This window comes from Hemiscyllium ocellatum, chromosome 28 (assembly GCF_020745735.1).
Source record: "Hemiscyllium ocellatum isolate sHemOce1 chromosome 28, sHemOce1.pat.X.cur, whole genome shotgun sequence".
NCBI classification, from domain to species: domain Eukaryota; kingdom Metazoa; phylum Chordata; class Chondrichthyes; order Orectolobiformes; family Hemiscylliidae; genus Hemiscyllium; species Hemiscyllium ocellatum.
The window spans coordinates 8021111-8165289 of NC_083428.1; the positions used below are offsets into that span (position 1 = coordinate 8021111).

At 42.0% G+C, this 144179-nt stretch overlaps 1 protein-coding gene across 1 annotated transcript; it reads right to left on the reverse strand.

Annotated features, from left to right (window-relative positions):
• Positions 1-10130: 10130 nt before the first annotated feature.
• Positions 10131-88365, reverse strand: LOC132829204 (semaphorin-4E-like). The gene is made up of 14 exons (XM_060846573.1): positions 88257-88365; positions 86823-86968; positions 57722-57784; positions 51754-51852; positions 50211-50310; positions 47634-47744; positions 36641-36789; positions 34774-34949; positions 28386-28542; positions 27000-27222; positions 22590-22705; positions 22337-22503; positions 22112-22164; positions 10131-10924 (listed from the first exon to the last, which is right to left on the reverse strand). Exons 1-14 carry the CDS (start codon positions 88363-88365, stop codon positions 10131-10133), a joined length of 2463 nt encoding a protein of 820 aa, XP_060702556.1.
• Between the last annotated feature and the right edge of the window lie 55814 nt (positions 88366-144179).

The window sequence follows — 144179 nt, forward strand, 5'->3', positions numbered from 1 at the left end:
GAACTGGTCCTCCTGGGAGCAGATGCGGCGGAGACGAAGGAATTGGGAATATGGGATGGAGTTTTTGCAGGGGGCAGGGTGGGAGGAGGTGTAGTCCAGGTAGCTGTGGGAGTCAGTTGATTTGTAGTAGATGTCTGTGTTGAGTCGGGTGCCCGAGATAGAGATGGAAAGGTCTAGGAAGGGGAGGGAGGAGTCTGAGACAGTCCAGGTGAATTTCAGGTCGGGATGGAAGGTGTTAGTAAAGTTGATGAACTGTTCAACCTCCTCGTGGGAGCACGAGGCAGCGCCGATACAGTCATCGATGTAGCAGAGAAAAAGGTGGGGGGTGGTGCCAGTGTAGTTGCGGAAGATGGACTGTTCCACATATCCTACGAAGAGGCAGGCATAGCTGGGGCCCATGCGGGTGCCCATGGCAACTCCTTTAGTTTGGAGGAAGTGGGAGGATTGAAAAGAGAAGTTATTCAGGGTGAGGACCAGTTCAGTCAGTCGAAGGAGGGTGTCAGTGGAAGGGTACTGGTTGGTGCGGCGGGAAAGGAAGAAGCGGAGGGCTTTGAGTCCTTCGTGATGGGGGATGGAGGTGTACAGGGACTGGATGTCCATAGTGAAAATAAGGCGTTGGGGACCGGGGAAGCGAAAATCCTGGAGGAGGTGGAGGGCGTGGGTGGTGTCCCGAACGTAGGTGGGGAGTTCTTGGACTAAAGGGGACAGGACTTACTGATAAACTATTGTGCCCATACTGCTGTGCAAAGCATAGACTGAAAACCATGGACCTCAATATCACATCTACAAGTGGCTTTAGGAAAAACCTCATCTTGGGAGTACTTGTTACAACTATTGTCGCAGATCTGTGAAATAAATAAAATTTGCTGTCTTAACAAAGTCATAGAGTCATAGAGATGTACAGCATGGAAACAGACCGTTCGGTCCAACCTGTCCATGCCAACCAGATAACCTAACCCAATCTAGTCCCACCTGCCAGCCCCCGGCGCATATTCCTCCAAACCCCTCCTATTCATATACCCATCCAAATGCCTCTTAAATGTTGCAATTGTACCAGCCTCCACCACTTCCTCTGGCAGCTTATTCCATACACGTACCACCCTCTGTGTGAAAAGGTTGCCCCTTAGGTCTCTTTTATATCTTTCCCCTCTCACCCTAAACCTATGCCCTTTAGTTCTGGACTCCCCGATACCAGGGAAAAGACTTTCTCTATTTATCCTATCCATGCCTCTCATCATTTTGTAAACCACTATAAGGTCACCCCTCAGCCTCCGACGCTACAGGGAAAACAGCCCCAGCCTGTTCAGCCTCTCCCTATAGCTCAAATCCTCCAATCCTGGCAACATCCTTGTAAATATTTTCTGAACCCTTTCAAGTTTCACAACATCTTTCTGATATGAAGGAGACCAAAATTGCACACAATATTCCAACAGTGGCCTAACAAATGTCCTGTACCGCTGCAACATGATCTCCCAATTCCTGTACTCAATGCTCTGACCAATAAAGGAAAGCATACCAAACACCTTCTTCACTATCCTATCTACCTGCGACTCCACTTTCAAAGGAGCTGTGAACCTGCACTCCAAGGTGAATTTGTTCAGAAACACTTCTTAGGACCTTACCATTAAGTGTATAAGTCCTGCTGAGATTTGCTTTCCCAAAATGTAGCACCTTGTATTGAACTGAATTAAACTCCATTTACCACTTCTCAGCCTATTGGCCCATCTGGTCAAGATCCTGTTGTAATCTGAGGTAACCCTCTTCGCCAACTACTACAACTCCAATTTTGGTATCATCTGCAAACTTACTAACTGTCCCTCTTATGCTCCCATCCAAATCATTTAAAGTAGAGGACCCAGCACTGATCCTTGTGGTACTCCACTGGTCACAAGCCTCCAGTCTGAAAAATTACCATTCACCACCATCCTCTATCTTCTACCTTTGAGCCAATTCTGTACCAAAAATGGCTAGTTCTCCCTATATTCTGTGAGATCTAACCTTGCTAATCAATCTCCCATGGGGAACCTTGTCGAACGCCTTACTGAAATCCATATAGATCACATTACCGCTCTGCCCTCATCAATCCTCTTTGTTACTTCCTCAAAAAACTCAATCTTAAGTTTAGATTAGATTCCCTACAGTGTGAAAACAGGCCCTTCAGCCCAACCAGTCCACACCGACCCTCCGAAGAGTAACCCACCTAGCCCCATTCCCCTCTGACTAATTGACCTATGGGGCAATTTAGCGTGGCCAATTCACCTGACCTGCACATCTTTGGACTGTGGGAGGAAACCGGAGCGTTTGTGAGACATGATTTCCTACACACAAAGCCATCTTGACTATCCCTAATCAGTACCTTGCCTTTCCAAATACTTGTACATCCTGTTCCTCAGGATTCCCTCCAACAACCTGCCCACCACCAATGCCAGGCTCACTGGTCTATAGTTCCCTGGCTTGTCCTTATTACCCATCTTAAACAGTGGCCAACCTCCAGTCTTCTGGCATCTCAGCTGTGACTATCGATGATACAAATATCTCAGCAAGAGGCCCAGCAATCACTTGTCTAACTTCCCATAGAGTTCTACGGTACACCTGGTCAGGTCCTGGGATTTATCCACTTTTATGTGTTTCAAGACACCCAGCACTTCCTCCTCTGTAATGTGGACATTTTTCAATGTGTCACCATCTATTTCCTGACAGTCTATATCTTCCAAATCCTTTTCCACAGTAAATACCGATACAAAATACTCGTTTAGTATCTCCCCCCCTTTTCTGTGGCTCCACACAAAGGCCGCCTTGCTGACCTTTGAGGTGCCCTATTCTCTCCCTAGTTACTCTTTTGTCCTTAACGTATTGGTAAAATCCCTTTGGATTCTCCTTAACTGTATTTGCCAAAGCTATCTCATGTCTCCTTTTTGCCCTGCTGATGTCCCTCTTAAGTATATTCCTACTGCCTTTAAACTCTTCTAAGGATTCACTCGATCTATGCTGTCTATACCTTACATATGCTTCCTTCTTTTTCTGACCAAACCCTCAATTTCTTTAGTCATCCAGCATTCCACATACCTACCAGCCTTTACTTTCACCCTAACAGGAATATACTTTCTCTGGATTCTCGTTATCTCATTTCTGAAGGCTTCCCATTTCCCAGCTGTACCTTTACCTGCGAACATCTGCCCCAATTAGCTTTCGAAAGTTCTTACCTAATACCATATTTAGAACTTCAACTTTTAGAACTGGTCTTTTTCCATCACTATTTTAAATCTAATAGAATTACGGTCGCTGGCCCCAAAGTGCTCCTCCACTGACAACTCAGTCACCTGCCCTGCCTTACTTCCCAAGAGTCGGTCAAGTTTTGCACCTTCTCTAGTAGGTACATCCACGTACTGAGTCAGAAAATTTTCTTGTACACACTTAAATTCCTCTCCATCTAAACCCTTAACACTATGACAGTCCCAGTCAATGTTTGGGAAGTTAAAATCCCCTACCATAATCACCCTATTATTCTTACAGATAGCTGAGATCTCCTTACAAATTTGCTCTCAATTTCCCTCTGACTATTAGGAGATCTATAATACAATCCCAATAAGGTGATCATCCCTTTCTTATTTCTCAGTTGCACCCAAATAACTTCCCTCAGCACAGCTGTAATGCTATCCCTTATTAAAAACGCCACTCCCCCTCCTCTCTTGCCTCCTTTTCTATCCTTCTTGTTGCATTTGTATCCTGAAACATTAAGCTGCCAGTCCTGTCCATCCCTGAGCCACGTTTCTGTAATTGCTATGATATCCCAGTCCCATGTTCCTAACCATGTCCTGAGTTCATCTGCCTTCCCTGTTAGGCCCCTTGCATTGAAATAAATTTATTAGTCCTACCTTGTCTCTGTCTGCCCTGACTGTTCGACTCGCTTCTGGTTTCAACTGTATCAGTCCCAGATTGACCTCTTTCCTCACTATTTCCCTGGGTCCCACACCCCCACCTTACTAGTTTAAATCCTCCTGAGCCGCTCCAGCAAATTTCCCTGCCAGTGTCTTAGTCCCTTTTCAATTTAGGTGCAATCCGTCCTTCTTGTATAGATCATTTCTACCCTGAAAGAGATTCCAATCATCCAAAAATATGAACCCTTCTTCTATACACCAGCTCCTCAGCCATGCATTCATCTGCTGTATCCTCATATTCCTGCCCTCACTAGCTCATAGCACTGGGAGTAATCCAGATATTACTATTCTTGAGGACCTCCTTTTTAAATTCCTGCCTAACTCTCTGTAATCTCCCTTCAAAATCTCAACATTTTTTCCTTCCTATCTCATTGGTTCCAATGTGGACAATTACCTCTTGCTGGTCCCTCTCCCCGTGAGAACATTCTGCACCCTCTGAGACATCCTTGATCCTGGCACCAGGGAGGCAACACACCATTCTGATTTTTCGTGGCTGGCCACAGAAATGTCTGTCTATACCTTGGACTAGAGAATCCCCTAAAACAATTGATCTCTTGGAACCTGATGTACCCTTGTTGCATTAAAGCCAGTCTTAATACCAGAAACTTGGCTGTTCGTGCTACGTTTCCCTGAGAATCCATACCCTTTTACATTTTCCAAAACAGCATACTTGCTTGAAATGGGTATAGTCACAAAAGACTAGCTGCCTACCTCTCTTACCTTTCCTGGAGTTAACCCATCTATGTGACTGTAAAGTGATAACCATAGATAGATAAGTCTGCCTAGGTAGAAAACAACTGAGTGGATAGGGTCATTTATGTAGTTCCCATTCAGTTACTGAAAAAGCGACACAAAAAAAAAGCAACACCTGGAGAAGCTTTAAAATCCCATTTAATCACAATTTCTATACAAGAATGTTCCAAGAGTTTGGTAACATCTAAAAGAAAAATACGCTGTTTTTAAATCAATACTAGATTAGTAAATTGCATTTGATAGTATTTGATGGAAGAAACATATGCTGTTTAATAATCAAGGGCCACAGCTTATCTCCAGCAACATTACATGTAAATTATCAAAATTAATGCAGAGTCTCCACTATCTCCGCACATACCTACAATTCCACTTTAACTTTGTTTGGCATTAGGTTGTTACTATACTTTTAAAAAGGCAGCCACCTCTTTGCTGATTTTAACAAAAAAAATCATTTAAAACAAAATATTTGCTGGTTGCACATTGAAAACACACTTACCTGACACAATCACTAAGATTTTGACAGCTTTTACAAAACAGAATGAACAACCTTTCAGAGATGTCAATGCAGAAAGGGTCCGTGTCGTAAGTCAGAGTTGAACAGAGTCAATAAAATGCAACAAGAATCACAAAGCTGATACTCCAAATGTGACTACTTCTTGGTAGCTTGTGCCTAAAATCAAATCCTTTTTTGATACCAGTTTCATTTTTGGTATTACATTAAAGCTGACTTACCCTCTTCCCACCTAGATTCCCCTTCTGCTATTCTGAACAAAATAACTCAATACTGGGATACAGTTCCACAAGCATCAGTCCATTTCGGCACTTCAAAGTAGTTATTTCTCTGATGGGAATTTTCAATGTTTTGGCTTTTTGATTGTTGAGGCCATCACAGCAAACCTGAACCTCAATCTTGTCCATCACCCACTGCCAGAAAATCAAAAATCAAGGATAATGAACAGGACCACCATCTCATTTTTTCCCCTCACCCTTGAGATTTCCCTGACCATGTGATAGAGAGATCAATTACAGGTCTGGTTGTGACCAGCTCATTCAAGGTACATGGGAAACTTGATGGATCTTCTGGTCTCATCCATTTCTAGCCAAAAGAAAACTTTCCTCAAATAAATAATGGTGTGGATAAGTGATCCCATTGATGTCTATTAGTATTGTTGATCGCTGCAGTAATCTGATGAAAAATTATCACTTAACACAATCCAGTCCAACAAGATGCATTTGAAATGCCTCCTTTAATGTTTCTAAAGCAAGGTATTTCTGAAGGGGTAATTTTTTATTGGCTTGAAAACAGAGAGAAATTTAGTTTTTTTTTAAATTTCTAAGTGTTAGGATTATAGTCATGGCAAAAAAGTGAGATTTTACATTTTGCATTGCAAAGCCCGTTCTAAAATAAGATACACCTTCTGATTTAACTAGTATATTGTAATAATTCTTTTTCTCATTCTCCCAGCTTTTTGGCAGACTATACCTCCTGATTCCTGCTTGCAGCACAAACTCCTTCAGCCTGGTCTGTGCAGTATTTGCTACAAAATACCATCCACTTATAATATTCTGAACTATTAAGATAGTGCATTATGCCCCACAGTAGATCAGCATTCTACATTTTCCCTCTCCAGTCCAGAAAGGAAGGAAACAGTAAGCAAAGGGAAACATTCACACAAGATGTTTGTTGAGGGCCAAATTATCACTCTTATAAGCCATTCACGATGATACCTCAGCATGGCTCTGAGAATGCTGATCAGTGGGTCACGCTAATAATATTAATGCAAAGTTCCTGAATTCAACTCTGCCACTGTAGCCAGTAAGTGAGTACATGTAGAGAAGGGCAAATATCCCATCGGATCAGAAAGCTCGATTTAGGTAATTCCTTTCTGAAGACATCAAGAATGCTGATGATGCTATGATTTTTCTCTTATTGTAGAGCAAATAAATTTCTTAAAAATGAAATGAACCTCAGTTCTATCAGCATCCTGTGACCCAGAGAACCATAAAGAGGAAGCCATAAAGTTAGAAATATGGAGCAAAAAACTTAGAGTAACAGTAGGGATGGTGGAGGGGTGTGGTAATGAGGTAACTAGCAGTTCCCCAGGTGTATTAATACGATCAAAAAACATACAGGTCAGGTTGTAGAATTATCCAAGTCAACAATAGCGTTTCAGAGATCTCTTGGGTCATAACTTTTCAATGGGAGATACAATTTTCGCCCTTTTAAAAACAATCTAAGAGGAGTAAATACCAAGCATTGTGCTGTCGTGGTTTTATATGAAACAGGGATGAATATGTGCTGAAAAAGTGATCACTTACAAAAATGTATGTATAACACACAAGCAAATAAAGCAGCCAGAAAACAAAAATAATCAAGTACAAAAATATAAATTTGCCTGTACAATAAAGAATTTGAGTAGTCAGGTGCAAGTTCACTATAAAGAGTGCTACAAACATCAGCTAAAGTATGCATAAAAAATACAGATTTAGTGACACAAACCAGTTTTCCTTCACTAGAAATAAAAGTGAAGGAAATCTGCATTTAAAAAATACTTCAGTATACTGTCAAAACAGTACTGTAGATCATGTAACAACAACTACTTGAGTTTACATGAAGCCTTTTACATTGTAAATTAGGTACTTAACAAGTGTTATTACCAAAAAAAATTCGTTACTAAGCCATACAAGCTATAAAGAGGTGATCCATAAAAAGCTTAGACAAGAGATAGGTTTCATGGAATTTGGCTCTTTAAGGAGAGGGCATGTTCAAAGAGATTTAGGGAGGAAATTTCTGAGCTCAGGGCTTTGGCAACAGAAGGCATGGTCACCAATGATGTAATAATTAAAATCAGAAAGCATGAGATTTGGAAGATTGCGGATATATTGGAGTTTTGTAAGATGAAGTTACAGAGTTGGACGGGTGAGTCAATAATGGGATTAAAAACAAAGATAAGAATTTAAAAATGAAGGATAGGGAGCCATGTTGGTCACTGCGCCTAGGGATGATATGTGAATGGGCCATGTGATTTAGGATGTAGGTAGCACTAAATGATCTGCCTAGGAAGATGTTTAAGATTTTGGATTGATGGACAATTTTTAAAAGTCTGATGTTTACTAAAATTAAGAAAGCTGCTCAGTTCAGGGACAAGGCTTTGTTCTATATTCAATCAGCCATGAATCTTTTAAATCACACTGCCAACATTTTCTTGTTCTCCAATTCCTATCCTCCAACTCTTAATCTTGAAAATCAACTCCCCCCTTTTGAAGTAACGATTTATGTTGTACTTCCACAATACTTTTCTCGTACCTCAACGGCATTCCCATTCATCCTGTTTCAGCTGAGGCAGCAGAATCCAATGGGTTGTGTTAGGATATCACTTCCCAGCACACAACAATTACATGACAGGTCAGGCAAGGAAACTCTAGCTGTTTTTATCATTTCTACAAGTCTCAAAGATAACCTCAGTGCTCAACACATTGAATGCTGAGTATGACTGTGGCTATCTCCAACTGAGATGGCGAAATTATAGATTTGTCTTCAGCCGTTAAAAAAGAACGAGTGTCAGACAGGGTCAATGGACAATCTACCAGATTGAATCAACAAGCTACTCAATCAAGATTCTTGGGCATTTTGTTTCTCTTTTTCGAACAAAAACAAAGGGAAACTTTTAAAACCAAATATTATTATTCCTGGTTTTACTAAAAACATTAGGCTTATTAGTTCATGCGGCGAAAGATTTAAAATTGCTCTAAATATTTGACACCTTTGAACTTTTCACAAAACAAAATTATTAATTTTGCAGACTGACCCCTGCAGTTTAGGCCACCACTGTTCAAATCATGCCAATGTTATTGCTGTGTAAATAAAGTGATTTGCAAGGTGACTTTACAAATATGATACACTTGTGGTTATTCTGGATATGGTTTATCTGTAATTTCAGTAATGCCAAAGCCTATCCTGATAAGTGCGAAAATAGCTGATCAGTAAGGTCAGAGTTAAAGGAGGTCATTGGATACTATTTAATCTCTTCACTATGCTTTCATAGTTTGTGTTAAATTGAGTGGTGTGTTCAAATATATGGTGTTCAAAGTTAAAAATCACACAACACCAGGTTATAGTGCAACAGGTTTATTTGAAAGCTAGTGCTTTCAAGTAAGCCTGTTGGACTATAACCTGGTGTTGTGTGATTTTTAACTTTGTCCACCCAAGTCCAAAACCAGCTCCTCCACATCAAATGTATGGTGTTTTCTTTGGTTGCTTTTATTTTCTGAACACTTTGGGGGTAACGTTCCAATCTCTCATCTGTATCCTTGTCAAGCTGTATTATGTGCATGAGCATAATTTCATTACTTACCACATGAAATCCCAATCAGCCTGATACTGGACTTACTTAATAACCATGTGTGTTCATTCTACCCTGTACAACTCAGCTAAATGCTGACTAACTAAGCTATTGTGATTGCTCAAGAGTATTTTGGGGTTACTCTGGGACCCATAAAGATCCTTTCTTGGTTTTAGACTGCAGGGCCACAGTGACTGTTTAGCTTCAGAGGGTATCAAAAAATACAGAAATTAGGAAAATAATTTAAACTAAAATGTAACAATTTTAAAACAGGATAACAAGAAAGATTTTGACGTAAATAATATAAATATGTTCAAGAAAAAATTAGATGTTAGAAAGGTTTGAGGAATGCAATGATAAAGCTGGAATATATAGAGGCTTACTGGACTTGAGAATTATAGTACTAGGAACGGGGGCGGGGGGGAATAAAAATCATTATGTTTTACATTACAATGGTTTTCACCAAAGCCATTCACAACAGTATAAAGCTCAACAAATGTGTGGTCACTGTGGATTTGATAATATGACTGTTAATATCAGTAATACAAGTATGCCATAACAATAGGGGAGAAAACAAATTAAACAAAAACAGAGTAAGACTGAATCACAGCAGCATAGGTATCATGTGATCCTTTTAGAACAGTGATGGGAAAATTCAGCGAATCCATGCTCCCAGAGGATAGCTACACAGAATGTGAGTCAGAGAGTTGGAAATTGTATTCTTATTACCAATCCATAGTGCATTTAATTATGGTTTCCTTGCTGGGAGTGCTGGACCACTGAGTTAACCTTATAGTACCTTTTCAATATAATGTTTTAGTATTTGAAAATTGTAGATTTTTAAGAGTAAAATGATGTAAAGTAGAATTCCATATCTTTTGTAAGATCTCTAAGTCTATGATCTGTTGTTGAACGTATTTTCTTTTCTCACATTAACACTAGTCCAGATAAAGTTGCTCCTTTCAAAAGGATGTGCATAGGTTGCCAAAGGCGATGTAAAGGATAGGAGAGTTAAAAATGATCCGACAGCATTGCCTGGTACTTCTCACACAGCAATTCACACCTTGAGATTTCTTGAACCATTAATATCCTTGCCTTATGCTTTTGATTCAGTGTGATCCGCATCAATATATTCTAACTCATCAAGGACATACAGTGGCCTTGCAGAGCTGGAGTTAGCATTTTCTAGTGGTATGGAGTTATTATTGCTGTTCTTCTCAACTGTACCTTCACTCACAACAGCAGTAAGTGGGAGGTCAACATTGCTGACTGCAGCTTCTAATTGAGGGGGCTTAGGTGATGGTGGTTTCTCTTCTAATTGTTGCACTGAGTTGTTAGGAAGGGCTGTTGGCATTCTTCTTGTATTTCCATTCCTTGATGGACGGAAAGGCAAGGGCATATGACCTTTATAAAGATTCCATGCTAGGAGAAGTATGAACATCATGACAAAAAGTACCAGGAAACCCTTTAATGTAAATTCAGTCTGAAGGTAACTCCGTGTCATAGATAAGTTACCCACGCGAACAGTATTGCCTGCAGAGATTGGCACAATGGAAATTGCAGGTTTCTCATCAGTAAGTGCTTCAGTTGGAATTGGTTGTTGACCCATGTGAGATCTGTGCACAGAATGGAGGAGGTATCTTGCTGTGACTTGCCCAAATGATTTCCCAGCCATTGTCTCAACAGATCTGCAATCATATTGTCCTTCATCTGCTGCAGAAACATTAAATATTAATAGCCCACCAGTGAAGTAGAGATATTTTGTATTTGTTGCTGGAATCACACTAGCATTTCGTAACCATTGAATGTGAGCCAAGTTAGATGTCGACCAGCAATCCAGCACCAGATTGTTTCCAGGAATAATGTTTCGGATTTCTGTTTTCAATTCTTCTGAACAAATAAAAGCAGTACGTGTTAACAATAAAAATAATATCACTGTTGAAATGCTTAGATTTTTAAAAATATTGAAGACTACTGTACATTTTAACAGGCATTTGCCAAATCTCTTTTTCAACTGGTGAGCGTTATAAGGCCATTGGACCACTGCATGCAGCATAGATATTCTTCCCAGTGAAGGGCCGCTAATTGACAATCTGCAGGAGGACACACGTCCAATTCTCTTTTCCTAGTCCAATGGTTGTGAAGCTATTCATACAATTTCAACTTTATATTAGGCTTAAGAAGTTGGCAATTCAGTTTCTACAGCTTTGTTCAATTTGGGATTGTTTCAAATGCACTATGTAGTGCTGGAAAAACACAGCAGGCCAGGCAGCATCCGAGGAGTAGGAGAATCGATGTTTCGGGCATAAGCCCTTCTTCAGGAATCCAAAACATTGATTCTCCTGCTCCTCCAATGCTGCCTGGCATGCTGTGTTTTTCCAGCATCACATTTTTCAACTCTGGTACTCCAGCATCTGCAGTCCTCACTTTCTCCAAATTGAATAATCCCAAGAAGCAATAAAATAATTAGAAATATATCTAAGTCAGTCAGAAAAACAGCTTAAAAAGTTGTACAGCTAAATGATACTGTTCATTCTGCAAATAATTCATTTATTCACTCACATGTCTGACAACTGCTTGCAGACTTACTGATGAATTTATTTCCAGTTAGTGGTGAAATTGTACAATATATTTAATCTCATTCACATACTGCCTTACTCTTATTAGCACAGGAATAGATAATTCAGCTTCTTAAGACTGCCCCAACAATCTATAACATCATGCCTGACCTGCTCCAAGCCTCAACTCCTCTTTCTTACCAGTTCATCATAGCCCTCAGCTCCCCGATATTTCAAAAATCTATCCACCTCCGCTTTAAACTACTTTCAGTGGTCCAGCTACAACTCTCTGGGGGTTCAGAATTCTAGATATTCATTACTCAGAAAAGAAATTCCTTTGTCTTTGGTTTTAAAACAAGTGTCCCTTATTCAGTAACTATGTCCTCTACTTCAAGAGTCCCCCATTAGTGGAAAATCTTTTCAACATTTCCTTTGTCAAGTCCCCTCAGGATCTTCTATGTTTCAAAAAGACTTGGCATAACCCGTTTCATCATTCTTGATAACCCCTTCATCAATAGAAACAGTCCAATAACCTGCTTGGTCAGTGGAAACAATTAATTTGGTTGGTGGCAGGGAGCAGTAGAAGGGAGGGGGAGGGGCTGGGGAGGGAGGTTATTTGAAATTGGAGAGCTCAATGTTGAGTCCTCCAGGCTGTAGGCTGCCCAGGTGGAAGATGAGGTGTTGTTCCTCCAATTTGCACTGTGGTTCATTTTGGCAATGGAGGAGGCCAAGGATGGCCATGTCGGAAAGGGAGTGGTTGGAGGAATTGAAATGGGCAGTTCAGATGAGACAGGTAGACCTGCCTTTCTTCCAACCTCGTTCACTGCATCAGGTGCTCCTGGTGTGGTCTTCTCTACATCGGGGAGACTGAATGTAAACTCATGAAACAGTTCACTGAGCACCACAGCTGGGCCAGCAAGGGCTGACCAGACCTTTTAATTCCATTTTAATTCCTCTTCTCACTCTCTTTCCGACATGACCATCCTTGGCATCCTCCATTGCCACAACGAACCACTGCACAAATTGGAGGAACAACACCTCATCTTCTGCCTGGGAGCCTATAGCCCAAAGGACTCAACATAGAGTTGTCCAATTTCAAATAACCTCTCTTCTCATCCCCTGACTCCCTTACAGTCCCTCCCCCTCTCTTCCACCACTCCCTGCCACCAACTGGATTCATTTTTCCAACTGACCAACCATAACTTTCCCTCTACCGTCTTCACCTATCCCCACTTCACCACCCTACCCCCGCCGGTCCCTTTAACTGTAGCTCCCCCCAAGCTCACCCCCAGTCCTGAAGTTACACTCAAAACGCCGACTTCTCCACCTCCTGATGCTGCCTGGCCTGCTGTGTTCTTCCAGCCTCCTGCCTGTCTATTTGGATTCCAGCATCTGCAATCTTTTTGCCTCTAACCAGTGTTTAAAGACCAGCATTTATTAAACTCAAAGTAGCATCATTATCACAACCTTGACAAATGCCATACTGCACAGAATAAGTTATGATGACATAGATAATCAGCATACAAAATGCCCAGATTTAAACTCAGCCACAGATTAAACATATGCTGTAGGTTTGTTGACTTAAAAAGAAGTCCCAAATTTCAGCAATGCAGTCACAGCAAGCCATATAACTGGCAGAAGTAAAGATCCTATCTTTCACCTCCTCTCATCCAAAGCCATCCCCAACGCTGAGGGATGCTTTCATTTGCCTTGACCCACACTCCAGAACTAACCTTTTTAAATACTGCCTCTCAAACTCTATTCCACTTTCATGGTTCTTGGTAAAACCTTTTTGTTAAACATTTGATCACTCTCCTTCATATCTCTTTGACTGGCCTTGTATCTTTTCTTAATTACAGCATGCAAAATATTTTGAGACATTTATCAATATTAGATTAAATTCCTATCAGTATGGAAAGAGGCCCTTCAGCCCAACTAGTCCACATCAACCCTCCGAAGACTAACCCACCTTAGACCCATTCCCCTATTCTATTTTTATTCCTGACAAAATCATCCAACACAATGGGCAATTGAGCATGGCCAATTCACCTGAGCTGCACACCTTTGGATTTGCACTTGTTTTATGTGCACTACTTTATCATAAATTGTTGTAGGCACTTCTGATTTAGTGCAATGTCTCCACTATCCAGCAGAGGGGACAAATGTGTAGTTTAAGGTTAATTCTCCAGGCATCGATTCTCCTGTCAAAGATCAGCTTCCGATTTTGCAATGGTCTATTGGTTAAGGAACTACATTAGGAATTTTGACTGCTACTGACAAGAGCGCACTACTCTCTAGATTTAGAGAGAAGATCTAATTGAGATTTATAAGGTGCAAAAGGGGATTGACAAACTATTAGTAGTCAGGATGTTTCCTCTTGTGGGGCAATCTAAAATGAAAGATCATAGTTCTAAGATAAGGGTAGCAGATTTAAAGCCAATGAGGGGAAATTAATTCCTTCAAAGGTTGTAAATGAGGAGCAACTTTTTCCACAAGAGGATGGTTCTTATGTAGAATGAACAGCCAGGCGAAGTGGTAGATGCAAGTACAGATATAACATTTAAAAGACATTTTAGTTAGATACACAAATCAAAAAGGTTCAGAGGGGTATTGGTCAAATGCAGGCAAGTTGGACTAGTTCAGGTTGGGAAATGTGGTCGGTATGGATGAACTGGACTGAAGGGTTTGTTTTGTGCTTTATGACTCTATGACTGATCCTTGTGGCATTCCACTTGTTACATCTTTCTAGTGTTAGAGTGAGATCCTTTCTTTTTAAAAGAAGCCATTCAGTCCACTGAGTCTACATCAAACTCCTGAAGTGCATCCAACTTTGATCCTGTCCCACTACCCAAACTCTAATCCCACATCATCATGGCTAATTCACCTAACCTCATATCCCTGGACACTATGTGGCCATTTAACACGGTCAATCGACCTGACCTGCACATCTTTGAACTGTGGGGGGAAACCAAAGGACCCGGAGGAAACCCACACTGACATGGGGAGAATTTGCAAACCCTACACCGTCACCCAAGGCTGGAATTAAACCCTGGGTCCTTGGTGCTGTGAGGCAGCAGTGTTAACCACTAAGCCACCATACCATCTATTTTGTAACAACTTTTCATATGACACCTTATTGAATGCCTTCTGAGAATCCAAATACACATCTACCGATGCTCTTTTATCAAATCTCTTCTTTGGGGGGATCCAAGATGGCGGCGACCCAGCAAGTCTGAATCTACAGTGCTCCTCCCAAGACTTGGGCAAAGTGGGTCACCCACCCCCACCACACTCACTAAATCATCTAAAATAGCTTTTATTTAATGTAATTAGTTGTTTAGTATTAAATTTAAATAATCTAATCTTTAGGAAAAATGACTAAAGGGAAGAAAGCCCACAGCTCTCAGCAAGCAGGAACCCCTCCCCCATCCTCTCCAGCTGCAGCTGAGGCGTCCACAGCCGCCCTGGGGGACTTACCTACACTAACAAGCCTTGTAGAAACGATCTCCAAACTGGATGAGAAGATCGACGCTTTTATCGAAGAATCGCGAAATCGATGGGACTCTCGGCCGCGCTGCAGAAGCACGACCAAGACATCCAGGAAATCGAGCGCCGAGTCGGAGGGGCGGAGTTAAAGGCCACGACCTCCGAAACTACCGCGCAATCAGCCGTGGATCGGGTCCGGACTCTCGAACAGCAAGTCCGGACCTTAGAGAATTATATCGACGACCTTGATAATTGAGGTCGCCGAAAAAATATTCGTTTGCTGGGCCTTCCCGAGCGGGAAGAGGAAGGCCAGCTTGCAGCATTCCTCGAACAGTGGCTGCCACAACCTTTGAAGCTGGAGGCTGGATCAGGCCAGGTACGGGTGGAATGGGCCTAACGGGTCGCAATACGTGGGCCCGGCTCAAAAACCAGCGCCCACGCCCGGTCCTGTTCTGGCTGCAGAGTTATAAAGAGAGGCAAATACTCCTAGAAGCTTCTAGAAATCTTGGAAAAGACCCCCAAGCTATGATCTATAAAGGATCCAAGATCATGCTATTCCAGGACAGTTCCCCAGTTCTAGTCCGAAAGAGGAAGGCATTCGACGAGGCGAAGAAGCGTTTAAGGGACTTAAATATTCAGTACTCCTTACGCTACCCAGCGATGCTACACTTTAACCATGAAGGATCCGTGTATAACTTCGGATCACCAGAAAAGGCTAAGGAATTCTTGGACTCTCTTAGATAAACTGTAAGAGATAATGGATGTTGGTTTGCCTTTCCCCCTGCTTTGGTTTATACCCCCCCTTTTTTTTTCATTTTTCTTACCTTACTGTTTAATATTATCATGGGGGGTGGGGAGAGGGATTTGATTTTCTTCCCCCCCGCTTGGGGTTGTTTTCTTTTATTGTTTTATGTATAGGTGTGGGTATGTATGTATATGTGTGTATGTATGTATGTATGTATATATTTTATATATATATATAAGCCGGGGGGTTTGGTTAATGTTAGTGGGGGGAGGTGGTTATCTTATTCTATTTTACCTCTGTCTTTAGGAGTGAGGTTGTTTCTCCCTGGTTATTTTGTATTATTATATTTAATTATTATTTGTTGAGGTTGTAATTTTATAGTTATATGTTTATATATGGTATTAACATTACCAAATATATCCAGGTGTTGGTGTGGGTGGGGATAGGGTGCTCACTGTTAACTCTAGCTTTGTATTATATTTGAATTCTCCTCATTTTATTGAGAGTGCCTGGGTCAAGGGTGGGACATTGGTTGGGAGAGGATATGATGGACTTTTGGAAAGGAAGTGACACCCCCTGGGAACAAGGGGGAAATTCTCCACTTAAAAACTTTTTTTTTTATTATTTAGAAATAGTTTTTTTATTATACTGTTGTGAGTGTATTAGAGAGCCTTTATTTTTGTAAATTTTATATGCTCTATGCTTGGGATGTTCTGGATAGGGTTTCCCCTCCCGAGGGGTCTCGGATTTGCCCGGATGATTACGGTTGACCAGTCGGTTAAGTGGTGCACCTGGAATGTCAAGGGGAGTAATTCGCCAATCAAAAGGAAGAAAATATTATCAAATCTTAAGAAGGAGAGAGTTGATATAGCTCTCCTACAGGAGACACACCTGCTGGATAAAGAACACTTGAAATTACGACAGGGTGGATTTGATCAGGCCTTTTTTTCTTCTTTTAGCTCAAAAAGCAGGGGAGTTGTTATTCTTGTTCGGAAGAATTTCCCTTTCAAAATCCTAGATCAGATAAAAGACGAATCTGGACGATATATTTTGATTAAAGCCCTTATAAATGGAGAGGAATATGGGATTTTAAATTTGTACTGCCCCCGGCACACCCTTTTAAATTTATAACGGAAGCCTTTTCAAAATTGATGGCTTTTGGTGCCCGTCATATAATTATAGGGGGAGACTTTAATTGTATTATGGATCCGGAAATAGATAGGATTCCCAAGAGTGCTGCAGGAGTATCCCCCAGATCTAGACAATTGGTGGATCTGAACAAAGCATTAGGATTGGTAGATGTATGGAGATGTCTTCATCCACAGGGCAGAGGTTTTTCTTTCTACTCTAATCCACATAAATGTCATACCAGAATTGATATGTTTTTTGCCCCCTCGATTTTTTAAAATTCCATATCATCCTGTAAAATAGGTAGTATAGCAATTTCCAACCACGCTGCTGTATATATGGAAACTAAGGCGAGGAACAATGGGACATCCCCTCGGCATTGGCATATGGACCCCTTCCTAATGAAAGATAGTAAATTTGTAAAGTACTTCTCTCAAGAATTTAAAGCTTTTTTAGAAATTAATTCAGGTACGGCTAGCAACCCATCAATGATGTGGGAGACCGTCAAAGCTTACACGTGAGGTTTGATCATCTCCTACTCAGCGACCCAGAAAAAATTGAGGGGAGAACAACAGCGTCTGCTTGAAGCTCGGTTAAAAGCAGCTGAAACAGCACACACTGATAGACCTTCTATTATTAAATTGCAAAGGATTACGGCTCTTAGGACAGCTCTAAACACTACGCTTACTCAAATGGCTAAGAGGGAAATATTATTTGCAAAACAAAGATTATACGAATATGGTGACAAACCGGGTAGATACTTAGCATTTCTTGCAAAGAAAAAAAAAGGCCCCTCAGACTATTACGTTTATCAAGGAAAGTACGGGTATTTTGACTCATGATCATAAAAAGATTAATGCGATCTTTAGAGAATTTTATTCTGACTTATATAAATTGCAGGATTATAAAGATAGGACTAGGAGGATGCAGTCATTTTTTAAAAAAATTGACCTTTCCGGGACTAACTCCGGAACAGGTATTGTCCTAAATGCTCCTCTAACAGTCCAAGAAATACTTGATGCAATTAGGCAACTTCAGAGTGGTAAAGCACCGGGTCCAGATGGTTTTCAAGCTGAATTCTATAAAGAATTTAACAGAAATATTGGCTGGTCCACTTATGGACATGTATAACTATGCTGATGAAGGGCTCATGCTCGAAACGTCGAATTCTCTATTCCTGAGATGCTGCCTGGCCTGCTGTGCTTTGACCAGCAACACATTTGCAGCATGTATAACTATGCATATAGTCAGGGCTGTCTCCCGCCTTTGCTGAAAGAGGCAAATATCTCTCTTATCCTTAAAAAAGGAAAGGATCCAGAAGATTGTACGTCATACAGACCAATATCCTTGCCAAATGTAGATTTTAAAATCCTTTCTAAAACGTTAGCATTGAGGCTAGAAAGGGTACTGCCCTATATTTTAAAGGAGTTTATTAAGGGCCATAGATCATCCAATAATATTAGAAGGGTCTTGACTATGATTCAAGCCTGTCATCAGTGAAAGATACCAGGAGTAGTAGTTTCATTAGATGCGGAAAAGGCATTTGTCAGGGTTGAATGGTCATATTTGTTTTACACATTGGAAAGGTTTGGTGTTGGACAGGTGTTTACCAAATGGGTCTCAACATTGTATAGTGATCCCAAAGCAGCTGTGGTTACCAATGGATTAGGTTCGGATAGCTTCAGTGTGGGTAGGGGCTGCCGTCAGGGATGTCCTCTCTCGCCATTGTTATTTACGCTAATAATTGAACCACTAGCAGAAGCTATAAGAGCTGATCCTAATATAACGGCCCCGAGGATTGGTACAGGTAAGCATAAAATTACCCTTTATGCAGATGATGTTCTTCTATTCCTCAGTAATCCTTTGATGTCCATACCTCGCCTACTCCAAGTTATTAATACATTTAGTGCATTCTCAGGCTATAAAATTAATTTTTCAAAATTGGAGGCTATGCCAATGGGTGGCCTTGCTATGATACCCCACTTAGTGGACGGATCCCTTTTTCCCTTTTGTTGGTCCCTGGAGGGCTTTTTATATTTAGGCATTTTTATTACCCCAGTATTTGGTCAGTTGTATAAGGCTAATTTTGTGCATTTACTGGAAAGGATCAGGCAGGACCTCCAGCAATGGGGAGACCTTCCAATTTCCTGGCTGGGTAGAATAGCACTAATTAAAATGAATGTCCTGCCCCGTCTCCTATATCCTATGAGAATGCTTCCGGTGATGCTGCCGAGGGTGGCTCTACGTAAATTATATGGCTGGCTGGGTTCCTTTATCTGGAATCATAGACTGCCCCTTATTAAGCTGAAGAAGCTACAGCTTCCACAGGCAAGGGGAGGATTGGACTTCCCAGACTTCAGGAAATATCAATTAAGTTCCCTACTAAGTTACATAGCTGATTGGGTCTTGTCTGATCCACAATCAATCTGGTTGGATATCGAGGCCTCTCAAGTAAAATACCCACTTATTAACCTTTTATTTTCAGACAAGAGGAAAATCATTACAGATCACTGTAAAAACCCTATAATACTAAACACAATTAAGGCTTGGAATATAATGCGGCAAATTGAGGGTAATTCACCTAAAACATTCCCCTATGCACCGATAGTGGGAGCATGGGGATTCCAACTGGGGTTTACAGATGCCACTTTTAAACTCTGGAGATCCAGGGGTATCTCATGTCTAGGGGACCTATTTAAAGATGGGGTCCTGATGTCTTTTGAACAGCTGCATCAGAAATTCGGATTACCTAATGGAGACCTCTTTCGATACTTCCAAATTCGGGACTATATACAAAAGAAGACTACATTATTAGATCGTTTTTATAAATCAGATAGAGAATGTCGTGTCCTACGACCAGTGGGGGTATCTTCCGTCAGTACTATTTATCATTTACTACATGATGAAGTATCGGGAGATATGGATAATCTGCTTAAAACATGGGATCAGGATTTAGGACAAGAAATCTCTATAGAAACATGGAATGATATTTGGGAAAACGCTAGAAGAATTACTATCTGTAACAGAACCCAGGCTATCCAGCTGAAGATACTTCATAGGGCCCATATAGCACCGGTTTGATTGGCAAAATTTAAGACAGGAGTGTCTCCATTGTGTCTCAAATGTAAAATAAAGGTGGGCACTCTTGTACATTGCCTATGGACCTGTCATAAGATCCATAGATATTGGATTAAAGTAGCAAGTACCCTGACAGAAATTTTAGGAACGGAAATTAAAGTGGACCCTGTATCTCTCCTTTTGGGCTTTTCGAACTTTCCCTCCCTGGACATGTACGGGAAGAGACTGTTTTCTATTCTCTCTTTCTGTGCAAGGAAAAATATTTTGGTGAACTGGGTGGCTGAGGGCCCCCCTGGACTTTCAAATTGGCACAGATTAATTATGGAATGTATTCCCCTTGACTTCCTTACAAATATGGTGCACCGAAAGTCTGAATTATTTTATAAAATATGGCAGCCCTTCTTGAATTACATAAATACTGATATTTCGGCTATCCTAACAAGGGCCTTTATTTAATTGAGATGACAGACCTGGCTGGTCTGGGGCCCCTTAGGAGAGGAATCCCGCATGAATACGGGTTTTATTATAGTTGATGTTAACACATTCCGAGCATGTCAGAGACTTAAATATACACTCTGGTTAGTTGTAATCTTTCTTGTTTTTTTTTGTTAAATTTTGGCTATTGTATATTTGATTTAATTGTATATTAATGTTTGTATTTGAGAGTTTTGTTTATTTTTGTAAACTTGTAAAAATGTTAAATTTCTAATAAAAATATCAATGAAAAAAAGGATGAGAGTTGAGTTAGGACCTCAGAAAGAGACAGTAACAAAGAAAAGAGCATTGAATGAATGCAGAAATTTGCTGAAAAATAAAACCTTTAGTCATCTGAACGAGCAGCTTTAAAGTGGAGACGGGATCATCCTTCATTGAGGTGAAAAAGGGACAATGTCTTTTCTTCCTCAGGTGGCTTAGGAAATTCAGCATGTCCATAAGGACCCTCACCACCTAATTCTACAGATGCACTGTAGAAAGCATACTATCCAGGTGCATAGTGGCATTGTACGGTAACTGCTCTGCTTAGGATCACCATACAGAAGATTGTGTGCATAACCCAGAACATCACGGAAACCAACCTCCCATCCATTGACTCCATTTACACTTCTCATTGTCGTAGAAAGGCTGTGAACATCATCAAAGACCCCTTCCAACCTGGTAATGCTCTCCTACAACCTTTTCCATCAGGCAAAAGATACAGAAGTTTGAATTTAAGCACCAATAGGTTCAGGAACAGCTTCTTCTCTGCTGTTTATTAGACTACAGAACAAACTCTTTAACTTGAAATAATGTTGATCTTTCTTTGTGCACCTCCTGTACAGTGTAACTCTGTATGCCTCACTCTGTCTAAGCGCCCTTGATTGCTATGTCCTTGCTTGCTGTGATCTGCCTGTACTGCTTGCAAAACAAAGCTTTTCACTGTACCTAGCCCCGTGTGACTACAATAAATCAAAACAAATCAAATTTTAAAAAATCTCTTCTTTGTATCCTCAAAGAACTCTAGCAAATTTTATCAAATGTGATTTCGCCTTACACAAAAGCATGTGCTCTCTGTTTGTGTTTACCCTTTCTAAACATCCTACTATTCCTTAATAATGAAGTGGCATTTCTCATTTTACACTTTAGGCAAACTGGCCTACAGTTTCTTGCTGTCTCCCTCTCAACTTGAACAGGGCATCACATTAGTTTTCCAATCTGTTAAAATCCTTCAGGAATCCAGTGAGTCTGGAATATTTCAACTAATGTCTTCACTATATCTCCAGTCACTTCCTTTAAACTCTTGGATACAAGTCATTAAGCCTTAGTGACTTGTCTGCCTTCAGTCCCATTATTTTGTCGAATACACACAGTGTACAGACAGTTACAGGACCTTTTCTCCCATTAGCACCTCGCTCATCTGATGTCTTTGGATGATTAGAAATCTATGGAATTCAATTACCATCTGTTATTCTGTATACAGGAATTTATGATCACCAAAGGCACAGCATTATGAAATAAGCAGCACAATATATCAAAACATTACATTTTTGAAGGAAACGAGAAGATCACAACCCATTACTGAAACTGTAAATAAGGAAATCATACCATGGGTGGAACATTCTGAAGGATCTCCGTTCTCTATATTTTGAATTAAGTTCCTAAGGAATGTAAACGTAAACATTAAAATGGACCATAGACTATTATTTGTTGGTGCAAATATATCTTAGGTAAATGAATCAAAATTGTGCAGCAAACTGTCCTGGCCAAATTAGCATGATACATTTAAACTTTAGCCTTATAGATACTCATATTATTGCATAGTTTACTTACAGAACACCAGTTTTTTTCTTTGAAATGTCAATACAATGCCTTGTATTTTTGTCCCATGCACAGTAAGGGTCTCTTGCCAGCACACAGTCCCAACAATTAACATACTGTGTGCAAACTGCCACAGGCACTTGTACAACTTGTGATGGAGATCCAATGTATAACTGACCCTATCAGAGAAAAAATATAATTACAAAATTGATGAAATATATAAAAGAAATGCATGTTAAAAGTGAAAAAAAATCACTTGTTTTACCCTTTGCGAAGAAAGCTGTAGGTTTTCAACTGGTTCTGCAGAAATAAACAGCTGCACCTGCTCAATAATAAATGTTTCTGTCTTCAAACTGAGTGTCTTATGCAGGTATCCACTGTCTGAAAAAGAGTATATTAACTTTTTGATCAACAGTTTTATGAAAATCAAAACAACAATATTGTGCAAGATATACAATTATGAATTCTCACGTATTTTTTCCAGAAACCAATTAATTCACCCTACTGATACAAATATGGAAATTGTTTAAAACTACAACGAGGAGGAATTAGAATGTAATGCATTAGGAAGCCACTGTCTAGTCTTGGGTTTGGTCCATTTCATGGGGTGAAACTTTCTTCTTTCTTCTTGTTATAAAGGATCTACATGAAATGATGCTGAGTATTAACCCCAATTCCTTTTTGGTTGGTGATATGATTTGAAAGCTCACTAAACTTGTGGTGATCAATTCACCATTTCACCATTTTTAACAAAACATGTACAATGTTAATAAAACAAATGTTGCACCTTTTGAAACTAGTGTAAAAATATGTCTCAAACCTATCAGCAACCTACCAGAGCCAGGTGAAAAGTTTCAAAAGAACTTTGCAATCAAAATGTTAGAAAATGCAAATCTGCTGTGTATACTGTCAATGTTAAATGAAAACGTTCTTTTTCTGTTACTGTGGACCCATTTATTAAGAACAAACTAATTTTTTCGACTTTATCAAAATTAGAAGACTAGAAGAGAGAAAAGAATTGACAAATCTCTATGAATTGGCTTCTGTGCAGTGTTACGACATGTGGTAAACACTCCTGCTTAATTAAAAACAGCAATGCAGAAAAGATTTATCCTGTGCAGTAATGTGTGAAAATTTGAGAGGCTAAGCACTATTTAAAGTAAAAATTAACAACTTCATTTCTTGAAGTATAACAGAGCATAATTAATTAACAACTATTTACAAGTCCGCCCTCTAACCTATCTTTTACCTTACCATTCTACAATACTAGTCTGATAAAACCCCTGATTAAGATTTACAAAATGTCTTATTTCAAAACTAGGCAGCTTTTGGTTTTCTATGTATTCATGTCTTCTTCTTCTTCTTCGGGATTCTGCTTCACAGGTTACTGATCGATAAAGGTACCTTTAAGAAAGCTATTTTTCAGACAGTCTTTACATGCTGCTAGCTTGGCAGTTCTCCTCTCAACGGTTCAATTTCCCCAGTCTTATACTGCCCAAAGTTTTGGATTATGTCATTGGCTTCTAAGATCGTCAATATACTGGATCCAAACTGGATTGGAGTTTGGCATATGTTTTGGGGTATATTTAGACTGATTGGCCCAATTCAAATCTGTCTCCAGGCAACTAACTACCCAAGTAGCTGGACCACATGTTTACTTTACATCTTATTGAGAACACTTGGTGCTGTCTCTATCTTTTTACTCTCTTAAAGGTACAGCACACCTACATTGTCATAACAGCAGTGACTCTTGCCTCGCTCATGCCATTCCCTTTGCAGTTTCCAGACAGATTAAATGAACATTTCACATCTTTAACTTATAGAGTTATACAGCATGGAAACGGACCCTTTGGTCCAATTCATCCATGTAAATTGACATCCCAATCTGACCTAGTCCTATTTGTCAGCTTTTGGCCCATTTCCCTCTAAACCCTTCCTAGTCATATACCCTTTTAAATGTCATAATTTTACCAGCCTCCACCACTTCCTCTGGCAACCTGTTCCAAACAGGCACCACAATACAGCCCCCATACATTCAATTGCTCATTTCAAATGGATCTATTAAGATGAAAGCTGAACACATTTGGAAGTTGCTGTACGCTCAATGCATCTGAAATTGCAATTTCAGCCCTCTTTGATAGCCATGCACACCTCAATTGTTTTGTGAAAAATGCCAATTATCAGCTAAACAAAATCAAGTTCTTCAGTGAGCATGCTCATCATTACCAGATTTCCACAGAAAACTTTGAAAGAAAATGACCACTGTTATTCCAATCCCAGTATTGCACATGTAAAATCATTGAGATGTACCAGAATAAACTGAAACAGAAGTAATAACAAATGGCAGGTGATTGTTCTTGTATCATTGAACAAATGACCCCTCAGCTTCAGGTCACAAGAATCCTGACACTAAACTATATCCAGAGGATGAGAATAGAAGTACATTTATCACTTTGAAAAGTGTTTGGAGGAAGCCAAAGAAGTTGCCAGGAATGAAAGTAAGTTGTGGGTTAGGCTGGCCTTGTGTTTTGGCTTTTGTGAAAATAAAAACAAAATAAAACAAAAAAAAAACTCCTTCAGCCTTTGTCCCTTGTGTATTGATATATTCCAGAGGCCCCATCTATTGGACTCTTCTTCACTTCATGCTCTCAAAGGCTCCTAATATCCTTCATACCAACCAATGTCCCATACCTAACAACTTTTGTCTTTTCACCTTCCAAAGCAATTTAACCACTATCTACTATGGCTTTAAGATCCAAACTGGAGATCAAATAAAAGTCTTAAATATATATGAGTGAACTATTTTTTTAAAAAGCCTTAATAATCCATTCACTGCATTTAACTTCCTTTAATTCCATATTAAAAACAAGTTTTGTATTCATGGACACACTTCAAAGACTTTACAAGCACATAGAGCTTGATTACCTCAGAAGAAGCAAATCCACCTTGAAGCCATGTCCCACCAAAAAGCACATCTAATTGGAGTACAGAGATACTAAACAACTACTTCATATTTACCCAAAATATGAAATAGCACTTCATGCTACAAATGAAAATTCACAATATTTAAAGGAGGCATTTTCAAATTCAAGGAAGATTAAATGTTTCCATTCACAATTAAGACAAACTTGAGAGACATGGACAAAACAGCTGAACTCAGGAGGGGAGGCAACAGTAACTGCCCTTGTTATCCAGGCAGCATTTGACTGAGTATGGCATTCAGGAGACTTGGAAAATTTGAAGTCCACTGGATTTTAGTTAAGACTCTCCATTGGTTGGAGTCATACCCAGCACAAAGGAATATGGCTGTGTTTGGAGGTGATTAATCATCTCATCTCTTGGAAATTGCTGCAAGAGTTGCTGAGGGCAGATATTTCTGAATCAACTATCGATATATTATGAACTTCTACTGCACCACAAGGTCCTCCAAAGTTCTTCAGGGTAGTATCCTAGGCCCAAGCATTTTCAGCTATTTCATCAATTCCCTCCCTCCATCATGAGGTTACAGATGGGTTGCTAAGAAATACACAATGTCTCATACCATTCTCAACTCCTCAGATACTGAAGCAGTCTATGCCACTATGCCGGAAGACCTGGAAAAATCCAGGCTTGGGAGGAAAGTGACAAGTAATATTTATGTCAAACAGATGCCAGGCCATTTCCAATATAAATCCAAACACCTCCCCTTGATATTCAATGGCATGATTATTGCTTAAATGTCCCACTATTCAAACCTATGAGTTATAACTGACCAGAGACTAAACTGAACCAGCCTTAGTAATACTGCAGCTACACAGCAGGACAGCTAGGAACTAACAAAGTTAACTCAGCTCTTGACTCTCCAAACCTTGTCTACCAGCCACAAGTAAGGAGTTTAATGGAATTTTGTTTCCTGCCTGGATAAGTAGTGACAACAACCCACAAGAAATTGAACTCTGTTATGGACAGAGCAGCCTGCAAGGTGGAAGTGGATATGGAAGATGCTGGAGATTAGAATCAAGATTAGAATGGTGCTGGAAAAGCACAACAGGTCAGGCAGCATCCGAGGAGTAGGAAAATTAACGTTTTGGGCAAAAGCCATTCGTCAGGAAGCCTGCATGGTGTATCCTATCCACTGATGACATGGAAATAAACTGGTTTCATTGAGACTTGAAGAAAGGGTACACCAATTGGACAATGCAAAGTGAGTTTTAATCTATATCTTAGTCATTCTATGCTTGTCTTAGGCATGCTTAATGCTTAAAATAGAATTTTAAGAATGCAAAAATATTTAATTCTTTAGCATTTATGTCTCGTATCTTAATGGATGCAAGCACAGCCAGCTGGGAGACGAGTTACTTCCTTAATGTTACTTTATCTTCAAGATATTCAATCTCCCCAAATACCACAGCTTGACTTACTCACATAAATCACTCCCCTGCAGTTCAATGTTAGCTAACTATTGTCATAGGTTGTATGTCAGATATAATGCAATGTTTCTCTAGTTATTCTGCACATTTTCTTTATGATTTAGTTTCTGATCGATTAAGCCTCACTTTCTCAAGAGCCAATTGGTCCATGTCTAATGGCCCTATTCTCTTAGTCCTGTCAAAGAACAGTAAAAATGTAATGCAAATATAACATTGTATGAAACAGAGGTTCTCAACAGTGTAGTATGTGCATAAAAATATTTTACCCGTTCCCAGAAAAATTACATCATATTCTTTTTGATTGGCAGCAACAACTCTATCCACAACAATTTGGGTGTACTTTGTTGCCTCTTTAATTAACTTTGGTTGATTGTTGATCGGGGTTACGACATCATCCATCAAAGGATGTTCCCTTACAAACTGGAGTGTTGTGTCTGGCAGATCTAGAGAACTCTTGAATCCATTTGAGCGAATATTATTGTTGATGCACTTTGAGAAAAGAAAACTGTATTAGCTGGGCATTCAAATTTAATTCATACTGAACTTCTGGAGATAACATGTATGAATTTAATTCATTAAACAAAGAAAAATCCACTATTGTCAGATATATTTCTTTTTGTCAATATAAAATTTTCTCGCTTCCTCTCCCAAACGTTAGTATGCAAGCCAGAGGTTAGTTTCACAGGTGTCAACAGATTCCACTACAGAAGCCAAGGTGGTGACATTTGGCTGGCTGTTTGGCTGTGAAACCAACATAACTGTGCACAAATCTTGATCTCACCAGTCACATATTTCAGCTATACATGAGGAGTTACTGGCCAGTATTCAGGAGGAGTTATCATGATGGCCGCTATCCATATAGAACAGCTCTTTGCTCATTTCATGACCAGACCTGCAACTTTCATGGTTTGTAGAATTTTTTTTTGGGGGGGGGGAGGGAAGCTCTGCTAAAATTATTAAAATGCTTTCATGAAATTATTAATTGTTTTGAGCCTAGCCAAGTTGCATAAACCACAAAGTTCAAATCACTCAACTGGAAAATCACTGAGGTACACTTTATTGAAACCGGATGTGATGAGTATGAGAATCAAAAGGTGCCTTTATTAATAGGATATCCTAAAAGACTCCTGATTGTCAAATTTTTTTTAAAACTTCCCTGACCTGATCTATACATGAGTAGCTGATTTCAGCTGAATGAATGGCTGGGGAAATAAAAATAAGCTACTACACATAGAGCGGAATAAAAACCATCATAATTGCAGTTCCTGATATCTATTTAGTGACTCTAAACAAAATCCTCCTAACAGTATGTGCCAGAATTTGGATTTATCTTCATAGAATAATACCTACTTAGGACTTGCAGTTATCAAAGTTTATGGTGGGGCTGGGGGCAGTTCCATGACTAATGAAACTATAGATCCAGCATGAATCAGTACCTTTTAGAGAAGAAGAAAAGAAACAGGGAAAGAAACGACATGTCATGATGATTCAAAGCCAGAGTCAATGTTATCATCTGAATAGCCTTGTACTGAAATGAAACTATTACTGACAGAATTTTTTGAAAAGCTGCATGGAAAGTATAGAGATGTACTGCAGTTCTAGGTTACTTTGAAAATTTGCTGGCTTTTAAAAACAAAAGATTTAATACTTACAGCTCCAGGACGAGGACTGGGGACTGTTCCTCTGTACATCACCCATTTGATTTCAGACTGTTCTACCATTATATGTGATTTGTATTTCCCTTCATTGAACACTTCCTGAATTTTTTCCATACTGAAGGCACAAATTGCAGAAATGTCCTGTTTTCCCCTGTGTAAATAAGAATTTTGAATTATTGCTTTTTTAATAGGACAAAATTAACAAAGGTTGATAGGGACATATATATATATTCCCCTGGATTATGCACATTTCCTTTTCTCCTGTTGTGGCCAAACAAGTGGCTGCCAGTTTTGTGGACATCCTTGCATATCCAGCATCGTGCTCATTGTTTTCTGTGGGTCGTCTCGTGACCAATGGTATCACAGTTTGGATACACAAAAAACAAAAGTCACAGTTACTGATAGACTGTTTTCAATTATTAAATCAAACTTATTTTCTTCTATAAATTCTTCTCAGTAACTCGGTGTGGGCATTATCTGCTTCCGTGCTGTATGACTATGACTCTAAATAGAACCATTGAATCCCTAGTGTGGAAACAGGCCATTTGGCCCAACAAGTCTACCAACTCTCCAAAGAGCATCCCACCCAGACCTATTTCCTTACCCTATTATTCGACATTTCCCCTAACTAATGCACATAACCTAAACATCCCTGAAAACTACGGGCAATTTAGCAAGGCCAACCCACCTAACCTGCACATCTTTGGATTCTCAGTTCTTCGAGTCTGCTTGGCCAATCAATAGGATCACGGCTGACCCTCTAGCTCAATGACATAATCTTGCTTTCTCTCCTTACCCCAAAACATTTCTTTCTTGAATATATTCAGTGACTAGCTCTCCTCAGCCATTTGTGGTAGAGAATCGCATTGGTTCATTTGAGATGAAGAAACGTGTCCTCATCTCAGTCCTAAATGATCTAACAACGCGAGATGTGTCCCATGGTTCTGGGCTCTCTATCCAGGGGAAACATCGTCCCTAAATCTACTCTGACCTGCTATGTTAGAATTTTAAACATTTCAATCAGATCCCCTTTCATCCTTCTAAGTTCTCGTGAATACAAGGCCAGTCGAACCAACCTCTCCTCAAAGCTCATCCTGAAAATGTGTTGCTGGTTAAAGCACAGCAGGTTAGGCAGCATTTCAGGAATAGGGAATTCGACGTTTCGAGCATAAGCCCTTCATCAGGAATGAGAAAGAATAGCCAAGCAGGCTGCTTGGCTACTCTCTCTCATTCCTGATGAAGGGCTTATGCTCGAAACGTCGAATTCCCTATTCCTGAGATGCTGCCTAACCTGCTGTGCTTTAACCAGCAACACATTTTCAGCTGTGATCTCCAGTATCTGCAGACCTCATTTTTTACTCAAAGCTCATCCTGCCATCCCTCTATCAGCCTAGTGAACCTCCACTACACTGCCTCTTATAAGAAATATATCAACACTTAGGTTGGGAGACCACAGCTGCACTCAATACTCGAGGAGTGGTATCATCAAGGCCTGCATAACTACAGTGAGATATCTGAACTCAAATTCTTTTACAATGAAGCCCAACACAACACTTGCCTCCCTAACTGCTCCCTGTACCTGCCTGTCCGCTTTAACTGACTGGTGTACAAGGATCCCTTTGTACCTCCATACTTATTAATATATCACCATTTAAATAATGCTCTGCCTTTCAGTTTTTCACACCAAAGTGTATAACTTTGCATTTAGCCATGTTGTACTGCATCTGCATTGAGTTTGCCCACTCACTCATCTTATCTAACCACCTTAAAGCCTCTTCCCTTCTCACAATCCTATCCATTTTTTGTCAAATCAGCAAAATTAGAAATTTTGAATTTGGTTCTCTCCTGCAGGTCATTTACATATTGTAAATAGCTGGGGTCTGTGCACTGATCATTCCCGTAACCCACTAGTCACTGCCACTTCAAGTAAGACCCATTTATAAGACGTTTATATACACTGTATACAAGATCTTAGTTGGGCCACACTTGGAGTACTGTATGCAGTCCTGGTCACTATTCTACAGGAAGGATGTGGAGGCCCTGAAGAGGTTGCAAAAGAGGTCTAGCAGGATATTACCCTGATTAGAGTGTATTGGCTATAAGGAAAGGTTGGATAAACATGGATTGTTTTCACTGGAGCATCAAAGGCTGAGGGGTGACCTGAAAGAAATATATAAAATCATGAGTAGCATGGATAGGGTGGATAGTCAGAGTCTTTATCCCAGGTTGGAAATGTCAAATACTAGAGGGTGTATGTTTCAAGGTGAGAGGGGACAAGTTTGAGGGAGGAGTTTTTTTTCCCCCACAGAGAGTGGTAGGTGCCTGGAACCTGCTGCCAGGCGAGGTGGTAGAAGTAGAAACATTAGCAAAGTTTAAGAGGCATTTAGACAGACACACGCACAGACAGGGAATAGAGGGATATGAAGTGTAGGCAGATGGGACTACTTTAGAATGGCATCATGGCTGGCCCAGATATGGTGAGCTGAGGGATCTGTTCCTGTACTGTGCTGTTCTATATTTCCTTCTCTCTGTCCTGTCTATCAACCAATTCTTGAGTACAGGAACAGATCCCTCAGCTCACCATGTCTGTGCCAGCCATGATGCCATTTTAAACTAGTCCATTAGCCTACCATTGGGAATCTTATCAAACGCCTTACTAAAATCCATGTATATGACATCAACAGCCCTTCCTTCATCTTCATCAACTTGGTCACTTCCTCGAAGAACTCTATTAAGTTGGTAAGGCATGATCTCTCCCGCACAAAACCATGTTTCCTATCACTGATAAGCCCATTCTTTTCTAAATATAAATAGATCCTATCCCTCAGTACCTTCTCCAGCAACTTTCCCACCACTGATGTCAGGCTCACTGGTCTGTAATTACCTGGAAAATCCCTACTACCCTTCTTGTACAGGGGGACAACATGAGCAAACCTCCTGTCCTTCGACATCTCACCTGTACTTAAGGATGCCACAAAGATATCTGTCAGGGCCCCAGATATTTCCTCTCTTGCCTCCCTCAGCAACCTGGGATAGATCCCATCCGATCCAAGGGATTTGTCCACCTTAACAACCACTAGCCTACCCAACACATCTTCCCTACTTATGTCAATATGATCCAGACTAATCAAACTTCTATCTCTAATCTCAACATTCATCGTGTTCCTCTCCTCAATGAACACTAATGCAAAGTAATCATTCAGAATCTCACCCATTCGCTCAGATTCAACACACAACCTTCTTTCATTATCCTTTAGTGGATGAGTCCTTTCTCTAGTTACCTTCTTGCTTCTTATATAAGAATAAAAAGCTTTGGGATTCTCCTTAATTCTGCTCACTAAAGCTATTTAATTACCCCTTTTCACCGCTTGATTCCTCGTTTAAGAGGAATATTCAGCTTCCTATTAGCCAGATATTGAGAATTCGGCATGGAAGTCAGAGCAGATATCCTGTCACTTGCTCAAAAGGACCTCACCTGTAGGATACCAGGCACCAACATCTCAGGCAAGCTGCATGGTAATGGCCACATGCACCTTACATCCACACATATTTGCATCCAACATGTGCCAGCCGCTAAGAACCCTCATGACACATCTCAGATTCACTTACAGAATATTTCTGCACTTCATTGCTGTAATTCAGGTCACATGAGCAACGCTCATGCTGCAAAGTAACCCTGTGCTCAGGGATATGCACCCAACTCATGGGCTGGACCAGGCTGTATCTCCAGTCTATTCACTAATTATTTCCTCTCCCACATGGTCAACAATGCCCTCTAGCACATCTCCTCCACTTCCCACACTTCCACTCTTGAACTCCACCCCTAAAACACAACAAGGATAGAACCCCCCCAGTCCTCACCTTCCACCTCACCAACCTTCAGATACAATACTTCATCCCCACCCATTTCCACCACCAACAGTCAGACCCCAACACCAGAGATATATTTCCCTCTTCACCCCTATGAGTATTCCGCAAAGACCATTCCCTCCCTGACTCCCTCGTTAGGTCCACGTCCCACACCAACCCATCCTCTACTCCTGGCGCAGCAATCTAAGAAAAACAATAGTTTCATGTTGCCACCACAAAAGGTCTAAAACCTACGTCCACAACTCCCCCCTCACCTCCATCCAAGGCCCTAAAGGATCCTTCCATATCCGACAGCGATTTTCCAACCACCTCATCTAATGTATCTGTTGCTCTCTATGTGGTCTCTATATTGGGGAGACAGGACGACAACTCACGGAATGTTTCAGAGAACATCTCTGGGACACATGCACCAAATAATCCCACCACCCTGTGGTCAACCACTTCAGCTCCCCCTCCCACTCTGCCAAGGACATGCAAGTCCTGAGCCTCCTCCACCACCAAATCCCAACCACCTGACTCCTGAAGAAAGAATGCCTCATCTTTCACCTTGGGACCCTCCAACCACGCAGCATCAATGTTGATTTCATCAGTTTCCTTTCACCCCCCTCCTCCCCATCTCAACCCTCCAACTTGGCACCACCCTCTTGAACTTTCCCACCTGTCCATCTTCCTTCTCACGTATCTGCTCCATCCTCCACTCAGACCTATAATCACCCCTCCCCACCTGCACCTACTAATCGCCTTGCTAGCTACCTTCCACCTTCTATTTATCTCTCAGCTCCCCCACACATTCCTGACAAAGGGCTTATGACCAAAACATCAACTCTCCTGCTCTGCGGTTGCTGACTGACCTGCTGTGCTTTTCCAGCAGCACACTTTTTGACACTTATCTCGTGTACCTGCAGTCCTCACTTTCTCCTTTCACACAATGTTCAATTAATCTCAATGTTCACAGCAACCCTGTCTTGCAGTGCATTGTCTTTGTACACTGTGCCCCCTTAGCCAGAGATACCAGGCTCACAGTACTGATGCATTGTCTTGCCATTTTAGCACAGACACAAAGCCAGGAAGGTTTTCATAGTTGACAGCCATCTTCAGCCAAGTCAAAGGAAATAGTCTTTGCTCTGGAGGTCCCTACACAGTAAATCAAGGGCAGCTCCTGTCTAGTGGCTTGCACACAATCAGCCAGCCACTTGGGGTGGTCACAGTAAGGTTTCTCTACATAGAGTTGAGGAGCCAAATGTTGGGCTACCCATCATTTGTCTAGACTCTTTCTACTGTGGGCTCTTTTCTGCCTGAACTACAGACAGGCAGATATAACGAGAGAAGAAATTAGGTGGCACAGTTGTTAGGCTCATTGCAGGTGGTTTGTTGTCCTGCGCTAGTGATTAGGGAGTGCAGAAAATATACAAGGTTAGTTGTGTCAGGAGTTGAGCTGATGAGAGTGAGCGAGTGCAGGCAACAATAAGGATGGTAGAGTGTAAGCCTTGATAAGAGGTAGCTACAGAAGCTTACACAGAATGAATGTGAGATATCAGAGAGAAGATAATGGCACTCACACTGGTGGAATGGAGAAGATTATTGACTTTCTTCTCACATTTCTATGCAATCCTCCAGACAGCTGAGACTGCACTGATCCAGAGGACATCTTGGACCAGGCTGGCATGATCTAGTGTCATGGACTCTTCTACTTATTGTGAGGGAAGAGGGCGTCTCACCTGTGCACCACCCTGTCCTGTAGGTCCCCAAGTTCCCTTGTCTGCCAATTCTAGGGCAAATGCCAGGAATCATACAGGCAACTCTGGATTAAATTCTTGTCCAAGTGGACACTGCCTTTTAAAGATGGTATCACTGCCAGGTGATGCCAGTCAATTTTCCAATATCCTCAGGTATAGCAAGCAATAAGACATGGTGGAAACTGGACAAAAGGGACATCATGCTGGTGGATAATTAGTTAATGAGGTGAGGTTGATAAGACACAGCGATAGCACTGGCTAGACCTCATGCTAAAAAGTCATCCAAAAAATATTCAACTCCACTGGCACTTCACCAAAAATACTTAAGGTTCAGCTCTGAATATTTTATTATATAAATGCAACACAATAATCATTTGGGCAAGTTACCAGCAAATAGCTGGGTCCCCACAGATATTACCTCAGTAGAACTGAGGCTTTGTTTGGATAGCAGGAGTAAATAAAGAGGATTTTTTAAAAAAATTGAATAAATGGTCTAAGGTAAAAACAATCAAGCATTTCCTGTACAGCTAAACTTTTTTGATTCAATTTTGAAATATTAAAAAAAAAGCCCATTCAACATCTTCATTAGCATCATGTCCACTGAATGCCACTGATGAGTCCATCAAACACAAGTTAAAATGACAAAAACAGCTGTTGAGGAAATACAACCACTGAGGACACTGATGTATTTAAACTTTCGTGACAAACTAGCATTACACAATCTTGGGCGACATCATTCCTCTGGATTGTAAGTACGTAATTTTGTTTAGTCCTACCACTGAGAAATAAAAACTGCATAGAAAATATTGTTCCTCCAGTTTGATGTCTTCAGCATGAAAACATCTTGAATGATGTTAAATGGACATTTCAAGTCTGGGGAAGAGCACAGTAGGCTGGCTTTCAAGAAGGTTGTCCATTTCCTCTGGAGAATTCGCTGACCACCACGATCACCCTGAAATGATAAACAATAAGCAAACATCAGCAGAAGCTCATTGTATAACTGACAAGTAGATAACATATCCAAATGTCCAATCTTGGCCCAGGGTAATGCTTAGCATGCTTGGTGGAGCGATTCACATTTAAGAGTGCTGGGGTGGAGAAACGGTCCAGCAAATGGGAAGAAAAGATCAGTGATATTAACTTCCATAAAGTCTCTTCCACTTGTCTTAAGAATGGGGTGAATAGAATGTCCATTGTGATTTAGAAAAAAATATTAATCAAGAGTCCCATTTGGTTCAGTGGGTACTAAACATTGTGGCAGTTAGTGATGAGGAGACCATCTCTGATGAAATGTGTCAGCTCATTGTTAACAATTGGTAAATTTTCAGTTGCTAACTGGCCTACTCTGTGCTTTCAGCACTTTGTTTTGAAAAACGTCTACTTGGTCACGGATTTACAATCTAGTTGAATAGAACAAAGAAATTAACTTCAAAACAATTTATTGACCTTCTGCACATATTTAGCACATTCTTGTTTGGATTAAAATAAATTCAGTCACACATTTATAATTTAGTTTAATGTAATTAAGCAGTTATTCTGAAAACAGCTGTAGTGACCGGTTGTATCTACTGGGAGGAACAATTCATTTTTTTGGAATGTATACAATCACTTCAGTCCCTTTTGGTTGGGTGGGTATACTTGAATTCAACTTTTTGTATTACTTAATCACTAGCAACAGAAGATATACTTCTCAAGAGTCAAGATCACCCATATATTCACCATTTTCTTCCTCATAGTGAGCCTGTTATAAGATCACTTATACTGTTAGTAAATGTAATAAGAGCAATGTGTGCATTCAGTGCAACTCTGAAGTTTAAATTACTCCACCAGTCAGTCACAAACAACTACAGGATGCTTTACGGCTTTTTCTTAAAAAGGGATCTTGTTTAATTATCGGAGGGATATTTGCTGTTGTTGGTTTGCCTTCTTAATTGAAGTTTGTTATTTCTTATATGCAAACAATCATCTGTTGTGCATTCTAACAATTGTTGTGAAGCCTGAGTGATAAATCAAAACTGTACACTTTTGCACAATGGATGAGTTGTCTGATTTTGTTGGACTGCCCTGTATTTCTAGCTTGCCTTATGTTGATAGCTGCTTATATTCTTCGAAAGGAGGGATATCAATGCTGGGAAATTGAGCATTCAGCAACTCACGGGTGTTATACAGCAAGATTAGATGCAGAATAAAGTTTTATTTACTCAAACACAAAAACCTGTCTCAATTCTAAGTGAGCTCTCCCCTTGCCCTACATTCTGGGATTAGTGGCAATGATATAAAAAAGAACTCAACAAACACAGAAACTACTAGAGAAACTTAGCAGGTCTGGCAACATTTGGGAAGAAAAAAAAGAGTTAACATTGAGTTTGATTTGGTTTGGTTTAGTAGCCATGATGTTCAATTAGGGACAAGCATGAATGCTGTGCATTCATACTGAATTGAAACTGAGCTGTAAATATTCAACTTAACTTATTTAGTGGACTGAGGTCAGTTCTGTCCCATCAGTCGGGGCTTGATTTACACAAGTGTCCAGGTGTTCAATGCAGCGCAAGGCAATACAATCATATTGCTGAGCATATTAAATCATAACAATTAAATTCTGCCACTGTAGAATTTTATAGACTACTTTATGTCAGCACCTACCTTACATACTCGAGCAATTCTTGAAACCACAAGTTTATTGTAAAATTCAAACTCAACAGCAGTTTCACTGAAGAAAAGGTAGATTTTATCATCATCTCCATCAGCACTTTCACTCTCTTGCACCACATCCAAGTGAATAAAATTAGGATCTGTGTTTTTTAAAAAAATACATTAATCCAACAATCCAGCGATCAATTTATCAAAGAAAAATGATCAGCTCCACAAAGGGAAATTTAGAGTTTAGAAGAGGGCATTTTGGACTTAAAACATTAATGTTTTCCACACATGCTGCCAGATCTGAGTTTTTTCAATACTTGGTGCTTAGGAAATCTGCAAACTGCATAACAAGTTGATGATCTTGTGTAGACAACAAGAAAGTGTGTTCTGAAACATAACACTTCAAAAGATGCAAATGTGGCAGTAATGTTATAGTGTTAGCAAATATAAACCCAGTTCTATATTTGATAAATTTTTTTTACAAAGTATAGTATCTGGTTCAATCCAAAATAAGTACTTAATTCGTAAAATTCATGTAATTTGTTGCTACAAATATAATTTACGGTCTTAGACATGAGTTCCCCAAGTTGAACAAATTAGACAGTGTAAAATGTAGATTTGATCTCCCCAGTCTGCCCAGTTTCCAATCTCAGTGCATTACCAGAGGTGATTAAATAGAAACCAGGCACCTACACACAAGAAATGCAAATAAAGGTTCAGGAGAACCATCATTGAGTCACTCATGTACTAGCTAGTGAATAAATTTGAATATCTGGGAGACTACCAGTTGGTTATTTGATCAACTTAGCATGTACTCTCGAGCAATTATTTAAACTGTTAACAATTGAAACTCAAGTAATCAAGCAGTAAGACACTTAGTTCAAATCTTGCTTGGATTGATCCATTGTGCCTTTTAACGTCAATCGTCCGGGAGGTACTTTATTGGGGAGGGATTTAGTCATGCTCTTGGGACTGGAAATTGGAGTATGGGACTAGAGATTAGTGACACAAATGGCCAACCTGACCGAGGAAGAGGAGAGAGAAATAGAACCCATGGTATGGGCTCAGGAAGGGAATCGCGGAGGATTACAAATACCTCCTTTGGAGATCAGTTTAAAGAGAAAGGGAGACGTAGTATGCGAAAGTCAGTATCCAATTTCAACAGAGGGATGCAGGGGATTGCAGCTGGTAATTGAGGGGTAGATATAGGATGGATTATTGGAGCCCTGCATGTCCCCTTACAATACCCCTATTCTTCCAGTAAAGAAATCGGACGGCATTTACCGTCTGGTACAAGACGTGAGGGCGTTGAACCAAATAGGACAAATCCGCCACCCTATTTCCCTAACCCCCACACACTATTGAGTAAGATTCCCCATGACCATAAATGGTTCAGTTTAATGGATCTAAAAGATGCCTTCTGGGCATGTCTACTGGCGGAAGGAAGTAGGAATATGTTTGCCTTTGAGTGGGAGGATCCAAAGACAGGACGAAAACAACAGTACAGATGGACAGTACTCCCACATAGATTCACTGAATCCCCGAATCTCTTTGGTCAGGTGTTGGAACAAATCTTGGAGGAATTCAGTAGTTCCGAAGGGACTACTCTGTTACAATATGTGGATGATCTTCTGGTAACAGGCAAGAGGAGAGACAAAGCAATAAAGGCCACAAACAAATTACTAAACTTTCTGGGACATCAAGGATTGAGGGTCTCCAAGAAGAAATTACAGTATGTAGAAAAGGAAGTTCAGCATTTGGGACATCTAATCAGTAAAGGAAAATGAAAAATAATCCCAGAAAGAATAAAGGGAATTGTGGAAATGCCACTGCCCAAAACCAAAAGGGAGTTGCGGAAATTCTTGGGGTTAACAGGGTACTGTAGATTATGGATAGACTCATAAGCACAGAAAACAAAGAAATTATATCTGAAACTATTGAAGGAAGTACCTGAATTATTGAATTGGACAGATGAAGAGAGGAAATTGATCGAAGAACTAAAGAAGAGCCTAATCTATGCCCCTGTCCTTACATTATCCTCCCTAGACAAGCCCTTCCACTTGTTTGCCACAATGGGTAGGAGAGTGGCTCTAGGGGTCCTAACCCAGTGGTGGGGGGGAATGAAACAACCTGTTGCCTACTTGTCTAAATTACTAGATCCAGTCTCAAGGGGTGGCCAGAGTGTGTGCAGGCAGTGGCAGCAACAGCCTTATTTGTAGAAGAAAGTCAGAAACTTACCTTTGGAGGAGCCCTAATAGTCAGCACTCCACACCAGGTACGGACCATATCAAATCAGAAAGCAGGACGATGGCTCACAGACTTTAGGATCTTGAAATATGAGGCAATCTTAATTGAGCAGAATGACCTCGTGTTAGTCACAGATAGTTGCTTAAATCCGGCCACATTCCTGTGGTGGGGAGAGGGGGAGGCCCCTGGTAATCCAGCACACGACTGCCTTGATATTATTGAATATCAGACGAAAGCGTGGATGGAGTTAAGGGACATCCCACTGCATGCGGAAGCTTGGTTGTTTATCGATGGGTCCTCCTGGACGATTGAGGGTAAAAGGCATAATGGATATGCCGTAGTAGACTGGATAGAAGGAAGCGTTATCGAGGCCAGGAGACAGCCCAAACTTGTGAACTCTATGCCTTAGCAAGAACTCTCAGAGCCTTACAAGACAAGGAAGGAACAGTGTATACAGACTCCAAATATGCATTTGAAGTGGTGCACACCTTCGGAAAAATTTGGCAAGAAAGAGGACTAATAAATAGTCGAGGAAAAGAACTACCACATGAGGAATTGATAGAACGAGTACAAGAATCCCTGTTACTCCCAAGGGAAATGGCAATAGTTCATATAAATGGACATCAAAAGGGGAATGATCCGGAAGTAAGAGAAAATATACTGTCCGATGAGGTAGCTAAAGAAGCGGCCCTGAATCCACAAGGAGTAGCGATATACTCCCTAATACCTGTAATTCCGGATCCTCAGGGTACACCGTTGTTTACTGCAAAGGAGGAGGAGGAGCTAAAAGACTTAGGGGCCACAAAGACAGTGGTTGGACGCTGGATGTTACCTGATGGGAGGGAGATGTTGAATAAAATGATGATGCAAGAGATTATGGCTGTCCTACATCAGGGGAGTCACTGGGGAGTGTAAGCAATGTGTGATTTAGTTTTAAGGAAATATGGATGCATAGGGATATATAAGATAGCCAAACAGATATATGAGGGATGTATAACATGCAGGAAGGTAAACAAGAAGATGCTAAGGAAACAAGTCCCAGGAGGGAGAGAACCTGGGCTATGACCATTCCAGAGCATCCAGGTAGATTATACCAAATTACCCAGAGTGGGAAGACTGAGATACATGTTGGTAATCATTGATCATTTATCTGGATGGGTGTAGGCGTATCCTCTGGCCACTGCCACTGCAAGTTGGGTGTCCAAGATAATACTTGAACACATAGTTCCCAGATACGGGATAGCGGAGTTTATAGATTCGTACCTTTACTTCCAAGGTACTCTAAGGAACAATGAAGGGGTTAGGAATCGCCTGAGAGTTCCACACCCCTTGGCACCCACCCACATCAGGAAAGGTTGAGAGAATGAATCAGACACTCAAGAGGCAGTTATCTAAATTAATAATAGAAACCAGACTCCCTTGGACTGAGTGTTTACCTATAACCCTCTTGCAAGTACAGACGGCCCCAAGGAAAGATTTGGGGCTGTCCTCTTATGAGATATTGTTTGGCCTGCCCTACCTGGGAACAAAAGGGGAAGTGCCAATCGCAGAAACTAGAGATTTGTTCTTAAAGAAGTATATACTGGGCTTGTCCTCCTCTTTGCCTTTCCTCAGGAAACAGGGTTTCTATTATTAATTTAGATAACTGCCTCTTGAGTGTCTGGTTCATTCTCTCAACCTTTCCTGATGAGAGTGGGTGCCAAGGGGTGTGGAACTCCCAGGAGATTCCTAACTCCTTCATCGTTCCCTGGGGTACCTTGGAAGTAAAGTGAGTTCGCTGATCCGAATCTATACACTCCACTATCCTGTATCTGGGAACAATGAATTCACCATTCATCCCATCCAGCTGGGAGATTGGATCCTAATTAAGTCATAGACAGAAACTAAATTGCAACCGGATTGGGAGGACTGTACCAGGTTCTTTTGACTACCGAAATGGTGATAAGAACGGCAGAGAAAGGCTGGACTCATTACATTAAGGGACCAGTGGAATCCCCGGTTGAGAAAGAAGTCTGGACAGCCAAATCAATGCAAGAACCACTGAAACTCAGGCTAAAAAGACTTTAAGTGACTGATTATACCATGGCGACGCGAGCGCTGGATTTTTTTTATAGATTGCATGTAAAGTTTCTCGGTACTTCAATACTATTGTAGAATGCTGGGGATGCTTAGGGTTATGAGATTAGCTCTCCTAGTATTGGGATTTTGTCAAACATAGTCTTCATACTTGTTATTAACGTCCCTGAGTCTGACATTCTGCAAGTAATAGATGGCGATGCATGCAGCTTAGTAAATTGTGGGGATGTAGATAATCAGAGACAGTACAGCAGCTCAGAGATACATCTTAAATCCTTGGGGATGGTACTTGGTATACTGGTCTTGTCACAGTCCACCAGCTCCGACCAGCTCTCGATTGTCCTGATAAAAAGTGTAACCCAATATACTTAACGATAAAGAAAACCACATGGCACGAAGTGATTCTGGGGGGGGGGGGCACCTGTCAGGCACAATTAAATGAAACATTTGGGATAGAAATGAAAACAAACGGGAAGGATTTCTCGGGCTGTTGTTTCCAAATTAGCGTAGGAAAGGGGAAATGGGCAGAACAACTAGAAAATAAAATACAAGATTTCACCCCTCCCGAAGACCCTAAGGTGGTAATGCCTGGTTTGAATAGGTAAAGTATACTGTAAAAAGTCTGAATAAGAGCAACTGCTATGCATGTGCCTCTGGTAGACCAGTGGCCCAGGTCGTCCCCTTTTCCGCTTGAGTGGAAGCAAGACAGGAAGGGCATGAAATGTATGATGGCCCTGTATCAGGATAAGACTGCATAGAATGATAGGAATTTTACTTCCCTATCTTTAATGTTCCCTCCCTTGGAGAAGAAAGACTTAAAAGCTCCCCTACGTTTTCAGCCGCAGTCAGAAATCACACGTATGAGGTGAGGGAAGCCATTAGCGTCCCTGCTGAGTACACTTGCAAGAAGTGCACCCATCTCCAGCTCCTCCAAACCCGTGTTAGGGAACTGGAGCTGGAGTTGGATGAACTGCGGATCATTCGGGAGGCAGAGGAGGTCATAGATCGGAGCTATAGGCAAGTAGTTACTCCGAAAGTTCAAGATAGATGGGTGACAGTGAGGGGGAGTGGGAGGAGGAAGACAGTGCAGGGACCCCCTGCGGTCATTCCCCTCAAGAACAAGTATACCGTTTTGGATACTTGTGGGGGGATGACTTACCAGGGGTAAGCAACGAGGTTCAGGCCTCTGGCACGGAGCCTGGCCCCGTTGCTCAGAAGGGTAGGGTGGAGAAAGGTAGAGCAATTGTTCTTGGGGACTCGATAGTGAGGGGTACAGACAGACGGTTTTGTGGGGGCGACAGGGACTCACGTTTGGTATGTTGCCTCCCAGGTGCAAGGGTACGTGATGTCGCTGATCGTGTTTTCCGGGTCCTTAAGGGGGAGGGGGAGCAGCCCCAGATCGTGGTCCACGTTGGCACCAACGATATAGGTAGGAAGAAGGGTGAGGATGTAAGGCAGGCTTTCAGGGAGCTAGGTTGGAAGCTCAGAGTTAGAACAAACAGAGTTGTAGTCTCTGGTTTGTTACCCGTGCCACGTGATAGAGAGTCGAGGAACAGGGAGAGAGAGCAGTTAAATGCGTGGCTACAGGGATGGTGCAGGAGGGAGGGATTCCGGTTTCTGGATAACTGGGGTCCTTTCTGGGGAAGGTGGGACCTCTATAAAAAGGATGGTCTACACTTGAACCTGAGGGGCACCAGTATCCTTGGGGGGAGGTTTGCTAGTGCTCTTTGGGAGGGTTTAAACTAACTCGCGGGGGCATGGGAACCAGGACTGTAGCTTTAGGGTACAGGACCTTGAGTGTAGGGAGGTTAGGAATAATGCAGCGATCTCTAAGGAGGGTGCCTGTAACCAGAAAGGTGGATTGAAGTGTGTATACTTCAATGCCAGAAGTATAAGGAATAAGGTAGGTGAACTTGCAGCGTGGGTTGGTACCTGGGACTTCGATGTTGTGGCCATTACAGAGACGTGGGTAGAACAGGGACAAGAATGGCTGTTGCACGTTCCAGGGTTCAAATGTTTTAGTAGGATCAGACATGGGGGTAAAAAAGGGGGTGGCGTGGCATTACTTGTCAAAGACAGTATCACAGCAGTGGAATGGACGATGGAAGAGGACTTGCCATCTGAGGTAGTTTGGGCTGAGGTTAGAAATAGGAAAGGTGAGGTCACCCTGTTAGGTGTTTTCTACAGGCCTCCTAATAGTCCTAGAGAAGTAGAGGATAATATTGCGAGGATGATTCAGGAAAAGAGTGAAGGTAGCAGGGTGGTTGTTATGGGGGACTTTAACTTCCCAGATATTGACTGGGAGAGCTATAGCTCGAGTTCATTAGATGGGTCGGTGTTTGTCCAATGTGTGCAGGAGGGTTTCCTGACACAATATGTCGACAGGCCAACAAGAGGGGAGGCTATATTGGATTTGGTTCTAGGTAATGAACCAGGCCAGGTGTTAGACTTGGAGGTAGGTGAGCACTTCGGGGACAGTGACCACAACTCGGTGACTTTTACTTTAGTGATGGAGAGGGATAATCGTGTGCCGCAGGGCAAGAGCTATAGCTGGGGGCAGGGAAATTATGATGCAGTGAGGCATGACTTAGGATGTGTGGATTGGAAAAACAGGCTTCAAGGGAAGAACACTAATGAGATGTGGGGAGTGTTCAAGGAGCAGCTACTGCGTGTCCTCAATAGGTATGTACCAGTCAGGCATGGTGTAAAGGGCCTTGTGAGGCAGCCGTGGTTTAGTAAGGAATTGGAGTCCCTTGTGAAAGGGAAGAAGGCGGCATATGTAAAGATGAGGCGTGAAGGTTCAGTAGGGGCGATTGAGTGTTATAAGGTAGCCAGGAAGGAGCTAAAGAGGGAGCTAAGAGAAGCGAGAAGGGGACATGAAAAGTCTTTAGCTGGTAGGATTAGGGAAAACCCAAAGGCTTTCTATAGATATGTCAAGAATAAAAGGATGACTAGGGTAGGTATCGGTCCAGTCAAGGATAGTAGTGGGAAGTTGTGTGTGGAGGCGGAGGAGATTGGAGAGACATTAAATCAGTACTTTTCCTCAGTATTCACTCAGGAACAGGACACTGTTGCTGATGTGAATATGGAATCACAAATAATTAGAATGGATGCCCTGGAAATATGCAGGGAAGAGGTTTTGGGAATATTGGAAAGAATGAATATAGATAAGTCTCCTGGGCCTGATGGCATTTACCCCAGGATCCTATGGGAAGCTAGGGAGGAGATAGCAGAGCCATTGGCCTGGATTTTTATGTCGTCGTTGTCAACAGGAATAGTACCAGAGGACTGGAGGATAGCGAATGTGGTCCCATTGTTCAAGAAAGGGAGTAGGGATAGCCCTAGCAACTATAGGCCAGTGAGTCTGACTTCAGTGGTGGGCAAAGTCTTAGAGAGAATGGTAAGGGATAAGATTTATGAACATCTGGGTAGGAATAACGTGATCAGGGATAGCCAGCATGGTTTTGTGAAGGGCAGGTCGTGCCTCACAAACCTTATTGAGTTCTTTGAGAAGGTGACCAAGGAAGTGGATGAGGGTAAAGCAGTAGATGTTGTGTATATGGATTTTAGTAAGGCGTTCGATAAGGTTCCCCATGGTAGGCTAATGCTAAAACTTCGGAGGTATGGCATTGAGGATACATTAGAGGTTTGGATTAGGAATTGGCTGGCTGGAAGGAGACAGAGGGTAGTAGTTGATGGATTATGTTCATCTTGGAGCGCAGTTACTAGCGGTGTACCACAAGGATCTGTTTTGGGACCATTGCTTTTTGTTATCTTTATAAATGATCTAGAGGAAGGACTTGAAAGCTGGGTAAGCAAGTTTGCGGATGACACAAAAGTCGGTGGAGTTGTGGATAGTGAGGAAGGAAGTGGTAGGTTACAGCGGGATATAGATAAGTTGCAGAGCTGGGCGGAAATGTGGCAAATGGAATTCAATGTAGCTAAGTGCGAAGTCGTTCACTTTGGTAGGAATAACAAGATGATGGATTACTGGGCTAATGGTAGGCTACTTGGTAGTGTGGATGAGCAGAGGGATCTTGGTGTCCATGTACACAGATCTCTGAAAGTTGCCACCCAGGTAAATAGTGCTGTGAGGAAGGCATATGGTGTACTGGGCTTTATTGGCAGAGGAATTGAGTTCCGGAGTCCTGAGGTCATGTTGCAGTTGTATAAGACTCTGGTGCGGCCTCATCTGGAGTATTGTGTGCAGTTTTGGTCGCCATACTATAGGAAGGATGTGGAAGCTTTAGAACGAGTGCAGAGGAGGTTTACCAGGATGTTGCCTGGAATGGTAGGAAAATCTTATGAGGAAAGGCTGAGGCACTTGGGGCTGTTCTCATTGGAGAAGAGAAGGTTTAGGGGAGATCTGATAGAAGTGTATAAGATGATTAGGGGTTTAGATAGGGTAGATACTAAGAACCTTTTACCGCTAATGGAGTCAGGTGTTACTAGGGGACATAGCTTTAAATTAAGGGGTGGTAGGTATAGGACAGAGGTTAGGGGTAGATTCTTCACACAGCGGGTTGTGAGTTCATGGAATGCCCTGCCCGTATCAGTGGTGAACTCTCCTTCTTTATGGTCATTTAAGCGGGCATTGGATAGGCATTTGGAAGTTATTGGGCTAGTATAGGTTAGGTAGGATTCGGTCGGCGCAACATCGAGGGCCGAAGGGCCTGTACTGCGCTGTATCCTTCTATGTTCTATGTTCTATGTTCTATGTCATGTGTACAGAGACAAGGTACAAATCCATCCAGAGACTTGGGGGAGCTGAAATTATGATAGAAATTGATAATGTCACCGAAATGGACAAGGGAGAGAACTACTCAGCACTGAAGGTTCCCCAAGCGGACCTGTGGTGGTACTATGGAGGCAAAATATTGAGACCCACCCTACCTCCAGATTGGAGAGGGTTGTGCAATTGTACAATTGGCAATCCCATTCACCTTGGCATTTGAAAAGGAGAAGATAGCAATAAAAAGGGGGAGGAGCAAAAAATCATTATTAGACACTTCTTTTGATAATAGAATTTATCTAGACCCTATAAGAGTTCCTGGAGGGGTACCGGATGAGTACAAGGCTCGTAACCAGATTGTCGCAGGTTTTGAATCGGCTCTATTCTGGTGGATAACGATCAACAAGAATGTGGACTGGATAAACTATATTTTCTATAATCAACAAAGATTCATCAATTACACTAGGGATGCAGTCAAAGGCATAGCAGAACAGCTTGATACAACCAGTAGATTGGCCTGAAAAACAGAATGGCCTTAGATGTGATCTTAGCTGAAAAAGGGGGTGTATGCGTGATGTTAGGAGAGAGCTGTTGTACTTTTATTTGAAATAATACAGCACCTGACGGGTCAATCCCTCGTGCCTTGCGAGGATTGACCACCTTGGCGGAAGAACTGGCTGAGAATTCAGGAGTAGACACATCACTCATGGGATGTCTGGAATCATGGTTTGGGAAATGGAAGGGAGTGGTAGTCTCCGTCCTCACCTCCCTGATAGTGGTAGCAGGGGTACTGGTAGAATTGGTTGTTGTATCATACCTTGTGTACGGGGACTAACCCAAAGGGTGATTGAGATAGCCTTGGCAAAACAGATGACCCTAAAAGGCAGAGGAACTCTACCTCTTGAACAATGAGGGGATAAGTGACCTTTAGGCCATGATGGACGAAGTCTCAGGGATGATGCTTGCAAATTTGGGGGTGACATATGAGAGAAATGCAGAAAACAATAATTATTTTTAAAAAGGGGAAATTGTGAGAGGCGCTTGCAAATGTTGTTGTTTCTGCAGAAATCGCAAGGCGGAATCATGAGGGTGTATACCAAGAAATAACTAACTGAAAAGGGAGGTGGTTGACTGGTAGAAACAGATGCATTGACATGACAGCTGCAATTGTCACGCACATAGGGAGTTAGCATGAACAAGATAACCAAATAAGACCTAGTGTTGCATCAGCAAAAGTAATAAGACCCAGCTATCAAGGGGCAGGGGGCACGGCGGGGGGGCTGCAGTAAACACTAACAACAGGCCACAGACAGATGTGGTAAGCCAATTAGATTAGCAGATGCACAGAGCAATACAACTGTCACATATGAGGAAAAAGGGAGGTACAGGGAGGCTCATAGAAAACTGAATAAATGTGCAATAATATTATTCAGAAGTGTGCCTACTTTGTGGTCACCCGGGCTTGCAAGAACGTATGAATAAAGACTGCTTCAGAATTTGACTCGGACTGAAATTATTGAACAGTGAGCTTCGGTTCTCACACTTCTCAATAAAAACTTCTCACTTTAATGATACAGGGAGACTTTTCACAAACTCCTATGTTTCAGCTTTTGAGTAAGTTCAAGATAATCCTATTTGTAACAGCATTATTAATAACCAAAAATGTTTAAAGAAGTGCTTTAATTCCCAAAAGCACCAAATAAAAATTGGTTGGTTTCATTTTATTGCATTGTTAAGCAGCCTATCTGCAGCAAAATAAAAACAAATAATCAGTGAACAAAATTCCTCTAGCTTTTTCCTTTCAATGTTGTAGTTGACATAACAAACCAAAAGTTTACACCTTCTCCACTGTGCTTCCTGCCCAAACAATGAAATAAAACTCAGAATGGTGAAAAGAACCCACTGGGGACTTTCAGCATCACACACAAGAATTGTGCTCACCATTTAGCCAGGAAATCCAGTTTTCAGACCTCAGGTTGTTTTGCAGGCTACGCAATAGAATAGACTCAGTGCCAAGGAAGTTATTGGCTGTTGCAGAGTAGAATTCTCCATCTAAAATACATGAAATTATGTTAATCTAAATAACAATAGAAACTACAGCTGTCACACCTTGCAATGTCAATAAATTCAAATTTATTAGAATGGGAGTTACATTTCCAACTTCTAATCATTCTACTGTTTCCAGCTGGCTAATTGAATATTTGAATCTCATTACATCTTTATCCAGCTTTTAATCTAAATGACACACATTCTTTCTATTCATCTCTCTTGAAGCATGAGATTAATGTTGAAATAGGTGTCAGGTATGACTCTGTAGTAGGACTCTCAGAGGGGTCAAAAGTGCATGTGTTCCAACTGCATGGCAGAGACTCCACTGCGGTGCAGGGAATGCTGTACTATCTGACATGCTGTCATTCAGATTTGACTTTAACCAGAGGCCTTGTCTGTCCTCTGTAGGTGCACAGAAGGTGTCTACGTGACTGCTGGGGAGACAGAGAGCACGAGAGCCTCTGTGTGTGTGTGTGTGTGTGTGTGTGTGTGTGTGTGTGTGTATGCATGTGTGATATATGTATGTATAGAGGAGTGGGACAGGTCCACAACACAACTGGTGGATGTTGAGGAAATTACACCTTCCCATTCTTCTTATCCATCGAGTCATAGAGATGTACAGCACAGAAACAGACCCTTCAGTCCAACTTATCCATGCCAACCAGGTATCCCAACCCAACCTAGTCACACCTGCCAGCACCCTGCCTATATCCCTCCAAACCCTTCCTATTGATACACCGATCCAGATGCCTTTTATATGTTGCAATTATATTAGCTGACGACAAGCCAACATCAGGGCTGATCTAAAAAAAAATTGCTTTCTTGGTGCAATACCACACCAGGCAGAACTCTCTCACTTATCTGCTCCATTTTGTTCTATTGCTTCTAGACCTAATGTATTGTACAAAATACTGCTCAACCTCGAACTACACAGCATTTCTACTATTCTCAAGTTTCACTTCAGAATTCCAGAGTCAGCAATTTTCTGGGCAAAGAAATGTTATCAGCTTTGGAGTCTAAATTCCAATAAAGTTTTTGTCCATTATTAGTGATGCTTCTCATGTTGGTTCTGCATTTGTGGATAATGCCACTACCAAGTGGAGCAACACAATGTTGCTTCAGATATGATGTACAGATAATGTAAAGTTGCTATAGTTCCAGAGGACCACAGGGTTGCTCTCTCATTAGAGACAACTAGTGATGGTTTCACCCAAAGGACACCGCGCTTCAGGTGAGGGGAGACATTGAAGTGCAGAACCTTCAAGATAACCTCACTGGGATGGGAAACCAACCTGCAATATTAGCACACTTTACATCATAAAGCCACTGTCTTGCCAACTGAACCAATCCCATTATAGTAGGGAATCTAGTAAACAGGAACAATAGTTTATTCTTGATCAGATCCAGAAAACAAGTCTGTTTTGCAATAAGGACTTTCACTAAATTTAGAAACTTTGGCATTTGAAATTCAGCCCCATCGAATTTCAGAACAATAAAGTGTACAGAATGTATTACAAGAAGTAATTACAGCTTTGCATCCCAAATACCCACTGAAACTGTTTCAATCACTTCTTGTTACAACTGCAGTGTTGGTGCATCTATGCACAAATAAATGGATCAAAATGAACATTTTTAATGTTGCACTCTTATCTCAGCATTGGTAACACATAATCCATTAACCTATTCATCAGCTCTAGTTTAAGGTTCCATCTAGACATGATTGCATCTTTAATCTCGCATTTAATTACACTACTATCTGTTCTGTACTGCTGTAATTTGGCAGCTGAAGCCCTCCACCTGTTCAGGTGCACGTAAAAGATCTCATGGCACTTTCCAAAGAACAAAAGGTGTCATGTGTCCTGGTAAACATTCTGCCTCTGTGGCTATGAACAAAAATATATTAACAGGCCATTTATCTAAACTGTTGTTTCTGGCATTGTGCTGACTGTATATCTACATAACATAGGGTAGTAATTACAGAAGTAATTCCTTAGACACAAGCTTAATTTTAGTTTAATTAATTCATGTGATGTGAGCCAGGCCAGCATTTATTATCTGTCCCTAATTACTGAGGGTATTTAAGAGGCAACCATATTGCTATGGGTCTGGAATGACATGTAGGCCAGATCAGATTGAAAACAACAAGGTTGATGTCCTTCCCAAAAGGATATTAGTGAACCAAATATGTTTTTACCACAATCAACTGCAGTTACATGGAACATTGCAATCTCCAATTTCAGAATTTTGTTTAAAATCACTTCCAAATTTCACCAACTACCCCAATGGGATTTGAACCTTTGACCCTAGAACTTTTGGATTACTAGTCTGAATTGCTAGTCTGGTGACATTAACAAGATGCCACTGCCTCCCCTTCAAGGTCAAGAATAAATGAAAATTCTCTCTTACTTACAGTGCAAGAACTACAAATCAACAAAAATATTTCCAAAGATGATCATTTACATTACGTACCAACCATCAAAGAGGCATATCTCTGAGTAGGATCAAATGGGCACTGTCCTTTACTCTCTTCTGGCTTATTTTCCAGTTCAATTTTGCCATTGTTAATTACCTATCAAATAACAGATGTGTTATTTTGTGTATGTCAAGTTCTATGGAGGTAAGATTGCAATGACAATGTGTGAACAGGACTTCTTATAACAATGTAGTTTGGAACAAAAGAAAGGACAGGTAGTCCAATCATTCAATGAATTCTTATACAGTGAGTACGGAAGCCAATTTAGATGCTCACTTTAATCCTTTGCAAAGAACACACAATTTTATTCACAGATATAATTTTTTTTTGTCACTTTGGTACAAAATTCTCTTTTTTCCCTCCTCCAGCACAAAATTCACAAGGATATAAATCCAGGAAGTCAAGATGCACAGCGGAGTAGCACACTATTTTAACTGCCCTGAGACCTAGATTTGGCCCAGCTTGAGTTTCATATCTCCTGGATAAGGAAATGGAATGGGACAGTGAATAAAAAATCAAACATTTCAGTCTGGATCACTATCATGTGATTCTTGTTTGAAAATGGATGTGTGAACTTTGATGGGAACAAAATCTGGCTTAACTGTGACGACTGTGATGACAGAATAGTCCACGAGCAATGAGAGATGTTAGATATCATACATTCATAGTCAATGTGTGTAGAACCATGTTTACTGCCTTCGGATATAAGTGAGAACGGCCACTTGAAATAAGTTATCTGAAAACTGTACATCTGCAGGAGTAGATCCTTCAGTATCAGTATGGAGGGCAAGGTGGAAAAGGAAAACAAATGAGCAAAATATACAGAAGGCAAGGAGAATAGGAGAAGTTTTAACTAAAAGAAATTACAAAATCAATTGTATAAGGAATCTTCAAAAAGAGAGAGAATGTGGCCTTAATTAATTACATTGCCTCCACTAGTACCTCAGTCTGATGTATTGTAGTGTTGTGGTATCTGGCGAACCACAAACCAGAGATAGGAATCAGGAAAATCTATGTCACATATTGAAACTGTTTCTGCATATCACTTCAGCAATACCACCTCATTCAGTACAGTATAACAATGTGTAAGGTACATTTTGAATTTTACTTTGGTTACACAATACATTTTTATGTTCTATAGGTTTCAGCGTAATTGAATAGGTTCTGTAATGTAGCTTTCTTTATACTCAGTAACCAGCTTATTGTTGAAAAAATATAATATTAAAATTAGTATTTCTACAGCAAAATCTGTGGCAATGAGCTGCAGATAATATCTCATATTGTTCATTTTTATCACAAAGTAGAACTAGATTAGCTACTGGTAAGATCTGTACAGGTAAGATTTCACATATCAATTTTACATAAATTACAATATCAATTCTTTGTTAATACTTTACTTCAGTTAAATTGTATGGTATGAAATAAGCTGAAAAAAATTCACAATGTGAATTGATCTGAACTCATCTCACTTCAGTGCAAAATTCTAAACTCAAATATTAATCCAGTGAATGTGATGCTAATCTCTACAGGTGTACTGACCATATAATCACATGTCGGCTGAAATGCATTTGTTCCACAAACGTACATTCTAGTTTCAGTTAAACGCTGGAGAATGCGTATGTAGTTGCGGCAATCAGTCTACAATGAAAAAAATAATTAGCTAAAAATCTTGAAGACAATGGGTGCCCTTTACCAACTAATACGACTCACAGATTAACGTCAACAGACAAAGCTGGGAACTATAGACCAAGTAAGTATAGACCAGTTACGTGAGAAGATTCTGAGAGACAAGATATACACACATTTGGAAAGACAGGGTTTGTTTAGGAATAGCCAGCATGACTTTGTGTGTGGGAGATCATGCCTCACAAATTTGTTAGAGTTCTTTGGTGAAGTAATCAGGAATGTTGACAAGGGTAGGGCGATAGATGTAGTCTATTTGGATTTCAGTAAGGCCTTTGATAAGGTACCATAGGGTAGGCTGTCTGGAAGATGCATGGAATCCAGGGGGACCTAGCAAATGGGATACACAATTGGCTTGATGGTAGGAAGCAGAGGGTAATACTGGCAGAATGCTTGCCGGACTGGAGGCCTGTGACTAGTGGAGTGCCTCAGGAGTTGGTGCTGGGCCCCTTGCTGTTTGTTATCTATATCAATGATTTGGATGAGAATATCCATGGCATGATTAGTAAGTTTGCAGATGACACGAAAATATGAGGCATCTTGGACAGTGAGGAAGGATATCAGAAATTGTAGCAGGACCTTGATCAGCTGGAAAAGTAGGCCAAGAAGTGGCAAATGGAGTTTAATATAGGAAAGTGTGAGATCTTGCATTTTGGAAAGTCCCGAAGAAGGGCTGATGCCCAAAACGTTGATTCTCCTGCTCCTTGGATGCTGCCTGACCTGCTGTGCCTTTCCAGCAACACATTTTCAGCTCTGATCTCCAGCATCTGCAGTCCTCACTTTCTCCTTTTGGAAAGTCAAATCAAGGTAGGAGCTTCACGGTGAATGGCAGGGCCTTAAAGAGTGTAGTAGAACAGAAAGACCTTGGAGTTCAGGTGCACAGTTCTCTGAAAGTGAAGTCATAGGTAGGGCAGTGAAGAAGGCTTTTGGCACACTGGACTTCATCAGTCAGGTCACTGAATATAGAAGTTGGGAATTTGCAGTTGTACTGGATGTTAGTGAGGCCACACTTGGAGAATTGTGTTCAGTTTTGGTCATCTTGTTATAGAAAGGATGTTATGAAATTAGAAAGAGTGCAGAAGAAACTTACAAGGTTGTTGCCAGGACTGAAGAGTGTGAGTTATGAGTAGAGTCTGGACAAGCTATGAGTGTTTTCTTTAGAGCGTAGGCGACTGAGCAGGGATTTTAAAGAAGTGTAGAAGATCATGAGAAGTACAGATAGGGTGAATGCACTCAGCCTTTTTCCCAGAGTTGGGAATCAAGGATTAGAGGGCATCAGTTTAAAGTTAGAGGGGAAAGAATAAATGGGAACCTGAAGAGCAACTTTTTTTAAACACACAGAGGGAGTTATGCTTATGAAATAAGCTGCCAGTGGACATGGTTGAGGCGGGTAGATGAACAACATTTAAAAAGCATTTGGAAAAAAAATAGGAAAGGTTTAGAAAGATATGTGCAGGGAAATAGAATGGATGGCCATTTTGGTCAGCATTGACCAGTTTGGGCCAAAGGGCCTGTCTCCATGCTGTAGGACTCTATGACTCTGAATTCAGATCCAATTATGGGTGATATGAAATTCAGAAGGATAGAAAACTGTAAGGGACTTTTACTGCTGCAGTTGGGCTACAAAGTAAGATGCAATATCAATATGGTTTACTCATTTTGTGATTACTATTCCCTCAGTCAATGACAGAACATAAATGTATTTTAAAATTGAAATAAAATATTATATAAGCATAAGGACAGGTATGATTTACAGATTGGTCTACTCCTCTGATCAAGGAGCTATAGCTTAGGCACTTGTTATATTGTTATGACATGGCGGTGAACCCTTCTGTTAATTAAACCAAACACCCAGAAAAGCTCACCTCGCCTCGTAATCTGTTAAAATAAATGACAGAATTCCCAAATTCCACTACTGAAAAAGTTAATATCAATTTTTTTTACTCTAAAACTGAACATTAAACAATAACTATTCACAACTCTAAACATCCCTTTCTCTTAACTGCTTATTATCTGCCTTCAATTCTATAACAATATACTGTTGCAAGACTTAATACACACTTAATGGTAAGTCCGAGGGAGTGTTGCTGAACAAAGAGACCTTGGAGTGCAGGTTCATAGTTTCTTGAAAGTGGAGTCAGATAGGAGAGTAAAGAAGATATTTGGTATGCTTTCCTTTATTGGTCACTGCATTGAGTGGGGAGGTCATGTTGCAGCCGTACAGGACATTGGTTAGGCCACCTTTGAACATTGTGTGCAATTCTGGTCTCCTTCCTGTTGGAAAAATGTTTTGAAACTTGCAAAGGGTTCAGAAAAGATTTACAAGGATGTTGCCAGGGTTTGAGGATTTAAGCTATAGGGAGAGGCTGGGGCTGTTTTCCCTGGAGCGTCAAGGGTGATGGGTGACCTCATAAAAGGTTGATAAAATCATGAAGGGCATGGATAGGGTAAATAGACAAAGTCTTTTCCATGGGGTGGGGGAGTTCAGACCTTGAGGGCATTGGTTTAGGTTGAGAGGAGAAAGCTATAAAAGGGATCTAAGGGGCAACTTTTTTACGCAAATGGGTGGTACATGTATGGGATGAGCTGCCAGAGGAAGTGGTGGAGGATGATACAATTGCAATATTTAAATGGCATCTGGATGGGTATATGAATAGGTAGGGTTTGGAGCGATATGGGCCAAGTGCTGGCAAATAGGACTAGTTTAGGTTAGGTTATCTGGTCAGCACAGATGAGATGGACTGAAGGGTCTGTTACTGTGCTGTATTCTCTATGACTCTATAAGAGACTTATTAAAATTACATCAACTTAATTTCAAAACCACACAGCTGCTGTCATCTTGTGTGACTTCACTCTTCCAGCTACTGAATTCCCTGGGCCATCACCTTTCTATTTACTGCAAATATGTTTCATATGGAGAGATACCTTTAATAGAGAGAGTGTTTCTTAATTTCTTGGATCTCTCTCGATGGCAGTTGCTCTTTCTGCAATTTTCAAAATTTCTGCATTTTTATATCCCCAACATTGAACTGTCTCATTGGTTCAATGCTGGCTAAACAATAAATTCAAACTCTATCGGGCTTTAGTATCCTGGGGCATAATTTAAACTGATCAGTTAAATTCAAATTGTTATCAAGATAGCAACCAATTCAGGTATCCATTTCACAGCCAACTGTCATATATTTTCAATTTTCCAGTACACTCTGGGACTGCCATTAGTCATATACACAGGTGATTGTAATCTTTCAGATGAGAACAGCATTCAGTCTTTCGTAAACACACTCATAACAACATCAAAGGACAATGAAGTGTCAAAATTATCACCGAAGGGCAACTAGCTCTCATTCTAGAGAATGCCAAAATTATGCTGTACTAGAGAAACTGGCATCAATCTCTCCTAAAAGTAAAACTGAGCATCAATTTCAACATGGTTATCAATCCAGAACAAAAGTATAATTTTATTAATAAGTTTAAATGATCTATTCATTTCACAAAATGTAATGCTGCAGTCAAGATTGCAATAATTAAAAAAGACATATGACATACTGAATCTAGATACATGTTTTGGCAAAATAAGCTTTGCTGAATGGCATAAAAGGCAAAAGGGTGCTCTGTAAGATTGCCAAAACAGATTTGAGCTTGTGAAAAGTATGTGCATAATTTCACAAAAATTATGTATTTGTCAAAGCTTTCAAATCTGCTGGCCTTAAGCTTTTGGGGAAAAAAAACTTACAATAAAATAGCAGTAAAACAGATTTTCTTTACCAGCTAACATAAGTCTGAGGACTAATACTACAGGATTTGAGCTGCTTGACAGATTTCATAAACTATCAATATACAGTGGGTGCCTGTAAACTCTCAGTTTGCCGGAAAACATCAAGTACTTGAAGTTTTGAAAGTGGGGATATGAATACAATGAATTATTTTATAAAGGATTAAGTACTTGAAAGAATTTAAATGCACGGAATGCCTTTTTTTAAGTGTTCTTTTCTTAAATAATGAATTCATTAATTGTACTTAATAACATTTTATTTAACGTCAGCATAGATCCTGGCCATGGAAAATACTAGGTGTGTTGGCAAGGAGGTTCTAAGGGCAAAGAGTAGTGAGGCTTATGGGTTGACATGAGTTGATACTAAGTTGGCATGGCGGCTATAAAAAGACTATGGGATGGATAAAGACCATAGGTTGATACGGTGGAAATGAGATGACATTGGGTGGGTGGAGGTCATGAGATGGATGTGAAGTGCAAGGTGAGGTGATGGGGTGAGAGGAATGGAGACTGTCTTTTGTTTCATAATTTAAATTTCAAATAGCTGCAGCAAAACCCTAGATCACCAAAGCAGGCCATTCCCACAACCCACCTTTGCACCCAGTAACCAACCTGCTATCTCCATCTGTTTCTGTAACTCTAGTTTATACACATCTCCTCGAAATGAAATTCAGCTATGCAGAATAATTTCTGGCCCTTTACCCTCCAAGTCAGGTTTGAGATGCTGAAATTTTCACAAATCTGAAATCTCAGGAATGAAAATTCAGGGTCTGCTCTCAGAAACCCTGTGGTATGGATGAAAAGCAAAAGCATCACTCTTGGCTCCTGAGTTTCATCACAATAACATAGGATTGTGAAACTGAAAAGCAGAGTGGAATTAAGCTTCATGGTTACCTCAATAGCTTTCTGATATTCCCTACCTATGTTCACATATGAAAAACTGCTGTGGGCAACTTGTGACCATACACCAGTGAACAGGTAAGGTGGTAGATTTGAATGGTAGGACCCCAAGGAGATACAGAGGATCACAGGGACCATGGTGTGAATGTCCATAGATCCTTGAAGGGAGCAGGACAGGCAGATAAGGTGGTTAAGAAGGCATATGGGATACTTGCCTTAATCAGTCAAGGCATCGAATACAAGAACAAGGAGGACTCGATGGAGCTGCATACAACATTAGTTAAACCACAGTTGGACAACTGTGTGCAGTTCTATGTGCCACACTATAAGAGGGATGTGATCGCACTAGAAAGGATACAGAAGAGATTCTGCAGGACGTTGCCTGGACTGGAGTGTTTCAGTTATGAAGCAAGTTCAGAGATTATTTTCGTTACACCAGAAGAGACTGAGGAGTGATCTGATTGGGCTGTACAAAGTTTTGATGGGCATAATTAGAGTAGATAGAGAGAGATTTGTCCCTTATTAGAAGGGTAAATAACCAGGGCTGTGTTTTAAAGTAAGGATCAGGAGGTTCAGAGGACACTTGAGAAAAATTGATTTCACATAAAGGGTTGAGAACATCTGGAACTCATTGTCTAAAAGGATGGTAGAGGCAGGAACTCTCAAGACATTTAAAAACTAATTCAGATGAATCCACTTGAAATGCCATAGCATACAATGCTATGGGTTAAATGTTGGAAAATAGGATTGGAATGGATGGATTTTGAACATCAGCAAGATAGACCAAAGGGCCTTTTCATGTGCTGTAAAAACTTGGAACTCTCACAAAAACAAAATTTTGCTTTCGTTTTTACAGAACAATTTTTTTCTGATATGAATGAATATCATTTATGTTCAAGAGTTGAGATCTTTCACTTCTTTGGGAATACCCAGGAACAGACTAATGATAATTAACAGTTTATGGAAAGTCCTTGGACACAAATCTTAATTTTGTTGTATATTTCTGAATAAATAGTAGATTGTTCTAATAAACCTGAAGTCACTTCAGAATGTTCCTATGTGCTAGGACTCCACATTGTTATAAACCATTGTTGACGACAGCTATAAAGGTAGTTAGTTACCACTGCATACAATATTAATTGTAGAACATACCTCTCTCGACTTTCCTTTGTACATACATTCATTTCGTTTACTTTCAGGAACAGCCCATATTGCCTGGAAAAAAAGGGAGAGGAAGTCTTGTAAACATGTACAATTAGAGATGAGCACAGAGTCAGTATTTGAGGCAAACTGGGGAGGCTTTAAATAAAATTTTAAAATGAAAGTACTGCAGGACTTGCACCATCTGTGCAAAGATGAACCAATTGATCTTTTAGTCATTATGACGAGTCATCAGAACAGATTATTGGAAAGATGAATCACATTTAAGAAGGAACACAAGGAAAAGGGAATTAGGGAAAGACATGGCAAAAAGGTGACCTGTCCCAAAGAGACAAAAAAATGACAGTAGGAGACAAAGGAATGTATAATTACAGGAATCAACGAAATGAAAAGCACATTTTAAATAAAACATAGTTTGAACACGGGAATCATGAAAATCCTGAAGGTAAAGGCTTTAAGTGAAGTGGGTCAGGGATCTGATGACAAGGAGGCAAACCATCAGTCTGAAAGATGCTGGCCTGCACCTTTATTGCAGACTTTGAGGCACTACATGCTGCTCATAGAATCATAGACAAGCATTGAGGCATGCACAAGCATCCAAAGGAAAACATATGTATTCAAGCCTTCATGTACCACCGGCATCACTTGGCACATTAGACTTATTGGTCATCTCAAATCATCGAACTGGAGCTGCAGCAAGTAATCTTTGATCCTGAGGCACCGTCTAAGAAGGATGCAATGTCTGCATGTGTTTTTCCCTTTTCCTTCTCGGCTTACTGTTTAATACTGCTCATCTGTAACATCTCTCAATCCTGAGGGTTACGAAGCCTAAAAAGTAAACTAACTCACTTTTCTACATACACTCTCTTATCATGTTGAAACATTATATTCTGATTTCTGCACCAGTACAGACATCTACAAATCCATAGCAAATAATCAGCACAAGAAACAAATGTTATTTATCACTTTCTTAGCATGTCAAGAAGGTTAACAAAATAAACCATACGCATTGAAAAGCAAACCTAATTCTTGAACACAATGCCAGAATCCCAAGCTACTTCCCAGACATGGAATCAGTGGAACCTACAGTATAGGAGGAAGTGATTTAGCTCTTGTGCCTGTGCTGGCTCTTTGACACAGCAGAAAATGTGTTGCTGGAAAAGCGCAGCAGGTCAGGTAGCATCCAAAGAACAGGAGATTCGACGTTTCGGGCATAAGCCCTTCTTCAGGAATGAGGAAAGTGTGTCCAGCAGGCTAAGATAAAAGCTAGGGAGGAGGGACTTGGGGGAGGGGCGATGGACATCTCCATCGCCCCTCCCCCAAGTTCCTCCTCCCTACCTTTTATCTTAGCCTGCTGGACACACTTTCCTCATTCCTGAAGAAGGGCTTATGCCCGAAACGTCGAATCTCCTGTTCCTTGGATGCTGCCTGACCTGCTGCACTTTTCCAGCAACACATTTTCAGCTCTATCTCCAGCATTTGCAGACCTCACTTTCTCCTCTTTGACACAGCAGTCAGGCTTAGTTACCAGCGCCTTTTTTTTGTCAATAATCCTATCAAGCTCCTCATCTTCAAGGACCTGCTCAGTTGTCTTTAAGATAATTTTTGGAAGCAGGTTCAACCACCTTGTCAGATATTACTCAGTCAGATTAAAAAAGAATGGTAGAGAATAACTAACAGGTTAAAATCAGGTGATATAAATTAGAATACACGAGGAAGCTAGTTAAGTATATAAAAAATAAGAGTATCTGACATATGCAAAAAAGAAAAGGGTAAGTAAAAGATGTATTGATCCTCTAGAGAGTAAGAATAGGAATTAAGAGACAATATAAAGGAAATAATTGATGAAATGAACAAATGTTTACTTCTGTCTTCACTATAGAAAATACAACAAATATTACTGGAACAGTTGTAATTCAGGAGTTCAAAGATAAACTTTGCAAAATTACAAATCACTAGACCAAGATGGAGGACAGGAAAAATTTCTGGCTGTAACAGCTGCTCCTTTTTGGAGGTATTATAGGTGTTGGAGGTGATTTCTTCAAATTCCAGGAGCAGCAATTACTATTTTATATGCTGTTGCATTGTTTTGGAACTTCGTAGGAAAAAAAAGTCAAAACAACAGCACTTTTAAAAGGGAGAGCTACAGACAAAGAAAGCACAGGATGAGGTCAGTGCAAGAAAGAGAAAGAGAAAGAAACCCACACTGCTAACTGACAGAGCAGTGAACCTGCACAGTTACTGCCTTTGCTGTTTTAATCCATGTATCGCTGGATATTGGAGTGCATTTGGGAAAATTAACAAACAATGAAATTCACAACTGATCTTGGAGGAGAGGACACAGCACAGAAACAGATAAGTGGTTGTTTTAAGCGTGGCCTTACAGTAAGTTTGTAGTAGGGAGTAGAGCGGGTTCTTTCTTGATTAAATGATTTATTGTTTTGGAAAATGTAGGAGATGATGGATTCTTAGAGGAATGTAGCATAATCAGCCAAGTTTCTCATATTGAGACTGGCTCTAATGCAATGAGGGGTACGTTGGCTTCCAAGAGATCGATTGTGTTAGGGGACTCTTTAGTCTGAGATAGAGACAGACGTTTCTGTGGCCAGGAGCGAAAAATCAGAATGATGTGTTGCTTCCCTGGTGCCAGGATCAAGGATGTCTCAGGGAGGGTGCAAAATGTCCTCAAGGGGGAGAAGGGCCAGCAGGAGGTCATTGTACACATTGGAACCAACGACATAGGAAGGGAAAAGGTTGATATTCTGAAGGGAGATTATAGAGAGTTAGGCAGGAATTTAAAAAGGAGGTCCTCGATAGTAGTAATATCTGGATTATTCCCAGTGCTACGAGCTAGTGAGGGCAGGAACAGGAGGATACAGCAGATGAATGCATGGCTGAGGATCTGGTGTATGGGAGAAGGATTCACAATTTTTGATTCATTGGAAGCTCTTTTGGGGTAGAAGTGACCTGTACAAGAAGGACGGTTGCAACTAAATTGGAAGGGGACTAATATACTGGCAGAGAGATTTGCTAGAGTTAGATTAGATTCTCTATAGTGTGGAAACAGGCCCTTTGGCCCAACAAGTCCACACCGTTCCCTCCAAAGAGAAACCCACCTAAACCCATTCCCCCAACCTACATTTACCCCTGACTAACGCACCTAACACTATGGGCAATTGAGCATGGCCAATTCACTTGACCTGCACATCTTTGGATTGTGGGAGGAAACTGGAGCACCCGTAGGAAACCCACGCAGACACAGGGAGAATGTGCAAACTCCACACAGACAGGCGGGAATCAAACCCAGGACCCTGGTGCTGTAAGGCAGCAGTGCTAACCACTGAGCCAGCGTGCCGCCAAAGTTGCTTGGGAGGATTTAAACTAGTATGGTGGGGGTTGGGGACATTGTGGGACCCAGGGAGATAGTGAGGAAAGAGAGATAAATCTGAGACTGGTACAGTTGGGAAAAGAAGTGAGTCAAACAATCAGGGTAGGCGGGAATAAAACAGAGAACAAGATAGGACTGACAAATTAAACTGCATTTACTTCAATACAAGAGGCCTAACAGGGAAGACAGATGAACTCAGAGCATGGTTAGAAACATGGGACTAGGATATCATAGCAATTACAGAAACATGGCTCAGGGATGGAGATGACTGGCAGCTTAATGTACCAGGACACAAATGCTACAGGAAGGTCAGAAAGGGAGGCAAGAGAAGAGGGGGAGTGGCATTTTTGATAAGGGATAGCATTACAGCTGTGCTGAAGGAGGATATTCCCAGAAATACATCCAGGGATGTTATCTGGGTGGAAGTGAGAAATAAGAAAGAGATGATCACCTTATTGGGATTATATTATAGACCCCCTAATAGTCACAGGGAAATTGACAAACAAATTTGCAAGGAGATCTCAGTTATCTGTAAGAATAATAGTGTGGTTATGGTAGGGGATTTTAACTTTTCCAAACATAGACTGGGATTGCCATTGTGTTAAGAGTCTAGGTGGAGAAGAATTTGTTAAGTGTGTATAAGAAAATTTTCTGGTTGAGTATGTTGATGTACCTTAGAGAGAAGGTGCAAAACGTGATCTGCTCTTGGGAAATAAGGCAGGGCAGGTGACTGAGGTGTCAGTGGGGGAGCACTTTGGGACCAGTGACCATAATTTTATTAGTTTTAAAATAGTGATGGAAAAGGATAGACCAGATCTAAAAGTTGCAGTTCTAAATTGGAGAAAGGCCAATTTTGACAGCATTAGGCAACAACTTTCAAAAGCTGATTGGGGGCAGATGTTCGCAGGTAAAGGAATGGCTGGAAAATGGGAAGCCTTCAGGAATGAGATAACGAGAGTCCGGAGAAAGTATATTCTTGTTAGGGTGAAAGGAAAGGCTGGTAAGTATAGGGAATGCTGGAAAACTAAAGAAATTGAGAGTATGGTTAAGAAAAAGAAGGAAACATATGTCAGGTATTGACAGGATAGATCAAGCGAATCCTTACAAGAGCATAAAGGCAGTAGGAGTATACTTAAGAGGGAAATCAGGAGGACAAAAAGGGGACATGAGATAACTTTGGCAAATTGAGTTAAGGAGCATCCGAACAGTTTTTACAAACACATTAAGGACAAAAGGGTAACTAGGGAGAGAATAGGGTTCCTCAAACATCAGCAAGGTGGCCTTTGTGTGGAGCCATAGGAGATAGGGGAGATACTAAACGAGTATTTTGCATCAGTCTTTACTGTGGAAAAGGACATGGAATATATAGAATGTAGGGAAATAGATGGTGACATCTTGAAAAATGTCCAGATTACAGAGGAGCAAGTGCTCGATGTCTTAAAATGCATAAAAGTGGATAAATTCCTAGGACCTGATCAGGTGTACCCTAGAACTCTGTGGGAAGCTAGGAAAGTGATTGCTGGGTCTCTTGCTGAGATATTTGTATCATCGATAGTCACAGGTGAGGTGCCGGAAGACTGGAGGTTGGCTAACATAGAGCCACTGTTTAAAAAAAGGTGGTAAGGACAAGCCAGGGAACTATAGACCAGTGAACCTGATGTCAGTGGTGTGCAACTCGTTGGAGTGAATCCTGAGAGACATGATATATATGTATTTGGAAAGGCAAGGACTGACTAGGAATAGTCAACATGGCTTTGTGCTTGGGAAGTCATCCTGTTCCTTGGATGCTGCCTGACCTGCTGTGCTTTAACCAGCAACACATTTTCAGCTTGGGAAGTCATGTCTCACAAACTTAAGTGAGTTTTTTTGAAGAAGTAACAAAGAGGGCAGAGCAGTAGACGTGATCTAAATGGACTTCATTAAAGCAGTCAACAAGGTTTCCAACGGGAGACTGGGTTAGCAAGGTTAGATCTCATGGAGTACAAGGAGAACTAGCCATTTGGATACAGAACTGGCTCAAAGGTAGAAGACAGAGGGTGGAGGTGGAGGGTTGTTTTTCAGACTGGAGGCCTGTGACCAGTGGAGTGCCACAGGGATCGGTGCTGGGTCCACTACTTTTTATCATTTATACAAATGATTTAGATATGAGTATAAAAGGTTTCGTTAGTAAGTTTGCAGTTGACACCAAAATTGGAGGTGTCATGGACAGCGAAGAATTACAACGGGATCTTGATCATATGGGCCAATGGGCTGAAAAGTGGCAGATGTAGTTTAATTTAGATAAATTTGAGGTGCTGCATTTTGGGAAAGCAAATCTTAGCAGGACTTATACACTTAATGGTAAGATCCTAATGAGTGTTGCTGAACAAAGAGACCTTTGAGTGCAGGTTCATAGCTCCTTGAAAGTGGAGTCGCAAGTAGACAGGATAGTGAAAAAGGCTTTTGGTACATATTCCTTTATTGGTCAAAATACGGAGTACAGGAGTTGGGAGGTCATGTACAGGACATTGGTTAGGCCAATGTTGGAATATTGTATGCAGTTCTTGTCTCCTTCCTATCAGTAAGATGTTGTGAAACATGAAATGGTCCAGAAAAGATTTATGAGGATGTTGCCAGGGTTGGAGGATTTGAGCTATAGGGAGAGGTTGAATAGGCTGGGGCTGTTTTTCCTGGAGTGTCAGAGGCTGAGGGGTGACCTTTATAGAAGTTTATAAAATCATGAGGAACATGGATAGGATAAATAGACAAAGTATTTTCCCTGGGGTGGGGGAGTCCAGACTAGAGGGCATAGGCTTAGGGTGAGAGGGGAAAGAGGTAAAAGAGATTTAAGGGACAACCTCTCATGCAGAGGGAGGTAGATGTATGGAATGAGCTGCCAGAGGAAGTGGTGGAAGCAGGTACAATTGCAACATTTAAATGGCATCTGGATGGGAATATGAATAGGAAGAGTTTAGAGGAATATGGGCCAGGTGCTGGCAGTTGGGACTAGATTGGGTTGAGCTATCTGGTCAGCATGGACGAGTTGGACCAAAGGGTCTGTTTCTGTGCTGTACATCTCTATGACTCTATGACTAGAGATGTAATATTAAGCATACGAATGAAACTACAGGCAGACAAGTATTTGGCTTCAGATGGACTTCATCTTAGAATCCTAATGAGGTCATAGATACATTGACATTAATTTTCCAAAACTCCCTGGATTTCAACTGCATTGGATAATAGAAAATATGGCACCTGTATTCAAGGTACAAGGAGGCAGAAAACAGGAGACTAGGTAAAAACAATGACTGTAGATGTTGGAAATCAGATTCTGGATGAAGGGCTTTTGCCCGAAACGTCGATTTCACTGCTCGTTGGATGCTGCCTGAACTGCTGTGCTCTTCCAGCACCACTGATCCAGAAAACAGGAGACTGCAGCCTAGTCAATTTGATGTCTGTTGTGAACAAAGTGTTAGAATCGATCATTAAGAAATTCTAGCTGTGCACTTAGAAAAACATCAAATTAATCAAGAACAGTCAGCATGGTTTCATCAAAAGGAAATTATGTTTAACCAACTGATGAATTCTTCAAAGGAATCAGATGCGATGTGGATAAATGGGAGTCTTTGGACACATTAGACGTGCATTTCCAGAAAGTACTTGATAAGATGCCACATCAAAAGTTACTGCACAAAGTGAAAGCTATGGAGGAGGTTCAGAGATGGTTAGCTAAACTGATACCAAGATTGAGCTGTTTACTTTAGATAGCTTGGACAGGCCAACATTGTCTGTGCTGGCGCTTAGAAGATTGAAGAGTGATTTTGTTGAAGTGTATAAGATCTTGAATGGGCATTAGGCAGATTTGAAAAGGATATTTCCTCTTGTCGATCAGAACTGGGGGCACTTTTAAAATCAGGGATTGTCCTTTCAGGAGAGAGAAGAGGAGAATACTTTTTCCTGCCCTGACAATTTGTGCAGCTTCAGAGTCCTCTGGCACAAAAGACAGTGAAGGGCAGGACCAGCGAATATTTTTAAAACAGGTAGATTCCCTTACCTGACAAGAATCATATATTAATGTGGAATTCAAAACATAAACAGATTAGCTATAATCTTTCTGAAAGGGGGAACAACTCAAGGGACTAAATGGTCTGTGCCTGCATCTATTTCGTATGTGTGTATTCAAATTAGGAAAATTCCAGATTCACAACACTGAAAATAAAAAGTTCTGATAAAATAAATAAACTGCATCCCTAATTAAATCGGTGAGCATTAAATTTGAAATAAAAAGGGAATTATTTCAATATAACATACATCCAGAGCTAAATTTTGAGTGTTATCTGAAACACAAAGCTGATCTCCAGTTCAAAAGAAAATAGAGGGGTAGAGATTCCACTCCTTGTTGCCAACAAAAGCAGTATAATCTAGATTAAATGAAGTAGATGTTCAGGGACTTTAAAGGTACTCCCAAATACATTTGCATTTGAGATTGAGATCTTTTATGCTGATTTAAGATACAATTTGTCTTCATCAGGCACGAAACAAAATACTATCCCCAATTATGAATTGCAAGCCTTTACCAATTGTACTTGTTCAAGAATGCTCTTAAAATTAGGCTAATTTAATTTGGTATGCAGGTTTTGAAATTGGCACAGTATATTTTTTTAAAAATTTTTTTGGAAAGACAATATACCAAGATACATATTGGAGCACACCAATTGAACTAGTAACTTGTTGAGTATAGTTTTTGAAGTACTTTTGACTTAATTTAAATCAAGTTAATCTCAGGTGGAGGGTTGGACACTTCTTAAAAATGCATACTTTTTATGATAAAGTTACTTTCAGCTGTATTGAAGAGGCTGAATCGGGCTCCAATTCAAATATATAAAGAAATTCAAAGTTTGTGAGAAGATTTGTAGCTCGGGTGCTCGTTGTTGTGGTTCTGTTCGCCGAGCTGGGAGTTCTTCCTGTAAACGTTTCGTCCCCTTTCTAGGTGACATCTTCAGTGCTTGGGAGCCTCCTGTGAAGCGCTTCTGTGCTGATTCCTCCGGCATTTATACTGGTTTGAATCTGCCGCTTCCAGTTGTCAGTAGCTGTCCACTGCAGTGGCCGGTATATAGGGTCTAGGTCAATGTGTCTGTTGATCGAATTTGTGGATGAGTGCCATGCTTCTAGGAATTCCCTGGCTGTTCTCTGTTTGGCCTGTCCTATAATAGTGGTGTTGTCCCAATCGAATTCATGTTGTTTGTCATCTGAGTGTATGGCTACTAGGGATAGCTGGTCGTGTCGTTTCGTGGTTAGTTGGTGTTCATGGATGCGGGTTGTTAGCTGTCTTCCTGTTTGTCCTATGTAGTGTTTTGTGCAGTCCTTGCATGGGATTTTGTAAACCTGCATGAATGCCAGAAGAATCGAATCCTTCCACAATGTGTCAGATACAGACCACCAGTCAACAATCCACAAGCCAGGGACACAGCCAGACAGAACGGACTCAGGATGATCCAGACGCTCACATAAGACTCCACAAATACAGACAAGAAATTGCGTGCCAAAAATCGTTATGAACTGACAGCCAGACTGCTGCGACCACTAGGACTCATAGCAGCACACAAACCAACAGCCATTCTCAGACAACAACTCACCAGGACAAAGGACCCAATACCCAGCATGAGCAAAACCAACGTGGTTTACAAAATCCCATGCAAGGACTGCACAAAACACTACATAGGACAAACAGGAAGACAGCTAACAACCCGCATCCATGAACACCAACTGGCCATGAAACGACACGAGCAGCTATAGTAGCCATACACTCAGATGACAAACAACATGAATTCGATTGGGACAACACCACTATTATAGGACAGGCCAAACAGAGAACAGCCAGGGAATTCCTAGAAGCATGGCACTCATCCACGAATTCGATCAACAGACATATCGACCTAGACCCTATATACCGGCCACTGCAGTGGACAGCTACTGACAACCGGAAGCGGCAGATTCAAACCAGTATAAATGCGGGAGGAATCAGCACAGAAGCGCTTCACAGGAGGCTCCCAAGCACTGAAGGTGTCACCCAGAAAGGGGACGAAACGTTTGCAAGAAAAACTCCCAGCTCAGCGAACAGAACCACAATATAAAGAAATACTACTTAAATGGAAAAAAATATTCTTTTGTCTGACTGGACTGCTGCACCAAGGTTGACATTTGTGTATGCCAAATATTAATTTTTTTGCAAGAATTGAAACTGTACTCAATCGTTGCAATTTTGACCACGTTGTGGTCACACAATGTTCCACTTACGGACAAAAAGAAACTCTACACCTAACTTTTGATTAAGACTTCCATAATCTTAGCATTTTCAAAGTCTGGATGTAGAATGACAACATTTTGTGAGTTGTCCTTGACTTCTAGCACACACTTTACTGACTATCTCTTTAAATGAGTAAACAGTTTATGCTCAATTTAGAACATTGTATCAACATTGTGCTTGGATCAAGACCTAAACACAGTTGGAACGAACAGTTAAAAGCTTATTATTCCGGATGACTAAGCACACCTCCACTGCTTGCACAGTTTTAAACAGTCTTCGCTGGATATCGTATGTGTTGTTGAACTGGTGATTTAATGGATAAGACTACAAATATTGACAAGTTGGTTATGTTGCTGCAGCCACTTTAACACGTTGCATGTTGATTACCAAAAGAGGTCTCTCAATACTCAGTGACATTGGAGGATATAGAATACCAGCTTCCGTTCAGCTGTCTGCAAAGATTCTCTTTTACTTTGTGGAAACGTGCTGAGCTGGTCGCTGAAAGACTTAGACATTAAACAAAAAGCATAAACTATTTTTCAACTTTAAACATTCTATATATTGTGTCTCTTTTTAACGGATTTAAATTGGAGCATAGGAACAACACGGAATGTAAAAGACAAAGGCACACAGTATGAGAAATCAGATCTCAACAAAAAACAACTTGGCAAAAGTATGAGAAATCAGATCTCAACAAAAAACAACTTGGCAAACTGTCAAGGCTGTACGATAGTACAATATTTGCACCAAAAGTAGTAGTCAAGACAGCATGTTACAAGTACCTGGAACATCACCTTGAGGAAGCACACAGCAGAGAGTCCAAGCACTTCCTCACAGAGGAAGGAGGTCAGTGAAAAAAGCAAGACATTATTGGTCTGTTTTGCCACACTTCCCTCACCCACTCACTCACCCTCTTTGAATTGGCCTGAGTCACAGAAGATGAAAGAATTTAAACTCTTATCAACTGTTAACTATTAAGGCTTTGTAAATCATTATGCTAATTTTAAGAGTGTGAAGTAGTTGATGATGGTTTTTAAACAGTGTACAGAGCCCAATAACTCCCACATCAATATCAAACTATATTAGCAGAAAGAAAATACTGTCATACTGTGTTTAGGCTGACAGGAAAACTGCAACATAAACAGTTGATGTTTACATTGACAATTTTAAAATATCATGAACTTTGTTATAGCTTTTGCCAAAATTGCAGTTGGCAATACAGAAATAAGATTTTTCTCTTTTTTTGGTCTGTTTGGAAGCACACTAGCTTTCGGAGCGCTGCTCCTTCATCAGGTGGTAGTGACGCTCCGAAAGCTAGTGTGCTTCCAATTAAACCTGTTGGACTATAACCCGGTGCTGTGTTATTTTTAACTTTGTACACCCCAGTCCAAAACTGGCATCTCCAAATCATATTTCCACCTCAGCATCATGGCGCAACTCAACTCCTGCGTCAAACTGTCATTTACAACTTTTGCAGTTCTGGGAGTTCTATTTCAATGTTTTCTTGGCTAGTTTCAGTGTACTCCTCTTCCTCCTCCTCCATCTTCCCCACCCCACTACCAATTCAATCATTTCCTTGGCTATCAGTAGATTCAGAACCTCTAATGAAGGGCTTTTGCCCAAAACATTGATTCTCCTGCTCCTCGGATATTGCCTAACTTGCTGAGCTTTTCCAGCACCACACTCTCAACTCAGAACTTCTGCCAGCCTTAAAAGTGATGTAAACTTAGATTTATATACATTTTTAATGTCATCCGTACTAAGTTTGGATTCTTGAAATCTAGGTGAATGATCAACATGGGACAGAATCTTATACAAACCCCAGTGACATGGACAATGGCTAAATATGAGAGAATTCTGGTCAAGTTGATCTTGATGTTAGAAGTCCCAAACTTCACCTTCTGTTTTTGACAAGCAACAATGATGCAGTTACAGTCACCAAGCTGAATGTCTGACCTAAGTGTCACCTGCTGAAGGAAATTCAGTCACTTGCTGCTGAGCCACAGCATTCCAGTTAATTAAATGGACTACAGCAATTTTGAACATTGCAGATCATACAGATGCATTGGGAATGATGAAGTTGCTTCCTGGCAGCAGAATAATGAGGCGGGAGTAGAACAAGAGCTGAAAATGTGTTGCTGGAAAAGAGCAGCAGGTCAGGCAGCATCCAAGGAGCAGGAGAATCGACGTTTCGGGCACGAGACCTTCTTCAGGAATGAGGAAAGTGTGCCAAGCAGGCTAAGATAAAAGGAAGGGAGGAGGGACTTGGGGGAGTGGCGTTGGAAATGCGATAGGTGGAAGGAGGTTAAGGTAAGGGTGATAAGGTGAGGGTGATAGGCCAGAGTGGGGGTGGGGACGGAGAGATCAGGAAGAAGATTGCAGGTTAGGAAGGTGGTGCTGAGTTTGAGGGTTGGGACTGAGACAAGGTAGGGGGAAGGGAAATGAGGAAACTGGAGAAATCGGGAGTTCATCCCGTGTGGTTGGACGGTTCCTAAGCGGAAGATGAGGCGCTCATCCTCCAGCCGTCGTGTTGATATGGTCTGGCGATGGAGGAGTCCAAGGACCTGCACGTCCTTGGTGGAGTGGAGTGGGGGGGGGGGTGGAGTTGAAGTGTTGAGCCACGGGGTGGTTAGGTTGGTTGGTCCGGGTGTCCCAGAGATGTTCTCTGAAACGTCCCACAAGTAGGCAGCCTCTCTCCTCAATATAGAGGAGGCCACATCGGGTGCAGCGGATGCAGTAAATGATGTGTGTGGAGGTGCAGGTGAATTTGTGACGGATATGGAAGGATCCCTTGGGGCCTTGGAGGGAAATAAGGGGGAAGGTGTGGGCGCAAGTTTTGTATTTCTTGCGGTTTCAGGGGAAGGTGCCGGGAGTGGAGGTTGGGTTGGTGGGGGGTGTGGACCTGACGAGAGGGTCACGGAGGGAGTGGTTTTTTTCAGAACACTGATAGGGGAGGGGTGGGAAATATATCCCTGGTGGTGGGGTCCGTTTGGAGGTGGCAGAAGTGATGGCGAATGATATGATGTATATGGAGGTTGGTGGGGTGGTAGGTGAGGTTCAATGGGGTTCTGTCCTGGTGGCAATTGGAGGGGCGGGGCTCAAGGGTGGAGAAGCAGGAAGTGGAGGAGATGCGGTGGTGAGTATCGTCAACCACGTCTGGGGGGAAATTGCAGTCTTTGAAGAAGGAGACCATCTGGGTTGTTCGGTATTGGAACTGGTCCTCCTGGGAGCAGATGCGACGGAGACGAAGGAATTGGGAATATGGGATGGCGTTTTTACAGGGAGCAGGGTGGGAGGAGGTGTAGTCTAGGTAGCTGTGGAAGTTGGTCGGTTTATAGCAAATGTCCGTGTTGATTCGGTCACCCGAGATAGAAATGGAGAGGTCTAGGAAGGGGAGCGAGGAGTCTGAAACGGTCCAGGTAAATTTGAGGTCGGGGTGGAAGTTGTTGGTAAAGTGGATGAACTGTTCAACCTCCCTGCTCCCTGTAAAAATGCCATCCCATATTCCCAATTCCTTCGTCTCTGCCACATCTGCTCCCAGGAGGACCAGTTCCAATACCGAACAACCAGATGGCCTCCTTCTTCAAAGACCGCAATTTCCCCCCAGATGTGGTTGACGATACACACCACCGCATCTCCTCCACTTCCTGCTTCTCCACCCTTGAGCCCCCCCCTCCAACTTCCACCAGGACAGAACCCCACTGGTCCTCACCTACCACCCCACCAACCTCCATATACATTGTATCATCCATCGTCATTTCCGCCACCGCCAAACGGACCCCACCACCAGGGATATATTCCCCACCCCCTCCCCTATCAGCGTTCCGAAAAGACCACTCCCTGCTTGACTCCCTTGCCAGGTCCACACCTCCACCAACCCAACCTCCACTCCCGGCACCTTCCCCTGAAACTGCAAGAAATACAAAACTTGCGCCCACACCTCCCCCCTTACTTCCCTCCAAGGCCCCAAGGGATCCTTCCATATCCGCCACAAATTCACCTGCACCTCCACACACATCATTTACTGCATCCGCTGCACCCGATGTGGCCTCCTCTATATTGGGGAGAGAGGCTGCCTACTTGTGGGACGTTTCAGAGAACACCTCTGGGACACCCGGACCAACCAACCTAAACACCCCGTGGTTCAACACTTCAACTCCACTCCCCCCTCCCCCCCCCCCCACCCACTCCACCAAGGACGTGCAGGTCCTTGGACTCCTCCATCGCCAGACCATATCAACATGACGGCTGGAGGATGAACGCCTCATCTTCTGTCTAGGAACCCTCCAACCACAAGGGATAAACTCAGATTTCTCCAGTTTCCTCATTTCTCTTCCCTCTACCTTGTCTCAGTCCCAACCCTCGAACTCAGCACCACCTTCCTAACCTGCAAACTTCTTCCTGACCTCTCCGCCCCCACCCCCACTTCGGCCTATCACCCTCATCTTATCACCCTTACCTTAACCTCTTTCCACCTATTGCATTTCCAACGCTTCTTCCCCAAGTCCCTCCCTCCCACCTTAGCCTGCTTGGCACACTTTCCTCATTCCTGAAGAAGGGCTCATGACCGAAACGTCGATTCTCCTGCTCCTTGGATGCTGCCTGACCTGCTGCACTTTTCCAGCATCACATTTTCAGCTCTGATCTCCAGCATCTGCAGTCCTCACTTTCTCCTAGAAGTGGAACAAGAACAAAGAAAGTTAAAGGACAGGAACAGGCACTTCAGCCCTTCATGCCTGCGTCGATCCAGATCCTCTATGTAAACCAATCACCTGTTTTCTAAGGGTCTGTATCCCTTTGCTCCCTGCCCATTCATGAATTTGTCTAGATACATCTTAAATGATGCTATCGTGCCCGCCTCTACCACCCTCTTTGGCAATGTGTTCCAGGCACCCACTACCCTCTGCATAAAGAACCTTTCCCCTCTCACTTTGAATTCATGACCCCCAGTAATTGTGTCCCCCACTCTGGAAAAAAGCTTCTTGCTATCCAAAATGCAGCACCTCGCATTTATCTGAATTAAACTCCATTTGCCACTTCTCAGCCCATTGGCCCATCTGGTCCATATCCTGTTGTAATCTGAGGTAACCCTCTTCGCTGTCCACTACACCTCCAATTTAAGTGTCATCTGCAAACTTACTAACTGTACCTCTTATGCTCGGATCCAAATCACTTATGTAAATGACAAAAAGTAGAGAGCCCAGCACCGATACTTGTGGCACTCCAGGACCTCACCTGTGTTCAAGGATGCTGCAAAGATGGGTTAAGTCCCCAGCTATTTCTTCTCTCACTTCCCTCAGTAACCTGGGATAGATCCCATCCGGGCCTGGGGACTTGTCCACCTTAATGCCTTTTAGAATATCGAACACTTCCTCCCACCTTATGCCAAACTGGCATAGAGTAATCAAACATTTATCCCTAACCTCAACATCCATCATGGCCCTCTCCTCAATGAATACTTTGCATTAGTATTCACCAAGAATCTCACCCATTTTCTCTGACTCGACGCATAACTTTCCTCTTTTGTCCTTGAGTAATTCCTTCCTAATGACACTAAATAGTTCACAGACCACCATTGTAATCACTGACTGTAGGAGTGGAAATGTGGTAACATGCGCATGTGCAGGAACTGCAGATCAGTTTTAACCTCGTCCAAGTTATTCAGGGTTGGAACAAATATGCATGTTAATTATAGTGATCTTAAGACATACTTTGAAATTCCACACCTCTCACTGTTTACCATCACCATTTGTCTTTTACAGTTCTTTTTGTTGGTTTGCACCCTTAAAACAATAAAAAATGTTTTACTCGTGGTGAATTAAGAAAACTGCTAATGGTGAGAGAACAAGACAGCTCAGAGGACAAACCTCTTGCACTCATTTTAAAAGTCTGATTTTTTAATGGGAGCTATTGGCATCACTCTTTCATAATAGGAACACACAAAAATCCGTTAATGTACTGGAAGATACAAATGGAAACTGTACTCATTTCCAATCATGTTCCTTCCTAAAATAAATGTTTGGCTCCAAGTTTCGGTCTCCATTTCCTTCTATTCCCCAATCCCCTCCCCAAGAACCCATAATTCTGTTAATCTTGCTTAGATATTCAATCTTCTTTTCTTTATCTTTTCTGCTGTTCCTTCCTATCCCTCCTAGCTAACACCACTTCCTCCAAAGGGGTAGCCACGAGCACCCACATGGGCCCAAGCAATGCCTGTCTCTTTGTCAGGTGTATGAGACAGTCCATCTTCTGCAGCTACATCCACACCATTCTTCACCTTTTCCTCCGCTAATTTGATAACTGTATCGGCACCACCTCATGCTCCCACAAGGAGGTTGAATAGTTCATCAATTTAAACAACACTTTCCACTCCAACCTTAAGTTCACCTGGACCTTCTCGAACATCTCCCTCCCCTTCCTGGACCTCTCCAGCTCCATTAACAGTGACTGACTCAACACAGACATCTACTACAAACCCACAGACTCCCACAGCCACCTGGACTACATCTCCTCTCACCCTGCCTCCTGTAAAAATGCTATCCCTTATTTCTAATTCCTCCGCCTCTGCCACATCTGCTTCTAGGAGGACCAATTCCACCATAGAGCATACCAGATGGCCTCCTTCTTCAAAGACCACAATTTTCCCTCACACGTGGTTGATGATGCCTTCCTGCTCATTTCATCTACTTCTTGCACCTCCTCCCTCAAACCGCAACAAGGACACATTCCTCCCAACCCTAGTCCTCACCTTTCACTCGACCAACCTGCCGATACATTGCATTATCCTCCGCCGTTTCCATCACCTACAAACAGACCCCACCACCAGGGATATATTACCCTCTCCACTCCTATCTGCATTCCATAAAGACAATTCCCTCCACAACTCCCCTGTTAGGTCCACACACCCCTCCAACCCATCGTCCCCTCCTAGCACCTTCCCCTGCCACTACAAGAATTGTAAAACATGCACCCACATCTCCCCCCTTACCTCCATCCAAGGCCCAAAAGGAGCCTTCCACATCCAGTGATATATCTGCACTTCCACACATGTTATCTACTGTATCCATTGCTCCCAATGTGGCCTCCTCTGCATGGGGAGACAGGGTGGCTTCTTGCTAAATGCTTCAGAGAACATCTCCGGGACAAACACACAAAACAACCCGACGGCCCCTTCCCACTCGACCAAGGACATGCGGGTCCTTGGTTTCCTCCAACAGCAAACCCTTACCACCTGACACCTGGAGGAAGAACTCCACACCTTCCGCCTTGGGACCCTCCAACCACAAGGGATCAATGTGGATTTTACCAGTTTCCTCATTTCCCCTCCCCCCACCTAATCCCAGATCTAACTTTCCAATTCAGCACTGCCCTCTTGACCTATGCTACTTGTCAATCCTCATTCCCACCTATCCACTCCACCCTCCTCTTCAACCTATCATCACCTTTACCCCCAACTTCATCGACCTATCGCATTCTCAACTACCTTCACTACAGCCCCACCACACCCCCACCCCCCTCTCCCATTTATCTCTCAGCCCCCTTGGGCCACCCTCTCATTCCTAATGAAGAGATTATGCTCAAAATGTCAATTCTCCTGCTCCTCGATGCTGCCTGATTAGCTGTGCTTTTCCAGCACCACACTCTTCGACTCTTATCTCCAGTGTCTGCAGTGCTCACTTTCTCCCACCACTTTTTAAACAGAGTCATAGAGATGTACAGCACAGAAACAGACTCATCGGTCCAACTCGTCCATGCTGACCAGATATCCTAACCCAATCTAGTCCCACCTGCCAGCACCCAGCCCATATCCCTCCAAATCCTTCCTATTCATTTACCCATCCAGATACATTTTAAATGCTGGAATTGTACCAGCCTCCACCACTTCCTCTGGAAGCTCATTTTCCACACACGTACCACCCTCTGTATGAAAATGTCAACCCTTAGGTCTCTTTTATATCTTTCTCCCCTCACCCTAGACCTATGCCCTCTCGTTCTGGACTCTGCCACCCCAGGGAAAAGACTTTTTCTATTTATCCTATCCATGCCCCTCATGATTTTACAAATCTCTATAAGTCACCTCTCAACCTCTGACATTCCAGGGAAAACAGCCCTAGCCTATTCAACCTCTCCCTATAGCTCAAATCCTCCAACCTTGACAACATTCTTGTAAATCTTTTCTGAACCCTTTCAAGTTTCACAACATCCTTCTGATAGGAAGGAGACCAGAATTGCACGCAATATTCCAACAGTGGCCTAACCAATGTCCTGTACCTCCGCAACATTACGTCCCAATTCCTGTACTCTGACCAATAAAGGAAAGCATACCAAACACCTTCTTCACTATCCTATCTACCTGCGACTGCACTTTCAAGGAGCTATGAACCTGCGCTCCAATGTCTCCTTGTTCAGATTTGCTTGGGAAAGATTTGCTTTCCCAAAATGCAGTACCTCACATTTATCTAAATTAAACTCCATCTGTCACTCCTCAGCCCATTGACCCATCTGATCAAGATCCCATAGTAATCTAAGGTAACTTTTGTTGCTGTCCACTACATCTCCAATTTTGGTGTCATCTGCAAACTTACTAACTATACCACTTATGCTCACATCCAAATCATTTTTACAAATGATGAAAAGTAGTGGACCCAGAACCAATCCTGTGGCTCTCCACTGGTCACAGGCCTCCAGTCTGAAATTCTGAAAACATGGTTTTCCTGTGTGCTTGTTTGTAAACAACAGGATATTGAAACTTAGAATACTACAGAAACAGAAATTATTGTTCCACCATTCCTTTTCCAAGAAATAAAAGATTTGCCAGAACGTTTTAAAGCAATGATCCCTTTTAAGGAACTTCTCACTTGGTGCAGATTGAACTTGAAAGAAACAACCTGTTCCCTGCTAGATAAAACCTTTCCTGTGACACAGAATTACAGCCGACACTAACTGCCTGGCCTCAGTTGAAGAAACTATGCCAAAGTCAAAAACACTTTCCAAAACAAAGACATCAACAGAACAGCAACTTCCTGCCCACTACAGGAAAGACTCATCCCAGCCAGCTGTACAAACGTAACACAGTAGTCCCATGGTACATTGTCTCTGAGCTGACTTCTGTAGCAGAAGTGAAAAACCTATTTTTATTCAATTAATCACCAGTTGTAAATTAGGATGCTTCATTAATATGTTTATTGACACACAATAGTTTTCCTTTCACGAAGACTGCTTTCCCACACAATTTGAAATGCTAATTGTTGCTTCACTCCCACTGTTACAAAAAGCTATTCTCATTGCAGAAATGAACTATAAACAAACCTATTTCGAAGGGTCAGTGTCCAAGGCCAATTATCCAGTAGGCAACTGACAGTCCCATGTCAGCACAGTTGTAAAAGGTTTTGAAACAGACATTTCTCGTAAAACAGTGTTAATGTGTTCTAGCACATCTCTTTGACTCATCTTTTTTAATCTACTCATCAAGAAGGTTTAACATCTACAACATGGCTAACTTGAAGAGTTAGAACATTTAATAGAATGGAAGGTTGCCTTCATGAGTAAACAAACTATTTTTAATTCAAATTATGAGAATTACAACTTATTTCAAGTGCTAAATATTTTGCACCGTTTATGTTGCTTAAATCAAATAATGGGATTTTTCTTAAAAAGCTTATTGATTGAAAACACAATCTGCGACTGACAATTCAATTAGTTCTTTTACATGAAAAAAGAAAAACTATTCCTTTGGCAAGTTGCATATTATTTCTGTAACTGCCATTTTATTCCTCTCTGACTTACTGCATGGGAATCATTGTGCAGGCACTCATTACATGGCATTCCAAGTGGCTATTCTTTGTGAGCAATCCCAGAGAGAGAGTATATCAGTAAGCAATGTGTCTTTTAGGCAAGAGGAAAGTCTAGATAAGCCCAGTTCCGTACACACCTATTACCAGCACACATGCTTTCCAACAAGCAGTTCTAGATAGCCATCAGCAATGGGACCCCAGCCAATTTGTTTTGCTGCTGAATTTGAAACTCTTGAGGCTGATGTTGATGGTAGCTCTTTGTGTTACCTTGCCAAGATTGATTTGGAGTTGGATTGGGATGGACAAATTTAAAAATCACACAACACCAAGTTATAATCCAACAGGTAAAAAGTGAGGTCTGCAGATGCTGGAGATCACAGTTGAAAATGTGTTGCTGGTTAAAGCACAGCAGGTTAGGCAGCATCCAAGGAATAGGAAATTCGACGTTTCGGGCATAAGCCCTTCATCAGGAATGAGGAGAGGGTGCCAGGCAAGCTAAGATAAAAGGTAGGGAGGAGGGACTTGGGGGAGGGGCGATGGAGGTGGGATAGGTGGAAGGAGGTCAAGGTGAGGGTGATAGGCCGGAGTGGGGTGGGGGCGGAGAGGTCAGGAAGAAGATTGCAGGTTAGGAGGGCGGTGCTGAGTTGAGGGAACCGACTGAGACAAGGTGGGGGGACGGGAAATGAGGAAACTGGAGAAATCTGAGTTCATCCCTTGTGGTTGGAGGGTTCCCAGGCGGAAGATGAGGCGTTCTTCCTCCAACCGTCGTGTTGTTATGTTTTGCCGGTGGAGGAGTCCAAGGACCTGCATGTCCTCGGTGGAGTGGGAGGGAGAGTTAAAGTGTTGAGCCACGGGGTGGTTGGGTTGGTTGGTCCGGGCGTCCCTGAGGTGTTCTCTGAAGCGTTCCGCAAGTAAGCGGCCCGTCTCCCCAATGTAGAGGAGGCCACATCGGGTGCAGCGGATGCAATAGATGATGTGTGTGGAGGTACAGGTGAACTTGTGGCGGATATGGAAGGATCCCTTGGGGCCTTGGAGGGAAGTGAGGGAGGAGGTGTGGGCGCAAGTTTTACATTTCCTGCGGTTGCAGGGGAAGGTGCCGGGAGTGGAGGTTGGGTTGGTGGGGGGTGTGGACCTGACGAGGGAGTCACGAAGGGAGAGGTCTTTGCGGAACGCTGATAGGTTGTTTGGAGGCACTAGCTTTAGTTGTGGCTGCTCCACAATCACCTGATGAAGAAGCAGCACTTCGAAAGCTAGTGCCTCCGAATAAACCTGTTGGATTATAACATGATGTTGTGCAATTTTTAATCTTGCCAAGACAGGCCAACTTTGCAGCAAGATCACTTTCCAGTTGTCCTTGTTGGTACAAAAAAGGGGGATAAAAAACAGACTTGCATTTATTTAGTATTTTCCACAAGCACCTAGCTCTCAAAGGTTTTTTTACAAACAATTAAGTACTTCATTGAGAAGTAGTCATTACAGTTATAAATGCAGAAGTCATTTTGCACACAGCAAACTCCCACAATACAGATTTTGATAAATGTCCAGATAGATAATCTGTGTATTTAAATTATGATGCCTGTGGGATAAATTTTGTCCCAGGTCACAGAGGAGTATATCCCTTCTCCAAATCAGTGCCAGCAAATGTTTTATTCACCCACACAGAGACAGTTTCATGTTTTATTGAAAGAAGGCACTCCAATAGCCAGAGGGTAACCAACCTCTGGTTGAAGACAATAGCAGATACATTGCCATAGGGAGTACTGCTGAAGCATTTAGAACAGGATTGGGGGCCATAGTTAGCTGGCAAAGCCTAGAATGCTGTTGGTACTGATGGAGTCTCAAGAGGTGAGGAGGACTGCAAGCAACCCCTTTAGAGTGGGGAAGGGGTAGGGGTCCTGCAGCCATTGATCCTTGCCCAATCTGAATTTTGACATTGCCAGTGCTGAGTACCATTACCCCATACACACTCAGGACAGCCCGGCACACAGATCTGCTGCAACAAACATGTGGAAAAATAAAAAATTCCGCCAAAAAAAATGAAATCTGGGACAAAGCCCATTCCATCAGTAGGTCACCCAGGCAATATTACGCTGAATAGTGTGCATGAAGTTTTGCACTCAAGCCCTGGAATTGAGCTTGAATCCAGAACTTTGGGACACAAAGTGGAGTGTGATACCAACTAAGCCACAGTAGACATGCTGTGGAGCAGCATGACAGATTGAGCTGGTCGGGTCCTAAAGGACACTGCTGCTAAACTGGGTCTGCAGCAGGTGTTGGGGGAACCTAACCTCATCCTCACCAATTCGCAGGCTGTAGATGCATCTGTTCATGATGGTATTGGTAAGACTGACCACCACACATTCCCTGTGGAGACTAAGACCTGCCTTCACATTGAGAATATCCTACATCATATTGTATGGCACCATTACCATGCTAAATGGGACAAACTTCGAACAGATCTAGCAACTCAAAAGTGGGCATTCATGAGGCACTGTGGACCATCAACAGGAGCAGAATTGTACTCCGAAAGAATGTACAATCTCATTACTTGGCATATAACCCACTCAACCAAAACAATTAAGCCCAGGAAATCTACCCTGCTTCAATGGACAATGCAGGAGAGCATGCCAGGAGGTAGCACTCGGCATACCTAATAATAAAGATATCAACCTGGAGAAGTTACCAAACAGGATTACTTGCTTGCCAAATGGTATTGACAGGGATTAAGCTAAGCAATCACACAAAACAATCAAATGAAATTTGAAGTCCTGTTGCATCTAATCGCAAACAGTGCAAGCAAGATAATTAAACAACTCACCGGAGCAGGCAGCTCCACAAATATCCCCAACTGCAATGATGGAAGAGCCCAGCACATTAGTACAAAGATAAGGTTGAAGTACTCACAACAATCTTCAGCCACAAGCACTGAGTGGATTATCCATCTTGATCTTCCAAGAATCCCCACCTTCACAGATGCCAGTCTTCAGCCAATTCGATTCACTCCACGTGATGTCAAGCAACTGTTGGAGGCACTTAATATGGCAAAGGATATGGTATAGAATATTCTGGCAATAGTACTGAAGATCTGTGCTCCAGAATGTGCCACTACCCTAGCAAAGCTGTTCCAATACAGTTCCAACACTGACATCTACCAGACAATGTGGGAACTTTATGAGGTATATCCTGTACACAAATTCAGGACGGCCAATTACCGCCCCATCAGTCTAGTCTCAATCATCAATAAAGTAATGGAAGATGTTGTCAACAGTGCAATCAAGCAGCATCTGATAAGCAATAAACTGTTCACTGATGTTCTGTTTGGGTTCTGCTGGGGCCACTCAGCTCCTGATGTCATTATAGCCTTGGTTCAAACATGAACAAAAGAGCTGAATTTCAGAGGTGAAACAAGAGTGGCAGCCCTTGACAGCAAGGCTGCATTCAATTGAGTGTGGTGTCAAGGAGCCCTAGCAAAGCTGTAACTAATGGGAATGAGGAGACAAACTGTTTGCTGTTTGGAGTCAAAAGCTGGCACATAGGAAGATGGTTGTGGTTGTTGGAGGTTCGTCCCCTCAGCTCCAGGACATCAATGCAGGTGTCCATCAAGGTAGTGTCCTCGGCCCAACCATCTTCAACTGCTTCATAATGAACTTTCCTCCATAAGGTCAGCAGTAGGCTTGTTAGTCAATGATTGCACAATGTTCAGCACCAATCATGACTCCTCAGTTACTGAAGCAGTCAACGCTCAAATGCAACAAGACCTGGACAATATCCAGGCTAGGACAGACAATTCCTAATGAACGGCTTTTGCCCGAAATGTCGATTTTCCTGCTCCTCAGATGCTGCCTGACCTGCTGTGCTTTTCCAGCACCACTCTCATCTAGACTCTAATTTCCAGCAACTGCAGTCCTCACTTTTACCTAGGACTGACAAGTGGCAAGTAACATTCATGACAATGCCAGACAATGACCATTTCCAAGAAGGAACGATCGAACCACCGCCCCTCGACATTTAATGGTGTTACTATCACTGAATCTCCTCCTATCAATATTCTCTGGGTTACTATTGACCAGAAACTTAACTGACCCAAGGGCAGGTCAGAGGCTAGGAATACTGAAGCGAGTAATTCACAGCCTGACTCTCCAATACCTGTCCACTATCTATAAGACAGGAGTGGGATGGAATACTCCCCATTGCCTGAATGAGTGCAGCTCCAACAACACTCAAGGAGCTTGACACCATCCAGGACAATGTAGTTTGCTTGATTGACAACACATTCATAAATATTTGGTCATTCCACCACTGATGCTCAAGAGCAGAAAAATTTGCCACCTACAAGATGCAATGCAGAAATTCACCAAGAATCCTTAGACAGCACCTTCCAAAACCCCGATTACTTCCATTTAGAAGGATAAGGTCAGCAGATACATGGGAACACCGCCATCTGCAAATTTCCCTCCAAGCCGCTCACCATCCTGACTTCAAATATATTGGCATTCCTTTACTGTCGCTGGGTCAAAATCCAGGAACTCCCTCTCTAATGGCACAGTGGATTGACCACAGCATGTGGATCTACCCATAGCACGTGGATTGCAAGGTTCACAAAGACAGCTCACTGCCACCTTCAAGGGTAACCAGGACAGGCAAGAAATGCTGACCACCATGTTTCATAAGTGAATTAAAAAATTCTCCCTTTATTATTCAGAGTTGAATTAATCTGTCAGAGATAAAAAAAAAAGTATTTTAAAATGTGCTATATTTTGTCAAATATTAAAAATCTGAAATGAAATCAAAAAATGCTGAAGAAGCTCACAATGTCTGGCTGCATCTGTGAAGAGAGAAACAGAGTTAATGGGCTGAATTTGTTTAAATATCAATTTTGTCAAGTTTCATGGACGGTTTCTCTTGCAAGATCCATAACATGCTAAACTACCCACCCCACACCGTAACAATGCAGTCATTAGACACTAGCCCAATTTGACTACTCATTGTATTTGAAAGCACTTGCCATTGTTGAAAATATCCTGCAGTTGAATGCCAACTCTGGCACCAGTGCCAAGTTTAAAAGGCTGTTGTGCGCACAGACAAGCACTTTTAGTCTGGAGCTGCACTGCACAATGACTGACTCCAATAAGGGAAAATCTAAAGGGTTAGATTTTACCATCACTGAAATCAATGATTTACCATCATTGTATCTCCCATTATCAGCATCCTCTGGGTTACCATTGACCAGAAACTTAACTTACTCATGATATAATGATAAAATCACAAACACCAGGTTATAGTCCAACAGGTTTAATTGGAAGCACACTAGCTTTCGGAGTGACACTCTTCATTAGGTGACAGTGGAGGGTTCCGAAAGCTAGTGTGCTTCCAATTAAACCTGTTGGACTATAACCTGGTGTTGTGTGATTTTTAACTTCGTACACCCCAGTCCAACACCAGCATCTCCAAATCATGACTATATAATGAGGAGGCTACAAAGGCAGGTCAGAGGCTAGGAATACTGAAGCGAGTAACTCACATCCTGACTCCCCAAAGCCTGTCCACTATCTTCGTCCAGCTCTGGCCACCAAACTCTGCTAGCGTGGTCTGAGGTTGCCACCAGGTCAGTGTGGTCTCAGCCATCTAGAGCATAAGCAGCAGTCCAGGAAGAAGGGCAATTACCTTCTTCACTCTGCCAGACTAACAGCCATCAACTTCTCTGCTATTTCACATGCATCCCATCAAGGTTCAAACTCCACCACTTGCACTATTGCATGCAACATTTTCCCTATTAACTCTCACCCATCTTAACACATGACATTACAAACTCTGCAGGTACTCTACACTGCCTAAGGACTCATTCTTCCCCCCACCTGCACGAGCACCAACAGCTATGACACCTATTTTCACTTCGTTCATTCCAGCGGAATACAGCAGATAATACAGTAGAAAGTATCAAGACGGTTGGTGTACTACCCAGTATTTTACTCCTCATTTTAATTCATGATGAAGGGCTTATGCCCGAAACGTCGAATTTCCTGTTCCTTGGATGCTGCCTGACCTGCTGCGCTTTAACCAGCAACACATTTTCAGCTCTGATCTCCAGCATCTGCAGACTTCACTTTTTCCTTTTACTCCTCATCCCAATGAAGGAAGTCTGATCGCCCCAAGTGGCTGAAAGGTCCACTGATTGATATCAGAGGCTTGCCTTATCTTACTGAACTGGAACCCCCAATGGAAAGTGGACCTCCTTGACTTAATTAAGGACTGCTGACAACTTCGAACTTAGAACTCCTGCAGTGTGGAAACAGGCCCAATAAGTCCATACCAACCCTCCGAAGAGTAACCCACCCAGACCCATCCCCTTATTTCTCTACATTTTCCTTGACTAACGCACCTAACACTCCAAATAGCATCCCACCCAGACTGACCCGAATCTTGTAACCCTTCATTTCCCATGGTCAATCCACCTAACCTGCACATCTTTGGATTGTAGGAGGAAACTGGAGCACCCAGAGGAAACCCACGCAGACACGGGGAGAATGTGCAAACTCCACCCAGATAGGTGGCCGAGACTGGAAGCAAACCTAGGTTCCTGGTGCTGTGAGGGTGCAGTGTTAACCACTGAGTCACCATGACAATATGCCAGGCCTGATATCTTCAAGAACTCACTTTGACTTTCACATCAGGAACTGTCAACATCTTGTTTCTTCACAGGACAGTGGTAGAACAGAAAGTTGCATATTGCTGAGGTGGCATTTGTTTTTAATGAATCCATCAACAAACAATAGTCACCATGAATGGGATCACACCACTGTCTAGTGAGAATCTTGCTTTGATGCCAAAAAGTCTTTGTTTGAAAATGCATCGGGTTGCTCCTGACATCAAGAAAGGCCTTGTCCAATTTTGCACGTGATTTTTGAAAAAGTTTTAATCAGATTACAATCAGACGTGATTTTCTCATCATAGTTTGCGTTGTTCAAGCCCCAATAAGATTTTGTCCAACTAATCAAATGCAAAGACTCTTCTCTAAATAGATGCTGCAAAAACTGGAGAGTTTCTTCAGCACTTCGTTTTTATTTTAGATCTCCAGCAACGGCAGTATGTTGCTTTCATTTTTAAAAGTGCCATGCAAGTGAAAATACCACAACGAGAACACCTACTCAATCTCTAATGCTTGACACATTGCTGAAATATGTAAGCATCCAATGAAAATGAGAGAGGGACATGAGAACTATTGGCTGTGATACTCCTGCCCCATTAACTGAACAGGCTGCCAAACATCACTGCCTGAGCTTATATGTAAAAAAAGGGGACTTAGGAAAGAAAACACAAGGTTATACCAAATATAAGTCTGTATTCTCAGGAAAGGAAGGAATAAAATTAAAGGGGATATGAGAGAAAGATGTGTGTTGAAATTACATGGAACAAAAGAAAACTATTTCGGATACTGAAAATCCTCAGCAGATCAGATCATGATAAATCAAAGAAGCAGGTCGTTCATACTCTTGAACCTCTCTCCATTATTCAGTAAAATCATGGTTGATCAGATTCTGGCTCCAACTTCACTTTGCTGCTTGACTCCTTGCTATTCAAAAAAATCCATCTGACTCAGCCTTGAATTTACTCAACATAGCCACAATTAAGGAAGATTAACCACCCTCAAGAGTAGAAATTGCTCCTTCGGAATAGAAATTTCTCCTCCGTGTTTTAAAAGGGATCCCCTTATTTTGAAACTGTCCTCTAGTTCCCAATTCTCCTCATAATGGAAACATTCTCCCTAATCAAAATCCCTTAAGGATCTTATATACTTAAATAATATCGTCTCTCATTCTAAGTACAACCCTTATCTGCTCAGCCTTACCGCAATAACCCATTCACCCTAGACATGCTGGTCTTTATTGTAGGATAACTCTGCTATCCTATAATAAAGATCAAAGTTTTCAGATGATACCAAGTTGAGAGGGAGGGTGAACTTTGATGAGGATGCAGAGATCTGTCAGCATGATCTGTAGAGGTTGGGTGAGTGGACAAATCAATGGCAGATGTAATCTCATTTGGATAAATGTGAAGTTATTCACTTTGGAAGCAAAAACAAGAGAGATTATTACCTGAATGGATGTAAATTGGGAGAGGAGAGTGCGCAGCAGGACCTGGGTGTCCTTGTGCACCAGTCGCTGAAGGTAAGCAGGACAAAAGTGAGGACTGCAGATGCTGGAAACCAGAGTTTAGATCAGAATGGTGCTGGAAAAGTACAGCAGGTCAGGCAGCATCGAAGGAGCAGGAAAATTGACATATCAAGCAAAAGCCCTTCATCAGGAATAGAGGCAGGAAGCCTCCCGGGTGGAGAGATAAATGGGGGGAGGGTGGGGCTGGGGAGAAAGTACCAAACAGTACAATAGATGAATGTAAGCATGCAGGTGCAGCAGGCAGTAAAGAAGGCAAATGGTTTGTTGGCCTTCGTTGCAAGTTTCAAATATAGGAGCAACAATGTGTTGTTGCAGTTATACAGGATCTTGGTGAGCCACACCAAGAATATTGTGTGCAGTTTTGGTGTCCTTTTCTGAGGAAGGATGCTCTTGCTCTTGAGGGAGTGCAGCAAAGGTTTACCAGGCTGATTCTTGGGATGACAGGACTGAGGTACGAGAAGAGATTGACTAGGTTAGGACTGTTTTCACTGGAGCTCAGACAAGTTGGGGAGGTAGGGTGGGGTTCCCCTCTCACAGAGATTTATAAAATTCTAACAGGACTAGACATGGTTAATGCAGGAAAGATCTTCCCGATGGTGAGTGTGTCCAGAACCAGAGGTCACAGTCTGAGGATTCAGGGTGGTCAATTTAGGATAGAGATGAGGAGACATTTCTTCACCCAAAGAGTGGTGAGCCTTTGGAATTCATTATCACAGGAAGTATTGTGCCAAAATATTGTGTATTCAAGAGGCAGCTAGATATAGCACTTGAAACAAATAGGATCAAAGATTATTGGGCGAAAGCAGAATTAAGCTATTGAGTTGGACAATCAGCCATGATAACGATGAATAGCAGAGCAGGCTTGAAGGGCTGACTGGCCTTATCCAACCTTGTATGTTTCTATATCTCGTTACATATGTACAAGGCATTGGTGATACAACATAAAAGAGTGCTTTCTATTGGTTGCCATACTTGAATCAAAAATTCAGTACAGTATATCCCTCAAGAGAGAACGGAGGTGGAGTTATTGAATATATTTAAGGTTGAGATAGAAAACTGTTTGATTCACGAGGGAGATGAGGTTGTAGTTGAGAGGCAGTCAAGTGGAAAATCCAGGTCAGGTCACAATCATATCAGCAATGATCTTATCAAATGGTAACATGCCGAATGACTTATTTTAGTTTCTGTTTCTTTCTTCTGTTGTCATGAAAGATCCTTGGATTTCCTACAAGCAGTATTCGCATAGGTTTCAGTGAGGAACAGTAGCACAGGAAGATCTAAAGATGAAAGCAGGGTTAATGAAAAGTAAACATGAGAAATAATTTAGAAATGAATGATTTTTAAAAGATCTTGCATTGGGGAACTATAGATTTTCCAGTACATTACCAGTTTTATTCACATCAACAAACATGATTTATATAATAAAAATGGAGATTTCTCTCAATATGCTTACTTGTGAAATACTATCTGAAACATTGTCAATATTGAGTGCGAAGATTGCATCTCTGGCTCCTACAAACAGTAGGTTATGCTCCTCACTAAGCAGCAATGTTGAGTAATTAGAGATTCTTTGTTCAGCGAACGTTTTCAGATTTGCATCTATAAAGATAAAACCGTATGGAAAGCTGTTAAAATATTAAAGGTTTAAGGAAGAGCTCATCCCCTATTTCCAGATATACACTACACATTAGAGTTGGGTTTGTGCTTGTAACTGTACCAGATATCTGCAAAACAATCACCATTAACAAGTTAGATTATTTAAAAAGGTGCAAACAAAATACGGACATTGAAAAAAGACAAGCGTTTTGAATATCCTTGCTGCCATTATCAGAATCTTTGAGAGTCAGAAGATAATTAGAGTTGGACTTAGTTTCACATGAGATTTTAGAATTATAGCTATTTTACAAAGAGGTGTTCCTAATGGTTCCTGGGTGACCACTCTCTCATTCCTCAGAAACCTTTAGAAACTACAATTAGATGTGCATTTCTCTCCGATTTGCACCTTGTCGGGTAGAATTTCTGCACAGCAATGAACAAGAGAAGAATCAAGTTTCTAGACCTGTTTTATCCAAACCAGTTATAACCTGAAAATAATTTTATTGGGAACTCAACTATGTATGTGAAACTACCATATAATTAAACTAAATTGAATTTTGGAGTTGCGTACACATAATTTAGTGACAGGAAAGTTGAGTATGGAAATCTACTTCGTGGAACTGAACAACTACAGCAAAACCAAATCTCTCCAGGAGTGAATAGTTCGCTGGTTTTCGATGAAGCATTGACTGTTTGAAGAAAATATTGGAGGATTGTTGGCTGCAACTCTATCGGTGCTTTAAAAAAAAGAGATACATTCAAGACATAGACTGATAGCAATAAAAAATCCTTTAATAGACAGAGAAATTAAATTTTGGGTACAGCAATTCATAGTGCTATTCTAGTAAATAAGCGTTTAAGTATCACTAAGGCAAATTATTTAACCAATAAATGAAGCAGCAGAAAAAAAAACATGCAAATCTGCAGAATGCCAATAAAAACACAAATGGATTTTCAGGAAGGAGAACTTGTGAGGTGAATGGAGAAGGGTACAAGCAAGACCAATCTGACACAATATTGTTGACTGAAATAGAATCTAAATTGCCCAGTAATTCACTTGTTTTGAGTAAAAGACCCACCAATATTTTCTGGGCAATAAGAGATCAGCAATTATTGTAGCTTTGGTAAGGATCACTAGATGCTAAAGGACAAATGAAGAAAACAATGGAAACAGAAGGAACCAAACTAAGTACTACTCCTCTACTTTTGGAAGCTGTGGGGAAACTGGAAGCAAATGCTACTCAATTTAAAATTAAAGTACAATTTATAATAAAAGCACATGGTTTCTTACCTTCAAAATTCACAGTTTTTCTTGGTGTATAATCTGGTAGAAAAGCTTCTGAATGGAGTAGATATCTGATCAGCAGATTAGAAAATAGGAACACAGCAGCTTTTTGCATGTTTAACAAGTTGATTTGCAGCAATGTTTGGATGTTTAATGTTTTGGAATGATGCTACTGATAAACATACTTAATTGAATATTTTAGAATGTCTTCAATAAGGTTCAAGAACCACTTTGCTGAAGAGATTTTGTTCTGCAAGACCAGGGTCCACAACAATAATCGACATTGTCAGGTTAAATGCATTTGCGGCAAAAAGAAAGAATCGCCTAGTTTGTATCCTTCAACACGACTGACAGAAGCCTTCATGAAGCACAGTTTTAACCTGAAATAGAAGTTGCAATTCAATATCTTTGCTCAACTAGATATCCTTGAGTGTAACAACTTACTTCCTCCTACCAAACAAATTGTGTAAACATCCCAGTTTTACAGCAACCTTTACTGTAAATTTTTTAAGCATTTTGCATCAATGATAAACCCAAAGTAGTCATTTTAAACATTTTGACAGTTTTAAATTTTCTGCATGCAGTAAGGATCGACTAACAAAAAAATTGCTGAGCCTCTCCTGCTGGTACAAAGAGAGTAGAGAGTAAAGACAAGCTACTGTCATCTTCATCGAATATCAATCCAACTTACTGCTAAACTATTGGCTTTCTGAATGAGAAATGATGATTCCAGTATGCAGCCAAAGATTAGCATTTAATTTTTCAAATGCCTTGATGTGACACTGAACAGATCCTTTCAGCTCATCCCATAAATAGATTATTGGGGAAATTGCTATGACATTGGGGCAATGATATTTTCTAAAATCTGTAGTGACATTCAAACATTTCTTTCAGTTCAAAATTGCAAAACATTAGCTTTTTTCCAAATATCAGAGAATCTAAACATATTCTCCGAGGTTTTTGAGTCTGGCTAATTTGGATTTTGGATACTTATGTGGTGTACAATGGATTTAATACAAATGTGTAAGATCTTTTGAAAGGTCTTACTTTTCATTTTAAAATGGGGAGTTGGTGTCACTGGAAAGGCCACTATTTATCGCCCATCATAATTTCCTTTGAACTATTTGGCTTGTTAACAGCAGTTAAGAGTCAACTACATTGCTGTGGGTCTGGAGTCACATATAGTCCCTTTAGTCCAAGTACCTCGACACGGTTCTGTCCCCTTTAGTCCAAGAACTCCCCACCTACGTTTGGGACACCACACACGCCCTCCACCTCCTCCATGGTTTTCGCTTCCCCGGTCCCCAACGCCTTATCTTCACGATGGACATCCAGTCCCTGTACACCTCCATCCCCCATCACGAAGGACTCAAAGCCCTCCACTTCTTCCTTTCCCGCCGCACCAACCAGTACCCTTCCACTGACACGCTCCTTCGACTGACTGAACTGGTCCTCACCCTGAATAACTTCTCTTTTCAATCCTCCCACTTCCTCCAAACTAAAGGAGTTGCCTTGGGCACCCGCATGGGCCCCAGCTCTGCCTGTCTCTTCGTAGGATATGTGGAACAGCCCATCTTCCACAACTACACTGGCACCACCCCCCACCTTTTCCTCCGCTACATCGATGATTGTATCGGCGCTGCCTCGTGCGCCCACGAGGAGGTTGAACAGTTCATCAACTTTACCAACACCTTCCATCCTGACCTCAAATTCACCTGGACTGTCTCAGACTCCTCCCTCCCCTTCCTAGACCTTTCCATTTCTATCTCGGGCGACCGACTCAACACAGACATTTACTATAAACCGACTGACTCCCACAGCTACCTGGACTACACCTCCTCCCACCCTGCCCCCTGTAAAAACGCCATCCCATATTCCCAATTCCTTCGTCTCCGCCGCATCTGCTCCCAGGAGGACCAGTTCCAATACCGTACAGCCCAGATGGCCTCCTTCTTCAAGGACCGCAGGTTCCCCCCAGACGTGATCGACGATGCCCTCCACCGCATCTCCTCCACTTCCCGCTCCTCCGCCCTTGAGCTCCGCTCCTCAAACCGCCACCAAGACAGAACCCCACTGGTTCTCACCTACCACCCCACCAACCTCCGTATACAGCGTATCATCCGCCGTCATTTCCGCCACCTCCAAACAGACTTCACCACCAGGGATATATTTCCCTCCCCTCCCCTATCAGCGTTCCGCAAAGACCTCTCCCTTCGTGACTCCCTCGTCAGGTCCACACCCCCCACCAACCCAAACTCCACTCCCGGCACCTTCCCCTGCAACCGCAGGAAATGTAAAACATGCGCCCACACCTCCTCCCTTACTTCTCTCCAAGGCCCCAAGGGATCCTTCCATATCCGCCACAAATTCACCTGCACCTCCACACACATCATCTATTGCATCCGCTGCACCCGATGTGGCCTCCTCTATATTGGGGAGACGGGCCACCTACTTGCGGAACGCTTCAGGGAACACCTCTGGGACGCCCGGACCAACCAACCCAACCACCCCGTGGCTCAACACTTTAACTCTCCCTCCCACTCCACCGAGGACATGCAGGTCCTTGAACTCCTCCATCGGCAGAACATAACAACACGACAGTTGGAGGAAGAACGCCTCATCTTCCGCCTGGGAACCCTCCAACCACAAGGAATGAACTCAGATTTCTCCAGTTTCCTCATTTCCCGTCCCCCCACCTTGTCTCAGTCGGTTCCCTCAACTCAGCACCGCCCTCCTAACCTGCAATCTTCTTCCTGACCTCTCCACCCCCACCCCACTCCGGCCTATCACCCTCACCTTGACCTCCTTCCACCTATCACATCTCCATCACCCCTCTCCCAAGTCCCTCCTCCCTACCTTTTATCTTAGCCTGCCTGGCACACTCTCCTCATTCCTGATGAAGGGCTCTGGCCCGAAGTGTCGAATTTCCTGTTCCTTGGATGCTGCCTAACCTGCTGTGTTTTAACCAGCAACACATTTTCAGCTGGAGTCACATATAGGCCTGACCTGGATTGTGAACTAGATAGTCTCATTCAACAATTGACAATGGTTTCGTAGGTCACCACTACTCAAACTAGCTTTCAATTCCAAATTTTATTCATTGAATTGAAATCCCACCAGCTGCCATGGATTTTGAATCAATGTGCCAAGGCATTAGCCTTGGCTCTGGATTATTGGTCCAATGACGTTACCATTGTCTCCTTTATGTGTTATGTCCAAATGCAGATACCTCTGGATGAAATACACTTAAATTCAACTTCACCTGTAAAATTGTAAAAAAACGGTCTTCTAATTCCTGTTATATGGGGGACAGTTTGTAACCCCCCCTCATCAAATACTTATGCTGATTCACACGAGGGAAAGAGGAAGAGCAACATTAGACAACTAACAAAGTCTACTGCTTGAAGAGCTCTATGACCAAATAAAGTCTACAAACTGTAAGATTCTATTTCATATTCACTTAAAACTATATGTTTACAGCTGGAATTTCATTCTCTCACACCTCTCCCAATGTCTGGGATACTTAGACATCTCAGGCTTCAGAGGAGTACAGCAGTTAAAATATGAAACTTTTTACCACAAGTAGTAATGAGTGAATTTGATAGATGCATTAAGGGGAAACAAGATAAATTTTTAAAAATTAATTTTATGGGATGTGCTCATCACTGGCTGGCCAGCATTTAGTGCCTGTCCCTAGTTACCCTTGAGAGGGTGGAGGTGAGCTGCCTTCTTGAGCTGTTGCAGTCCACCTGCTGTGAGTTGACCCACAATACCCTTAGGGAGGGAATTCCAGCATTTTGACCCAGCAACAGTGAAGGAACGGTGATATTTTCAGGATGGTAAATGGCTTGGAGGAGAACTTGAAGATGGTGGTGTTCCCATATATCTGATGCCCTTGTCCTTCTAGATGGAGTGGTTGTGGGTTTGGGAAGTGCTGTCTGAGGATCTTTGGTAAATTTCTGCAGGGCATCTTCTAAATTGTACACACTGCTGCTACTGAGCATCAGTGGTGGAGGGAATGGAGGCTTGTGGATTCTCCTGACTTCTGCCTTGTAGATGGTAGGCAGAATTTGGGGAGGTAGGTGGTGAGTTACTTGCTGCAGTATTCCTAACCTCTGACCTTGTAGCCACTGCAAGTACGTGGCAAGTCCAGTTGAATTTCTGATCAAATGATAACTCCCAGGATGTTGGGGGATTCAGTGAATGGTAACACCATTGAATGTCAAGGGACAGTGGTAAGGTTGTCTCTTGTTGGTGATGGTCATGGCCTGGTGTTTGTATGGCGCAAATGTTGCTTGCTGTTTGTGATTTATACATGAAAGAAGTGAAACTGTCATGGTATTCGAACAGATGAAAGACTCAAACAATCAAGGTATTTTTCAATGTGTAATTTCAGTTACATCACACTGTAAACTTTTGCTATAAATTCTGTCTTATAATTGTGTCCTCCACAATCACCTGGTGAAGGAGGGACGCTCCGAAAGCTAGTGTGCTTCCAATTAAACCTGTTGGACTATAAACTGGTGTTGTGTGATTTTTAACTGTATTTTTGATGCTTTGGTATTTGAATGTTAAAAGTATTAGTTAAATGAAACTAATAACAATTCCTTAATGACCCAGATGTATCTTTTGATTCTGAGCCGCACATACCCAGCAACATCTTTTACATATTCAGGCAATTCACCAAAGAAATTTTTAAAAGTCTCCAAGAAAATCGTGGCAGGCCAGTTAAAACAAGCCCTTACGTAGTTAGCTAATATTTGCATTTGGATAAAATCTCTGGTCTTGTAAGGATTACAATTTTAGTGGTTCCAGCTGAAAATTGTGTTCATCTAGTGTGGATGGAGGAAGAAAGTTAGGAGGACAGAAAGCAAGCATTCATTACATATAAAAAGGATATTTAAAAAGAGTGGTCAAAAGATACACAACATGTTTCTGGCTTTCTACTGAACATTATTACTCATATGCACTGAATAAAAAAAATTACAAAAATATGTTTAGAAAAATCCATTTATTTTCCACGCAGTTTGTTATTTCATTATATTTACTCATTATTTTGCAAATAATTAACCACAAAATATTAAGGGAAACATTTTCATTTAGAAAAGCTCAATTCTACAATTTAAGATTATGAATTTATGTTTCACTTTTTCTTTGTTGCTAAAGTTTGTTGCTCATTAAAATATCTAGCAATTCACTGCACAAATGCTTTCAGACATTTCATGTAAAAGGTTACAAATCACAATGCCAGGTATTAGTCCAACACGTTTATTTGTAAGCACTAGAATTTATAACAAAAGTTTACAGTGTGTTGGAACTGAAATTATACATTGAAAAAGACCTGGATCGTTTGTTAAGTCTCTCATCTGTTAGAATGACCATGTTGGTTTCAGTTCTTTCATATGCAAATCCCAGAAATTTTTATTTTAAAGTAACATTTTGAAGTGAACTTTCACGATAGGTACCATGTTGGCCCAGATAATGCATTGGAGGTGTGAGGCTGCCTGTGCCCCAGTATTCAGCCTGATTCTATAGGAGAGTGTGTGTCTGTGTGCGTGCGAGAGTGCATAGTGCAGTGGGGTCACCTGTAGTGTGGCATGAACCCAAGGTCCCGGTTGAGGCCCTCCCCGTAGGTAACAAACTTAGCTATCAGCCTCTGCTCAGCCACTTTGCCTGTCCCAAAGTCAGCCTTGGAGGATGGTCACCCAAAAGTCAGAGGTCGAACATCCCAGACCACTGAAGTGTTCTCCGACTTGGAGGGAACACTCCTGTCTGTTAATTGTTGCAGGGTCTGTTCATCCGTTGCCGTAGCCCCTGCTCGATCTCGCCAATATACCATGCCTCAGGGCATCCTTGCCTGCAGCGTATGAGACAGACAATGTTGGCCAAGTCACGAGTACCTGCCACGTACATTGTGGGTGGTGTCCTCATGCGTAATGATGGTATCCATGTCGACACTGATATGACTTGCAGCGTCTGCCACGTTGTACAGTGTTGTCCTGAAAGCCAAGCAGTTTGTTTGAGGTTTGGTGGTTGTTTAAAAAGAAGAGAAGTGGAGGCATGGGGAAGGTCTTGGCCAGGTGCTCATCCTCATTGATAATTTGTTTCAGGCTGCGAAAAACATGGCATAGTATCTCGGCTCCTGTGAAGTACTCGACAACGAAGAGTACCCAGTTGGTTGCAGCTCATGTCTGTCTCCTGTGGAGGTCCTTATGGAACTGGCGGTCGATGAGTTGAGCATCGTATCCTGTTATGAGGGCATTCTTGAGTACTTTCAAGAGCCCATCACATTCCTCCTCATCTGAACAGATCCTGTGTATGCCTAGGGCTTGTCCATAGGGGATGGCTGTTTTAATACGTTTCAGGTGGACGCTGGAGAAATGGATAAAAACAATGACTGCAGATGCTGGAAACCAGATCCTGGATTAGTGGTGCTGGAAAAGCACAGCAGTTCAGGCAGCATCTGAGGAGCAGTAAAATCGATGTTTTGGGCAAAAGCCCTTCATCAGGAATACGGGCAGAATGTCTGAACGGTGGAGAGATAAATGAGAGGAGGGTGGGGGTGGGGAGAAAGTAGCATCAACCACACCGCCCTGTGGCCCAACATTTCCCAATCTACACAGAATTTTACTACTAATAATAATAATTCAGGCAGAAGTTTACATTTCCAGCAAGGAAAAGATGACGACTGGTAGAACAGAAACTAGTCTGATCCTATATCAATTCTAAGAGATCATGAGATTCTATGCTGTTCTGCATTTCATTGCCTATCTCACTCAAATTTTAGTTCTTATTCATCAACTTTGCTGCTAAGAAGCAGTCTCTGCATTGGCTAGAATACTTATATAATCAATTATCTATCCCAGAGGATGTAGTCAGCATGATTAACCTTATAATGACTTAGCATGAAAAAGTGAAGACAAAATGTATCATACAGACTATCTAATCACTATCCCTAGTCAAATGGAAGGGTGGAGGCAGTTGTGAAAAATTGCCAAAGGAATCATTTAAAAAAAAGAGTGAATCCCACATTGATGCATACAAGGCAATTCTCAAATGAAGCAGCGCTGAAGGAATGGAAAGTAGTTCAATTCAAAAGATCAATGTCATATTGCACCAAATCTACTCTTCCAATAGCAAAAAAGCTATTGAAGCTAGAAGAAATAATTGGGGAGAATGAAAAACGTCATGGTGAAAAGACAGGGTAGATAAAATAAACTATTTCCACTGGTCGGGGATTCCAGAACTATGGGGCGCAGTCCGAGAATTAGGGCCAGATCATTCAGGAGCAATATTAGGAAGTGAAGAGTAGTAGACGTTTGGAATTCTCTTCCACAAGTGTCAGTGGTTGCTGGACCTGTTGTTAATTTTAAATCTGAAATAGATCATTTTTGTTAAGCATTGGTATTAAGGAATATAGGCCAAAGGCAGGTTAATGGTTTTAGGCTACAGTTCAGCCATGATCTCACTAAATGGTGGAACAGGCTCAAGGAACTAATGGTTTACTCCTATAACTGTGTTGCTATGAAACAGCAGAAAGCCAAATTTAATTTTGAAAAGACTGCTAAATCATTGTCAGAGTTGGGTATTGAAGGTACACAAGCAGGAGGCTGGAAGAGCACAGCAAGCATGAAGCAAGGTTATACCCAAAACAGTGACTTCTCCACCTCCTGCCTTACCCTTGCTTGTCTACGTTGGATTCTAGCATCTGCAGTTTTCTTCGTCTCTAACCAGAGTTGGGTATTGGACAGCTAAAATTTCAACTGCAATTACAACAACCATCCGAGACATGCCAAATAGGAAGGCTTTACACTCAATCTGCAGTCAGCGCTGATGTAGCCAAGCTTTTCCAAAGAAAAGGTGCGAGAGTGCAGTGTGAGAGAGAAGTGAGAAGAGGGAGAGAGACAAGTCAAGTGAGGGGAAAGAGAGAGAGAGAGAGAGAGACAGCAAGGCCTATGTAAAACCTCCACTACAAAATGCATCAATGCACCTTGACTTTGTCCTGATGCAGCTCCAGTGGCGCAATCGGTTAGCGCACAGTACTTATAGAGCAGTACAGGCAGTGGGCAATGCTGACTGAGGCTGTGCGTTCCAGCCTCACTCGGAGCACTGGCTTTCCGGGCGACATGGTTGCTCAGTGGTTAGAACGGCTGCTTCACAGCACCAAGGTCCCATGTTGATTCCATTCCCTGGCGACTGTCTGTGTGGAGTTTGCACAATGTCCCCATGTCTATGTGGGTTTCGTCTGGGTGCTCCAGTTTCCTCCAACAGTCCAAAGATGTGCAGGTCAGATGAACTGCCATGCTAATTTGCCCATAGTGTTAGGTGCATTAGGCAGAGGGAAATGGGTCTGGGTGGGCTACACTTCAGAGGGTCGGTGTGGACTGGTTGGGCCAAAGGGCCTGTTTCCTCTCTGTAGGGAATCTAATCTAATCTAATTACCATCTGGTGTGTGCAAAGCAAACCATGCAATGCATCTGAAATGCGGAGGCACACTTCGATGAAACACTGAGGGGTTGGTGCATCCGTAGAACTATACCCAAATGAGAGAGAACCTTCAGAAGTGGAATACAGGTGGGAAAAATCTTCAGCAAACTCAAAAGCAATGCAAACAATAGACCACATTCATTACTGTCAAATTAATTTTACTGTACAGTGCAACTGCTGTTCTCCTGTTATCAGCCTTAGTCCAGATCCAGCCACTGAACCAAGGATTACCTGGTCTGTTCAAATTCATTTCAAACAACTTAGTACTGTACCTTTATCCATTTGGTCTTCTGCCAAGAGAATATTATTAGCTACTTGTCAGAGATGTACATTCTGCTATTAAATTGGTATCAGAGCAAATAATCAAAATGAATCTTTTATCATTGAACAGTGAAACCTTGCATATACATGAACATAAGTCACAACCCAACATTACTACAATGATTACACTTCATGAGTAACTCACTGATTTTAAAGACCTTTGCAAACTCCAGGATTGTGTAACGTGCTAAAGAAATGCAAATTCTGTGGCGATACACAAGGAGATTCAAGGTTAAATGAGTGTCTCACAGCCTGCAGGTGTGTGACTTCAATTGCAGAATGTTAAATTGAATGAATTATCATATTTCTTTTATACTTTGAGTTTATTTTGATTTGTTATTTCATTTACAAGCATATGAATGCACAGCATTTCAACTTACAATATATAAAAGTTTCAATTGTTTTTCGATGCAAAAGGTTCCATAGAACATAACTACAGATTTTACATAGGTTGTAATGCGAAAATCTGATTTATTTAAAACTGTTATACTTTTCAACTTCAACTTTCAGTGAAGAACTAATGTAGGCAGATTTTACTGTTAATATCGGCATGGATTTTATAAATGGGCAAGGTAAAAGTAAGAGTGCGTGGATACAATTTTTAATAACAAATATATAGACAACTCCACTTCACTAATTTCAACAGCAAGAGCATGCAATATTAAGCAGTATACAGACTGTTGTATACCATTTCGGTAAAGTAAATGGATAGCAGAAAATGATGAGCATTAACTTTTGTTGTCTATTCATGGGATATGGACTTCACTAGCTGGGCCAGCATTTATTTTCCATCCATAGGTGCCCCTTGAGATGGTGATGGATAGCTGCCTTCTTGAATCACTGCAGTCCATGTGCTGTAGGTAGGTTGTCTATGCTGTCAGGAAGGGAGTTTCAATTAGGTCACCGTTCTAACTTGGTTAAAGTCTTTGGAGCATCTGTTTTCATTCACTTTGTTGACCGCAGAATTTTAGCACTTAATTTTCCAAGCCAAATCAATCATAAAGTAAAGCCATTTTAGAAGTGAAGACATTTATGGGTAAACTTACAATAGAACTGGCAAAACCTTAGAATAATCTGCGTGTTCTGATCATAGTGCAGCAAATTCCCTTCCAAAATTTAAAAATTCCACGCACTAGTAATATAGCCAAAGAAAACTCCTATGTAAATAAACGCACAAACAATTTTAAGTCCCCTAGCATGCTTTTGAAACCCATGTGCAGTTTACATTCATCCAGAAGGATTGCTAATAAGACGTTTGCACTGTGATTGCAAAAGTCAATTTATAACCATAATCTGCAATATCTTTTCTTCACTAAATGAATTGAAAGCTCTTCTCCATTTTCACACTTCCAGAAAGTGCTGTCATTATTCTGTAGCCCCCTCCATGATGAGAATCAAACCAAATGACTGAAATAAATCAACTCAAGTAACATAGTTTGCCCGACATAGGGTGCGTGTTGGGGACAGATTAGAGTTTAATTAAATTCAGTGATCGTAGGCAATGCTGAGGAACTCTTCCCCACACACCCCTCCACTACCATAAAGTACATTCAGAGGTAGCCAATGGACTTAGCTCATCACAAAACATGCAGTTGACCAACATATATGTACCACCAATTTGAAGAATTAGACCACAATAGAGTCAGAGTTAGACAGCACGCAAACTCATCCGCATCAACTCGATGTCCCAATCCGACCTACTTCCATTTGCCAGCATTTGGCCTCTCTTTTTTTAAATCCTGAAAATAAAAAAATGCTCAAATTCACAGCAGGTCAAGCAAGATCCATGGAGAGAAAGCAAGCTAACATTTCAAGTCTAGAAGACTCCTCCTCAGAGCTGCCTGACCCACTGTGATTGCTAGCATTTTTTTTGTTTTCAGTACAGATTCCAGCATCTGCAGTGATTTGCTCCTACTTTCTCTAAACCCTTCCTATTCACGTGCCCTTCCAGATGCCTTTTAAATTGTAATTATACTAGCCTCCAATACTTTCTCCAGCAGCTTGTTCTATACATGCACCACCCCCTGCATGTAAAAGTTATCCCTCAGGTCCTTCTTAAATCTTTCCCCTCTCACCTTAAACCAAAGCCTCTAGTTTTGGATTCCCCACCTTAGGAAAACCACCTTGACTGTTCACCCTGTCCATGCCCCTCATGATTTTGTAAACCTCTATAAGATCACTCTTAGTCTGCACTCCAGGCAAAAAAGCCCCAATCTATTCAGTCTCTCCCGACAGCTCAAACCCTCCAGTCCTGGCAAGATTCTTGTAAATCTTCTCTGCACCCTCAAGTTTAACAACATCCTTCCTATAAAATGACATCTGGAATTGTATGCAGTATTCCAAAAATGGCCTCACCAATGCTTTTTACAGCTGCAACATGACATCCCAACTCCTATACTCAATGTTATGACCAATGAAAGCAAGCATGTCAAACACCTTCTTCACTGCCCTATCTACCTCAGCCTCCATTTTCAAGGAACTATGCACCTGCACCCCTATCTCTCTTTGTTTGGCAACACTCCCCAGGGGCCTACCATTAACAGCATAAGTCCTGCCCTGGTTTGCCTTACCAAAATGCAAGACCTCACATTTATCGAAGTTAAACTCCACCCGCCAGTAAACCTATTAGTCCACCTGATCAAGGTCCTGCTCACCTGAGATAATCTTCTTCAAATGCCCACATTACCACCTATTTTGGCGTCATCGGCAACTTACTAACCATACCTCCTATATTCACACCCAAATCATTGATATAGATGAAGAAAAATAGTGGACCCAGTTCTGATCCTTGAAGCAAACCAGTGGTCACAGGCCTTCAGTTTGAAATACAACCCTCCACTACCACCCTCTGTCTCCTACCTTCAAGCTAATGTTGTATCCAATGGCATTCAGGGGGAACTAACCAATGTGACCTAACCTTACTAACCAACCTAACCATGTTTAGCTCTCAAACGCCCAGGCTGGCTGGCCAATTACTAATTATGTCTGGAGTACTGCAGAGTTGTTTGCTTAGACAATTAGTTACCAGATTTCCGATAAAAGTTTGACACAGTTCAAAGTCTTCCATTATAGTCATCTTGGAATTTTTCAGATTCCAAGTAGTTGGGACGCATCAAAGGATGATAGTCACTGGCTTGCAAAATATTATGATTGGCCTAAAATCTGATGATATGCAAGACAACTCACCACAAAATCTGAGTCCATACTTGATTAAACAATTGTTCTACCAGGTATGAAGCAGAGTTTCAGAAGAAGCTGTTTGCTTCTCTGCAATCCAATTGTGACAGGCACAAAATCCTGGAAATCTCAACACATGTTCACCTATCCAGCTGAACTTCTCATACTAAAATACATCAACAATTAGGAAAAATCACACAACACCAGGTTATAGTCCAACAGGTTTAATTGGAAGCACACTAGCTTTTGGAGCGACGCTCCGAAGGCTCGTGTGCTTCCAATTAAACCTGTTGGACTATAACCTGGTGTTGTGTGATTTTTTAACTTTGTACACCCCAGTCCAACACCGGCATCTCCAATCATCAACAATTAGGACAGGCACTCCTTGTACCTTCTAAAACCTCCTAACATGGAGCTCAAACCAATAAGCTTCTGATTCAGAATGAGAGACTTACAGATGGGTCTAACTAGCCTTATGTCTGATATTAACATCGATCAGCAACAAATGCAGATCAGCAATGACTAGGTGGAATTACTGCTCCTTTCCTTTAAGACAGCTGGTCTGAAATTCAATGCAAATCAATGGGATAATTCCAGATTTAGCTTTTATGATCAATCACAATATTGTTCTCAGTGGAATGGGTTTAACAGCACAAATAACTTGCTTAATTTTGCCCACGGAATCCACAAAACAAAGGTTACAAGAATAACTGATCTATTATCTGACTGATAATAATAGGGGTTTCTTGCAACTGTGAAATTTGTCAGGAACATTCTTGGGGTACAACAAGTTCCTTTTCTGTCTCTGGCATATGAAGTATCTTAATTTTGATACAATATATATAAAGCTTCATACAGTCCATTAACCTGAACAAAAAATAATTTAAGTTTTAATTTCAAATGCTTAAAACTGTTTTTTTAAAAACAAACCCACTCACCTTTAGCATATAAAGCTGGATCATACTGTTCATTTCTGTAGCTCTCCTCACATACAGAAAAATACTTTTTGAACAAAAGGAAGATAAAAGGATACAAAAATGGTTATGGAGCAACAACTAAGGCACAAGAATGTTATTTTCTTTAAAGTTGGATTTTTGAAAATAGGGAATAGGTTCTCATCGAGAAAAACTTTAAAAATCTCGTGTAAAGTACAATATCTTGCAAATAGTGGAGAAGAATGATCTTTGATTTGTAACGTATATTGAAAGAACAGTAAGTGGAGAAGGTAAATGTAAACGGTCTCATGGAAATTAATGGCGTATGTTAACACAAATAGAGATCACCATGGTAGGGTAAGGGGAGGAAATAGAAGTAATTGAAAGTAAGATATAAAAGAATTCAGTGAGGCTCAACAAAGACACTCAACTTGGCAAAGAAGTTAGATGTCAGACGATGTATCATTGCAACTATTGCAGGATATAAGACCTACACTGTTTTCCTCACACGCTGCTACATCATGAATAAATGTTTCAGGTCCAATCCTTTACTAACCCAACAACCAGTTATGTGCACTTTCTAGCAATGGATAGTCCACAGAATCTGTGGCCTCAGTTGCACATTCGCATGTACGCAAGTGATTTCCTTGTTAGTCTAGAGAAAGATTATCATCGCGACTACTTCTAGCACATTGTGAAACTTCAACATATTTTGAATGCTTTTCTGGCATATTGTGTATGTTCTTCTGGCATATTGCACAAGGTGATGTATCTCTTTCCAAAGCAACATTAATTTCTTAGTGAGCATGCAGATAATATAAATTAAATGTTTTGCAATGCAAAGGGTAAAAACAAAAAAACATAAAAGTTAACTTCCTAAAATCAGAACACAACTTCCTGACATAGATATTTTTATTGTGGAACTGTTTAACTTGGGACCTTCCTTGTGTGTACATCTCATCAATACAGCAGGCAATGTATTGGGGGTATATCAAGTTGAACTGAACTGTTCAACACCTCCCATTATATTTTGGGAATTTTCAATGTGTTGCATGATCAAATTCAGGAGTACTTGATAAAAAGGTCTATTCGTCCATCCTTCAGATGGAACATCGTAGCCAGGCCCATCTGAGTGCTTTTTAAAAGAATCCATTGAACTTTTCAAAGAACAGGAAGTTCTAGTATTCTCATAAAATTGCTTCCTCAACCAATATTTCAGAAACTTCTAACATTCTGCATAACATTCTTTGTGAAGTACTTTGGGAGACTTAAAACACAATATGATTTTACATAAATGAAAGTTTATCTTTTGCCCACATAGAAGAAATATAGGCAGCTAAACAAGTTTTCACCTAAGGTTTCTTCATGCTCGAAACAAATGCATGCCCTAGGACAGGTGGTGTTCCAGAAAACAGTGGTGTTCCAGCTAAAATCTGACTCGCCAAAATGCAACTTAAATAGAATCAGATTCAAAGAAATCCACAACAGTTTGCAACTTGGGCGGAACTAGTCTTATCAGTTAGGACACGAATCTTTAGTTTTCCTGCTAACATTCTGTACTCTATAATTGTTCTATTCACATTTTTAAACTCTAATTTGAAACAAAATTTAAATTTACAGATTTAATGTTTTTACAAAATGTAAAAGACAGGGGCAAAGATTGCAACAAACTTCCTGAAACATTCTGGACATCAATCGGAACCATACATTTTAGGATCAAAATTCTTGCAGTTTGCTGGTGTTTCTGTAGGGACGAAGGCCTTGCGAATTTTTGCATATCACAAAGAAGTATTAAATGGAAGGGAAAATCACTAGCTTCCCTTCTTAATTAGAAATGCCAATGAGATCTCCGGCACCAAAAGCAGACAGACATTTTGTTTTTATATTGTCACAACTCACTGGGATAGTGCACTGGAAATCAAGCCCCACTTTTCCTGGAGTCCTCACATTGATTAAATCATTAAAATGCCTAACTTTACCCAACTGTCTAATTCAGGTTAAAAGAATATGCACAGTAGTTTCAAGAAGATAATTATTAATTGTAATCAATTTGTTTAACCAATGACAGAGAATAGACAAATTAAATTGCCAATATGTAACTCTATAACAGAACTATTGATTACAATAACATTTAACAAAATTCCCATTCACATACAAGCTAACAAACAAAAAGAGAAGACAAAAACAAATGGTGGGTGGGTGAAAAGGAGGAACAAAAGAACATTAGAAGTTTAGTTCTGGCACCAGTCTCGATCATATATGTTGTTAAGTTATTTTATTTTGGTTTTCTTTCAATTCTGATTCTTTGCTAATGATGCAAGATTGAGGGTACACTGATCTTTAGTCTCACATTTAATGGTTGAGAATCTGCCCTCTCAGTGCCTCTCAAAAGTATTTTTTTCTCCTACTTCGTTCCATGAAATTTCACAGAGAGAGCAGTTAACATAGGAAAGTGAAGAAAAATTGCTAACTATGAGGGATTTTGTTTTACTTTGCCAAAAAGAAGGGAAAGAAGATGGAGGCTTTCTCTGCGTTGGTTGGACTTTTCTATATTGTCCACACCAAGGCTGTAGCCACCACTCAGAAACTATTTGTTAGTTTGCTGAACCCTCCTGAGCCAAATATCCTGATTCAAAAAAGCCAAATGAAAAGATTGTTTCTGGGCAAAATTATCCTGAACAACACAGGTGGTGTACCATTCTGTCTAGAATTCTCCCTTATTACTCGAATAAAGCAACACTGCAGAAACAACAATTATTATGTTCCAATAAGTTTTTTTTTAAATTGCAAAGAACTTGTGGTTTTTTTGGTTTGAACCAGTTTCTCATTTTAGTTCATAGACCAAAAAAGATGGGCTTCAGAAAGAGAACAATTAACAACTTCACTATTGTTGGTATTAGACTTAGTCAAACTTCTACAGTATTCCGTCATGCAGATATGTACCTTAAAAATGACAGCATGATTCTAGAGAGTCAGGAGATACTTCACCTGCTGCAGAATATGCAGCCTACTCCGGTAGTCCAATTATTTGTGAGGCTGGCCCAATAAAATTTCTACCTAATCATGACCTTCTCATGATGTTAGAAACAGAAATATAGGAAGTTACGCAGGTCATTCAGTCCATCAAGCCTGCTCTCCCATTTAAACAGATCATGGCTGGTCATCTCAACTTCACTTTCCTGTACTATCACCAAATCCCTTGATGTAATTAGTTTCAGAAATATATCAATTTCTGGTTTGAATATGCTCAATGATTAAGCTTGCAAAGCTTGCTGTGGTAGACAATTCCAAAAGATTTACCACCTTCGAAATGAAGAAATTCCTCCTTGATTTTAAATGCTTGCTCCTTTCTCCGAAACAGTGTTTCCTAATTCTGGACTCACCAGTCAGGGGAATGTTTCTACTTACATCACTCTCTCACACACTCTAAGAATTTTATGTTTCATTATTATCATCTCTCATTCTTCAAAACTCTTGCAAATACAGGCCCAATTTCCTCAATCTCTCCTCATAAAATAATCCTCCCATCCCAGGGATTAGTCTGGTGAACCTCTGTTGCACTTCCACTATGGCAAGTGTATACTTCTGAAGGAAATTAAAACTGTCCATAATGTTAAAAAATCACACAACACCAGGTTATAGTCTAACAGGTTTATTTGGAAGCACTAATTTTTGGAGCACTGCTCCTTCATTAGGTGGTTATGGAGTAGAAGGTCGGGAGTATAAGATTGTACACCCCAGTCCAACACCGGCACCTCTAAATCATGTCCATAATGTTGACTGTAAGAGTTTCAACAATAACAGCTTCAATCAAATCAACTCCAAGGGATACAATTTGTGTAATCTCTCACATTTGATTGTATTCCCATCTCACTCCAAGTCATTCTCAGAACTCACTACTCAGCAGACAATTGCGGAAAAACCAGCATTCCTCATGTCTGTGATATCTTTGAAAGACAATAGGTGCAGGAGTAGGCCATCCTGCCCTTCGAGCCTGCACCACCATTCATTATGATAACAGCTGATCATCCTTAATCAATATCCTATTCCTGCCTTATCTCCATAACCATTGATTCCACGATCCTTGAGAGCTCTATCCAACTCTTTCTTAAACGAATCCAGAGACTGGGCGTCCACTGTCTTCTGGGGCAGAGCATTCCACACACCCACCACTTTCTGGGTGAAGAAGTTTCTTCTCATCTCTGTCCTAAATGGCCTACCCCTTATTTTTAAGCTGTCCTCTGGTTCGGAACTCACCCATCAGTGGAAACATATTTCCTGCCTCCAGAGTGTCCAATTCTTTAATAATCTTATACGTCTCAATCTGATCCCCTCTCAGTCTTCTAAACTCGAGGGTTTACAAGCCCAATCGCTCCAATCTTTCAACATAAGATAGTCCCGCCATTCCAGGAATTGACCTCGCGAACCTATGCTGCACTCCCTCAATAGCCAGAATGTCTTTCCTCAAATTTGGAGACCAGAACTGCACACAATAAAGGCTGCTATGTACCTAGACAAATGTTGAAATCCAGCATTGCTCCTCACTGGCACCACAAAGCCAAACTACACATGGCATAGTTGACACTCCCTCACACCTGCAACCCTATTCTCTCACCTGGTCACCATATGACAATTATGGACATAGTTTAACTGTCCTTAAATACATCATACTCACTCACTTTCTAATGCATTTATTAGAGTCCATCATCACAGAGCCATGATTTATGATGAGGTGAGGTTCTCCTCATCCCACACCATCCTTAGTAGTTTCACAAATGATATGGTATATTTGCCAACATTCACTTCCAGTTACATTACTGCTGCTAACTTCTGACTGAAATGGGATGTCAATTTGGTTAGTACTAATTGCACAGTGCAATTCACTTTTGAATAACATTGGATACACATAAACGTTCACTCAATATGCAATGCAAAGAAGTGTTTGCAAATTAAATGTAACTAGAGTTTGCAAACAACGCGCTTCACATATTTGCCCCTTCCATGTCTTAATGTTCAGCAGAAATGGATCTTGCGTTCACTCAAAACGTGACTCTGACTCTGCCCAATCTGGACATTGTCCCGAATCCTTTTTCAGTTGCATTGCACACTTACAGAGTGACAAGTGGTCACACCGAACCGAGTTACCCAACAGACACGCAAGGAAAATTGAAGACTGTGGTTGGAAATGGGGATGACACAATCTGGTCATCCACTCCCCATCTCTAATCACAGTCATCAATTTTCTTTGTATTGTGTACTGCCCAGACAGTCCATTTCCACCCACTGCCCCAAAGTAGAGACTCACCACATATGTATACTCCCTATCCCTGAACCTATATGCAACTATACTCCCACCCCTGAAATTACACTTGAACAATGCCCACCCTGCTCCTCTAAGCTCCCCATTTTGAGGCCCCTGTGGTGGTCGCTGCCAATAAACCACCCTTCCCATAGCTTACTATGCCCTCCCATGCTGTTTCACATACCCCTCACCCACCTCTGGTCACCGTCTTTGTTCCCAACTCCACAAATGCCTCTGCTTCCACTGTGTCCCCCTCCACAGATTTCTTGCTGCCTCTACAGACTTCCCTATCACCCTCCATAACAATGGACCAGCCCAGAACGGTATTTCCCCCCAGATCTTTGATTTGACAAGTAGGTCCAAGACATGACTGGCCAGATGCATATCTTTGTAGCTCCCTAACTGATAAGGTGCAATTCCCTAGGCTGCTATTAGCCCAACACAAAGGGCCGTTCCTCCCTTCCTGCACTGCAGTTGGAAAGATCCCCTGACAGCGATGTCCCAAGATAATTGTCCATGGCCAAGTCCCCAGATGATATATAAACTCTGCCCCTGACTGATAGTACCAGGGCCCCCTGACCAATTGTAGTTCCCACACTTGGCTGGACTGAGGATAAGCTCCAACCCAGTTTCCAACATGGCCATTTGACATCTTGGTATGCTGCACAGCAAGGCATCCATCCCCACCAGACAGATCCCTGCATCAAGCAGCCCGTGTCTCTACACAAAATAACATGTCAACAGGGCTGTAGTGACAGTTTTTGGCTCTGGATGAAGTGCCAATGTGCTAACTGGTATGATAAATCAGGCAAAGTATGGAAACTGCAAACAAGCAGGAAGGCACTAAGAGATCAAACAAGCAGCCCCAAGATACAGCTTGCCCAATCCATGAGCTGGGTTGATGTCTGCACACAAAGTGTCCCTGCTGCAACCTTTCTAATGCTATTTGCTACTGTGTCCTACAATGTTAGTTTGTGCCTGGAGACACCATTTGGTGAGAAGCAGCATGGAGGGGCAAAGACATGGACTGCAGTGGTCCAACCACTGCCTTCTCAAGGGCAACTAGGAATGAGCAATAATTGTTGACGCAATCAGCAATGCTCATGGCCCATGAGCGAAACAAAAGCACCAAAATATATAGGAACAGAATTAGACCAGTTAGCCCATCAGGTCTGCTCTGCCATTCGATCATGGCTGATATGTTTCTCAATTCCATTCTCCAGCCTTCTCCCGATAACCCTTAATCCTCTTACAAATAAAGAATCAATCCATCTCTATCTTCAATAAACCCAACAACTTGGCCTCCACAGCCCTCTACTTCAGAAAGCAGAGTTGAGGGCACACCCCTGTCTGCAATTATACAGAAGTGGAGATTGTTGAAAGCATCAATTTCCTGGGAGTGATGATCACCAGCAATCTATCCTGGTCCACCCATCTTGACAACTATTACGACATCTCTACTTCCTCAGGAGGCTAAGGAAATTCGGCATTCCGCAAGGGCTCTTACCAATTTTTGTAGATGCACCATAGAAAGCATCTTATATGGATGCATCACAGCATGGTTTGAGAAGTGTTCTTCCCAAGACCACAAGAAACTACAGGGTTGTGATCACAGCCCAATCCATCATGCAAACTAGCCTTCCATCAATGACTTCATCTATACTTTCCACTGCCTCAGGAAAGCAATCAATATAATCAAAGACCCCTCCCAGCCGGTTATACTCTCTTATATTTTCTGCCTGACAGAAGAGTTTGGAAAACTTTGACTACATATACGAATAGATTCAAGAACAGCTTCTTCCCTGCTGTTATCAGGCTTTTGAATGGACCTCAAGATGTTAATTCTAATCTCTCTCTCTCTGCAGTTGTAACATTGTATTCTGCTCTCTGTTCTGCTACCCTGATACACTTTATATGGCATGATCTGCCTGTAGACCATGTAAAACAACACTTTTCACTATATCTGGGTACACGTGACAATCAATCAATCAGTTCCACAGATTCACCACCCTCTGCCTGAAAAAAATTTTCTTCATCACATTTTTAAAGGGTTACTCCTACATTCTGAGGTGTGCCCTTAGGTTCTTATCTCTCCTACCAATGGACACATCTTCTCCTCATCCATATTGCGAGCATATGAGGAACGGCTGAGGATCCTGGGATTGTATTCATTGGAGTTTAGAAGATTAAGGGTAGATTTAATAGAAACTTACAAGATAATACATGGCTTGGAAAGGGTGGACGCGAGGAAATTTTTTCCATTAGGCGAGGAGACTAGGACCCGTGGACACAGCCTTAAAATTAGAGGGGGTCAATTCAGAACAGAAATGTGGAGACATTTCTTCAGCCAGAGAGTGGTGGGCCTGTGGAATTCATTGCCACAGGGTGCAGTGGAGGCCAGGACGCTAAATGTCTTCAAGGCAGAGATTGATAGATTCTTGTTGTCTCGAGGAATTAAGGGCTACAGGGAGAACGCTGGTAAGTGGAGTTGAAATGCCCATCAGCCATGATTGAATGGCGGAGTGGACTCGATGGGCCGAATAGCCTTACTTCCACTCCTATGTCTTATGGTCTTATATTATCCAGCCTCATTATATTCAGTAATTTTGAATTAGATTCCCCATTATCCTTCTAAACTCCAATGGGTACAAAACCAGAATCCTTAACCACTCCTCATATGGCAAGCTCATCATTCTTGTAAACTCCTCTGGACCCCCTCCAATACCAGTACATCATTTTTTAGATACAGGGCCCATAACTGATCACAATATTCCAAATGTAGTCTGACCAGACTTTTATACAACCTCAGCAGTGCATCCTGCACTTGTTTTCTAGCGGTCTTGAAATCCTCACCTACCACCCCACCAACCTCCACATACATCGTATCCTCCTTTGTCATTTCTGCCACCTCCAACCAGACCCTACCACCAAGGATATATTTCCCTCCCCTCCCCTATCAGCATTCTGGAAAGACCACTCCCTCCACGACTCCCTCGTCAGGTCCACACCACCCACCAATCCAACCTCCACTCCCGGCACCTTCCCTTGCAACTGCAAGAAATGCAAAACTCGCGCCCAAACCTCACCCCTCACTTCCCTCCAAGGCCCCAAGAGATCCTTCCATATCCGTCACAAATTCACCTGCACCTCCACACACATCATTTACTGCATCCGCTGCACCTGATGTGGCCTCCTCTACATTGGGGAGACAGGCCGCCTACTTGCGGGAATTTTCAGAGAACACCTCTGGGACACCCACACCAAATAACCCAACCGCCCCAAGGCTGAACACTTTAACTCCCCCTCCCACTCCACCAAGGACATGCAGGTCCTTGGCCTCCTCCATCGCCAGACCATGGCAACAAGACGCCTGGAGGAAGAGCGCCTCATCTTCCGCCTAGGAACCCTCCAACCACAAGGGATGAATGCAGATTTCTCCAGCTTCCTCATTTCCCCTCCCCCCACCTTACAGGCAATAGACAATAGGTGTAGGAGTAGGCCATTCTGCCCTTCGAGCCTGCACCACCATTCAATATGATCACGGTTGATCATCCTTAATCAGTATCCTATTCCTGCCTTATCTCCGTAACTCTTAATTCCACTATCTTTGAGAGCTCTATCCAACTCTTTCTTAAATGAATCCAGAGACTGGGCCTCCACTGCCCTCTGGGGCAGAGCATTCCACACACCTACCACTCTCTGGGTGAAGAAGTTTCTCCTCATCTGTCCGAAATGGTTTACCCCGTATTTTTAAGCTGTGTCCTCTGGTTTGGCACTCACCCATCAGCCGAAACATGTTTCCTGCCTCCAGAGTGCCTCCATAATCTTATATGTCTCAATCAGATCCCCTCTCAGTCTTCTAAACTCAAGGATATACAAGCCCAATTGCTCCAGTCTTTCAGCATAAGGTAGTCCCGCCATTCCAGGAATTGACCTCGTGAACCTATGCTGCACTCCCTCAATAGCCAGAATATCTTTCCTCAAATTTGGAGACCAGAACTGCACGCAATACTCCAGGTGTGATCTCACCAGGACCATGTACAGCTGCAGAAGAACCTCTTTGCTTCTATACTCAATCCCTCTTGTTATGAAGGCCAGCATGCTATTAGCCTTCTTCACTACTTGTTGTACCTGCACGCTTACCTTCATTGACTGGTGTACAAGAACCCCCAGATCTCTTTGTACTGCCCCTTTACCTAAATTGATTCCATTTAGGTAGTAATCTTCCTTCCTGTTCTTTCCACCAAAGTGGATAACCATACATTTATCCACATTAAACTGCACCTGCCATGCATCTCACCTAACCTGTCCAGGTCACCCTGTAATCTCCTAACATCCTCCTCACATTTCACCCTGCCACCCAGCTTAGTATCATCAACAAATTTGCTAATGTTATTACTAATATCATCTTCTATATCATTAATATATATTGTAAAAAGCTGAGGTCCCAGCACTGATCCCTGCGGTACCCCACTGGTCACTGCCTGCCATTTCGAAATGGAGCCGTTTATCACTACTCTTTGTTTCCTGTCAGCCAACCAACTTTCAATCCAAGTTAGTACTTTGCCCCCAATACCTTGTGCCCTAATTTCGCTCACTTAACTCCTGTGTGGGACTTTATCAAAAGCTTTCTGAAAGTCCAGGTACACTATATCTACTGGATCTCCCTTGTCCATCTTTAGAGTTACATCCTCAAAGAATTCCAGAAGATGAGTCAAGCATGATTTCCCCCTCATAAATCCATGCTGACTCTGACCTATGCTGTTACTACTATCCAGATGTGTCGTAATTTCAGCCTTTACAATAGACTCCAGCATCTTTCCCACCATTGAAGTCAGACTAACTGGTCTATAATTTCCTGCTTTCTCTCTCCCACCTCTTAAAAAGTGGTACAACATTAGCCACCCTCCAATCTGCAGGAACTGATCCCAAATCTATCGAACTCTGGAAAATAATCACCAACACATCCACAATTTCTCGAACCACCTCCTTCAGTACCCTGGGATGTAGACCATCAGGCCCCGCGGACTTATCAACCTTCAGACCTAATAGTCTCTCCAACACCAATTCCTGGCAAATATAAATTCCCTTAAGTTCAGGTCCTTCAGCCACTGTTACCTCAGGGAGATTGCTTGTGTCTTCCCCAGTGAACACAGATCTGAAGTACCAATTTAGTTCTTCTGCCATTTCTTTGTTCCCCGTAATATATTCCCCTGTTTCTGTCTTCAAGGGCCCAATTTTCGTCTTAACTATGTTTTTGCCTTTCACACACCTAAAAAAGCTTTTACTATCCTCCTTTACATTTTTGGCCAGTTTACCTTTGTACCTCATTTTTTTCTCTGCGTATTTCCTTCTTACTAATCCTCTGTTGTATTAAAAGCTTCCCAATCCTCCGTTTTCCCACTTATCTTTTTCTCTTTTAACTTTGTATGTTTTTTTAAATTTCCCTCATCAGTCAAGGCTACCCATGCCTCCTCCTAAGATCTTTCGTCCTTTTTGGAATGCACTGATCCTGCATCTTCTGCATTATACACAGAAATATCTGCCATTGTTCCTCCACTGTCATCCCTGCTAAGGTATTGCACCATTGTGCTTTGGCCAGCTCCTCCCTTATAGCTCCATAGTTCCCTTTATTCAACAGAAATATTGTCATTTCCGATTGTACCCACTCCCTCTCAAATTGCAGATTGAAGCATATTGTATTTTGATCACTACTTCCCAATGGCTCCTTCACTTCAAGGTCCCTGATCAATTCTGGTTTGTTGCACAATACCAGATGCAGAATTGCCTTTTCCCTGGTCGGCTCCAGCACCAGCTGTTCTAAGAACCATCTCGGAGGCACTCCACAAAGTCTCTTTCTTGAGGTCCAATATCATCCTGATTCTCCCAGTCTACCTGCATGTTGAAATCCCCCATAACAACTGTAGTAACATATTTGCGACAGGCCAATTTCAGCTCCTGATTCAACTTACATCTGACATCCAGACTACTGTTTGGGAGTTATCTACAGGCCCCCAAGAGGGTCCTTTTACCCTTAGAATTTCTCAGCTCTATCCATACTGACTCTACATCTCCTGATTCTAGGTCCCCCACGCAAGGGACTGAATATCATCCCTTACCAACATGGCCACCCTACCCCCTCTGCCCGTCAGTGTGTCCTTACGATAGCAGTGTGTAGCCTTGAATATTCATTTCCCAGGCCTTGTTCACTTGAAGCCACGTCTCAGTTATCCCCACAATATCGTATTTGCCAGTTTCCAAAACAGCCTCAAGTTCATCCATCTTATTTCTAATGCTTCGTGCATTCATATATAGTATTTTGAATTTACTGCCCTCACCCTTCCCATCAACTCCTATTTCACTCAACCTTACAGCATGATCCCTTTTTGAGTTTTCTGCTTCATTGATACAGTTGTCTTTCTTGACTTCCCTTGTTCCAACTTTCCCTTCAATTTCCTTCTTAAACATCCAATTTGTCCCCTACCCACCGCTACTTAGTTTAAACTTAGCTGTGATGCAGTAGCAAACCTGCCTGCCAGAATGCTGGTCCCTAACCTATTAAGATGCAAACCGTTTCTCTTGTATAATTTATGCTTACCACAAAACATACCCGTGATCCAAGAATTTAAATCCTTAAATCCTTATCTCAGTCCCAACCCTCGGACTCAGCACCGCCTTCTTGACCTGCAATCTTCTTCCCGACCTCTCCGCCCCCACCCCTTCTCCGGCCTATCACCCTCACCTTAACCTCCTTCCACCTATCGCATTCCCAACGCCTCTCCCCCAAGTCCCTCCTCCCTACCTTTTATCTTAGCCTGCTTGGCACACCTTCCTCATTCCTGGAGAAGGCCTTATGCCCAAAACATTGATTCTCTTGGTCCTTGGATGCTGCCTGACCTGTTGCACTTTTCCAGCAACACATTTTTCAGCTCTGATCTCCGGCATCTGCAGTCCTCACTTTCACCTAGAGAGTGTTGCTGAACAAAGAGACCTTAGAGTGCAGGTCCATAGCCCCATGAAAGTACAGTCACAGTTAAATAGGACAGTGAAGGCGGTGTTTGGTGTGCTTTCCTTCATTGGTCAGAGTTGGAACGTCATATTGTGGCTGTACAGGACGTTGGTTAGGCCATTTTTGGAACATTGCATGCAATTCTGGTCTCCTTCCTATTTGAAAGATGTTGTGAAACTAGAAAGGGTTCAAAGAATATTTACAAGGATGTTGTCAGGGTTGGATGATTTGAGCTATGGGCAGAGGCTGAATAGGCTGGGGCTGTTTTCGCTGGAGCGTTGAAGGCTGCAGGGTGACCTCAGAAGTTTATAAAATCGTGAGGAGCATGGATAGGGTAAATAGACAGTCTTTTCCCTGGGGTTGGGGAGTCAAGAACTAGACAGCATAGGTTTAAGGTGAGGAGGGAAAGATATAAAATGAACCTAAGGGGTAACTTTTTCATGCACAGGGTGGTGCATGTGTGGAATGAGCTGCCAGAGGAAGTGATGGAGGCTGGTACAGTTGTAACATTTAAAAGGCATTTGGATGGGTATATGAATAGGATGGGTTTAAGGAGATTTGGGTCAAGTGCTGGCAAATGTGACTAGATTAGTTAGGATATCTGGTCTACATGGACAAGTTGAACCTAAGAGGCTGTTTCCATGTTGTACATCTCTATGTCTCTATGACTCTATGGAGTAGGATACAAATTGACATACTGGATGCATTCGGACTGATTACTTTAAACATGCAGACAGGGGGATCCAAGATGGCGGCGACCCAGCACGACTGAGTCCACAGTGCTCTACCCAAAACTTGGGCAAAGTGGATCACCCACCCCCACCACACTCACTAAACCATTTATAATAGTTGTTAACCTTAAATAGTTACCTATTAGTACATTTAAATAGTCTAATACTAGCTGGAAAATGAGTAAAAGGAAGGGAACAGGCGGCTCTAAGAAAGCAGGGACCCCTCCCCCACCCTCTCCCTCTTCAGCTGCAACAAAGGTGTCTTCAGCTACTTCAGGAGATTTACCAATGAAGATGAGCTTTGAGGAGATGTTTGCCAGGTGGGAGGCGAAGATTGATGCTTTTATCGATGAGTCTCGGCAGAGCACAGAAGCACTATCAGCCGAGCTGCAGAAGCAGGGCAGAGACATTCAGGAATTGGGGTGTCGAGTCAGAGAGGTGGAGTCGAAGGCCGCAGCCTCAGAGACTGCGATAAAATCGGCAGCCGACCACATCCGTTTTCTCGAGAATCGAGTCCAGAACCTAGAAAACCACATTGATGACCTCGAAAATCGATGTCGTAGAAAAAATATTCGGTTGTTGGGCCTGCCCGAGCAGGAAGAGGGAGGCAAGCTCACAGCATTCTTAGAGCATTGGCTGCCACAACTTTTAAATCTGCCTGCTGGATCAGGCCAGGTAAGGGTAGAATGGGCCTACCGGGTCACAGTACGTGGGCCCGGCTCAACCCAGCGCCCACGCCCGGTCCTGTTCCAGCTGCAGAGCTATAGGGAGAGGCAGATGCTCCTGGAAGCCTCAAGAAATCTGGGAAAAGATCCCCAAGCTATGACCCACAAAGGATCCAGGATCATGCTGTTCCAGGACTTCTCCCCAGCTTTGGTCCGAAAGAGGAAGGCATTCGATGAGGCGAAGAAGCGTTTAAGGGACTTAAATATCCAGTACTCCTTACGATATCCAGCGACGCTACGCCTTAGCCACGAAGGATCCATATATAACTTCGGATCACCGGAGAAGGCTAAGGAATTCTTGGACTCTCTTAAATAAACTGTAAGAGATTGTGGACGTTGGTCTGCCTTTCCCATTATTTTGGTTTACATACCTTCATCTTTTCCTATCTTTCCCCCTGTGTGTGTATGTATATATATATGTTGGGGCGTTTGGTTAATGTTGGTGGGGAGAGGTGGTTACCTTATTCTATTTTACTTCTGTTTTTAGGAGCGGGGTTGTTTTTCTTTCCCCTGTTATTTTGTGGTATTATATTTAAGTATTACATGTTGAGATTGTAATCTTATAGTTATATATGGTATTAATATTCCCAAATATATTTGGGTGTGGGTGGGGGTGGGGTGTTCACTGTTAACTCTAGCTTTATATTATATTTGAATTCTCCTCATTTTATTGAGGAACACCTGGGTCAAGGGTGGGGCACTGGTTGGAAGAGGGTAAGATGGACTGTGGGAGAGGAAGTGACGCTCTCTGGGAACAAGGGAGAAAATCTCCAATTCGGAATGTTTTATATCTTTTATACTTAGAAAGAGTTTTTTGTCATATTGTTTTGAGTGTATCAGAGAGTCTTTACTTTTGTAAATCTTGTACGCTCCATGCTCGGGATGTTCTAGATAGGGTTTCCCCTCCCGAGGGGTCTCGGATCTGTCCAGACGATTATGACTGAACAGTGGTGCACCTGGAATGTCAGGGGGAGTAATTCGCCAGTTAAAAGGAAGAAAATATTATCAAATCTTAAGAAGGAGAGAGTTGATATAGCTCTCCTACAGGAGACACACCTGTCGGATAAAGAACACTTAAAATTACGACAGGGCGGATTTGATCAGGCCTTTTTTTCCTCTTTTAATTCAAAAAGCAGGGAAGTCGTTATCCTTGTCCGGAAGAACTTCCCTTTGAAAATTCTAAATCAGATAAAAGACGAATCTGGACGATATATTTTGATTAAAGCCCTCATAAATGGAGAGGAATATGGGATCTTAAATGTGTACTGCCCCCCGGCACACCCCTTTAAATTGATAACGGAAGCTTTTTCAAAACTGATGGCCTTTGGTGCCCGTCATACAATTATAGGGGGAGACTTTAATTGTATTATGGATCCGGAAATAGACAGGATTCCCAAGAGTGCCGCTGGAGTATCTCCCAGATCTAGACAACTGGCTGACCTGAATAAAGAATTAGGATTGGTAGATGTATGGAGATGTCTCCATCCACAGGGTAGAGATTTTTCTTTCTACTCTAATCCACATAAATGTCACACAAGAATTGATATGTTTTTTGCCCCATCGATTTTTCTAAATTCTATAGCAACCTGTAAAATAGGTACTATAGCAATCTCTGACCATGCCGCTGTATACATGGAAACTAAGGTAAAGAACAATGGGACATCCGCTCGGCATTGGCGTATGGACCCCTTCCTGATAAAAGATAGCAAATTTTTAAAGTACTTCTCCCAAGAACTTAAAACTTTTTTAGAAATTAATACTGGTACGGCTAGCAATCCGTCAACGATGTGGGAGACCATCAAAGCTTATGCACGAGGTCTGATCATCTCCTATTCAGCGACCCAGAGGAAAATGAAGGGAGAGCAACAGCGTCTGCTCGAAGCTCGCCTAAAAGCAGCCGAAACAGCATACGCTGATAGACCTTCTATCACAAAATTGGAGAGGATTACAGCTCTTAGGACAGCTTTAAACACCGCGCTTACTCAAACGGCTAAAAGGGAAATATTATTTGCGAAACAAAGATTATATGAATATGGCGACAAACCGGGTAGATACTTAGCATTTCTTGCAAAGAAAAAGAAAGCCCCTCAAACTATTCCGACCATCAAGGAAAGTACAGGTACCCTGACTCATGATCATAAAAAGATCAATGCGACCTTTAAAGAATTTTATTCTGAACTATATAGATCGCAGGATTGTGAAGATAGGATTAGGAGGATGCAGTCATTTTTTAAAAATTTGACCTTCCCGGACCTGACTCCGGAACAGGTGTCGGCCCTAAATACCCCTTTAACAGTCCAAGAAATACTTGAGGCAATTAGGCAACTTCAGAGCGGAAAAGCACCGGGCCCGGATGGTTTTCAAGCTGAATTCTATAAAGAATTTACAGGAATATTGGTTGACCCACTTATGGATATGTATAATTTTGCGCATAGTCAGGTCTGTTTCCCACCCACGCTGAAAGAAGCAAATATTTCTCTTATCCTCAAAAAAGGAAAAGACCCAGAAGATTGTGCATCTTACAGACCAATATCCTTACTAAATGTAGACTTTAAAATTCTCTCAAAAATGTTAGCACTAAGACTAGAAAGGGTACTGCCATATATTATAAAGGAGGACCAGACGGGATTTATTAAGGGCCGCAGATCATCCAATAATATCAGAAGGGTCTTGAATATGATCCAAGCCTGTCATCAGGGAAAGATACCAGGAGTAGTAATTTCATTGGATGCGGAAAAGGCATTTGACAGGGTTGAATGGTCATATTTATTTTACACATTGGAAAGGTTTGGCGTTGGACAGGTGTTTACCAAATGGGTTTCAACATTGTATAATGACCCCAAAGCAGCTGTTATTACTAATGGGTTAAGATCGGATGGCTTCAGTGTGGGTAGGGGCTGCCGTCAAGGATGTCCTCTCTCACCATTGTTGTTTACACTGATAATCGAACCATTAGCAGAAGCCATCCGGACTGATCCTAATATAACGGCCCCGAGGATTGGTACGGGTAAACACAAAATTACCCTCTATGCAGATGACGTTCTCTTATTCCTCAGTAATCCTTTAATGTCAGTGCCTCTTCTAATTCAAGTTATTAATACATTTAGTGCATTCTCAGGCTATAAAATTAATTTTTCAAAATCGGAAGCCATGCCAATGGGTGGTCTGGCTATGATACCCCACTTAATGGACGGATCCCCTTTTCCCTTCCGTTGGTCCCTGGAGGGCTTCTTATATTTAGGTATTTTTATCACGCCAGTATTTGATCAGCTGTATAGGGCTAATTTTGTACAATTAATGGAAAGGATAAGGCAGGACCTCCAGCGATGGAGAGACCTTCCGACTTCCTGGCTAGGGAGAATAGCATTAATTAAAATGAATGTTCTGCCCCGTCTCTTATATCCTATGAGAATGCTCCCGCTGATGCTGCCAAGGCTAGCCCTACGTAAATTATATGGCTGGTTGGGCTCCTTTATTTGGAACCATAGACGGCCCCTTATTAAGCTGAAGAAGCTACAGCTTCCACAGGCAAGGGGAGGACTGGACTTCCCAGACTTTAGGAAATATCAGTTAAGCTCCCTACTAAGTTACATAGCTGATTGGGTTTCATCTGATCCACAATCAATTTGGCTGGATATCGAAGCCTCCCAAGTAAAATACCCACTTATTAACCTTTTATTTTCAGATAAGAGGAAAATCATTACAGACCACTGTAAAAATCCCATAATATTAAACACAGTTAAGGCCTGGAATATAATGCGGCAAAATGAGGGTAACTCACATAAAACATCCCCCCATGCACCAATAGTAGGCGCATGGGGATTCCAACCGGGGATTACAGATGCCACCTTTAAACTCTGGAGATCCAGGGGCATCTCATGCTTAGGGGACCTATTTAAAGATGGGATCCTGATGTCCTTTGAGCAGCTGCGTCTGAAATTCGGAATACCTAATGGGGATCTCTTTCGATACTTCCAAGTTCGAGATTATATACAGAGGAAGACTACATTAATAGATAGTCTTTATAAATCAGACAGAGAACGTAATGTCTTACGACCAGCGGGGGCATCCTCCGTTAGTACTATATACCATTTGCTACATGATGGAGTCTCAGGAGACATGGATGACCTGCTTAAAACATGGGAGCAGGACTTAAGGCTAGAAATCTCTGAGGATATGTGGAATGACATTTGGGAAAATGCTAGAAGAATTGCTATCTGTAACAGAACTCAGGCTATCCAACTAAAGATACTTCATAGGGCCCATATAGCTCCGGCTCGACTGGCAAAATTTAAGGCAGGAGCATCTCCAATGTGTCCCAAATGCAAAATAGAGGTGGGTACTCTTGCACATTGTCTGTGGACTTGTCAGAAAATCCGCAGATACTGGACTAAAGTGGCAAATACCCTGACAGAAATTTTAGGAACGGAAATTAGGGTGGACCCTGTATCTCTCCTTTTGGGCTTTTCGAACCTCTCATCTCTGGATATGCATGGGAAGAGACTATTTTCTATTCTCTCTTTCTGTGCAAGGAAAAATATTTTGGTGAACTGGGTGGCTGAGGGCCCCCCTGGACTTTCAAATTGGCACAGATTAATTATGGAATATATCCCCCTTGACTTCCTCACAAATATGGTGCACCGAAAGACTGAATTATTTTATAAAATATGGCAGCCCTTTTTGAATTATATAAATGCAGATATTTCGGCTATCCTAACAAGGGCTTTTATTTAGTGAAGATTTCAGACCGGGCTGCTCCGGGGCCCTTTGGAAGAGGAATCCTGCGCGAATACGGGTTTTATTATATTTGATGTTTATACATTCTGAGCATGTAAGAGACTTAGGTATACACTCTGGTTAGTTATAGGTTAGATTAGTAGAAAGTTGAGGTTTTTTTCTTTCTTTTTTGTTTCTTTTTTTCTCTTTTTGTTTTCTTTCTTTCTCTTTTCTTTGTTAAATGACTATTGTATATATGATTTAATTGTACATCAATGTTTGTATTTGAGAGTTTTGTTTATTTTTGTAAATTTGCAAAAATGTTAAATTTCAATAAAAATATCTACAAAAAAAAACATGCAGACAGATGAAGTCATATTCAAGGAACAATCAAAGTCTAGATAACAAACCTCTAGAGTACCAAACCCCTGAAGAGATCTGGTATTCAAAAGCAATAGCAAACTCTATCATCATAGGATCGACGTGGTCCACCTGAACCTCTTGGGGACTGACTGGAGATGGTTATACCTGCCCAGAATTTCATTCATGCCTCCCAACTTCAACCCAAATAATATAAGATCCAGATAACAGGATAACTACCTTCTCTTCAAAGCTTGAGGTTTAAATATCCCTCTCGCCACCCCCAAAAAGACCGATGTTGCGAGCCCCGCCCACAGCATACCTTTAAACTAATTTGACGTTTACTTACTCCAACCAGCCGACAAAGTAGAGTCACATTTCTGTTAGAAACACCGTCCACGCCCTCGGAAACCTCCAATCTTTGTCGGGATCGTCGAATGAAATTCAAAACAAACCGGGCACGACAACGGCCTCCGCCCCCTCCCCCGATGGAATTCCCGCGAAACCCGCCGGCAGCAACCGACGAGCACGAGCTCTCTCACCCCCGGCGACCAACGGTCGGAGAAAGGGAACGGCCAACAGGCATCTTAGCAATGCCCAACTCTTCAACAAACATTATTCATATACATTAATTCCTAATTACTAACCTAGTCATAAAAAACTCGTCTGATATTTTTTAAATGTCTGCTATTCAACTCACCTGAAATAGATAAAATCAGGTTAGAAACAAGAGAATGGTGTTTGCTGCGTTCTCCATCCATTTAGATTTACATCTCTCAAAACAAGTTTTGATTCAAGGGTTTTTACTCGGTAGTTGTGCTTGCTTACTGCTAAGACCAAACCTTCGTAACTAACTTACGAGTAATACTAAAAGTCTAATAGGATTTCCACAATTCAAAACTGGTGAAAGTTCTTGGTGGCATTCGGAATGGACTTCATGCGCCATCAACTGGATAAAGGGATAAAAGCGACGCACTCTCTCCAGCTGAAGATCAGGATCGAAATTAACGGTGTGTATCTTTTAAAAATCAGTTTATTTGAACAAGCAATAAAGTAAAGTATAACAGATGCTGAACAACTAAAATGACAGCAGAAAATGTTAAGCAGCATCCGCGGAGAGAAATTTGCGATTCCAAGCGTTTGTTAACTTTTTCAAAGGGACGTATTGGAAAAATGTTAGGCTCACTTTATACATTAATGATATGCAATGAAAGGGACTGGGGACATTCTGGCGAAGTTCGCCGATAATACCAAGTTAGGTGGATAGGTAACACTGAGGAGGTGGGGAGGCTGCAGAAAGATTTAGACAGTTTAGGAGAGTGGTCCAGGAAATGGCAGGTGAAATTCAACTTCAGCAAGTGCAAGTGCACTTTGGGAAAACAACACAGGCGTGGACTATTTTTTAAATGGTGAGAAAATTCATAAAGCCAAGTACAAAGGGATCTGGGAGTCCTAGTCCAGGATTCTCTAAAGATTGATTTGTAGGTTGAGTCAGTGATTAAGAAAGGAAAGGTAATGTTGTCATTTATCTCAAGAGGGTTGGAATACAAAAGCAGCGGTGTGCTACAGAGACTTTTTTTAAAGCTCTAGTTAGGCCCCATTTAGAATATTGTGTCTATTCTTGGCCCCCACACCTCAGGAAGGACATACTGCCAGTGGAGTGTGTCCAGCGGAGATTCACATGGATGATCCCTGGAATGGTAGGCCTAACATATGATTGGCTGAGGATCCTGGAATTGTATTCATTAGAGTTTAGAAGGTTGAGGGGAGTTCTAACAGAAACTTAAAAGATAATGCATGGCTTAGAAAGGGTGGACGCTGGGAAGTTGTTTCTGTTAGGCGGGGAGACTAGAACCCATGGGCACAGCCTTAAAATTAGAGGGGGTCAATTTAGAACGGAAATGAGGAGACATTTCTTCAGCCAGAGAGCGGTGGGCCTGTGGAATTCATTGCCACGGAGCGCAGCGGAGGCCAGGATGTTGGGTGTCTTCAAAGTAGAGATTGATAAATTCTTGATCTTGCAACGAATTAAGGGCTTTGGGGAGAGTGCAGGTAAGAGGAATTGAAAAGCCCATCAGCCATTATTGAATGGTGGAATGAACTCAGTGGGCCGAATGGCCTTGCTCCCATTAGAAACATAGAAACATACAGCGCAGTACAGGCCCTTCAGCCCTTGATGTTGTGCCAATCCAAGCCCACCTAACCTACACTAGCCCACTTTCCTCCATATGCCTATCCAATGCCCATTTAAATGCCCATAAAGAGGGAGAGTCCACCACTGTTACTGGCAGGGCATTCCATGAACTCACGACTCGCTGAGTAAAGAATCTGCCCCTAACATCTGTCCTATACCTACCACCCCTTAATATCTGACTCCATACGTGGAAAAAGGTTCTCAAGGTCAACCCTATCTAAACCCCTAATCATCTTGTACACCTTTATCAAGTCACCCCTAAACCTTCTTTTCTCCAATGAAAACAGCCCCAAGTGCCTCAGCCTTTCCTCATAAGATCTTCCTACTATACCAGGCAACATCCTGGTAAACCTCCTCTGCACCCGTTCCAGTGCCTCCACATCCTTCCTATAGAATGGCGACCAAAACTGCACACAATACTCCAGATGCGGCCGCACCAGAGTCTTATACAACTGCAACATGACCTCAGGACTCCGGAACTCAATTCCTCTACCAATAAAAGCCAGTATGCCATATGCCTTCACAGCACTATTTACCTGGGTGGCAACTTTCAGAAATCTGTATACATGGACACCAAGATCCCTCTGCTCATCCACACTACCAAGTATCCGACCATTAGCCCAGTACTCCATCTTCTTGTTACTCTTACCAAAGTGAATCACTTCACACTTAGCTACATTGAACTCCATTTGCCACCTTTCTGCCCAGCTCTGCAGCTTATCTATATCCCGCTGTAACCTGCCACATCCTTCCTCACTGTCAACAACTCCACCAACTTTTGTATCATCTGCAAACTTGCTCACCCAACGTTCTAGCCCCTTCTCCAGGTCATTTATAAAAATGACAAACAGCAATGGTCCCAAAACAGATCCTTGCAGAACACCGCTGGTAACTGCATTCCAAGATGAACCTTTACCATCAACTACTACCCTCTGTCTTCTTCCAGCCAGCCAATTCCTAATCCAAACCTCCAACTCCCCCTCAATGCCATACCTTTGTATTTTTTGCAGTAGCCTACCATGGGGAACATTATCAAACGCCTTACTAAAATTCATATACACCACATCTACCGCTTTACCCTCGTCCACCTCCTTAGTCACCTTCTCAAAGAATTCAATAAGGTTTGTGAGGCACGACCTGCCCTTCACAGAACCATGCTGACTATCCTTGATCGCATTATTCCTATCCAGATGTTCATAAATCCTATCCCTTACAATTCTCTCTAAGACTTTGCCCACAACAGAGGTAAGACTCACCGGCCTATAGTTACTAGGGTTATCCCTACTCCCCTTCTTGAACAAGGGAACCACATTTGATATCCTCCAGTCTTCTGGCACTATTCCTGTAGACAACAAGGACATAAAAATCAAGGCCAATGGCTCTGTAATCTCCTCCCTTGCTTCCCAGAGAATCCTAGGATAAATGCCATCTACATTCACCTTTTCCAGAATTTCCAACACCTCTTTCCTACATATCTCAAAGCTATCCATTCTAATTAATTGTGACTCAATATTCACATCAGCAACAATGTCCTGTTCCTGAGTGAATACTGACGAAAAGTATTCATTCAGTGTCTCCCCAATTTCTTCAGCCTCCGCACGCAACTTCCCACTACTATCCTTGACGGGACCTATTCCTACCCTATCATCCTTTTATTCCTGACATACCTATAGAAAGTCTTTGGGTTTTCCCTAATCCTACCAACCAAGGACCTTTCATGTCCCCTCCTTGCTGCTCTTAGCTCTCTCTTTAGATCCTTCCTGGCTACCTTAACTCTCAATTGCCCCAATTGAACCTTCACGCCTCATCTTTACATAGGCCACCCTCTTCCCTTTAACAAGGGTTTCCACTTCCTTATTAAACCACGGCTCCCTCACAAGACTCTTTCCTCCCTGTCTGGCAGGTACATACTTATCCAGGACACTCAGTAGTTGCTCCTTGAACAAGTTCCACATATCGATTGCACCCTTCCCTTGAAGCCTACTTTTCCAAGCCACAAATCCTAAGTCATGCTCACCGCATCATAATTTCCCTGCCCCCAGCCCTGTAGTGCACACTTATCCCTCTCCATCACTAGAGTAAAAGTCACCAAATTGTGGTCACTGTCCCCAAAGTGCTCACCTACCTCCAATTCTAACGCCTGGCCTGGTTCGTTACCCAGAACCAAATCCAATATGGCCTCACCTCTTGTTGGCTTGTCTACATATTGTGTCAGGAAACCCTCCTGCACACATTGGACAAACACCAACCCATCTAACGTACTCGAGGTATAGCTTTTCAAGTCAATATCTGGAAAGTTAAAATCCCCCATAACAACCACCCTATTACTTTCACTCTTCTCCTGAATCATCCTCGCAATCCTTTCTTCTACGTCTCTAGGACTATTAGGAAGCCTGTAGAAAATTCCTAACAGGGTGACCTCACCTTTCCTATTTCTAAGCTCAGCCCACACTACCTCAGATGGTGAGTCTTCATCCATCGTCCTTTCCACCGCTGTAATACTATCTTTGACAAGCAATGCCACACCTCCCCCTCTTTTACCCCCACCTCTGACCCTACTAAAACATTTAAACCCTGGAACCTGCAACAACCAATCTTGTCCCTGTTCTACCCATGTCTCTGTAATAGCCACAACATCAAACTCCCAAGTACCAACCCACGCTGCAAGTTCACCTACCTTTATTTCTTATACTTCTTGCATTGAAGTATACACACTTCAAACCACCTTCCTGTTTACAGGCACCCTCCTTCGAGATTGGTTGGTTCCTAACCTCCCTACACTCCAGGTCCTGCACCCTAAAACTACAGTATAGGTTCCCATGCCCCTGCAGAGTTAGTTTAAATCCCCCGAAAGAGCACTAGCAAACCTCCCCCCAAGGATACTGGTGCCCCTCAGGTTCAGGTGTAGACCATCCTGTTTATTGAGGTCCCACCTTCCCCAGAAAGAACCCCAGTTATCCAGAAACTGGAATCCCTCCCTCCTGCACCATCCCTGTAGCCACGCATTTAACTGCTCTCTCTTCCTATTCCTCGACTCTCTATCACGTGGCACGGGGAACAAATCAGAGACAACAACTCTGTTTGTTCTAACTGAGCTTCCAACCTAGCTCCCCGAAAGCCTGCCTAACATCCTCATCCCTCTTCCTACCTATGTCGTTGGTGCCAATGTGGACCACGACTTCGGGCTGCTCCCCCTCCCCCTTAAGGACCCGGAAAACACGAACAAAGACATCACGTACCCTTGCACCTGGGAGGCAACATACCAAACGTGAGTCTCTCGCCCCCACAAAACCGCCTATCTGTGCCCCGAACTATTGAGTCTCCAATAACTATTGCTCTGCTCTACTCCACCCTTCCCTTCTGAGCAACGGGGATAAGCTCCGTGCCAGAGGCCTGAACCCCATTGCTTACCCCTGGTAAGTCGTCCCCCCCACAAGTATCCAAAACGGTATACTTGTTCTTGAGGGGAACGGCCGCAGGGGGTCCCTGTACTGGCTGCTTCCTCCCAGTCCCCCTCACTGTCCCCCATCTGTCTGCAAACTTTGGAGTCACTACTTCCCTAAAGCTCCAATCTATGACCCCCTCTGCCTCCCGAATGATCCTAAGTTAATCCAACTCCAGCTCCAGTTCCCTAACACTGTCTTGGAGGAGCTGGAGATGGGTGCACTTCCTGCAAGTGTAATCAGCAGGGACGACCATGGCATCCCTCCCCTCAAACATGTTGCAAGAGGAACATTGCACTGCCTTCACTGCCATCCCTCTAAAAGTAACCTTTAAAAAAACTAGGTCTAAACACGAGAATAAGCAAAATGCAGCACTTACCTTCTTACCACAACGGGTCTTATTATCAGGTGAGAGGAGGAGGGCGGGTGAGAGGAGGAGGGCGGGTGGGAGGCTCTACCTCTGTGGTGCCTCGGGTTCTTCTCCTGCGTGCCTTTATAGGAAAACAACTTACCCAGGTAAGCTTGCGCTACACCAGCTTCCCAGTCCGCTCTGCGCTTTTTTTAAAAAAAATTCAAATTTAATTCCTCTGTCTTATGGTCTTAAGGTTTCAAGATTAGAAATGCATTAAATGTGACTTTTGGGCAAGGGGACAGCTGTAGTGAAGGAGATGGACCTACCATCTAGGTTTACTTCATCCCCTTTGTAATAACATTAATCACACCATGTAACTTGCATCTGGTTGTTGTCATGCAATAAATTACATCTTGTTTCAGACAAAAAAACTCACATTCGGCCATTAAGTGGGTTTCCTCTATATCACTCGCCTGAGCAGGCCCTGTAGATTCCAACTAAGAGGAGGATAGATCCAGCAAATCTACTTGATAACCATTTGTACAGATAGCCCATACAAAGTGATGAGGATTCATCAAACATAGCAAGAGGGAAAGAAACCTTCATACATAACACTGAATCACCAAATGATAAAGGATGAAACCAAATACTGCTAATGCTGAAAATCTGAACTAAAATAAAAATAGAAAGTGTTGAAGAATATTCAATAGCTCAGGCACTACTTGGAGAAAGAGAAATAGTTACTGTTTCAGATGTCACCATCAAAAGGTGGTTCGCCTAGATTAGGTGAGGATATTCAAAGTTTGAGAGAAGATTTGTAGCTCTGGTGCTCGTTTTTGTGGTTCTGTTCACTGAGCTGGGAATTTGTGTTGCAGACGTTTCGTCCCCTGTCTAGGTGACAACCTCAGTGCTTGGGAGCCTCTTATGAAGCGTTTCAGTGATGTTTCCTCTGGCATTTATAATGGTTTGTCTCTGCCGCTTCCGGTTCAGTTCCAGCTGTCCGTTGCAGTGGTCGGTATATTGGGTCCAGGTCGATGTGCTTATTGATTGAATCTGTGGATGAGTGCCATGCCTCTAGGAATTCTCTGGCTGTTCTCTGTTTGGCTTGTCCTATAATAGTAGTGTTGTCCCAGTCGAATTCATGTTGCTTGTCATCTGCGTGTGTGGCTACTAAGGATAGCTGGTCGTGTCGTTTCCTGGCGAGTTGGTATTCATGGATGTGGATTGTTAGCTGTCTTCCCGTTTGTCCAACGTAGTGTTTTGTGTAGTCCTTGCATGGGATTTTGTACACTACATTGGTTTTGCTCATGCTGGGTATCGGGTCCTTCGTTCTGGTGAGTTGCTGTCGGAGAGTGGCTGTTGGTTTGGGTGCTGTTATGAGTCCTAGTGGTCGCAGTAGTCTGGCTGTCAGTTCGGAAATGCTCTTGATGTATGGTAGTGTGGCCAGTCCTTTGGGTTGCGGCATGTCCTCGTTCCATTTAACATTTGGATGGGTATATGAATAGGATGGGTTTAAGGAGATTTGGGTCAAGTGCTGGCAAATGTGACTAGATTAGGTTAGGATATCTGGTCTACATGGACAAGTTGAACCTAAGAGGCTGTTTCCATGTTGTACATCTCTATGTCTCTGACTCTGTAGGGTAGGATAAAAATTGACAAATTGGATGCATTCGGACTGAGAACTTTAAACATGCAGACAGATGAAGTCATGTTCAAGGAACAATCAAAGTCTAGATAACAAACCTCTAGAGTACCAAACCCCTGAAGAGATCTGGTATTTAAAAGCAATAGCAAACTCTAGCATCATAGGATCGACGTGGTCCACCTGAACCTCTTGGGAACTGACTGGAGATGGTTATACCTGCCCAGAATTTCATTCATGCCTCCCAACTTCAACCCAAATAATATAAGATCCAGATAACAGGATAACTACCTTCTCTTCAAAGCTTGAGGTTTAAATATCCCTCTCACCACCCCCAAAAAGACCGATGTTGCGAGCCCCGCCCACAGCATACCTTTAAACTAATTTGACGTTTACTTACTCCAACCAGCCGACAAAGCAGAGTCACATTTCTGTCAGAAACACCGTCCACGCCCTCGGAAACCTCCAATCTTTGTCGGGATCGTCGAATGAAATTCAAAACAAACCGGGCACGACAACGGCCTCGGCCTCGGCCTCCGCCCCCTCCCCCGATAGAATTCCCGCCGGCAGCAACCGACGAGCACGAGCTCACTTATCGCCCGCCCCCCCGCGCCCAACGGTCGGAGAAAGGGAACGACCAATAGGCATCTTAGCAATGCCCAACTCTCCAACAAACATTATTCATATACATTAATTCGTAATTACCAACCCAGTCACAAAAAAATCTCGTCTGATATCTTTTTTAAACGTCTGCTATCCAAATCACCTGAAATAGATAAAATCAAGTTGTAGAGAAGAGAATCGTATTTGCTGCGTTCTCCATCTCAGTTTTCCATCCTTTTTTTTAATCTAAAGGAAATTTTGATTCAGGGTTTTATTCGGTAGTTGTGCTTGCTTATTGCCAACACCAATCCTTGTAACTAACTTACCAGCAACATTTAAAAGTACAATAAGATTTCCATAATTCCATAACACTTTCGGAATCACCAAATGACAAAGCACGAAACAAAATACTGCTAATGCTGAAAATCTGAACTGAAATAAAAATAGAAAATGTTGAAGACACTCAATGGCTCAGGGTACTTGGGGAAACAGGTGTCACCATCAAAAAGTGGTTGGCCTGAAATGTAAATGCTTTTTCTCTTTGTGCAAATGCATGTGCAAATTGTTGCTGTTTCCTTCAATTATTACAGTTTAAAAGTATTAATTGGTCATAAATTGCTTCTAAATAGGGGGGGCGCAGTGGTTAGCACTGCTACCTCACAGCGCCAGAGACCCGGGTTCAATTCCCACCTCAGGCAACTGTGTGGAGTCTGCACATTCTCCCTGTGTCTGCGTGGGTTTCTTCCAGGTGCTCTGCCTCCCACAGGCCAAAAATGTGCAGGTTAGGTGAATTGGCCATGCTAAATTGCCCGTAGTGTTAGGTGAAGGGGTAAATGTAGGGGAATGGGACTGGGTAGGTTGCCCTTCAGAGGGTCAGTGTGGACTTGTTGGGCCAAAGGCCCTGTTTCCACATTGTAAATAATCTAATCTAAACTGAGTCTGTGCTGCTGTAGGAAGACATCAAATAAAGGGGAGATATGTTTGTTATATCTTTCTATAAAAAGTCCCTCAATTTTGTTCTCCTAGCAGTTTAATGCAACATTACACAACAGATATTGGATCAATTTGAGAGCAGGGTCACGGGATGACTTCCCCTCTACAAAGCTTAAAGGACAAAAAAAACCTACAAAGAAGCATGATTTGCTGAAGTGAGAAACAAGTCTTAGCATCTGTTATAATCTTAGCATCTGAGGCTTAGCATCAGTTACAATTCTTGTGAGTTTTGAGAAGATTCGTAGCTCAGGTTGAGGTTCTGGATGTAGGCTTGCTTGCTGAGCTGGAAGGTTTGTTTTCAGACATTTCGTCACCATACTAGGTAACATCTTCAGTGAGCCTCCGGATGAAGCTATGGTGGTGTAGCTGGCTTTCTATTTATGCATTTGGGTGTCCTTGGGTTGGTGATGTAATTTCCTGTGGTGATATTGTTTCCTATGTCGATGTCATTTCCTGTTTTTTTTACTTGAATCCTATTTACCATCCCCTGACAATGTGTTTGTTGATAGAGTTCCAGTTGGAAAGCCATGCTTCTAGAAATTCTCATGTGTGTCTCTTTTGCTTATCTTAGGATGGATGTGTTGTCCCAGTTGAAATGATGTCCTTTCTCATCCATATGTAAGGAAACCAGTGAGAGTGGGTCATGTCTTTTTGTGGCTAGTTGATGTTCATGTATCCTGGTGGCTAGTTTTCTGCCGGTTTGTCCAATGTAGTGTTTGTTACAGTTCTTGCAAGGTATTTTGTAAATGACATTAGTTTTGTTTGTTGTCTGTATAGAGTCTTTTTGAAGTTCATTAGCTGCTGTTTTAGTGTGTTGGTGGGTTTGTGGGCTAGTATGATGCCAAAGAGTCTGAGTAGTCTGGCAGTCATTTCCGAAATGTCTTTGATGTAGGGGAAAGTGACTAGGGTTTCTAGACATGTTTTGTCTGCTTGTTTGTGTTTGTTGCTGAGAAATCAGCAAGCAAACCTAGATTTCAGTTATAATTCTGTCTTTCAAACCAGAAATGATTTGTCCTGACAAGATCACGTATGTTTAAGTATGAAGATAAAATAGCTATACAAACTTCAATGGAAGTTTACAAGATTCTGTTTTTGGCTGAAGAAATTTAATTCAATTATGCCATTCCGTATTTACTCAATTCCTATTTTGTTGTCAACCTTGAAAACGTCATAAATACAGAGATAGGAATACTAAAGTAAGCTGATTAAGGCGTTTGCACCAAGCAATATTCTTAATGTTAAAGAAAAGCACCGAAAGAACAAAGCCAAGAAAAGTGTGATTAAAGGCACAACAGGAAAATAAAAAGTTTTAAAACCTGTACTTCAATTTTTTAAGAGAGATTCCATTGGGATGAAAGACAAAATAAATACACACTCTCAACTTTCTAAAAGCTTTGGCTCACTTCAGAAATTCTCCCCTCAAAGCTAAAACATGAGTTCAGATCAATAGTGATGACATTTAAACAATTACAAATGGAAGTATGTTCTCTGAACCAATGCTGGCATCAGAATGCCAACTCAGTGTAATGTTTTCGCCCTCCACCTCCTCCAGGATTTTCGCGCCCTCCACCTCCTCCAGGATTTTCGCGCCCTCCACCTCCTCCAGGATTTTCGCTTCCCCGGTCCCCAACGCCTTATTTTCACTATGGACATCCAGTCCCTGTACACCTCCATCCCCCATCACGAAGGACTCAAAGCCCTCCGCTTCTTCCTTTCCCGCCGCACCAACCAGTACCCTTCCACTGACACCCTCCTTCGACTGACTGAACTGGTCCTCACCCTGAATAACTTCTCTTTTCAATCCTCCCACTTCCTCCAAACTAAAGGAGTTGCCATGGGCACCCGCATGGGCCCCAGCTATGCCTGCCTCTTCGTAGGATATGTGGAACAGTCCATCTTCCGCAACTACACTGGCACCACCCCCCACCTTTTCCTCCGCTACATCGATGACTGTATCGGCGCTGCCTCGTGCTCCCACGAGGAGGTTGAACAGTTCATCAACTTTACTAACACCTTCCATCCCGACCTGAAATTCACCTGGACTGTCTCAGACTCCTCCCTCCCCTTCCTAGACCTTTCCATTTCTATCTCGGGCGACCGACTCAACACAGACATCTATTATAAACCGACTGACTCCCACAGCTACCTGGACTACACCTCCTCCCACCCTGCCCCCTGTAAAAACGCCATCCCATATTCCCAATTCCTTCGTCTCCGCCGCATCTGCTCCCAGGAGGACCAATTCCAACACCGCACAGCCCAGATGGCCTCCTTCTTCAAGGACCGCAGATTCCCCCCAGACGTGATCGACGATGCCCTCCACCGCATCTCCTCCACTTCCCGCTCCTCCGCCCTTGAGCCCCGCTCCTCCAACCGCCACCAAGACAGAACCCCACTGGTTCTCACCTACCACCCCACCAACCTGCGCATACAACGTATTATCCGCCGCCATTTCCGCCACCTCCAAACGGACCCCACCACCAAGGATATATTTCCCTCCCCTCCCCTATCAGCGTTCCGCAAGGACCACTCCCTTCGTGACTCCCTTGTCAGATCCACACCCCCCACCAACCCAACCTCCACCCCCGGCACCTTCCCCTGCAACCGCAGGAAATGTAAAACTTGCGCCCACACCTCCACACTCACTTCCCTCCAAGGCCCCAAGGGATCCTTCCATATCCGCCACAAGTTCACCTGTACCTCCACACACATCATCTATTGCATCCGCTGCACCCGATGTGGCCTCCTCTATATTGGTGAGACAGGCCACTTACTTGCGGAACGCTTCAGAGAACACCTCTGGGCCGCCCGAACCAACCAACCCAATCACCCCGTGGCTCAACACTTTAACTCCCCCTCCCACTCCACCGAGGACATGCAGGTCCTTGGACTCCTCCACCGGCAGAACACAACTACACGACGGCTGGAGGAGGAGCGCCTCATCTTCCGCCTGGGAACCCTCCAACCACAAGGTATGAATTCAGATTTCTCCAGCTTCCTCATTTCCCCTCCCCCCACCTTGTCTCAGTCGGTTCCCTCAACTCAGCACCGCCCTCCTAACCTGCAATCCTCTTCCTGACCTCTCCGCCCCCACCCCACTCTGGCCTATCACCCTCACCTTGACCTCCTTCCACCTATCCCACCTCCATCGCCCCTCCCCCTAGTCCCTCCTCCCTACCTTTTACCTCAGCCTGCTTGGCTCTCTCTCTTATTCCTGATGAAGGGCTTATGCTCGAAACGTCGAATTCTCTATTCCTGAGATGCTGCCTAACCTGCTGTGCTTTGACCAGCAACACATTTGCAGCTGTGATCTCCAGCATCTGCAGACCTCATTTTTTACTCAGTGTAATGTTAGATGTTAACCACAGCCCACAGATGCCACATTTCCTGAGACAGCAATTGCTGGAGGAACTGCATCAAAAAGACACAATTACACTCATTATGGTGATGTCTACTTGTATTTAACTATTCTAGGAAGCGCTTAAAAAAGCCACAAGGAGCATGTATTCGCCACAGAATCTTGGTTAATATTTACTGGATACTGAATTCTGATTTGTGCAACTTAGCATAATCGTTCATGCTGATTGTAAGAAGATATGTTCTTTCACAGTAGCAAATCACATTGCTTTCAGTAACATCTGAGGATGAGACATCTGAGTCCTATCTGAACTACAGTAAGTAATGTATGGGCTTTGTCTGCTTCCTCTGGAATTCCAGGCAGTCTGAAGCTCTTTCTTGGCAATTCAGTTGACACAAGCACCCTTTCATCTACACCCAGACCACTTCCCCATGCTAAAAAAGACCACAGACCAATGAGCCACAGCCAAATGCTTTGTAACTTGACACTGTAAGTAAAGAAGCAAGCTTGATATCTCTTTGATGAAGTAGAACTCCAGGTTTGTGAAATTAGCCTTATTCTCACTATACATAACCCTTAATTTACCAATGTGATAAAATGGTACAATTGTGCAACTGACTTCATAGACTGTGTGTAAGTATTCACTTTTCTTAAAGGAAAACAAAGAAATACTATTGATGTGTAAAATGCGGTTGATTTGGAATTTTGATTCCCAGTCTCTGTTGAAGTAGCCAATCTCAGTTGGACAATAGTAAACAGACTAATTTGGTTTTCAGTTAAGAATTGAAGCAATTAGCCTTAAAGTTTAGCCATGGACTCCGAGCCTCTAGTGTCAGATTTTCACCTTTGAAAGAAATAGATTAATGAGTTACTCATATTTAAGGTCAAAGTTTTTGACAAAAGATTCTAAAGTTAACTTAATCCTTTTCAATAAATGCAGCCTAATGTGCTGTATGTTTCTAACTTAATCTGATTTTTTTGTTTCCCATTTTGAGCATCAGTAGCTTTTTTACTTTTCTTCATATTTATTTATTTTGCTCATCTAGTTCTGAGAAATAATTACCAGAACTTGGTGCAAATGTGACCCACCCTACCCATTTGGACATCAGCTTGCAGTGGGTATTTGAAGTCACATTTACTCCTTCAGTTGTATGTGTGAAATAGATTAACTGGTCAGTCATCTACAGTATTATTGACCTAATAATTTCGTAGATTATCAAGTCTTCCACGGAGACTCAAATCCAAACTTCCATTCTTAGATTAGCCATCTTCAAAGACCCAAAGGAATGTAAATACAGAATCAAGGTGAGGAATGGAGAACAGTACAGAGACAAAAGAAGAGGGTAAAGATATGGATGAATATGAAAACAGGAATAAGAATGTTAAAATTGACGTGTCAGTACAGGGATCAATATAAACCAGAGTAATGAATGAATGGTATGTGGTTGCATCAGGATCTGGGCAGTAGAGTTTTGGATAAGCTTACGTTTATGGAGGAATCAATTTTGAGGGTAGCTAAGAGAACATTAGACAATATGTTAACAAAGGAGCAGGAAAATCGACATTTCAGGCAAAAGCCCTTCATCAGGAATGAAGACAGGGAGCCTTTGGTGTGGAGAGATAAATGGGAGGGGTGTGGGGCTGGGGAGAAGATAGCCAAGAGTAGGGCTCAATGAGGATTTGTAATTAAGTAATTTGTGCATTTATCAAGAGGACATAGGTTCTAAAATAGGTGGATGGAGATGGGGATGAAGATGATAGGTCAGAGAGGAGGATAAAGCAGATAGGTGGGAAGGAAGATTGGCAAGTAGGACAGGTCATGAAGATGATGTTGCCAAACTGTGCTGGTTTGAATGTAGTCCAGAGTCCATGTGGTATCAGTTGGCTGCAGAGGCAAGCACTGAGGAAGCAGATGTGGCTGTGATAGTCTGTTTCAGGAAATGGTTGAAGAGCTTCAGGGCAGAGGAGATGACCTGGGGGTTGCAGTGAGAGAGAGACTCACTGAGATTCTTCTAGAGAGAGGAGGAGAACTTCTTCAAGGTAGGCATCCTTGCAAGAGGATTCGCAATAAGGTTAAAATCAACAATGGAAAAGTGAGGACTGGAGATCAGAGTCTAGATTAGAGTAGTGCTGGAAAAGCACAGCAGGTCAGGCAGCATCCGAGGAGCAAGAAAAACAACGTTTCGGGCAAAAGCCCTTCATCAGGAATAAAGGCAGTGAGCCTCCAGGGTGGTGAGATAAATGGGAGGGGTGTGGTTATGCTTGAAATGTCAATTCTCCTGCTCCTTGGGTCCTGCCTGACCAGCTGTGCTTTTTCAGCACCACACTTTTTGACTCTGATCTCCAGCATCTGCAGTCCTCACTTTTTTTTCTCCTAAAAGAATAATGGTAGATATTTTAAAAGGAAAACCTAAGTTATTTTACAAGTACATTCAGGGTAAGGGTACTTGTAATTAAGTAATTTGTGCATGTATCAAGAGGACATAGGTTCTGAAATAAATTAACCTCACAAGAGATTCTAAATTTCTTCTATGTCTAAATGGTGTTTGCCAGTGAGAGGAATGATGTAGGTATTGATTGAAAGCCTGTATTTCTGTGTCAATGCTAATTCCTTTAACAAGGAGGTTCTGAATGGTCTGCCAAGCTTAAAAGTAGATTATTCTCTAGGGCCAGGTGAGATGCATTCCAGGCTGTTGATTGAATGGATTGAATTCAATGGAAGAAATAGCAAGGGTGCTGGCATGAATTTTCAATTCTTCTCTGGCCACAGGAGAAGTGCTATTGGCTGGACGATAGCCAATGTACTACTATTTTTGAAGAATGGAGCAAAGGATAAACCAAGAAACTACAGTCAGGTCAGTCAAACTGCATGATTTTGTGAAGGGGATGTCACGTCTGACTAACTTGAATGAATTTTTCAAAGAGGTGGCCAGGTGTGTACATTAAGGCAATGCATTTGACATAGTCTACTTGAATTTCAGCCAGGCTTTGATAAGGTCCTGCATAGGAGACTGATACAAATAATAAGAGAATATGGGATCCAAGGAAATTTGGCTCATTGGTTCCAGAATTGGAACCACGGATAATAATTGGGAGGCATTTTTGTGACGAGAAGCCGGTGCCTCTGTGTTGAGCCCATCGCTGTTTAGACTTGAATGTAGGAGGGTTTATCAGTAAGCTCGGAGATAATACAAAAATTAGTGGAATGGTAAATAATGAGAAAAATACTCTTGGATGACAGGGCTGGTCAGATGAGTTGATTAGCAACAAATGGAATTCAATTCAGAATAAGTGTAAGATGATGCACTTAGGCAGGACAAACGAAGAAAGTGATGACATTATTTACAGTTGGAAGCTGGCAGTACGAAGGGATCTTGGTATGCACATCTACCATTCCTTGAAGGTTAAAGTAGTTAAGACGTCATATAGGACATTTGCCTTTATTAGCTGAGGTATTGGGTTTAAGAAAGGTTCTGCTGGAACTGTATAAAATATTGGTTACGCCACAGCTAGAATATTGTGTGCAATTCTGGAATCCGATTATATGAGGGATTGATTGCACTGAAGAGGGACAGAGGAGATTTACCAGTGTATGTTGCCTACCCTGGACAGTTTAGTTATGAAGAGAGATTGGATAGACTGGGGTTGTTTTCATTGAAGCACAGGATACTGAGGAAAGATTTGATTAAGATGTATAAAATTATAAGTGACATAGACAGGGTACACAGAGGGAAACTTTCCCCTTGGTGGAGGGATCAATGACTGGGGAAATAGAGTTAAGATAAAGGGCAGGACGTTTAGAAGGAATGAGAACATTTTCTTTCACTCAGAGGGTAGTGGGAATCTGGAATTCACTGCAAGTGTGGTAGAGGCAGAAATTCTCAGAACATTTCGGTCATGAGATGTGCACTTGCAGTGCCAAAGCATACAAAACTACAGGCCAAGTGCTGAAACATTGGATTTGAATAGTTTTTGACCAGGGCAGACTCGCTCTGTGGACCTCTGTGTGAATCTATATCAAAGAGTAAAGTAGAGTCATAGAGATGTACAGCACAGAAACAGATCCTTTGGTCCAACTCATCCATGCTGACTAGATATCCCAATCTAATCTAGTCCCATTTGCCAGCTCTTGGACCATTTCCCTCTAAACACATCCTATTCATATATCCATCCAGATGCCTTTCAAATAATGCAATTGTACCAGCCTCCACCACTTTCTCTGGCAGCTCATTCCATACACACACCACCCTCTGTGTAAAAAGTTGCCCCTTAGGTCCCTTTTATATTTTTCCTTCTGACCATAAACCTTTTTCTGAACCCTTTCAGGTTTCACAACTTCCTTCTTTCCAATAGGAAGGAAACCAGAACTGCACACAATATTCCAAAAGTGGCCTAACCAACATCATGTATAACTGTAACATGACCTCCCACCTTCTACCAATAAAGGAAAGCATACCAACGACTTCCTCACAATCCTATCTACCTGTGACTCTACTTTCAAGGAGCTATGAACCTGTACTCCAAGATCTTTGTTCAACAACACTTCCTAGCACCTTACCATCAAGTGTATAAATCCTGTTCCGATTTACTTTCCCAAAATGCAGCACTTCCCATTTATCTAAATTAAACTCCATCTGCCACTCCTCAGCCTATTGGCCCATCTGATGAAGATCTCATTGTAATCTGAGGTAACCTTCTTTGCTGCCCACTACACCTACAATTTTGGTGTCATCTGCAAACTTACTAACTATACTTCCTATGTTCACATCCAAATCATTTAGATAAATGACAAAAAGTAGTGGACCCAGTACCAATCCTTGTGGCACTCCACTGGTCACAGGCCTCCAGGCTGAAAGACAACCCTCCACCACCACCCTCTGTCTTCTACCTTTGAGCTGCTTCTACCTTTGAGCTAGTTCTGTATCCAAATGGTTAGTTCTCCCTGTATTCCATGAGATCTAACCTTGCTAACCAGTTTCCCATGGGGAACCTTGTCGAATGCCTTACTGAAGTCCATGTAGATCACTTCAACCACTCTGCCCTCATCAATCCTCTTTGTTACTTTTTCAATAAATTCAATCAAGTTCGTGAGACATGATTTCCCATGCACAAAGCCATATTGACTATTCCTAATCAGTCCTTGCCTTTCTAAATACGTGTAAATCCTGTCCCTCAGGATTCCCTCCAACAACTTGCCCACCACTGATGTCAGGCTCACTGGTCTATAGTTCCTTGGGTTGTCCTTACCACCTTTGAAAACATTCTGTGCCCTCTCTGAGATATCCTTAATCCTGGCACCAGGAAGGCAATACACCATTCTGATTTTTCACTGCTGGCTGCAGAAACGTCTGTCTGTGCACCTGACTAGTGTCCCCAGACACAATCGATCACTTGGAACCTGATTGCCCCTCATTACATTAGAGCCAGTCTTGATACCAGAAACTTGGCTGTTCATGCTACATTCCCCTGAAAGTCCGTCACCCCCTACGTTTTCCAAAACAGCATACTTATTTGAAATGGGGATAGCCACAGAAGACTTCTGCAGTACCTGCCTACCTCTCCTACCTTTCTTGGAGTTTACCTAACTGTATCTGCAGCTTTTCTCTCTTTCTATAACTGCCATCCATCACACCCCCTTGCTCTTGTAAATTCCTCAATGCCTCTAACTGTCACTCCAATCGATCCATTCGATCTGATAGGATTCACAACCAACAACATTTATTGCAGATATAATCTGCAACCTGTAAACTCTCCCAAAACACTCTCATCCAACAAGAAGAGCGTATTGCTCTACTAAAGGCCATTTTGCTCCTTCCAGTCTACCCAGACCCAGAAAATAGCACCGCCTTATTGCTCTACAAAACATTGCTCCAGGCTAACTTAACACTTGTGGCTTATGTGTTTAAAATTTAATCAAGAGACAGAACCCAATAAAAACATATAATCAAGAAAGAACCCACTATATTCACTATTGTAGATTTACACCAAGGCTATGCTTAAAACTATTTGCTTATCTGTTTCTGTGAGTGACCTCTCCCAATAGGTTCCTCTAAGACCAGTTGTGAATTTCGCTATTTAAGTTTCCTAGACACACTTTGATCTCCAGCGATACATGAATTCAAATAGCAAAGGCAGTAACTGCAGAGATTCATTGCTGTGTCTGTTAGCAGTGTGGGTTTCTTTCTCTCTCTCCCTTACTGACCGTATGCTTGCTGCCTTTGTCTGTCAGCCATCCTTTTTCAAGTGCTGTTGTTTGACCTTTGTTTTCTTCGAAGTTCCAAAACAATTGCAACAGCATATAAAACAGTAATTGGACAGGAGCTGTTTTGTTGTGGATTCCACAGGAATTGGTTCTGGGACACCTTTTTTTTGCTCTTTCTCTCATATATATTAATGAGCTAAAGCTTGGTGTGCAGAGGACAGTTCCCAAATTCCCAGTTGATAGAAAACTTGGAAGCATTGTAAGTGTGAGTAGGTTACTGTAGAACTTCAAAAAGACAAGGATGAGTTGGTGAACTGGGCAAATAAGTGTCAGGTGAAGCTCAATGCAGAGAAGTATGAAGTGATAATTTTTTTATGAAACATGGAGGGTGCAACTCTAAAAGGAATGGTTTAGAGGGATATAGGCCATCTACTGGCAAATGGGACTAGATTAGGTTATGATATCTGGTCGACATAGACGAGTTGGACCTAAGGGTCTGTTTCTGTGCTGTATATCTCTGTACAGCAACAGAGGGACCTGTTGCATATGCATAAGTTATTAAATATGGCACAGTAGGTTGAGAGAGCAGTTAATAAAGCACACAGTATCCTAGATCTTACCAGTATGGAAGAACATTCAGTTCTACTTATTTCAAACACCAGTTCTGAATGTGATACTGTAGGAAGAATGTGAAGGCATTGAGCAGAGTGCCGAGGAGTTCTATGGGAATTGTTCTAGGGATGAAGAATTTCAGTTATAAGGGCAGATTGGAGAAGCTGACATTGTTCTTATAGAGACATAGAGATGTACAGCACGGAAACAGACCCTTCGGTCAATTCGTCCATGCCGACCAGATATCATAAGCTAATCTATTCCCATTTGCCGGTAGTTGGCCCTTATCCCTCTAAACCATTCCCATTCACATACCCAATCAGATGGTTAGCACTGCTGCTTCACAGCGCCAGAGATTTGGGTTCAATTCCCGCCCCAGGTGACTGACTGACTGTGTGAGTTTGCACATTCTCTTCGTGTCTGCGTGGGTTTCCTCCAAGTGCTCTGGTTTCCTCCCACAGTCCAAAGATGTGCAAGTTAGGTGAATTGGCTATGCTAAATTGCCTGTAGTGTTAGGTGAAGGGGTAAATGTAGGGGAGTGGGTATGGGTGGGTTGCGCTTCGGCAGGTTGGTGTGGACTTGTTGGGCTGAAGGGCCTGTTTCCACACTGTAAGTAATCTAAAAAAATACTGTAATTGTACCAGCCTCCACCACTTCCTCTGGTAGCTCATTCCATACACGCACTGGTCTGAATGAAAAAGTTGCCACTTGGGTCCTTTTTATATCTTTCCCCTCTCACCCTAACCATATGCCCTCTAGTTCTGTACTTTTCCCCACCCCAGGGGATATGTATCCTATATATGTCCTGTATATATCCTGTATATGTATCCTAACTATACCCCTCATGATTTTATAAACCTCAATAAGGTCACCCCTCAGCTTGCAATGCTCCAGAGAAAATATTCCCAGCCTCTCCTTATAGCTCAAATCCGCCAACCTCAGCAACATCCTTGTAAATCTTCTGTCAACCCTTGAGACAGCTGACAGGAGATCTGATTGAAATGTTTAAAATCATGAAGGGATTGAGTTTAGAAGAATGATTAGTAATCTGGTTGAAGCATACAAGATTATGAGGGGGGCTGACAGAGTAAATATTGAGAAGATGTTTCCTCTAGTGGGTGAATCTTGAACCTGTTTACAGAATAAAGAGACACTCATTTAAAACTGAGATGCAAAAGAATTTCTTCCCTCAAAGTTTGTGAATACCTGGAATTCTCTATTGCACACCATTGTTGAAGTTAGATCAATGAAAGTATTTAAAGAGGAGGTAGATAGATTTTTGGAGTCTCGGGGGACTATGCTGAGCTGGCATAAAAGAGAAGTAGAGGCCTGGGGGAGATTAGTCATGACCTAGTTGATGGAAGAACAGGCTTAAGGCACCATTCATGGGATGTGGGCTTTACTGGCTGGCCAGTAATTATTGCCTATCCCAATTGCCTTTGAGAAGGTGGAGCTGAACTGCTGTCTTTAACTACTGCAGTCAATGTGCTGTAGGAGTTGACCCACAATGTCATTAGGAAGGGAATTCCAGGATTTTGACCCAGTGACGGTGAAAGAACAGCAATATCTTTCCAAGTCAGAATGGTGACTGGCTTGAACCATGCCTGTTAATGAGGTCATGAGCTGATTGGTCTTGGTGGAACCTAAACTGGGCATCACTGAACAGGTTATTGCTGACCAAATGCTGTTTGATAACACTGTTAATGACACCTTCCATCATTTTACTGATGATCAAAAATAGACTGATGGAGCAGTATCTGGTCAGGTTAGATTTGTTCTGCTTTTTGCTTACAGAACATCCATAGACAATCTTCCACATTATCAGGTAGATGTCAGTTATGTAACTGTATTGGAAGAGTTTGGCTCAGGGAGTGGCAAGCACTGGAGCACAAGTCTTCAGTAGTATTGCCAAAATATTGTTTGAGCCTGTCATTTGCAGTATCCGGTGCCTGTAAACCTTTCTTAATATCATATAAAGTGAATCAAATTTGCTGCAGACTGGTACCAGTGGGGCAACTGAGCGAAATTGAGATGGATTACTCACTTGGCTCTTCTGGCTGAAGATTATTGCAAATGCTTCAGCCTTATCTTTTACACTGATACAAAGACAAAGATATTTATGGAGGCTCCTTTTCCAATGAGTTGCTTAAATGTCCACCCCATTCATGACTGGATATGACAGGACTGTGGATCTGACCTGTTGGTTATGGAATTGCTTAGCTCTGTCTATCACTTGCTGGTATGCAAGTTGTCCAGTTTGGCAGTTGCACCAGGTTGATACCTCATTTTTTCGGTTAAAGAAAGGAATTATGTTCAGGATTACAGGGAGAGGCAGAAGATTAACTTCAGATGAGATGCTCATTTGGGGAGACTGAATATATACAATGGGGCAAGGTAATTTTGTGGTTCTGTGCTTATGTAATTAATTGGCAAGTCATCTCTCATTGTTTGAGGCGTTGTCACAGAGAATGCCACAGAATACTGGGAAGAAGAAAATCATGACTAGATTAAGTTTTTGTATTTAACATGGATATTGCTGCTCCCTCAATTTTGAAATGGTGACACAAAGATGATCTGTCCACCAGAATAAAATAGGATTCATTTAAGCAAGATTAATCAAGAAATAATTTCTCGTAATCCCAGCTCATAACTGAGATTGTGAGCAATGTACAAATAATGATCCCAAGTTATCAGCATATGATCAATCAGCTAATATTCAGTTGGTAGCATTTTTGTTATGCCCTAGAAGCCTTAGAAGGTTCCCACTCCAGAATTTGATTACAAATATTAAGAATGACACTCCAGTGCAGCACAGAGGATAGTGCTGATCTGTTGAAGATGCCATCTTACTGAGATGTTAAATCAGTGTTCCATCCACCTTCTCAAGTGGGTGATTCCATGGCAATATTGTGAAAAAGAGTAGAGGTGTTATCCTCCGTGTCCTGATCAAGATTTATCCCTGAATCAACATCACAAAAACAAATGATATGAATGTTATCAAGTTCATGGGACCTTATTGTGTACAAATTGCTGTATTTCCTGCATTATAACAGTGACTACACTGCAAAAGTACTCCCTGTCAAGGAGACATCGCCTATCAGCTCTATAGATGATTTTGCTAATTTCCCCCTTTGTTCACTTAAAGCAATGGTAACTCCCATTACAATGCATGTTGTTCCTGATGAGGAACTCATGCTCAAAACATCAACTCTCCTACTCCTTGGATGCTGCCTGACCAACTGTGCTTTTCCAGCACCACACTTATTGATGCTGATCTCTAGCATCTGGAGTCCTCACTCTCTCTATGTTGTTGCTTGCCCAATTTTAATATTTTCAGAATAAATTCAATAATTCTTGGGATTCTGAGCAGCAAGAAGATCCCCACCACCGCAATGCCCACTTCTCCACTCTTCCCATCTCCTTCACAATCCCTCTATTTTTCATGTTTAATGGGAGTAGTAGTGCGCCATGACTCTTTCCAGTATTTACTGGTTTAGGTGAGGCTTCCAGTATCTGAAAACTCTTTCAATATGTCTAGCACTGTGTATCTTTCAAAAAGTCTATTTTAAGTGAATGAAATCTTCAGAGGGATTGTACACTTTTTAAAGTACCAAAACAACAGCTACTTTGATACTCAATTTAATGAAACATGAGTAACAATCCTAACTTCAAAGGAAAAAATGTCCTTTAAAGCAAGACTGTGTGCTCCACTCCTCAACTTTGCCAGAGGAAGTAGTCTATATTAAAATCTTGTATTGTGCATACTCATGAGGAAATGACTTCAAAGAAGGAAAGAATACTGAAGTATGTTTCATTTTAACTATGTCGCCAGCTGCAAAATGGAGAGAGCAAAAGGTTATTTAAGATAGCGTTTTTCTGTTGCAGTATGTCCCAATATCATTATGCACTTATAGATTTCCCTGTGCAGCCGGTGAAGTACTTCTCAAGAAGGCTACTATTTTAACCTAAGAAATGTGACAGACATTTTTTAACAGCAAGGTTCAATTTTATAGGAGATTGGGAGGCAGATCCTTCTCATTGTATGATCCAATTGCTGAAAGGGTGATTAAGTTGCTTATAAAATAAAAACTGTTGATATCAATGTTAATATTAGCATCTACTCTCTTTTGGATTGATCAAATCTTTCAGTTGCTTCCCTGACAAGTAGTGAAATCACTATGGTTTGAAAAGCAATTCCTGTCTGAAAGTATTCAATTAAAGAATCATCCCCACATTCAAACTCAAAAATGAAAATCAAAAACCTATTTAAAAGCCTGGGTTAAAATAGATATTAACCTTTGAGATGGCTTTTGATGATGAAAATCGTAAAAATAAAGTGTTGAGTGACTTCCTGTCACAATTCTTTTGCTCTTAGACCCTTTTTGTCAAGAAATATACTTAAGCAAGGAACAGTTCCACAAGCTATCCTTTAGCACTCTGCCAGAGTGTCCTTTTTAATCATGGATTTGAATTTAAATTTGACGTGCACTCCCTGATTGAATGGTGGAAAAAGATTTAATAACTCTCAGAAGGGAATTGGATAGGCAGATTGAAGGAGAACAAAGTGAAGGGTTATAAGGATACATCAGGAAGTGTGACCAAATTTGCTGTTTGGAAGAGCTGGCACAGATTTGATGAGCTGACTATCCATCTTCATTGTTATACAATTCTAAGAATCTATAATGGAGACTTGAGGATGAATATATGGGACAAGCTGCCAGAGGAAATGGTAGAGATAAGTAGGAATACATTTAAAAGACATTTGAA

What these genes read in the sequence shown, in the direction of transcription:
- LOC132829204 (XM_060846573.1), bottom strand. Translation starts at nt 88,365, where the DNA reads ATGCAAAAAGCTGCTGTGTTCCTATTTTCTAATCTGCTGATCAGATAT. An exon ending in ATATGCCTCTTTGATGGTTG is followed by an intron (nt 47,745 to 50,210) that starts GTACGTAATGTA and finishes CATGTATTTTAG; the next exon opens with ATGGAGAATTCTACTCTGCA. An exon ending in TGTAATTTTTCTGGGAACGG is followed by an intron (nt 22,706 to 26,999) that starts GTAAAATATTTT and finishes ACTCTTTTTCAG; the next exon opens with ACAGTGGATACCTGCATAAG.